The following is a 100,973-nucleotide window of genomic DNA, read 5'->3' as shown; positions in this document are numbered from 1 at the left end:
TGCAAAGAATCTGGCATTGATGTGAGTGGGGTGTTAAAAGTCTTATACTATTATTGCATTCCCATCAATTTCTCCTTTTGTGTCTGTTAGTATTTGTTTTATGTATTTGGGTATACCTATATTAGTTGCATATATATTGACAGTTTAATATTCTCTCTTTTTTTTTTTTTAAGGGCCGAACCCACAGCATATGGAGGTTCCCAGACCAGGGGTTGAATCAGAGCTACAGCTGCTAGCCTACACCACAGCCACAACAACGCAGGATCCAAGCCTCATCTGAGACCTACACCACAGTTCACAGCAATGCCAGATCCTTAACACACTGAGTGAGGCCAGGGATTGAACCTGCAACCTCATGGTTCCTAGTCAGATTTGTTTCCACTGTGCCATGACTGGGAATTACTGATATCCTCTTCTTGAATTGATCCTTTTGTCATTAAATAGTGTCCTTGTTTTAAAGTCTATTTTGTCTTATATGAGTATTGCAACTCCCACTTTCCTGACATTTCCATTTACATGAAATATCTTTTTCCATTTCCTCACTTTCAATTTATATGTGTCCGTTGCCCTCAGGCAAGTCTCTTGTGGGCAATATATTGGAGGTTCTTTTCTTTTTATCCAGTCTGCCACTCTAGGTCTTTTGACTGAGGCAGTCAGCCCATTGACATTTGAGGTAATTATTGATAAATATGTATTTATTGAATTTTAAACATTGTTTTTCAGTTGATTCTATGTTTCTCCTATGTTCCTTTTTTTGGTTGGATGATTTTTTTTTTATGCTTGTGTCCTCTTCCTTTTAGTTTTTGTGAATGTATTGTTTGGTTTTGATTTGTGGTTGCTCTGTTTTTCAAGTATGCTAACACATTCTTCTATCTGCTTTCTTTAGCCTGATGGTCATAGAGCTCAAACACATTCTTAAAAAAAGAGTATAGATTTTTCTTACACTCTTTTTCCCTGCATTTTATATATTGATGTCTTTTTTTAAAGCTTTTTTTTTTTTTTTTTTTGGTCTTTTTGCCTTTTCTAGGGCCACTCCCATGGCATATGAAGGTTCCCAGGCTAGGGGTCGAATCAGAGCTGTAGCCGCCAGCCTACGCCAGAGCCACAGCAACATGGGATCTGAGCCGCGTCTGCAACCTACACCACAGCTCACGGCAATGCCAGATCCTTAACCCACGGAACAAGGCCAGGGATCAAACCTGCAACCTCATGGTTCCTAGTCAGATTCATTAACCACTGGGCCACAATGGGAACTCCTTGATGTCTTTTTTTAATACCTTCATATTTATCCTTTTGCTGTTCCTTGTGTTTATCATCACTTCCACAAATAGCTTTTTTTCTTTTTGATCTGCTTTCTGACTTATTTAAGTGATTACTTTCCAGTTGTGATTTCCTCCATCCTATATCTTCTTACTTCTTTACTTCTTAGAGGAGACGTCTCAGTATTTTAGTATGGGTTTAATATTACTGTATTCTTTTAGTTTTTGTTTGAGAAATTCTTTATTCTCCTTCATTTTAAATGATAATCTTTCTGGGTAGAGTATTCTAGGCTGCAAATTTTTCCTTTTTAGAATGTCAAATATATCCTTCCACTTTCTTCTAGCCTGTAGTGTTTCTTTCTTTCTCTCTCTCTCTCTCTCTCTTTTTTTTTTTAGGGCTGCACCTGTGGCATGTAGAATTTCCCAGGCTAGGGGTCAAATTGGAGTTACAGCTTGTGGCAATGCCAGATCCTTACCCCACTGAGTGAGGCCAGGGATTGAACCCACATCTTCCTGGTTACTAGTCAGGTTCTTAACCTGCTGAACAACAACAGAAATCCCTGGCTATTTCTGTAGATAAATCAGCTGAAATCCTTATGGGGGTTCCCTTATAATTGACTCTGTTTTTCTTTTGCTGCCTTTAGAATCCTCTCCTTATCTTTATCTTCTGCCATTGTTATTACAATATATCTTGGTGTAGGCCTGTTAGGGTTCAATTTGCTTAGGGCCCTCTGGGTTCCCTATGTCTTTATATCTGTTTCCTTTAGATCTGGAAAGTTTTCAGCCATCATTTCTTCAAATATATTTTCAATCCCCTTTTCTTTTTTTTTTCTCCTTATGAAATCCTATTATATGTAGATTGGCCCACTTTATATTATCCCATAAATCTCTTATATTGATTTCATGTTTTTTCATTTGGTTTTCTGTCTGCTGTCCTGATTTGAGTGATTTGCATTATTCTATCTTCCAAGTCATGTATTTGTTCCTCTGCATTATTCATTCTTCTTTTCAATGCAGATGAACCCAGCTTTCATCCCTACAAATGAAGTTTCTAATTTTACTTGGCTCCTCCTTATACTTTCTAGTTCCTTTCTAAAGTAACCCACTTTACTGTTGATATCTGCTCTTAATTCCTTCAGTATTTTCCCTCATTTTTGAACCCAATGTCTGTTAGCCTGCAGAGGTCTGTTTCATTGTTTGCTCCTTCAGGGAAATTCTCCTGTTCTTTTAACTGGAAGTGGTTTGTTCTTGTGCTTCATTTTGCTTTTATTTTTCTTATTCTGCAAAGCCTGAGTCTCAGTATCCAGTCCCCACCTGAGGGTCTCAGGCTGTTCTGTCCCAGGTGGTGGTACCAATGGTCTGTTCATAACACTTTCTGCTTTGCCCTCCTCAGTCTTGCTGCTGTGCTTTTCTCCAAGGCTTTGAGGTTCCCCCTGTATTCCAGCTGATCAGTTAGGTGGCCTCCTAGGGTATGGATTCCTTTCCTCTTACACAGCTCCCTCTCAGGAGGGGTCCTGTCCTGGTTCCTTTTTTTTTTTTCTTTTCTTTTGCTCTTATTCCTTTTTTCTACCCAGTTACATGGAGGGTTTCTTTCTGTTTTTGGAGGTCTAAGGCCTTCTGCCAGTGTTCAGTAGATGTTCTGTGTAAGTCATTCTACATATAGTTTTTTTTTAAATGTGTTTGTGGGAGAAGGTGATTGCCATATCTTACTCCTCTGTCATCTTGTTTGGTAAGCCCTTTGCCCATTTTTTAATCTAGTTGTATTTTGTTGTTGAGTTGTTCTTTGTATTAAAAGATTGCAAATATTTTCTTCCATTCCTAAGATTGCCTTTTCACTGTTGATTTCATGAGCATAAATATAAGTGCTATTTGTGACTTTGTTTTCTATTATGTCTTAAAAGCAAGTGATGGTGGAGTTCCCTTTGTGGCTCAGTGGTTAAGGAACCTAAATAGGATCCATGAGGATGCAGGTTCAATTCTTGGCCTCACTCAGTGGGTTAAGTATCTGGAATTGCTATGAGCTGTGGTGTAGGTCACAGACACATCTCAGATCCTGAGTTACTGTGGGATCCTGCATTGCTGTGGCATAGGTGGGCAGCTGGAGCTTCGATTCAACCTCTAGCCTTGGAAACTCCATATGCCTCAAGTGCAGCCCTAAAAAGAAAAAAAACAAAACAACAACAACAAAAAACAAGTGATGGTAATTATTTTGATTTTCTGGAAAGTATTAGGTACTTGGGTATTTGTTAAATTCGTTGTGAGGTAGGAGAATTGCCTTAAAGGAATCATGTCCAAATGCCCCCCTAGTGTGGGAATCCTTTCTGTAATTTTCCAACATATTGATACTCCCAGTGATGGAAGCTTACTACTTAATGTCCACATATTTCAGTACTATTATAAAGACTTTTTGTAACTCATTTCTTTAACAATACCTCTTGGTTTATTTAACTAATTGAAAAATGTTTTATCTTGAAAATTTTCAAATGTATATATCTCTTTACTTAGAGGACAGTATAATGAAACCCAATACTGACAACCTAGGCCCAACAGTTAAGAGTTTGCCACACTTGCTTAACTGTATATCCCCTTTTCCTGAAGTCATTTAACACACATTACAACCATATTACCATTATCATGCTTCATAAAATTAATAGACACTCTATTACCAAACACATAATTTAGAATTGAATTTCTTAGCTATCTCTAAAATATCTTTTTATTGTTTATTTATTAGAATCAGGGTCAAAATAAGGTCCACACTTGACAATGGGTTGCTAATTTTTAATTATAAAAGCAATACATGCTCATTGTTAAAAAATGCAAATGATTCAGAAAGTTATAAAGTGGAAAGTGGAATTCCCTCTTATCACCCACTTTCCACATCCCACTGTTAAGTTTCTTGCACATCTAGAAAATAAGCCTGATACCATATATATGTTTTTTATAACTTTTTTCATAGTGAAAATCGGTACATCAAGATCTGTCTTTAATAGCTGCAAGGTATTCCCCTACATGGATGGAGACCCATACTGATAAAGTATGTGCAGGTTGTTTTCACTGGGCATTTTGCTGCAGTAAACATCATTCTGCATACATCTCAGCCCACTTGTTCAAGTATTGCTGAGGAATAAATTTCTAGAAATGGAATTGCTCAGGGAACATGTGGGCATGACTTTTATTTGGATACATGTTCATAAAAAGTGAAGAATTCTATTTTTCTCACATCTTCACCAAATCTGATAGGTGAAAAAAGTGAGTCCTGACTACCTTTTAGAATTTCTCTGCCCAGAAGTTTTCAATGACTGTTCATTCAAATTAAAAAGTCCCATTAAAAATAGTTGATGCTAGCAAAGTTGCAATCTAAAAATGTTTTGTGCTAAGTGCACACTAGCAAAGTAGAGAACTAAAAATATCCAGAAAATTAAAGCTTCCCAAAAGCTCCCTCAAATTTTAAATAAGGGAAGTTAACTTCTGCGGTACCTATCACTTATATGGGCCTGGCCTAAACAATCTCTCCAAGGGACTTGGGAGAAAGTTGTTTCTCTAGTTAGAGAATAACAGGATGCAGGGGAAAAATTCAAATTGGACAGATATAGGATTTTCTCTGAATTTGCCCTGTTCTATATAGAAGCCTCTAAACACATATGCCTATTAAGCACTTAAAATGTAGCTAAGGCAGCTGCAGAACTGAATTCCTAATTTTATTTCATGTTTTAATATGAAAATGTAAAAACGATTATTATAAAACATTTAAGATGCTTGGGATGATTTGAGTATGGGAGTATATTTCTCCACAGTAAATTTTATGAACTCTAAATAAAATTAAATATGTCTGATGAAACCTTAGACTCTAAACTGACATGTATTTTAAGTGTGGAATACACACCAAATTTTGAAGACTTAATATGAAAAAAGAATATTAAATACCTTATCAATAATGTTCATACTGATTATATACTTAAATAGATTTTTATAGATTATGTTAAATCAATTACCAGCCCTTTTTTTTAGAGGAGCTGTCAGAAATTTTTAAATTATATATATGGCTCATAGTTCTGTTAGGCAGTGGTGCTCCAGACCAGGGCAACTAACTGTACATTTTTCTGGGAAGAAAATTCATGGCATTCCCCAAGAATGTGCCACAGAGGGGAAGAATCACCATCTTACAGACAGGACTGCAGATATCTTCTCAAGCTTCTTCTGGAGGCTGCCCTCCAAACACCTTAAAAATAAAGCATTTTACTGAATCACTGTAAATCACTGTGCCATGAATGGGAGGTCTGTAGCAGCTGTCTCTTCTGATGTTCATCCATTAGCTGGCCAGCTTGGAGCAGGCCGAGAGGTGCTGGCACTGAAAATCTTAGATTCCCAGCAAGGGTTAGCTTTCCAGAGAAACATATGACTGAAGAAATGCAGCAGGATTAATCTCACCATCTTCTGCCTCCCTCCCCACACCCACGTCCTCTACAAAAAAAAAAAAAAAAAAAAGGCCTTATTACGGGAAAAAAAATCCTGAAAGGCTGTGAAACTTTCCATGGCTAATTAAAAACTAAACGTACCTCAAAGGCTGACCTGAGAAGGTCATGGGAATAAGCACAAAAAGATTAGGAGTGAGGAAATTCAAAGGGTTGTTTACTTTTGAATAATACGGCACTCCTTGGTAATCAACTCCTGACTTAGTTAAGTGCCCACGTTGAAATGGGTACACATGACCCTGATAAAGTAATAGGAGAGCGGGTTTCATTTATTTTCTCATCATGCACCATTTCTGTGTTTCTCTCCCAAAGATGAACATCATGACATTCTTAGCTCTCTTCCACATATTGCCTATCGGTTTCCAGACTTACTAGACCACAGGTTCATAACTGAGGAAGGGAGATCAGGAGGGAGACTGCCAGTGTCAGGACAGGGCAGAATTAGGAGAGAGTCAAGGGATGTACAAAAGATTTAAAAGGCTCTGATGTGCTCTGATTTAGCCATGATAGTCATTATACTTTGAAATTCCAAAGAATATTAAAAGATGCATGTTTTGATTCTCAAAAGGGGGCACAGTTAAAAAAAAAAAAAGAAAGAAAGAAAGGAGTTCCCATTGTGGCTCAGCTGTAACAAATCCAACTAGTATCCATGAGGATGCAGGTTCGATCCCTGGCCTCACTCAGTGGGTTAGGGATCCGGATTTACCACAAGCTAAGGTGTAGGCTGCAGACATGGCTTGGATCCCGCATTGCTATGGCTGTGGTGTAGGCCATCAGCTGCAGCTCCGATATGACCCCTAGCCCAGGAACTTCCAAATGGTGCAGGTGCAGCCCTAAAAAGCAAAAAAAAAAAAAAAAAAAAAAAAAAAAAAAAAAAAAAAAAAAAAAGAAAGAAAAAAAGCACAAGTTAAAACAAGTTTGAAGATCATTGCCCTAAATCCACAATATCCACAATTGCTTCATATTAGAGCAACACATGTAGTATAAAATATCAGCTCACACTTGAGCAAATCAAAATGCTAGGAATTCTTTTCACTGGAGAAGGTTACACTGAATAACATGCCCTGTGTGATAGTCCACTGGGTGCTTTAATCAGACTAAGCTTAGATTTAAATGAACATATGCAAAGTAGAAGCTTTCCTACCTACCTAAAGCATACCTATACTTATCTCCAAAAGTAGTTATATTTGAAAAGCAATCACAGCATTTCAACTTAATGATATTTTAAGGCAGAAAAAAGTTCTTAGGTCACTTTCTTTACAGCCACTTCTTATCCACAAGGAAGAAAACAGCCATAACCTTTTTTTTTTTTAACAAAACAAGTGGAGTCAACGATTATTAGCGAAAGATCAGATTATTAAAAATCTTCAGCCATAACTTCATCACCAGTCTCAATAATTTCTGGGCCCATGGGAGCAGCAGAGTTGAGGATTAGGGACAAGTTGGAAATTTTCTTAACCTGTTGGCAGCAGTCACCACATAGAAGTGTTTCTTAAAGTAAGGAGAGAAAGAAAGGGGTAAAAAGCATATTTTTAGACAAATTTCTTCAAGAAGAAACAATAAAAGGACTTAAGCAAGCTTAGTCAACTGAGTTTGTTTAAAATTGATAAGCTAGGAGTTCCCGTTGTGGTGCAGCAGAAACGAATCTGACTGGGAACCATGAAGTTGTGGGTTCGATCCCTGGCCCTGCTCAGTGGGTTAGGATCTGGTGTTGCTGTGAGCTGTGGTGTAGGCCGGCAGCTGTAGCTCCGATTAGACTCCTAGCCTGGGAACCTCCATATGCCTAGGGTGCAGTCCTAAAAAGACAAAAGACAAAAAAAGAAAAAATGGATAAGCTAAAGGGGAAAAGAAGATTCTAGAAAATTATAGTAGAACAGTCATCATATGACTTTCAGGGACATGTTTGGAGCAAGCATGAAGTGAGAAAATAAGTTCTCCTGCCCTTTTCTTGTGAAAAATGGAGCACCCTAGTGCAGTGCTTTTCAGATTGTGTTTTGCAGTCCTCTAGTGGGTCCCAAAATCAAATTGGTGGGTAATGACCAACATTTTTTTTTTTAATGAAACCAAATATCATAGAAAAGAAAAGATCAGAGTGCATCACACTTTGCGGAGCAAATGTCACAGTATTTCTGTTTCCACATGTGTGTGTATATGCACATGCTTGTGTACTGGTTCTCTGGGTAAAAGCACTTCAGGTTTTTTTAATCGAGGATCTGAGTCAATGCTGGAAAGCCACTTGTCTGCAGGACAATTGTGTTTAAGATACACTTTATGTCCATGGTTACCAAATAATTGTGTTGTGAACAAAATTATAAAGCTTTTAAAATCGAATAGGGCTTTCCTAGGCCCCTATTTCCAAAATGTGGAGGAATCAGCCTCAAACAACAGGCAATTTGTTCTAAGCACTTGACTGCTGTGGTCCTTGAAAACATGGGCTCAAATTTCATTCTGTCTCTTCAAGTGTCCATATAAGTTTGAATTAAATGCTACTTTTATGCCAGTCATTTTTGGTCTGTGGCATTTTTTAATCACAAGTTTTTTTGTTTCATTTTGTTTTAGGGCTGCACCAGAGGCATATGGAGGTTCCCAGGCTAGGGGTCAAATCAGAGCTACAGCTGCTGGCCTATGGCACAGCCACAGCAACACAGGATCTGAGCCGTGTCTGCAACCTACACCACAGCTCATGGCAACACCGGATCCTTCACCCACTGAGCAAGGCCAGGGATCAAACCCGAATCCTCATGGATACTAGTCAGGTTCATTACAGCTGAGCCACAACAAGAACTCCAAGGAAAGAGGTTTTGACCTAAGAGATTTGCTTCCCCTAAATAATCTATTTAGAATCAAAATGTAAGTAAAAACTTAGTACACTTGTTTCAAAGGACATTTTAAGAAGACAAACGCTGCCTTTACAGAAAAACAGATACCTTCCATTTCCTCTGAGCCATGTATTTCTGCAGCAATAGTTGGGATTTGAGACGAACTTTTGATTTTGAAGCTTTGGCAGGTAAATTATTCAACCACTCATGTTTCAGGCACTGGGTGGCACTCATTCTGCAGCTGTGAAATCAAACAGCCGTTGAGATTTTTAGTTGGGGTTCCTTTTCTAGTTGTCCCCAAATTTGTTCAATTGGGTAGGTAGCCCAGTCGGTGGAATAGATGAATCATTTAGGCAGATTCATGTCATGTGCTAAAAAAAAGACCTTTTCCCATCTAAAATCCCATCCTGAACAGTGCAAGAAAGTCATCAGCAGAATGTTTCCTGCCCCCTAGAGAGGGGCTGAATCCCAGTGATTCATCACCACCTCCTGGAGAGTGCTGGGGGATTGAGACAGGACAGCAGGGGGGCCAGCTGAGCCCATAATTGCTCCGAAGAAGTAAAAGAGGGAGCTCCCATTGTGGCTCAGCAGTAGCGAATCCAACTAGTATCCATGAGAATGCAGGTTCGGTTCTTGGCCTTGTTCAGTGGGTTAAGGATCCCTGCTGCTGTGAGCTGTGCTGTAGGTCACAGACCCCGCTTGGATCCCCTGTTGCTGTGGCTGTGGCGCAGGCCAGCAGCTGCAACTCTGACTTGACCCCTAGCCTGGGAACTTCCATATGCTGCAGGTGCGCAGCATAAAAACAAAAAACAAACAAACAAAAACTAGTAAAAGACTATGAGCCTTGAATGAAGCCCATCTCTCCTCCCAGAGAGTACTGCCAACTTGTTCATCTGAATTAGAAATATTTTCCCTCTCACATAATTTTTCACAGTGAAAGCCAGGGAACCATGAGCTGTCTCAGAGCTCAGATTCTCAGGCGCCACTACTTGTAGTTATTCCCATATGTCTAATATTAGAAAACTCACAGTCCAATCCATACCGTTAATGCAGCTGCTGAAAATCAAGCAGATCTTCATTGGCAAGAAATACGTTTTCTGTCTTTTATTCTGCAGAATAACAGCTGCATATCTCAACTTTTTTTCAACATTAGCCTATTAAATGTGATGGGAGAGTTCCCTGGTGGCCTAGTGGCTAAAGACTCAGCATTGTCATTTCTGTGGCTTGGGTTACTGCTGTGGTTCAGGTTTCTGGCTTTTTCTTTTTACGGGTGCACTTGTGGCATATGGAAGTTCCCAGGCTAGGGGTCAAATCAGATCTGCGGCTGTAGGTCTATGCCACCGCCATGGCAATGCCAGATCCAAGCTACATCTGCAACCTACAATGCAGCTTGTAGCAATGCTGGATCCTTAACCCACTGACTGAGGCTGGGGATTAGATCCACATCCTCACAGACACTGTGCCGGGTTCTTAACCCACTGAGCCACAATGGGAACTGTTGTAGTTCAGGTTTGATTCTTGGCCTGGGAACTTCTGCAGGCTGAGAGTACAGTAAAAAAAAAAAAAAAAAAAAAAAAAAAAAAAAAAAAATGTGATAGCTTGGAAATAAGCCTTATTTGTAAATATGGTCCTTTCTAAAACTGCCTACATTTTATGCTCCTAGTTTTTCATTTTGTTTTGTCTTGTTTTTAAGGGCCTTACCCGTGGCATATGGAAGTTCCCAGGCTAGGGAGCGAATCAGAGCTGTAGCTGCCAGCCTACACCACAGCTCACAGCAACATCAGATCCTTTAACCCACTGCGTGAGGCCAGGGATCGAACCCGAATCCTCAAGGATACTAGTCGGATTGGTTTCTTATGAGCCACAATGGGCTCTCCCCTGGTTGGTTATTGTTTTTTTTTTTTATTAATTGATGTCCTTTGTTCCTTTCCCTATCTCCCCCCACCCCCAAGAAGTAGCAAACTAAGATATCCCAGGCAGAATCAGTCTGCAGGAAGGAAGGACCATTAGCTTCAGCAGCCCCGCCCAGCAGCAGCCTGACCTTCACAGCCCCCAGACGGGTGGTCAAACTCAGAGTGGATCGCAGGTGACAAGCAATAAAGGTTACCTCTTCTCTTTGATCAGCAACCGGGAGACAAAGTCCTTGGCCTCTTCCGACAGTCCTTCAAAGGTGTCAGCATCAAAATCCCAGTTACAGTTCACAATGAAATTCATGGTCTCTGCATCTGTTTCCCCTAGAAATGGGGACAAACCACTGAGTCTACGGAGGAGAGAAAGGACTGTCAGCACATGGGAGCCACACCTGCCAACACACATCACCAAGACAGAAGAGAGTCTTACGAGGTCAAAGAGGACTAATCAGAACCAAGAGGGTTGGAAAGAAAAGCAGCCCCATTGTTTCTCTGCAGGAGACAGTTGACAAAGGGAGCAAGTGGCAGGACTGAAAAATCGAAGGCTGGACAAGTATTAGAAGACATCCCCGGAGTTCCCGTCGTGGCGCAGTGGTTAACGAATCCGACTAGGAACCAGGAGGTTTCGGATTCAATCCCTGGCCTTGCTCAGTGGGTTAAGGATCCAGCGTTGCCGTGAGCTGTGGTGTAGGTCGCAGATGCGGCTCAGATCCGGCATTGCTGTGGCTGTAGACCCCTAGCCTGGGAACCTCCTCATGCAGCGGGAGCGGCTCAAGAAAAGGCAAAAAGACCAAAAAAAAAAAAAAAAAAAAAAAAAGAAAGAGAGAGAGAGTGAATTGGGATCCAACCCAATATGTTCACTTATCAGGTACATTGGGCTTAATTTAAAAACAGCTTGGCATGTCTCTGGGACTATCCAGGCCTCAGAGGCTAAAGGAAACCTGGTTTTATTAGGATCCTTTAGGAGAGGGTGGAGAGACAGGACAACCTCTCTGGCTGGCCTTTGGGCCACCGTCTTGCCCCACCTGGTGCAGGACGCAAAGTGCAGGGAACCAGTTAAGCCATAATGATAAGACTGGGAGCAAAGCTTGATTTTGTCGGGCCTCTGAGGAACGAGCTGAGCATCCACAGTCAGAGAAAGAGAGGAAGACATTTAGTCTGTGCATGGATCGCCTCTCAGCGCATCCTAACTCTGCTTCCTCAGCCCACAGCACACAGGGCACGCAGGGCGGGAGAGACCAGGTTAGAAGCCCAGCAGCTGTACCCTGCCCTGCCCGCCCCTCTCCTTCCTGCTTCCGTGCACCCCACCTGCACCACAGCACCCATGCATCGGGGCTGGAGGGCTTTCTCTCCAGTGGAAGCTGATTTATCCACCCAGATGTTTCAGGGAATTAATTCCCCTGGGACCAGCCCACTAGCAACACCTGATTACAGTCAGTGTATCAATACCTCAGCTCCATCGCCCCTCAGCTGCAAGAGCTCTGAGCGGCTGCCCTACAGGGGGTCACAGGTTCCCCAAGAATTAAACTCCAGTGATAATTACCGGCTCCACGACACACACTTTACTAGTCGCCTTCCTTCCCCATTTCACTTCCCGACTCCTTGATGGATGTTTCTTGGAACACCTCCCCAATAAACACACACTCAAATTTTGCTGCCTGTAAGGGTACCCAAACAAAGACAAATGGTCCCCATCTCCAGTGGGGAGCCAGCCCCAGGGCACTCACAGCATGTAGGTGATGACTCCCACACTCCACATGTCTGTGGGGAATGAGACAAACTCGTAATTGACGACTTCAGGAGCCAGGAACTCCGGCGTACCGAAGTTCACTTTCAGCTTCTCCCGAGGCTTGTACCTGGAAAGGAGAGGCCCAGAGGATGAGGGCTGAGAGCTCTGGGGGAAGATGTGGATGCCAGGCTAATTCCTGGGGGGAGCGAAGCACCTCCTACCCTTTCTGGTCTGGACCTCACTTCCCACCACGTGTGGTTCACTGGGAAATCAGCACACCCCCAGGCCCTAGATGCAGACTTCCCTAAATCACTGGGGAGAATAAGAAAACCACAGTCCTTCTCCTCCCCCGGGCATTACAATCTGAAAAGGAGGGAAGATGGATCTATCTCATTTGTCCTGCAGCCACAGGAATGCGCACAAACTGAGTAGAAGCTGTAGGTGGAGGACTGCTCTGTTGTGCGATATGGCTAAAGGGAAGACGGTAAGAGGCAAAATGCTCCACATCGACGATTATCAGGGAAATAAAAATCAAAGCTGCAATAAGGAGTTCCCATCGTGGCTCAGTGGTTAACGAATCCAACTAGGAACCATGAGGTTGCGGGTTTGATCCCTGGCCTTGCTCAGTGGGTTAAGGATCTGGCATTGCCATGAGCTGTGGTGTAGGTTGCAGACATGGCTCGGATCCCACATTGCTGTGGCTCTGGCGTAGGCCGGTGGCTACAGCTCCGATTAGACCCCTAGCCTGGGAATCTCCATATGCCGCAGAAGCGGCCCAAGAAATGGCAAAAAGACCAAAAAAAAAAAAAAAAAAAACCTGCAATAAGATACCGTCTCTCACCATCAGAAAGAAATAGAAAAGAGCAAGTGTTGGTTAGGATGTTGGTGGGAATGTAAAATGGTGCAGCTGCTATGGAAAACAGTATGGTAGTTCTTCAAAAAATTTTTAAAAAGGGAGTTCCCATTGTAGCTCAGGGGTTAAGGACCCTGAGTAGTCTCCATAAGGATGCGGGTTTGACCCCTGGCCTCACTCAGTGGGTTAAGGATCCAGAATGCTACAAGCTGCAGCATAGGTTGCAGATGCGGCTCAGATCCAGTGTGGCCATGGCTGTGGCATAGGCCTCGGCCGTCACTCTGATTCAACCCCTGGCCCAGGAACTTTCATAGGCTGCAGGTGCAGCCATAAAAAAAAAATTTTTTTTAAGAACTACCATATGATCCAGCAATCCTACATCTGGGTATCTATCCAAAAGAATTGAAGGAGGCATCTTGAAAAGATATTTATACCCCCATGTTCATAGCAACATTATTCACAATAGCCAAACAGTGGAAGCAACACAAGTGTCTATCAACAGATGAATGGATAAACAAAATGTGATATATACATACAATGGAACACAATTTAGCTGTAAAAAGAAAAGAAATTCTGACACAAGCTACAATAGAGATGAACCTTGAGGATATTACAATAATCGAAATAAGCCAGTCATAAAAAGAAAAATACTGTATGATTCCACTTATACGAGGTTCCCAGAGTAGTCAGTTCAGAGACAGAAAGTAGGATGATGGTTTCCAGGGGCTGGAGGCAGGAGAAAATGAGGGGTAGTTGTTTAATGGGTAGAGTTTCAGTTTTTCTAGGTAAAAAAGAGCTCTAGAGATTGATTGCACAACACCGTGAACTATGTCAACACTACTGAACTAATCTTAAAAAATGCTACCATGATAAATTTTGTTATGTGTATTTTATACAATTCCAAAAAGCAAAAGAACCAGCCAAAGCATTCTGGACACGACATTTAAGGAAGGCTAAGAAGAGAGTTGATGGCTGAACGGGGAAGGGGTTGGCAAAAGCTGGCTTTTAGAATCATTCTTGAAAAGGAAGAAAATCTCTAGCTAAAATTTTGTGGGCAGCAATAAAGATGTCCTTTAATGGGTGAGTGGGTAAATAAAGTATGGTTCATCCAGACAATGGAATAGTATTCAACATTACAAAGAAATGAACTCTCAAGCCATGAAAAGATATGGAAGTACCTTAAAAGCATATTACTAAGCAAAAGGAGCCAGTCTGAAAAGGCTACAGGCTGTATGATTCCAAATATATGACATTCTGGAAAAGGCAAAACTATGGAGACAGTAAAAAGATTGGTGGGTTGCCAGGGGTAAGGGAAGAGGGGTTAAGAAACAGGATGTTTAGGGCAGTGAAGATGCTCTGTATGACACTATAATGTTGAATACATGTCATCATACATTTGTCCCAACCCATAGAATGTACAACACCAAGAGTGAACCTTAATGTAAAATATGCCCTTTGGGTGATTGTGATGCGTCAGTGTAGGGCTTGTTGACAACGGGGGAGGCTTTGCATGTGTGAGGATGGGGGATAAATGGGAACTCTCTGTTCCTTCTCTGCAGTTTTGACATGCACTGAAAATAGCTCTTAAAAAATGAAGTGTTAGTAAAAACAAAAACACAAAAACAAAAAACTTAACGGCACTTCCTATTTTTCAGATAACATGCTAGAAGTTTAACCTATATAAACTTTTCATTCTCACCAACAGCCCTATGAAATAGGTAAGATTATTGTCCCCATTTTACAGATGAGGCAACTGAGAAATAGAGAAGAATAAAACAAATATGCCAATATGCCCTGATTCCTTTAAATCAGGGCAATGAGTTTTCAAAATACAGTCTCCTTTCTTCCAGATTTGCCAAGATCCAGGCAAATGCAGACCTTGAGCCAACATAGCCTACACCCTTCTGATGAAAGAGCAACACAGATCACCTTGGTGGTCAAGTTGTGGCTGGAAAACAAGGAGGCGAGGAGAAAGAGAGTCTTCCTCTGGCAGTCTGCTCCTCCCCTGCACCTGCACTTGACCCAAACCTCAGAACCAGAGAGCCAAACTAAAGGACAGCCTTCCCCTTAAGGAGAGAAGGCCCAGGCTCTCGGTCCCTGGATGCTACTTTCCCAGGAAGCATTCTTGTTTCCACTGCTTCATCTGTCCCCCATCCACATCCCGCTTCATGGGATTTTGCAGTTCCTCCCACCAGAGATGGTGTATGTTGCCCCATCCCATGGATGCTAGGCTTGGCCATGTGGGTTGCATTGGCCAGTGGAATGTTGGTGGAAGTGAGAGTGGGCCAATTCCAAGCTAGGCTGTAAAAGCATGCCCTCTTGCTCCTCTGCCATCACCATGAGAAAAGGATGAGAGACACCTGGAGCAGACCTGTGCTCACTGACTGGCCTGTTGGATCCAAGCCCAGCTCAACTCAGCCTAGATCGGTGACTCCCAACCAGTGGTGTGTGGGTAAAAGTTTAACAACCAGCTGATAATGCTGTATAATTTTTGTAAAAGTCTGGATTTGTAGCATTTGCCAATGTCTGTGGTGTAAATACTGATTTCACCATGACTGAATTCAAAGTACCATCACGATGTCACTGGATGAAGAGTTGGGAAGAGCTTGGCAATAGCGTACTATTCTATAGTCTTTCCATTATACAGGTTAACAATAGGCATAAATAACCTCATCATCATAAATAATAGTAAAATGTAGTAAAATAATTAGGAAGTGATAAGTTTCAAAAATGTAGTATCTGTGATTTTAATATAGTTTCTTTAATTGTAAGCTTACACAATTTAATTTTTAAAAATAGCCATATTGAGAACTATGTCTAGATACTCATGTTGCAACAGAAGAAATGGTGGGGGAAAAACTGTAATTGTAATGTATACATGTAAGGATAACCTGACCCCCTTGCTGGTCAGTGGGAAAATAAAATTAAAAAAATAAAAATAAAAAAATAAAAAATAAAAAAAAAAATAAAAAAAAAATAAAAATAGCCATATTTAATAACTGGCTTACAAGACTCCTTATCATGGGCTAAATAAGTTGGGTCCAGCTGACTCAAAAATGTGTGGAGGAGGAGTTCCCTGGTGGCTCAACAGGTTAAGGATCCAACATCATCACTGCTGTGGTGCACGTTGCTGCAATGGTGCCATCCCTGGCCCCAGAACTTCTTCATCCCACAGACATGACCAAAAAAAAAAAATGTGTGGGGGAGAATAAATGATTATTGTTTAAAATCTCTCTATTTGGGGGACGGGATCAAGATGGTGGAGGAATAAGATGTGGTGCTCATGTTCTCCCACAAACACATTAAAAAAAATCTACATGTAGAATGATTGGCACAGAACATTTACTGAATGCTGAAGGAAGACCTTAGACCTCCAAAAACGGCAAAAAACTCCACATAACTGGGTAGAACAAAAGAAAAAAAAAAGAGAGAGAAAGAAGAATGAAAAAAAGAATTGAGATGGTACTGGCACTCCTAAGAGGGAGCCGTGAAAGAGAAAAGGAACCCATACCCTGGGAGGCCAAAGTCCCACAGGGGGACCTAGTTCTGAGGAGAGGACTAGGGTTGGCTGTGTGGTGACAGCCTGGCTAGGGGAGCAAGGTACCACAGCCAAGGGAGTGAGTCAGAGGAGGCTTGGGCCTGCAGAAGAAAGATGGTGCCATTGTTTCAGAGGGCAAAAGGAGGAGGGGTGGGACCACCATAGGAATATCTTTCTCTGCACAACTGTGGGCTCTCAGGTGGCAGGGTGCCTCTTGTGTGGGATATGGGCAGTGAAGACAAACTATACCAGGCATCTTGGACTCCAGAGGTGGGTGTGGCCCACCCCTGCTAGGGGTCTGTGAACAGGTACCACCTACAGCCCCAGGCACCTCAGGGGTTGGCACAGAGGAGGGCACTTCAACTGAGTGCCACTCGTTGACTTCACTCCCCTGGGAATGCACATGCCCTGCTGTTGCCACTGCCAAAGGCTCCACGTACCACCTACACCTCCCTGAGGGTCTCTGCCACTTTCCAGGGCCCTGCAACCAGGAGAAGCCTGCACTACTGCCCCATAGGTCCTCACCACTGGCTACAAGCCCTATCCATTGCCTCCATCTTCCTGGAAGCAAGTGAAGGCTTTATACCAGCACACCCCCTATCAAGGGGATAACAGCCTGCACACACAGAGGAAAGAGACAGCAAGCATCCAACAAAAGTAGCCCCCACAACAAGAACAACAACAACAAAATCCCTTCCAAACTACCTAGGAGTGCTCTCGCATATAAAGCATATATAAAGAACCCTCCAAGATCAAGGTAATTGTCTTCCCTAAACTCACGGAATAAGAAAAATATAAGCAAAATGAAGAAGCACAGGAACATTCCCAGTTAAAAGAACAGGAGAATTCCCCTGAAGGAGAAAACAATGAAACAGACCTCTGCAGGCTAACAGACACTGAATTCAAAAAGGATATAGTGAAAATTCTGAAGGAATTAAGAGCAAATATGAAGGAATTTAGAGTGGATAAGAACAGTTATACAGATTACTTTAGAAAGGAACTAGAAAATATAAGGAGGAACCAAGAAAAATTCAAAGTTTCATGGGCAGAGTCACAAGGTGAGTTAAAGGCACTGAAGAGCAGAATGAATAATGCAGAGGAATGAATAAGTGACTTGAGGATAAAATGATGGAAATCATCCAGTCAGGACAGCAGACAGAAAACCAAATGAAAAAACATTAAAGCAATATAAGAGATCTATGGGATAATAGAAAGAGGGCCAAGATACACATAATAGGGATTCCAAAAGGAGAAGAAAAAGAAAAGGGGATTGAAAATGTATTTGAAGAAATGATGGCTGAAAACATTCTGAATCTAAAGGAAACAGATATTAAGATATAGGCATCATGGAGGGCCCCAAACAATTGAACCCAAACAGACCCATTTCAAGACATATTGTAATAAAAATGGCAAAAAATAAAAGGAGAGGATTCTAAAGGCAGCAAGAGAAAAATAAAGAATCAGTTATAAGGGAACCCCCATAAGACTATCAGCTGATTTCTCTACAGAAACATTACAGCTCAGAGGAGAGTGGCAAAATAGATTCAAAGTTGTAAAATGGAAAATTTTGCAGTCTAGAATACTCTGCCCATCAGAATTATCATTTAAAATAGGAGAAATAAATAATTTCTCCAACGAACAAAAACTAAAAGAATACAGCAATATTAAATCCATTCTTAAAAAAATACCAAAAGTTCTCCTCTAAATAGGAAAGAAGTAACAAGATATAGGGTGGAGGAAATCACAACTGGAAAGTAGTCATTTAAATAAGCCAGTATACAGATAAAAAAAAGAAAACCTATTTGTAAAAGCAATGATAAACACAAGGAACAGCAAAAGGATAATCATGAAGATGTAAAAAAGGACATCAGGGAGTTCCCATTGTGGTTCAGTGGAAACAAACCTGATTAGTATCCATGAAGATGCAGGTTCAATCTCTGGCTCCACTCAGCAGGTTAAGGATCCTGTTTTGCTGTGAGCTGTGGTATAAGTCACAGACGTGGTGCAGATCAGGCATTGCTGTGGCTGTGGTGTAGGCCAGCCATAGCTCTGATTCGACCCCTAGCCAGGGAAGTTCCATATGGCACAGGTGCGGCCCTAAAAAGCAAAATAAATAAACAAAATTAAAAATAAAAAAGGACATCAAAATCATAAAATTGGGGAAGGAAAGTAAGAAAATCTGTACTCCTTTTTTTAAAAGAATATATTTGAGCCAATGTGACTATTAGACTAAAATAGCAAATAATAAGATAAGATTCTTATCTTAGGAAGGGGCTAACATACTTGAAAAACAGGGCAATCCAAACAATACACTCACAAAAACTAAAAAGAAGAGGACACAAGCATAAAATAAAAGGAAATTTTCCAACCAAAAAAAGAAAGGAACAAAGGAGAAATAAAGAATCAACTGGAAAAGAAGGTTTAAAATGGCATTAAATACATATTTATCAATCATTATCTTAAATGTCAATGGGTTGACTGCTCCAATTAAAAGACCTAGAGTGGCAGACTGGATTTAAAAAAAAAAAAAAAGGAGCCTACAATATGCTGCATACCAGAGACTTACCTTAGGGCAAAGGATATATAAATTGAAAGTGAGGCACCAGTCAGAATGGCCATCATTAATAAGTCCACAAATAACAAGTGCTGGAGGGGCTGTGGAGAAAAGGGAACCCTCCTGCACTGTTGGTGGGAATGTAAACTGGTACAGCCACTATGGAGAACAGTTTGGAGATACCTTAGAAATCTATACATAGAACTTCCATATGACCCCACAATCCCACTCTTGGGCATCTATCCGGACAAAACTCTACTTAAAAGAGACACGTGCACCCGCATGTTCATTGCAGCCCTATTCACAATAGCCAGGACATGGAAACAACCCAAATGTCCATCGACAGATGATTGGATTCGGAAGATGTGGTATACATACACAATGGAACACTACTCAGCCATAAAAAAGAATGACATAATGCCATTTGCATCAACATGGATGGAACTAGAGAATCTCATACTAAGTGAAATGAGCCAGAAAGACAAAGACAAATACCGTATGATATCACTTATAACTGGACTCTAATATCCAGCACAAATGAACATCTCCTCAGAAAAGAAAATCATGGACTTGGAGAAGAGACTTGTGGCTGCCTGATGGGAGGGGGAGGGAGTGGGAGGGATGGGAGCTTGGGCTTATCAGACACAACTTAGAATAGATGTACAAAGAGATCCTGCTGAATAGCATTGAGAACTTTGTCTAGATACTCATGTTGCAACAGAACAAAGGGTAGGGGAAAAAATGTAATTGTAATGTATACATGTAAGGATAACTTGATCCCCTTGCTGTACAGTGGGAAAATTAAAAAAAAATAAAATAAAAAAAAAGAAAGTGAGGGGATGGATGGATACGAGTATTGCAACTCCCACTTTCCTGTCATTTAAATGTAAATGGGAATACAATAATAGTAGAAGACTTTAACACCCCATTCACCTCAGTGGACAGAACTTTTGGACAGAAAATCAATAAGGCAACAGAGATCTTAAATGACACAATAGAACAGTTAGACTTAATTGATATTTTCAGGATATTAAATCCAAAAAATCAGAATATACACTCTTTTCAAGCACACATGGAACATTCTCTAGGATTGACCAGGATTGACTAGGATTGACTCTGGAGCACAAGACTAACCTCAACAAATTTAAGAGTATAGAGATTACTTTAAGCATCTTCTCTGACCACAATGCCATGAAAATAGAAATCAACCACAGGGGGAAAATGTGAAAAAACTGACTATGTGGATTAAAGAACATGCTACTAAAAAAAAAACAGTGGGTCAATGGAGACATCAAAAGGGAAATTTAAAAATACCTCAAAGAGTTCCCCTCATGGTGCAGCAGAAACGAATCCAACTAGGAACCATGAGGTTGTGTGTTTGATCCCTGGCCTTGCTCAGTGGGTCAAGGATCTGGCATTGCCATGAGCTGTGGTGTAAGTTACAGATGCAGCTTGGATCCGGCATTGCTGTGGCTGTGGCATAGGCAGGCAGTTACAGCTCTGATTAGACCCTAGCCTGGGAACCTCCATATGCCATGGGTGCATCCCTAAAAAGACCAAAAAAAAAAAAAAACTCTAGACAAACAACAATGAAAACACAACTATTCAAAATCTATGCAATGCCACAAAAACAGTTCTTAGAGGAAAGTTCACAGCAATATAGGCCTTCCTTAATAAAAGAAGAAAAATCCCAAGTCAAAAATTAACCTATCACCTAAAAGGATTAGAAAAAGAAGAACAAACAAAATCTAAAGTTAACAGAAAGAAGGAAATCATAACGATCAAAGAGGAAATCAATGAAATACAGATTAAAAAAAAAACACACACTGGAGTTCCCGTCGTGGCGCAGTTGGTAACGAATCCGACTAGGAACCATGAGGTTGCGGGTTCGGTCCCTGGCCTTGCTCAGTGGGTTAACGATCCGGCATTGCCGTGAGCTGTGGTGTAGGTTGCAGATGCGGCTCGGATCCCGCGTTGCCGTGGCTCTGGCGTAGGCCGGTGGCTACAGCTCCGATTCAACCCCTAGCCTGGGAACCTGCATATGCCGCGGGGAGCGGCCCAAGAAATAGCAACAACAACAACAACAATAACAACAACAACAACAACAACAAAAAAACACACAGAAAAAAAAATCAATAAAACCAAGAGCTAGTTCTTTGAAAGGGTAAACAAATTTGACAAAGCTCTGGTCAGACTCCCCAAGAACAAGAGAGAGAGAATCCAATAAGCAAAATAAGAAATGAAAAAAGAGGAGTTCCTGTCCTGGCCCAGTGATAAACGAATCCAACTAGGAATGATTGGGTTGTGGGTTCAATCCCTGGGCTTGCTCAGGGATTAAGGATCTGGCATTGCCATGAGACATGGCTCGGATCCTGGGTTGCTATGGCTCTGGTGTAGGTCAGCGACCACAGCTCCGATTAGACCCCTAGCCTGGGAACCTCCAAATGCCATGGGTATGACAAAAAAAAAAAAAAAAGAAATGAAAAAGGAGAAATCTCAACAGATACTGCAGAAATACAAAAAAAAAATTAAGAGATAATATGAACAATTATATGCCAACAAATTTGGCAACCTAAAAGAATGGACAATTTTCTAGAAACTTACAGCCTGCCAAAACTGAATCAAGAAGAAACAGATCATCTAAACAGACCCATAACTAGAAATGAAATTGAATGTGTAATTAAAATACTCCCTACAAACAAAAGTCCAGGACCAGATGGCTTCACATGTGGATTCTGCCAAACAGAGAGAGAAGAACTTATACCAATTCCTCTTAAACTTTTAGAAAAGAGTGAGGAAGAATGAACACTCCCAAAGACATTCTATGAAGCCACCATTACCCAAATACCAAACCCAGACACAGACACTACTAAAAAAGAAAAATTTTTATAGGCCAATATCTTTAATGAATATAGACACAAAAATTCTCAACAAAATTTTAGCCAACCAGGGAGCTCCTGTTGTGGCACAGAGGAAATGAATCTGACTAGTAATGGTGAGGCTGCAGGTTCGATCCCTGGCCTTGCTCAATGGATCTGGCTTTGCCATGAGCTGTGGTGTAGGTTGCAGATGGGGTTCAGATCCCACGTTGCTGCGGCTATGGTGTGGGCAGGCAGCTGTGGCTCCAATTCAACCCCTAGCCTGGGAACCTCCATATGCCATGGGTGCAGCCCTAAAAAAGAAAAAAAAAATTGGCCAACCAAATACAAAAACATGTAAAAAAGATCATATACCATGACCAAGTGGGATTCATCCCAAGTTCATAGGGATGGTTCAACATACACAAATCAATCAATGTAATACACCACTTTAACAAAAGAAAAGTCAAAAACTACATGATCATCTCAATAAATTCAGAAAAAGCATTTGAAAAAATCCAACATCCATTCATGATAAAAAATCCTACCAAAGTGGGTATAGAGGGAATATATCTTATCATAATAAAAGCCATTTTTGACAAGCCCAAAGCCAATATAATACACAATGAAGAAAAACTGAAAGCCTTCCTGCTAAAATCTGGAACAAGACAAGGATGTCCAATCTCACCACTTTTTTTTTTTTTTTTGTCTTTTGTCTTTTTTTGTTGTTGTTGTTGTTGTTGTTGTTGTTGTTGCTATTTCTTGGGCCGCTCCCGCGGCATATGGAGGTTCCCAGGCTAGGGGTTGAATCGGAGCTGTAGCCACCGGCCTACACCAGAGCCACAGCAACGCGGGATCCGAGCCGCATCTGCAACCTACACCACAGCTCATGGCAACACCGGATCGTTAACCCACTGAGCAAGGCCAGGGACCGAACCCGCAACCTCATGGTTCCTAGTTGGATTCGTTAACCACTGCGCCACGACGGGAACTCCCAATCTCACCACTTTTATTCAACATAGTATTGGAAGTCCTAGCCCCAGTAATCAAACAAAAGACATTGAAGGTATCCAAATTGAAAGATGAGAGGTAAGATTGTCACTATATGCAGAATATATGATACTATATGCAGAATATATGATACTATATGTAGAAAACCCTAAGGATTCTGCACAACAACTACTTGAATTGATCAATGAATTCAGCAAAGTAGCAGGATACAAGATTAACATTCTGAAATTGGTTTCATTTCTGTATACAATGATAAACTATTAGAAAAGGAACATTAAAAAATACCTTTTAAGGCGGTCCCATCATGGCACAGTGGTTAACAAATCTGACTAGGAACCATGAGGTTGTGGGTTAGATCGCTGGCCTTGCTCAGTGGGTTAAGGATCCGGCATTGCTGTGAGCTGTGGTGTAGGTCACAGATGTGGCTCAGATCCCACGTTGCTGTGTCTCTGGCGTAGGCCAGTGGCTACAGCTCCAATTAGACCCCTAGCCTGGGAACCTCCATATGCCATGAGAGCAGCCCAAGAAATGGCAAAAAAAAAAAAAACAAAACTTTTAAAATCACACCCAAAAAATTAAATATCTAGAAATAAGTTTGACCAAGGAGGTCAAAGACTTATATGCTGAGAACTATAAAACATTAATCAAGGAAAGTAAGGAGGATTCAAAGAAATGGAAAGATATCCCACGTTCCTGGATTGGAAGAATTAATATTGTTAAAATGGCCATTCTTCCCAAAGCAATCTACAGATTTAATGTGATCCCTATCAGATTACCTATGACATTTTTCAAAGAAAGAGAACAAACAATCCAAAAATTTATACAGAACCATAAAAGACCAAGAATTGCCAAAGCAATCCTGAGGGGAAAAAAATAAAGCAAGAAGTATAACTCCCCCAGACTTCAGACAATATTACAAAGCTATAGTCATCAAGACAGTGTGGTACTGGTACAAAAACAGACATGCAGACCAATGAAATTGAATGGAAAGTTCAGAAATAAACCCAGACCTCTACAGTCAATTAATCTCGACAAAGGAGACAAATATATAAAATATGAAAAAAAAGTATCTTCAGCAAGTGGTACTGGGAAAACTGGACAGCTGTATGTCAATCAATGAAACTAGAAAACACCCTCACACCATGCACAAAAGTAAACTCAAAATGTCTTAAAGACTTAAACATAAAACAAGACACCATAAAACTCCTAGAACATAGTCAAAACATTCTCTGACATCAACTGTACAAATGTTTTCTTAGGTTAGTTGCCCAAGGCAATAGAAATAAAAACAAAAATAAACCAATGGGACTAATCATACTTACAAGGTTTTGCACAGCAAAGGAAACCATAAAAAAAAATGAAAAGACAACTTATGGAGGAAATAGTTGCAAATGATACAACCAACAAAGGCTTAATCTCCAAAATATATGAATAAGTTATACAACTCAACAGCCAAAACACAAACAACCTAATTGAAAAATGGTCAGAAGACCTAAATAGACATTTCTCCAAAGAAGACATATGGATGGCCAATAGGCACATGAAAAAATATTCAACATCGCTAATCATTAGAGAAATGCAAATCAGAACTGTAAAGAGGTCCCATGTCACACTGGTCAGAATAGCTATCATTAATAAGGCTGCAAATAACAAATGCTGGAGAGGGTGTGGAACAAAGGGAACCCTCCCGCACTGTTGGTGGGAATGCGACTAGGTACAACCCCTGTGGAAAACAGTATGAAGGTTACTTAGAAAAGTAAATACAGAACTACCATATGATCCAGGAATACCACTCCTGGGCATATGTCTGCACAAAACTTTCCTTGAAAAAGATACACGCACTTCTATGTTCATAAGAGCACTATTCACAATAGCCAAGGCATGGAAACAACCTAAATGTCCATCAACAGATGAATGGATTAAGAAGATGTACATATACATCATGGAATACTACTCAGCCATAAGAAAGAATAAAATAATGACCTTTCCAGCAACATGGATAGAACTAGAGATTCTCATACTAAGTGATGTAAGGCAGAAAAAGGCAGAGATACCACATGACATCACTTATATGCGGAGTCCAAAGCATGGCACAGATGAACCTATCTACAGAGCAGAAGCAGACTCACAGACATGGAGAACAGACTTGTGGTTGCCAAGGGGGAGGTAGGAGAGTAGGATAGACTAGGAGTTCGGGGTTAGCATATGCAAACTGTTAACATTTAGAATGGATAGAGGATGAGGCCCTGCTGTATGGCACAGGAATTATGTCCAATCACTTGTGACAGAACATGATGAGAGATAATATGAAAAAGAGAGTGTGTATAGATGTATGACTAGGTCACTTTGCTGTACAGCAAAACATCCAGAACAATGTACATCAACTATAATAAAGAAAAAAGTTTAAGAATCACTGCATTTGGGGGTGATTTGTTATTACAACAGCACTGTGAACAATAGTTAACAGATCTATCCTCCCCAAAGCTACGTCTAAATATCCACCAAGACCCCTTCTCAAGACTCCTAGTGGAAGGCCCTCTGTGATCATAAGGTCACAAGGAGGCTGCAGTCTCATCGAGTGTGGGGTAGGCACCTCTTAGCCCTGCCAAAGCATCAGATGACGTGGTCTTGGATTCCAATCTTAAAACTAGAGTCAGGAGGCCCATCCCTGAACCCAACATTCTGGAGACCAAGCTTCAACAGGATATTTCCCATCCTGTCTCCCTCCTCAACCTCCTGTCATGTCCCTACTTAGACCCACTCTCACCATTTAGCCTTGGGTAACACTAGTCCCTCTCGCTGGATGTCAGAGCCTCTGAGGATGTGTATGGCCCCTACTGGACTGGAGGCCATGTCTTCACTGACAATCTCAGCACTTTCTCATAGTCCCACCCAGAAGTACAACCGTACTTTCTAGTGTTTGTGTTGTGAGGAAAATTCATTTCCTCCCTCTCTACATTCAGTTACTCTGGAGCGTAAAATACACCCTCTCAGCCTGCACATTCCTTGACAGGTCTTTTCTCTGAGAAGGACACACTTCCCAGGAAGCAGGCCAAATTTGCCAAATGATCCTTTTGTTCGGGGAGAAGTCTGCCAGACTTCTGAGGATGGTTTTTTTTTTTTTTTGTTTTGTTTTTTGACATTTTCCTTTTATCTCAAGTCTGGATCCTGAGAATCCGTCAGCCCAGCTCCACCCAGTACAGTTTCCTGAGTACCATGCTTTCTGACACCTGCCCTTCTCCAGTGCCCAGCAGTTTTTCATGTGCAGCTTTCTCTTGAATGTGGCCCCCTGTGTTACTTTTCTTGAACTTATCAACTACACTTTAATAACATTTTTTAATGAAAAATCTTTTTTTTCTTGAACTTGACCTCTACCTCTGGTCCCACTGGCAAAATCGTTGGTACTAATGCCCTTGACCAGATTAGCAAGTTTGTCTGACAGTTGGGGGAATACATTTTTTTTTTTAATTTTATTGGAGTATAGTTGACTTACAATGTTGTGTTAGTTTCAGGTAACAGCAAAGTGAATCAGTTATACAGGTACATGTATCCATTCCTTTTCAGATTCTTTTCCTATCTAGGTTATTACACAGGACTGAGTAGATTTCCCTGTGCCATGCAGTAGGTCCTTGTTACTTACCTATTTAATGTACAGTAGTGTATATGTGTTAATCCCAACCTCCTAATTTAGCCCGCCCCTCAGCGTTTCCCCTTTGGTAACCCTAAGTTTGGTTTTGAAATCTTTGAGTCTGTTCCTGTTTTGTGAATAAATTCTTTTGTACCATTTTTATTAGATTCCACATATTACTGATTTCCTATGATATTTGTCTTTCTCTGACTTACTTCATTTAGTATGATAATCTCTGGGTCCACGTTGCTGCAAATGGCATTATTTCATTCTTTTTATGGCTGAGTAATAGTCTTTTATTTATTTATTTATTTATTTATTTATTTATTTATTTATTTTTGTCTTTTTAGGGCTGCACCTGTGGCATATGGAAATTCCCAGGCTAGAGGTCAAATCAGAGCTGTAGTGCTGGCCTACACCACAGTCACAGCAACCAGGGAATCCAAGATGCGCCTGTGACCCCCGACAGCTCACGGCAACACCAGATCCTTTAACCCACTGAGTGAGGCCAGGGCTTGAACCCGTGTCCTCATGGATACTAGTCAGGTTCATTACCACTGAGCCACAACGGGAACTCCCAAGATACTTGACTTATTTTTGGTAAATTGGCCTACAGATATTTTCACCTCTCCACTAGCTGAGACTTAACAGCCTGTAGAATAACATTTCAACCCCTGAGCCACCCTAATCAGGACTCCCCATTGTCCCTCATCTTCTACTGTATCTTCCTCCCCCAGGCCAGTCTGCTCACAGGCAGCACATCCTATTCTCAGCCTGTAACTTACACTGACCTTCCAGTGCCCCCTCGCTGCAGAGCTGTGACAGAGCTGGTTCTCCTGGGTGCACAAAAGCCAATTCCATCTCCTCCCAAATCTGCATTCAGTGACTTCATGTTGTAGCTTAAAATCAGCCAAGGTTAGCAAAGGTTACAATCCCCCTCACCTCCTCTCACACCCTAGCTGAACCCCGTTGTTAAATATTTACCAGCATGGTACTGCCTGCGGGCAACAAAACCCTGTCCATTCATCTCTTCTGGCAGCTCAAAAAAAGATTTCCCAGATTCCAGGAGCCTCAGGCAGTTCTTGCTCTGAGTTCATGACATGTCACTGTAAATCCTCGTTTGACAATTGGTCCTCCGACCTCGGGGAGGGCCCTGCATACGCTAGTGTGTACATTCTCAGTGGAGAGAATACTGTCCCACAGTGAGGGAATATTGGCTCTTGCGGGGAGGGCAAAAAGTTCTTAGCTATTGCAATGGCCTGTGACTCTCCAAAGGGCCAAGTACATAAACAGATACACAGGACTTTTTTTTTTTTTTTTTTTTGTCTTTTTTGCTATTTCTTGGGCCGCTCCCACGGCAGGTTCCCAGGCTAGGGGTCCAATCGGAGCTGTAGCCACCGGCCTACGCCAGAGCCACAGCAACGCCGGATCTGAGCCACGTCTGCAACCTACACCACAGCTCACAGCAACACCGGATCATCAACCCACTGAGCAAGGCCAGGGATCGAACCCACAACCTCATGGTTCCTAGTTGGATTCGTTAACCACTGCACCACGACAGGAACTCCCACAGGACATTTTTTGAGGAGGGGGCCTGATGATTAGGAAAGAAATGGTTAAAAAGGCTCTTCGGTGCAGGCAGTGGCATGAAAAATAGGTTGAGAAACACGGCCCTAGTGTATAAGTCATGTAAGCGAATAGAGTGCATCCTAATTTTATATATTTATTATTTGGAAAAATATTAAGCAATGCTTTTGCATCCTGGATTGAATGTGGTTTTTAAGCATTTGGGTTGGGGGATGTGGTGTTGTTTAGGAAATAAATACACTGGGTAAAGGGGATCCTGAAAGCACAGCAGGATGATATGAACTTCCCTTTGTCATTACTCTAGTGACACCATACTTGGCCTCCCATCTGTCCTGTGGGACACTGAAAAGGCACCTTTCACACCTGCAAAGAGTAATATTTACCACGTCAACCAGTGGAGAAATGACCTAAGAAGACCACCATGTGGTTTGGGGTTTTTTGTTTGTTTGTTTTGTCTTTTTGATGTTTTTAGGGTTATACCCATGGTATATGGAGTTTCTGAGGCTAGGGGTTGAATTAGAGCTGTAGCTGCTGGCCTACACCACAGCCACAGCAACGTGGGATCTGAGCCACCTACACCATAGCTCACAGCAATGCCAGATCTTTAACTCACTGAGCAAGGACAGGGATCAAACTCACATCTTCATGGATACTAGTCGGGTTCCTTAACCACTGAGCCACGGGCAGAACTCCTCCATTGTGGTTTTAAATGCCACCTCTGGGAGCAGGTGCTGACACCAGAGGCAAGCCGCTGCCATGGGGATAAAGTTCTTCTTTCTTCCCCTTGTGGGTGAAGTGAAAGACGCTGCAAGGCTCATAAAGTGACAATAACATATGATATCACTTATAGGTGGAATCTTAAAAAAGGATACAAATAAACTCATTTGAAGAACAGAAACAGAGGCAGACTTTCAAAACAAACTTAGGGGGAAGGTTCCTGTTGTGGCTCAGTGGTAACAAACCCAACTAGGATCCATGAGGACTCAGGTTCAATCCCTAGCCCTGCTCAATGGGTTAAGGACTCGGCATTGCTGTGAGCTGTGTTGCAGGTCACAGATGCAACTTGGATCCCACATTGCTATGGCTGTGGCATAGGCTGGCAGCTACAGCTCTGATTTGACCTCAAGCCTGGGAACCTCCATGTGCCATGGGTGTGGCCCTAAAAGGAGCAAAAAAGAAAACAAACTTACAGTTACTGAAGGGGACATGTGGGGTGGAGGCAGGTACTGGGGTTGGGATTACATATGCACACTGTGGCATACGGAATGATTGGCTGATGGGAACCTGCTATATAGCACAGGAACTCTACCCAATATTCTGTGAACATCTAGATGGGAAAAGAATCTGAAAAAGAGTGGATGTGGGTAAATGTACAACTAAATCACTTTGTTAGACAGCAGAAACTATCACAACATTGTAAATAAGCTACACTTTAATAAAACTTTTAAAAAATGAAAAAAAAATAACAATAACAACTTCTTTGTGGAAAAAGACCATCAGCGTAAGAAAATTTCAAGATGTGCAGATTCAGTTACGGTGTGAAAGCCTACCTAGAAAATATGCGATTCTCAGAGAAACGTTCTTGGTTCTTCCAGAAATAGAATTCTGGAAGAACCCCGGAGGATGGGCAGATATTTACTGCCATCTTTCTAGACTGTGGCTGCCCTCCCCAGTGCCAAGGGCCTGCTGCAGCCACTGCTCAGCACCCACACCAGTGGGTACGCACACTTCGGGCAAGAGTCCTGCAGGGGCGTGGTAGTCAGCACACGTGAGGCAGGACAGGATCCAACAGTAGAAATATCTATACTTCACTAGGCTTTAGGCATTTTCAGGGACTTAAGGATGTTTTAAAAACTATGTATTATGTTTACTTTAGGCACTGAAATGCTCATAGGATGCGTCTGCACTGTTGATGTATTATTTCATTTAAACTTCCTAACTGCCCATATCAGTAGGCACTGCCTTAGGTCACAATTTTACCAAGATCTAACCCAGTCCTGAGCACCCCAAACCCCAAACCTATGGAACCCTAGACTGTCACATACGCACTTCTTCTTTGTGGAAAAAGACCATCAGATATTTAACCTAGTCATTTTATGGGGGACGGGTTAATGATGGATGCATCACAGAGCTCAGTACATCCTGGCCCCAGGAGGCCTGGGAAATGAATAGAATGAGATGCCCAGTCCCCTGCCTCCCTCCTTTAACCATCACTCTTCTCTCTGCTCATACCAGTGGTTCGAAGAATCATGAATCCTACAGCCCTTTAAGGAGAAGCAGAGCCTGCAGCACAAAGCCACCCTGTGCCATAGTAACGAGGCCAGTTGACCCGGTCTTGGTGAAGGCCACCAGCCTTTCAGTGAGAGAGCGTCCTCATGTCAGTCCCAAAACTCAAAAATTGACTAAGCTGTGGGTAACCATGCCCGAGAGAGCCACCAAGAGGCCCCAAAGAGTTCTGTCAAAGTGCCAAAACATGTCTCCCTTACCTTCTGGCCAGCCCGAAGTCAATGATCTTAATTTGGTGACCTGTCTGATTGACACACAGTATGTTCTCCGGCTAGGAAAGAAAAAGAAGGTTGTTTAGCTCAATTACTAGCTAAGAAGGTCTGAGCTCCCATGGTTATTTGTCAGTAGGCCTGTTTCCCAGCCTCCAAGAGAAAGCCCTCCAGGTGTGGTGGTCATGGGGAACTGGAGCGCTCCTGCCCTGTATCAATGGACAGCCACTGCTCAGCACCAACTGCTACCCACCACATAGCAATGCAGGCCCAGTCACCTGTCTTCCTCAGTCCTCAGGAGAAGCCAGAAATCCAGGTTTAAGTAAAAATTCCATGCTTTTAAATATTGACAATTAAATCCAATTTAAATGTGCATTCATGATGGGTGGAAGTCAAACATGACACATCTGGGATACAGATTTGGTCTACAAGCCACTTGTTTGAGACTCTTGGCTTGGGGTGATGGTTCCAAACCCTGGATGCATACTAGATATCAGGGGAGCCCTCAAAAGTCCCAGTTCCCAGACCCCAACCCTGACCAATTATGTCAGAATCTCAGTGGTGGGACCTAACCCTCAGTACTTTGGTCAAGGAGATCAGAGCTGCTAAATATCAACCTGCTATTTTGTGGTAACAGTTGTGACCCATGGGATAGAGGTGTTAGTCTTGACTCACTTCTCTTAAGTCTTTCAAATCAGCTCAGAGGACCTGGGAGATTGGAATGATTCTTGTTGCTTGTGCCAAACCAATTTGGTTGGGTGGGGGTAGGGGCTGAGGGCAGATGGAGGGCTTATGGTACAAAGGACTTGGAAACCCAAGGCCAGTGCCTGAGATCCAGAGGTCCATTAGGGGCATCTGTAGGCTTAAATGACTATTTTCCTATGCCTGAAATCTCAATGCCTCCATCTGTAAAATGGGAAGAATCACCTCTTCCTGCCTTCCTCTTGGGTGGGTGTGAGGATCAAATGACGTAATGTTGCATTAAAAATTTTACAACTTACGCAACATTAACAAATTGAAAAACAAAACCCATATGACCATTTCAATAGATGCAGGAAAAGCTTTTGACAAAATTCAACACCCATTTATAAAAACCCTCCAGGAAATGGGGATAGAGGAAACCTACTTCAACATAGTAAAGGCCACATACAACAAACCCACCACAACATCATACTCAATGGTGAAAAGCTGAAAGCATTTCCTCTAAGATTGGGAACAAGCAAGGATGTCCACTCTCGCCAACGTTATTCAACTATTCAACATAGTTTTGGAAGTCCTAGCCAAAGAAGAAGTTTCTAGAAGAGAATAAAAAGAAATAAAAGGAATCCAAATTGAAAAAGAAGTTGGAAAACTGTTACTATTTGCAGACAACATGGTACTATACATAGAAAACACTACAAGAAAACTGTTAGAGCGCATCAATGAATTTGGTAAAGTTGTAGGATTCTAAATTAATACAGAAATCTCTTGAATTTCTATACACTAACAGTGAAAGATCAGAAAGAGAAAATAAGGAAACCATCCCACTGACCATCACATCAAAAAGAATAAAATATCTGGAAATAAACCTACCTAAGAAGGCAAAAGTCCTGCACTCTGAAACTATAAGGTGTTGATGAAAGAAATAGAAGAGGACACCATACTCTTGGATTGGAAGATTCAATATTGCCAAAATGACTATACTACACAAAGAAATCTACAGATTCAATCCAATCTCTATTAAATTAGAGATTTTTCACAGAAATAGAACAATATTTTTTAAATTCGTATGGAAATACAAAGACCCCCAAATAGCCAAAGTAATCCTGAGAAAGAAAATGGAGCTAGAGGAATCAGGCTCCTTGACCTCAAACCATATTACAAAGCCACAGTCATCAAAACAGTATGGTACTGGCACAAAAACAGAAATATAGATCAATGGAATAAAATAGAAAGCCCAGAATTAAACCCAGGCACCTATAGTCAACTAATCTACAACAAAGGAAGCAGGAATATACAATGGAGAAAAGTCTCTTCAATAAGTGGTGCTGGGAGGAGTTCCTGTCGTGGCTCAGTGGTTAATGAACCAGACTAGCATCCATGAAGATGCGGGTTCGATCCCTGGCCTCACTCAGTGGGTTAAGGATCTGGCATTGCCATGAGCTGTGGTGTAGGTTGCAAACGCAGCTCAGATCCCGAGTTGCTGTGGCTCTGGCATAGACCAGCAGCTACGGCTCCTATTTGACCCCTAGCCTGGGAACCTCCATATGCCACTGGTGTGGCCCTAAAAGACAAAATGACAGGAAAAAAAAAAAAAAGGTGGTCTGGGAAAATTGGACAACTACATGTAAAATAAGGAAATTAGAACACTCTATAACATCATACACAAACTCGAGATGGATTAAAGACCTAAATATAAGACCAGATACTATAATAAAATTCTCAGAGGAAAACACTCTCTGACATAAACCACAGCGATAACTTCTCAGATCTACCTCCTAGAATAATGGAAATCAAAACAAAAATAAACAAATGGGACCTAATTAAATGCAAAAGCTTTTGCACAGCAAAGGAAACCATAAATAAAACAAAAAGACAACCCACAGAATAGGAGAAAATATTTGCAAATGAAGTGACAGACAAGGGGTTAATCTCCAAAACATACAAACACTTCATGTAACTCAATATCAAAAAAACAAAGAACCCAACCAAAAAATGGGCAGAAGACATAAATAGATATTTCTCCAAAGAAGACATACAGATGACCAAAAAGGACATAAAAATATGCTCAACATCGCTACTAGAGAAACGCAAATCAAAACTACAACAAGGCATCACTTCACAGTAATCAGAATGGCTATCATCAGAATTCTGCAAACAATAAACGCTGGAGAGTGTGTGGAGAAAAGGGAACCCTCCTATACTTTGGTGAGAATATAAATTAGTGCAACCATTATGGGAAACACTATGAAGCTTCCTCAAAAAACTAAATATAGAACTACCATATGATCCAGCAATTCCACTCCTGGGCATATATCCAGAGAAAACCATAATTGAAAAATATACATGCAGGAGTTCCTGCTGTGCCACAATGGGATTGGCGGTGTTTTGGGAGCACTAGGACGCAGGTTTGATCCCCTAGCTGGCACAGTAGGTTTAGGATCCAGTGTTGCCACAGCTGCAGCTGTGGTCGCTACCACAGCTCGGAACTAATCCCTGGCCTGGGAGCAGCCCCCCCACCCCCAAAAAAACCCAAAAAATAAAAAACCTTCTGTATGTCAAAAAGATACATGCACCCCAATGTTCATTGCAGCACTATTTACAATAACCAAGGTATGGAAGCAACTTAAATTCTATCAACAGAGGAATGGATTAAGAAGATATACATATACATAAAATGGAATATTACTCAACCATAAAAAGAATGAAGTAATGCTATTTGCAGCAACATGGATAGACCTAGAAACTATCATACTAAGTAAGTCAGAAAGAGAAAGACAAATATATGATGTCACTTTTATGTGGAATCTAAAAAAAAATGATACAAATGAACTTATTTATAAAACAGAAACAGGAGTTCCTGTCGTGGCTCAGTGGCTAACGAAGCCGACTAGGAGCTATGAGGTTGTGGGTTCAATCCCTGACCTTGCTCAGTGTGTTAAGGATCCAGCGTTGCCATGAGCTGTGGCGTAGGTTGCAGACGTGGCTTGGACCCCACGTTGTTGTGGCTGTAGTGTAGACCAGCGGCTACAGCTCCGATTAGACCCCTAGCCTGGGAACCTCCACATGCCTCGGGTGTGGCCCTAGAAAAAGATAAAAAAATAAAATAAAACTTTTCTAATAGCCACATTAAAAAAGTAAAAATAAATAGGTAAGATTCATTTTTAGAAAAGCATTATTGAAACATAAATAATAAACATAAATATTGATGATGAGATCAGAAAATTCACCATTTTAAAGTGTAGAATTCAGTGGTTTTCAGCAGATAGTTCACCACTAATAATTTTAGAACATTTTCACCCTTCAAAAAAACCCTACTCATCTGCAGTCACTCTCCATTGCCCCCTCACCCACAACTCCTGCAACCACTAATGTTTTTTCTGCATCTGTAGATTTGCCTATTTTGGGCATTCCACGTAAATGGAATCATACATATGTGACCTTTTGCATCTGACTTCTTCCACTCGGCATAATGTTTTCAAGGTTTCTGCATATATAAATACTTCATTCCTTTTAAAGGCTAAATAGTAAACGGAATTAATCCATTCTATTGTATGGATATATCTACCACATTTTGCTTATCTAGTCATCAGTTAGTGAACATCTGTATTGTTTCTACTTTTTGACTATTATGCATAATGCTGCTAAGGACATTTGTGTATGAGTTTTTTGTGTTGATTTATGTTTTCAATTCTTGAGTATATATTTAGAAGTGAAATTGCTGGGTCATATGTTAACTCTTACGTGTCATATTACAGGAACCGCTAAGTTGTTTTCTAAAGTGGATGCAATCCCATCAACAATGTATGATAGTTCCAACTTCTCCAAATCCTAGCCAATGTTTGTCTGCCATTTTTATTTACTTTAATCTTTAATTAAAATTTAATCTTTAATTTTTATTTCATTGTAATATTTTTATTTTAGTCTAATGGGTGTGATGTAATTGACTAATGTTGTTGAGAATCTTTTCATGTGCTTGTTGCTCATTTTTATATCCTTATTAGATAAACATCTACTCAAATCCTTTGCCAATTTTTAAACTGTCTTTCTTACTGAGTTGTTAAAGTTCTTTATATATTCTAGACACAAGTCCTTTAAGAGGTATATGATTTAAAAATATGTTCTCCCAGAGTTCCCGTCGTGGCGCAGTGGTTAACGAATCCGACTAGGAACCATGAGGTTGAGGGTTCGATCCCTGGCCTTGCTCAACGGGTTAAGGATCCGGCGTTGCCGTGAGCTGTGGTGTAGGTCGCAGATGTGGCTCAGATCCTGCGTTGCTGTGGCTCTGGCGTAGGCTGGCAGCTCAGCTCCGATTGGACCCCTAGCCTGGGAACCTCCATATGCCGTGGGAATGGCCCAAGAAATGGCAAAAAGACAAAAAAAAAAAAAAAAAAAAAAAAGTTCTCCCATTCTGTGGGCTGTCATTTCATTTTCATGATGGTGTCCTTTGAAACATAAAGGTTTTTAATTTTGGTGAAGTCCAATTCACCAACTTTACTACATTGTGCCTTTGAGACATATATAACTTACTCTTATGTTTTCCTCTAGGAATGTTTAAGTTTTAACTCTTATATTTAGGCCTATGATCCATTTTGAGTTGATTTTTTTTATAAAATGAGTAGGGGTTCAATTTTCATGAGGATATTAAGATGGTGTCCCAGAACCATTCGTTGAAAAGATCTATTCTTTCTCTCATTGAATTGTCATGGCACTGTTTTCAAAACTAATTGACCACAAATATAAAGGTTTATTTCTGGACTCTCTATCATAAATAGTCTATCCTTACATCACTAAATTTTGATTTCTGCAGCTTAGTAGTAAGTTTTGAAATGTGAGTCTTCCAACTTCATTCTTCTTTTTCAAGATTGTTTTTGCTATTCTGGGTCCCTTGAATTTCTGTCTGAATTTTAGCATCATATCATTAATTTCTGAAAAGAAGCCAGCTGTGATTTTGGTAGGATTGCATTGAATATACAAATCTTGTTGGGGAGTATTTTGCCATTTGTGACAACATGGATGGACCTCGAGGACATTATACTAAGTGAGATAAGTCAGACAGAGAAAGACACTTACTATATGATCTCAGTTATAAGTAGACTCTTTTAAAAAAAAAAACCCACAACTTATATAAACAGAGAACAAATTAGTGGTTGTCAGAGGTGAAGGGGTTGGGGAAATGGGTGAAGGTGGTCAAAGGGTATAAACTTTGTATTATAAAATAATTAAGTTCTGAGGATGTAATGAACAGGGTGGTGACTATAGTTAAGAATATTATACTTATTATATACATTAAAGTTGCTAAGAAAGATCTTGAAAGTTCTCATCACAAGAAAAAGAAATTGTAACTACACGAGGTGATATATATACTAACTAAACTTGTGGTACTTTGCCATGTATACATACATCAACAATTGCGTTGTTTACCTTAAACAAGTACGATGTTATATGTCAATTACATCTCAATAAAACTGGGGAAAAATTTTAAAGATGAACAAAATAGAAATAGAAAAAACTTTAGCTAGATTCACCAAAAGAGAGAGAGTAAAAGTAAAATTAGAAACGAAAGAGATGTTACAACTGATACTACTCCAACACAAAGAACCAAAAGAGATTATTGTGAAAAATTATATGCCAACAAATTGGACAACCTAGAAGAAAATAATAAATTCTAGAAACATACAACATGCCAAGACTAAATTATGAAGAAATACAAAATCTGTACTGACCAATTACTAGTGATCAAAAATCTCCCAATAAACAAAAGTCCAGGACCAAATGGCTTCACTGGTGAATTTTGCCAATCATTTTAAGAAAAATTAGGAGTTCCCGTCGTGGCTCAGTGGCTAACGAATCTGACTAGGAACCATGAGGTTGCAGGTTCAATCCCTGGCCTCGCTCAGTGGGTTAAGGATCTGGTGTTGCCACAGCTCGGATCCTGAATCGCTGTGACTCTGGCATAGGCCAGCAGCTACAGCTCTGATTAGACCCTTAGCCTGGGAACCTCCATATGCCATGGGTGTGGCCCTAAAAAGACAATAATAATAATAATAATAATAATAATAAAGAAAAATTAGTACCAATCCTCAAACTCTTCCCACAAAATAGAAGAGGAGGGAACACTTCCAAAGTCATGTCTTAAGGTCAGCATTACACTGATACGAAAACTAGACAAAGCTATTACAAGAAAAGAAAATTAGAGGCCAATGTCCTTGATAAATACAGATTGTAAATCCTCGACAAAACATTAGCAAACCAAATTCAACAATATATAAAAGGATTACCATGACCAAAAGGTATTTATTATAGGGATGCAAAATGGCTCAACATATACGAATCAATCAATGTGAAACACCACATTAACACATTAAAAATATAAATCATATGATTATCTCAGTACATGCAGAAAAAGCACTTAACAAAATTCAAAATCCATTTCATGATAAAAACTGTCAACAAACTGCATTTAGAGGGAAAATACCTTAACATAGTAAAGACCATACATGACTAGAGTTCCCGTCGTGGCGCAGTGGTTAACGAATCCGACTAGGAACCATGAGGTTGAGGATTTGATCCCTGGCCTTCCTCAGTGGGTTAAGGATCCGGTGTTGCCGCAAGCTATGGTGTAGGTTGCAGATGAGGCTCAGATCCCACGTTGCTGTGGCTCTGGTGCAGGTCGGCAGCTACAGCTCTGATTAGACCCCTAGCCTAGGAATCTCCACTTGCCGCGGGAGCAGCCCCAGTAAAGGCAAAAAGACTAAATAAATAAATAAATAAATACCATATATGACAAGCACATAGATAACATAGTCAATGGTGAAAACCTGCAAGTCTTTCCTCTAAGATCAGGAACAAAACAAGAACGCCCACTCTTGCCATTTTTATTCAACGTAGTATTGGAAGTCCTAGCCAGAGGAATTAGGCAAGAAAAGGAAATAAAGGGCAGCTAAATAAAAAAGAAAGAAGTAAAACTGTCACTATTTCCAGATGACATGACATTATATATTAAAAACCCAAAAGACTTCACCGAAACAGAATTTATGAACAAATTCAGTAGATTGTCAGAATATAAAAGCAATATGCAAAAATCAGTTGCACTTCTATACACTAAAAAGAAACTACCCTAAAGAGAAATCAATAGTCCCATTTACAATTGATCCAAAAAGACAAAATACTTAAGAATAAATTAACAAGTTAGTGAAAGATCTATACAATGAAAACTATAAGACATGATGAAAGAAATCAAAGGAGACATAAATAAATGGAAAGAGAATCCATGCTCTTGGATTGGAAGAATTAATATTATTAAAATGTCCTTACTACCCAAAGCAATCTACAGATTTAAGGCAATCATTATCAAAATTCCAATATAAATTTTCACAAAATAGAACAAAACAATCTAAAATTTGTATGGAACCACAAAAGACCCTGAAAGCCAAATCAATCCTGAGAAAGAAAACCAAAAGTGGAGGCATCACACTTTCTGATTTCAAACTATTACAAAGCTGTACTAATCAAAATAGTATGATACTGGCATAAAAGCAGACATTGTTCCTATCAGTGGAATAAAGACATCCCCAAAACAAACCTCTGTATAAAAAAGAAGAAAAGAATGGCCACTCTGTGCTCACTTTTTATCAAGTGGACAAAAGTAAGTATAATGCATTCATTCAATGGAATATATCATAGCCCTTTAAGAAAATGAGAAGAGAGGTCTATAATGTACTGTTAACTAAAAAAGGTGAGTTTAGAAACAAGATGCAAGATGAGCCCCTTTGTACCTGTTTGTTTTTCATGGCAAATTGCTAATTCAGAGACTGGATGGGAAAAACTTTCACGTGTGCATTTTATACATTTCTATATTGTCTATATTTGCTACCACACACGTTTCCCCCCCTTTTTTTCTTTCTTTTTTTTTTTTTTTTTTTTTTTGCTTTTTAGGGCTGCACCTGTGGCTAGGGGCAAATTGGAGCTGCAGCTGCCAGCCCATGCCACAGCCACAGCAACATGGGATCTAAGCCTCGTCTGTGACCTACACCACAACTCACGGCAATGCTGGATCACTGACCCACTGAGCAAGGCCAGGGATCGAACCCACATCCTCCTGGATACTAGTTGGATTCACTTCTGCTGTACCACAACGGAAACTCCTCCATTTTAATTTTTTTTAATCGAATCTTAAAGATATTTTTATAAGGAAAAAAGTCATTGTGTTATTTGATCTTCAAATAACTCTTAATAAGGTACATATTTTCCACATTTCACAGATGGACGAACTGAAGCTCAGAAAAACCTCACCTCCAGTACTAGGAAATGGCAGAGCCAGGAATGGAAGCCAGGGTCGGCTGGGTTTTTTTGTTTGGTTGGTTGGTTTGGTTTGGTTTGGGCTTTTTTGGCCAAACCTGTGGCATATGAAGTGCCCAGGCCAGGAACTGAACTCGAGCCACAGCAGGGACCAGAGGCGCTGCAGTGACTGTACCAGATCCTTAAGCCAGCTCACCGCAAGGAAATGCCCAGGGCTGTCTATTGACAGAGCTCTCAAAGGTAAGAGAGCCACAGAGGCTCAGGGACCTGGCTGCCCACCCAGCGCGTGCCCAGGGAGCTGACCTTGAGGTCCAAGTGCAGGACGTAGTGCTGATGGAGGTAGTGCACACCCTCGCAGATCTGCTTGGTGAACAGAATCACATCCAGCTCAGTCAGGTGGTACTTCTCTTCTGTGATCCGGTCAAAGAGCTCACCGCCATCCACGCTGCCAGGGCAAAGGGAGAGGCTCTCAGAAGACGGGTCTTCTCCTACCGCCAGGTGAGCCCAAGGGTGCCACCGCTCCCGGGTGTTTTATGGGGACCTTTGCTCTGGCCCATTCCCAGGTCAGAGTGTGGGTGAGAGAAAGGAAGTGATGGGCCAAATGGGAGATTGGGGCTTGTCTGCAGGGTGGATCATCTCACTCCAGGCCAAGACTGAAAACTCATTGGCCTACAGAGGCCAATGAGTACCTACATGGCCAGAACCCTAAGTGGACAAATCAGACCAGATGTAAGAGAAAATTTTTCTTGGAACACAGAGCCCTTAGTCAAAATTTTGTTTATTAATTTGTTGTTGTTGTTGTTGTTGTTGTTGTTGCCTTTTTAGGGCCACGTTCGCAGCATATGGGGGTTCCCAGGCTAGGGGTTGAATCGGAGCTATAGCCACTGCCTACACCACAGCCACAGCAACGTAGGATCCAAGCCGCGTCTGTGACCCACACCACGGCTCACAGCAATGCCAGATCCTTAACCCACTGAGCGAGGCCAGAGATCGAACCCTCATCCTGGCATAGTAATTTTGATTGCCAGGTTCTTAACCCACTGAGCCACAGTGGGAATTCCTTGTTTGTTCACTTTGGATAGAGAAATGACATGACAAATGCTTCACTCTCCTCAGCTCTACCAAAAGAAAATAGCAACAGGAGCACAATAACAAATGCCCCCTGAGCCCTTGGCCCCAGCATCATGGGTAGTTGGAAGTGGTGGGGATTGTGGCAAATGGGAGATTGGTTGCTCTGCCTGCACAAAGCTCAGCCCTAAGGTGCTCCAGCACACCCTTCCCAGCTGATAAGGCAGCTCCTGCATTCCAAGATCTTTTATATTTTCAAGAAAAGCCAGGAGTTCGCATCGTGGCACAGTGGTTAATGAATCCAATTAGAAACCATGAGGTTGCGGGTTCGATCACTGGCCTTGCTCAGTGGGTTAAAGATCTGGCATTGCCGTGAGCTGTGGTGTAGGTAGCAGGTGCGGCTTGGATTCTTCTTTGCTCTGGCTGTGGTGTAGGCTGGCGGCTACAGCTCCAATTTGACCCCTAGCCTGGGAACCTCCATATGCCGCGGGAGCGGCCCTGGAAAAGGCAAAAAGACAGAAAAAAAAAAAAAGGAAAAGAAAAGCCAGAAACCCAGGTTTCAGTGTGAAATTTCCTAATTTCCAAACTGTTGACAACTCAGTCAAAATTACTAAAAATTGCGTAGGCCAATCCAGGATCTGCAGGTCAAACCAGGTTCACCAGCCAATGGTTTGTGATAAATGGCTTTGTCCTCCCTGCTCCATGTTGGAGGTCACACAGAGGAGGTGATGACATTCCCTGGGTGTCACAGAGAGGGGACAGGAAAGGGAGAGCTTTGCCTGCCACCCCACCCCCCTCCCCGCACTCACTACTCCATGACCAGGGTGAAGCTGTTCTTGCTCTCAAAGGCGTCATAGAGCTGGATCAGGTTCACGTGGCTGAGCTGGTTCATGATGTTGATCTCATTCTTCACATCCTCCTTGTGGAGCCAGAGGGAGAGGAGTTTCCAAGAAATGGGTCAGGATGAGAAGCCAGCCGCACCTCCCGAGACACGCATGCGCCCACCCTTGTTCCCTGCTCTCACGCCAGCTTTCCTCAACTCACCACCCACATCAGTCTCTTATAACAGAAAGGACCCACCCACCCATTTCACAGACAGGAAACCTGAGGCCCAAGAAGGAACTCTGGAGGTCCAGGAGGACCCTGTTGCCCAGGGTGCAAGGTGACCTGCCGATTGGCGTGTGGGAGTCATGGAAAAGAGGCAGGAAAGGTGGCCACGTTTCCTGCTCGGCAGGGAGGGGCCTGGGGCAGTGCGGGGCCCAGGGGGTGCCCGGGAGGAAGTGAAGGAGTCCTGAGCTCGGCGCAGGGCACTCGCGGGCCTGGGGCAGACACCTCACCCGGTCCTTGGCGCTCTTCACTTTGATGATCTTGGCCGCCAGCGAGAGGCCCGTGGCCTTCTCCGTGCATCTGTGCACCTGGCCAAACCGGCCCCTGCAGACACATGATGACCCAGCAGGCTCAGAGCCCCAGAGGCTCACCCCACACATGGTGCGGCAGCCCCGTCCTGGACCCTGGGCTTTCTGGTCCTTTCTCTGCTCCACACACACCCCGAGGCTTACCCTGCACCCCAGAGGGATCACAGTCATCCCCCCACAGCACTCGGGTTCCCTGAACCTGGAGAAGAGCTTCTTCACTTGTCCTGCACTCCAGGGGTGCCCCCTCACCCACACCCCCCGGGCCATCCTGCACCCTAGAGGACATCACCCTTCACCCATGTTGTCTCTCCTGCCACCTCCAGCATAGGGGTCCCATACTCACACCATGCGGGGCTCCCCTGCACCCTACACTTCCACACTGTATGGGGCCCCCGCACCCTGCAGACATCTCTTTGCCCACTTTTGTGAGCTCCCTCTCACGTTGTGCAGGAGATCCCACTCCAGGCCGAGGTTCCCGAGAACCATCCAGCAGCACCCATCACCCCCATCAAGGCAGAAGGCCCACTTACCCTCCCAGGACTTCGTGCTGGCACACTGTGTAGCCCGCTGAGGTTGGGCTCTCTCTGACACTCACCACCCGGTGCTCGAAGGGGGCTGGTGGGGCCGGGCTATCATCTGTTCAGAAGACAGCAGCCTGTGAGCCTCCTTTGTGCAGCTGCCACCTCTCAGCTCCCCACCACCTCCTGACTCTCCATATGCCCCCACCCCCACCCCCACCCCCGATCCAGACCCACTTGGTTCATACCAGCTTCTGCCAGTTTGCAGGGGGCTTGTTGAGGGAAAAACCAGAGTATTCCAGGGATAATTCCATTACCTCTGTGACGATGGACCCGGAGCAGGGAAAATACAGCTATTTTCTCTGAGTTTGGATTATAAGCAACTTTCTGCTCCTCAAAGTAGAAAATTTGAATATGCTTGTTGTGGTCTTTTTTTGCGTCTATGAAGGTAAGCCTGAAGCCCTAGACCACAAGGGGGTAACATCTGCATGGTTTTGGTGCTGTTTTCTGGGCTCCTAGGTAGGTTAGGCAAGCCTGGATTCTGGGTGTGTCACAGGGATTCCACATCTAGAGCTCTAGTCTGAAGTTTCCTTTGCTGCAAAGTAACTGCCTTTAGTTGTGAGCAGCTGTGTAACCACGAGGTTGACACGCAACATTCTGGAGCCCGATTATGGGTTCCTGGCTCCCTCAGCCCTGACTCTGCAGCCTCAAGTGCGTTTCTCAGCCTCTCTGCCTCTCCTGTGTTTCAGGCATCCCCACTCCACAGGCTTGTGAGGATGAAGACAGCCACAAGTGCCCAGGGCTTGGCACACAGCGCGAGTCCTGGTGAGCCTTGGCCTTATCCCCCTCCGCAGGGTCAGAAAAGCCTGCTCTCAGCTGTGTTTCAAGAATTAAGGAGGTTTCATGCCCACATTTGGACCAGTCATACCAGGGGAAGAGGACATGACGAGAGAAGTTAGAGCACAGCACAGGGGGCCCCGGAAGTGGCGGGGGTACCAGGATGGCTACAGAACACTCAGCCCTCCCACAGGAACTTCTAGAAATTCCAGGGTAGGGAATCAGCAAAGGGTGGCCTTCCTGCAGCCACATGGGATGAAGGCTGGGACCAATGGGTATGACCCTAAGGGCTGGAGGAGTTGAGGCCCTTTGAGTCATAGGAGCACAAGGACACCTCCCTCCACCACTGGGACAGAAAGTCAGCAGCCCCTCTCTGATCCCAGATGAGAGTCAGCTTGCTGGGTGCAAATGCATGATAGTAAGCGATACACACCAGTTAATGGATTTGCTTTTCTTTCTTTTTTTGGTTTTTTTTTTTGTCTTTTTTAGGGCCGCTCCCTTGGCATATGGAGGTTCCCAGGCTAGGGGTCTAATCGGAGCTGTAGCCACTGGCCTACGCCAGAGCCACAGCAGCGCGAGATCCAAGCCGCATCTGTGACCCACACCACAGCTCATGGCAACGCCGGATCCTTAACCCACTGAGCAAGGGCAGGGACCGAACCTGCAACCTCATGGTTTCTAGTCGGATTCGTTAACCACTGCGCCACGACAGGAATTCCCGGATTTGCTTTTTATCAGAAGCCTTCCCTGCCTCGATCCAGAATGATACCAATAGTATTGGGCAGGCAGGTAGGCTTTGAGAAATCCACCCAGTTGAGCCTCATGGGTTCCCTCCTCTTCAATGGCTACAACCAACCTGAGCTCGGCCCTCTGCATCTCTGGGCCTTGGTCTCCAGCCCTGGGATGTGCTGGCAAGCTGTTCAGAGTCTTAGATGCCCACAGACCCACCTTACCCATCCCTGGAAGTTCAGGAAGGCCCCCCTAGGAGCAAACCTTCCAAACTCACTCCCCACAGGGCACACAGCAGTGGCCTCACTTACCCAGAACCAGGCTGTCTGCCTCAGCCCCCGGGGGCGTTCTTCTTCCTGCCTCAGCTCTGCCCGCGCCCCCAGCTATGCAGTCCTTCTCAGGCTCCAGGTTTCCTGCTTCCGGGGCTGTGCCCTGCTGTGGGCCTGGGGTCCTGGCATCAGATCCCTTGTCCCACCCGGCCTTGCCCGGTGCCATGGTGGGCTTGGGCCCAGGCCCCTGCTTCTCCTTGGCCTTTGCTCCCCCATCGCTGCTCTGCCTCTGCAGAGGGGAAAACTCACTGGCTCCTTTCAGAATATGTTTTTCTGACTCAGTCCCAGGAGCCTGGGGGCAGCGCCTGGGCACTGGTGAGTCCTCCCGTGGATGGGCAGCTGCTGGAGCCTCTGCAGGAGGTGTAGTTCTGAGGCTGGCCCTTCGTGTCACCAGCAGCTCCCCAGGGGTATCTGTCTCCTGCACATGGATGGAGATCCTGCACAGAGAAATATGGCCCTGAGGTTAAAAGCAAGGACTCAAGTCAGAACAGATCTGGGTTCAAGAGTTCCCGTCATGGCTCAGCACAAACGAATCTGACTAGCATCCATGAGGATGCAGGTTCGATCCCTGGCTTCACTCAGTGGGTTAAGCATCCAGCGTTCCCGTGAGCTGTGGTGTAGGTTGCAGATGCAGCTCAGATACTGCGTTGCTGTGGCTGTGGCTGTGGCCAGCAGCTACAACTCAGATTTGACCCGTAGCCTGGGAACCTCCATATGCCATGGGTACAGCCCCAAAAAGAACCCCCCCCAAAAAAAACCCAAAAAACAAAAACAAGAACAGACCTGGGTTCAAATCCTGCCATTCACTGACCATGCCTCTTAGCCTCAGTTTTCCCATCTGCAAAAAGGGTCTCTTGGGTTGTTACAATAAACCAGTAGATTCCAACCCCTGCCCCTCTCTGCCCAGACAGGACACCAGGGGAGAAGCTGGCTTCAGTGGCACATGGTGCCATCAGCTCTCAAGATTCCACTGGATCCAGGGAAGGCCCGAAGCAACCCACATTGGACAGAGGTAGGCAACAGATGCCTCTGTGGCCCCCTGGAACCGTGCTTCTGCCCCAGGAGGATTGTGGCCTGGAGGCAGGGGACCTGGGCTTTTCCCTCCCCTCTCTGGGCCTCAGTTTCCCTTCCGTTAAATGAAGAGACAGGTGAACCAAGTCAAACATCACACTGGGAAGCCCTGGGTCAAACAGATTCTATTTTTTTTTTTTTTTGTCTTTTTTTGCCTTTTCTAGGGCTGCTCCGGTGGCATATGGAGGTTCCCAGGCTAGGGGTTGAATCGGGTGGCAGCCGCCGGTCTACGCCAGAGCCACAGCAATGCGGGATCCGAGCCGCATCTGCAACCTACACCACAGCTCACGGCAACGCCGGATCCTTAACCCACTGAGCAAGGCCAGGATCGAACCTGCAACCTCATGGTTCCTAGTCAGATTCGTTAACCATTGCGCCACGACAGGAACTCCATGACAGGAATTGCTCATTAGAGTCTGGACTTTCCGTTTCTCCTGAGTAAAGTCCTGGCTGTGCTGGACATGTATGCTTACCCAGCTGGGGAAACTCTGCCTCCCCACAGGCCCTGCTTCACCCTGGCAATGCCACAGGGCCCACTTCTTCCATTTTTGTTTCCCAGACCAAGCAGCATTGAGGTTTGGGACCCCAGCTGGAGGTCAGGAAGGCCCTCTAAGCCCTGACATTCAGAAGCAAGAACCCCAACCTTGGGAGCTTCAGACCCTCCTTCTCAGAGTTTCCCCCATTCTGACTGCCACTCACAATCCCTAAGACCCTATGGGGTCTATGTGTGTTTGGGCAGGGGTGAGGGGGTTAGCGTCTGGCATGGACTGACTTTCGGGAGGGAGCCAGGTGGTCTGCCACCAGGACCTTGCTCCACTGGATGAAGCTGGGTTTGGGCAAGTCCAGCATCAGCAATCTCTTCTGTCAAACAGGAACAGTACTACCTCACAGGTGTGCTGAGAGTTGACCCCAAAAAAAGAAGGCACAGGGAGTTTCCTTGTGGCCTAGCCGTTAAGGAATCAATATTGTCACTGCTGTGGTTTGGGTTTGATCCCTGGCCCAAGAACTTTCCCATGCCATGGGCATGGGGGAAAAAAAAAGGTGGGAGGGAAACACAGATACAGGAAGTTTTAACAGTGATGCCTAAAATGATGAAGAAACTGGAAATCAGTATGGCAGTTCCTCAAAAGTGAAAAGAGAATGACTATTTGATTCAGCAATCCCACTTCTGGAAATATATCCAAAAGAATTGACAGCAGAATCTCAGAGATATTTGTATGGCCATTTTCACAGCAGCATTATTCATCAGCCAAATGTGGAAGAAACCCAAGTGTCCATTGGTGGATGAATGGATTAACAAAACGTAGCATATACATACATGGAATATTATTCAGCCTTATAAAGGAAGGATGTTCAGACTCATGCTATTATGTATATGAACTTTGATGACATTATGCTAAGTGAAATAAACCAGTGACAGAAAGACTGATTTCACAGGTATGAATGAACAAATTATACGAGGGACCTAGAGCAGTCAAATTCATCAAGAGAGAAAGTAGGATGGTGGTTACCATGACCTGGGGGGAGGGGGAAATGGGAGTTGTTTGACAGTTTCAGATTTGCAAGATGAAGGCATTCTGGAGATCTGCGTCACAACAAGATCAATGGACTTAACCTTACTGACTGTAGTTAAAAATGGTTAAGATGGGAGATCCCGTCGTGGCGCAGTGGTTAACGAATCCAGCTAGGAACCATGAGGTTGCAGGTTCCATCCCTGCCCTTGCTCAGTGGGTTAGGGATCCTGCGTTGCTGTGGCTGTGGTGTAGGCTGGTGGCTACAGCTCCAATTCGACCTCTAGCCTGGGAATCTCCATATGCCGTGGGAGCAGCCCAAGATAAGGCAAAAAGACAAAAAAAAAAAAAAAAAAAGGTTAAGATGGTAAATTTTATGTTATGTGTTTTTTACCACAATTTTTTAAAAACTGAGGGCTTTCCCCAGAGAGAGGCCTCAGGCTCCCTCTCTGAGTTGCTGCAGGTCCTCTGAGAGCAGTTCCTGTTCCTGAATGCACCTAGTTCAGCAGCCCGTTCACAGCCAAGCCTCAGGTTAAAGGCACCAAAATTCCTGACGCTCCCTCAGGAGTGTGTATGGGTTGGTGATGACAGGGTAGGATGGGAAGAGGCACATCCAAGCCCAGCTCAGGCCTCGTTTTGACTGAGGGACACAGGGAATTGTGGAAAGCCAGTTTCTGAAAGAATATCCAGGTGGTCAAGTGGGCGACTGAGAAGGCCACTAGTCATTGAGTCCCCTCTGATCTTCACACCTGGGGATGTGGGATGACCCACAAGCACTGCAGTGCATTCCCATGCCACTCTGCATGTGCAACGCTTCCCTACACCCTGTGAAGCACACTCAAGGCAGGCATTGCTAATCAATTGCAGCACTCTATCCCACCAAGTCCAGAAAGGGCCTCAGGATCCTCTGCACCAACAGCCACCATCAGTCAGAACCAATACTTGAGTTCAAACCTATTTTCCTCAAGATATACCCATATGCCCGGTGAAGAAGGGTAGGCAGTGATGTCCCCACTTTCTGAGACTAGTCTGGTGTGTCTGAAAGGCAGCTCTGGGTTGAAACTGACATGTAGACATTTTCCTCTCACCCAGAATCTTTTTGGGGCCCCTAACAAGTTCATGGAAAGTTCACCCCACCCCAGTTTCCACATTTAGAGCCCTGGCCCGGATCCAGGGATACCTGCCAGGAATCCCTCCCTCCAGCTGGTTAGGTCTCCTCAGAACTCACATCTCCTTCCCAAACAAAGGCAGACAAAAGATCTGGGCTTCCCCACCAGCTGCCATAGCACACAGACACCAGCTCTGCTCCCTGTACCAGGCTCCAGGGGGTTCAGTTACAGGTCAGGACACCCATGGCAGGCCAGAAGGGCACAAGGCCCCTTTGAAAGAAACCTGGGAAGCAGAATGCCCTTCAGTGGGCTGCTTGAGGGCCAAGAGGTGCTGCCCCTAAGGCTGGAGAATTCAAAGCTAAATAGGGGCTGACAATTAGCAGGTTCTGGCTCTTCATTCTCCTGCACATGTCTCCTGAGGGAAGGTCATAAGGCCAAGTTTTGAGTGATGGGATAAAGCCCCATCTCCAGGAAACATAATCCTTCTGAAAGCCCCTGGGATTAATTCAGCCTACACCAACTTCCCGCCTCTGAGTGCCCATACTTCTCTCCCAATATAGTATTTAGGACTTAATTAAATGCTGAATTGAAGAAGCAGGATGGTGTAGTGTCTAGGGGCACAGATTCTAGAGTCCAAAAACCTAGATCCAGTCTTTTAAATTTGTTGAGAATTGTTTTGCAGCCTAGCATGTGCTCTATTCTGGAGAATGTTCCATCTGCACTTGAAAAGAATGTGTACTCTTAGAGTTCCCACTGTGGCCCAGCAGGTTTATGAACCTGACTAGAATCCATGAGAATGTGGGTTCAATCCTTGGCCTCACTCACTGAGTTAAGGATCTGTAACTTGTGGTGTAGGTTACAGTGCAGCTTGGATCTTGCATTGCTGTGGCTGTGGTGTAGGATGGCAGCTACAGCTCTGATTTGACCCCTAGCCTAGGAACTTCCATATGCTGCAGGTGCATCCCTAAAAAGCAAAGAAGAAGAAGAAGAAGAAGAAAAAAATGTCTTCTCATATTAAACATTTTTTCTGACCACAGTGGTATGAAATTAGAAACCAATTACAGGAAGAAAAATGGGAAAAGTACAAACACATGGAGACTAAACAACATGCTACTAAAAAACAGTGAGTCAATGAGAAATCAAAAAGGAAATCAATAAATACCTTGAGGCAAATGAAAATGGGAACACAGAACTGAAAAATCTATGGGCTGCAGCAAAAGCAGTTCTAAGAGGGAACTTTAGAGTGATACAGGCTTTCCTCAAGAAGCAATAAAAATCTCAAATAAGCAACCTAACTTACCACCTAATGGAATTAGGAAAAGGAGAACAAACAAAGCCCAAAGTCATCAGGAGGAAGGAAAAATTAAAGATTAGAGAGAAAACAAATAAAAGATAAACAAAATTAATAAACCTTGAGCCAGGCCACCAAGAGAAATGACCCAAATAAATAATTTAAGAAATGAAAGAGAATAAATAATAACTGATACCACAAAACTACAAAGAGAGAGAGAGAATACTCTGAACAGTTACATGCAAACAAATTGGACTACATAGAAGAAATGGACAAATTTCTACAAACATACCACCTGCAAAGACTGAATCAAGAATAAACAGACACAGAGTTCAAATCATGGTGCAGTGTAAACCAGCCCAACTAGGAACCATGAGGTTGTGGGTTCAATCCCTGGCCTCACTCAGGGGGTTAAGGATCTGGCATTGCCGTGAGCTGTGGTGTAGCCACAGATGCAGCTTGGATCTGATGTTGCTGTGTCTGTGGTATAGGACAGCAGCTGTAGCTCCAATTAGACCTCTAGCCTGGGATCCTCCATATGCCATGGGTGCAGCCCTTTTTAGCAAGAAATTTAAAAAAAAAAAGAAGAAGAAACAGACAATTTGAACCAACCTATTACTAGCAGTGAAATTTAGTTTGGCTTGTTTTTTGTTGTTAGTTTTTTCCGTTGTTTTTGTTTGTTTGTTTGTTTGTTTTGCTTTTTATGGCCGCACCCACAGCATATGGAAGTTCCCAGGCTAGTGGTCGAATCAGAGCTGCAGCTGCTGGCCTATGCCACAGCCACAGCAAAGCCACATCTGAGATGTATCCACAACCTACGCCACAGCTCATGGCAATGAGAGATCCTTAAACCACTGAGTAAGGCCAGGGGTCGAACCCACATCCTTATAGACACTAGTTGGATTCATTTCTGCTGAGCCACAACAGGAACTCCCTAATTTGTAATTTAAAACAAAATCTGTCAGCAAACAAAAGTCCAGGATTGGACAGCTTCACAGGGTGATTCCACAAAATATATAAAATATATAAAAAGGAACAAACTAGTTCTCAAATTAGTCCAAAAAATTGAAAAGAACAGAACACTCCCAAATTCATTCTATGAGATCATCATTACCCTAATACCAAAACCAGAAAAAAGACACCACAAAAAAAAGACAAATTACAGACCAGTATCTTTGATGAATGTAGATACAAAAATCCTCAACAAAATATTAGCAAATTGAACTAAACAATGTATAAAAAGGATGATATACCATAATCAAGTGGAATTTATTCCAGGGACCCAAGGATTATTCAATATTTGCATATCAATAGATGTGATATACCACACTAACAAAAGGAAGTATAAATAAAATCACATGATCACAATAATAAACACCTAAAACATCTGACAAAATTCAACATCCATTCATGATAAAAACTCTCATCTAAATGGTTTTAAAGAGACCATATCGCAACACAATCAGGGAAGAAACTTTACAGAGGTAAAAAACCTGTACTCCGAAAACTACAAAACAATGATGAAGGAAACTGAAGATGTTACAAAGAAATGGAACTATATCCCATGCTCCTGGATTGGAAGAATCAATATTTTTTAAATGGCAATACTACCCAAAGCAATCCATAGATTTAATGCAATCCCTATCAAAATATCCATGGCATTTTTATAGAATGAGAACAAATAACCTTAAAATTCATATGGAACAGCAAAAGACCCTGAATTGCCAAAGCAATCTTGATAAAAAAGAACAAAACTAGAGTTATCACCTTCCTAGTCTTCAGACTATACTACAAAACTACAGTAATCAAAACAGCATAGCGGTGGCACCAAAAGAGACACATAGATCAATGGAACAGACTGGAGAACCCAGAAATAAACCTACACATTTACGGTTAATTAATCTACAACAAAGTAAGCAAGAACATACAATGGAGAAAAGACAGTCTCTTCAATAAGTGCTACTGGGAAAACTGGACAGCTGCATGTAAAACAATGAGATTAGAACACTTCCTCACATCATATACAAAAAATAAACTCAAAATGAGTTAAAGACCAAGGTTCTCATCGTGGCACAGTGGAAATGAATCCAACTAGGAACCATGGTTATGGGTTCGATCCTTAGCGTCACTCAATGGGTTAAGCATCTGGTGTTGCTGTGAGCTGTGATGTAAGTTACAGACATGGCTCAAATCCTGCGTGGCTTTGGCTGTGGCATAAGCCTAAAGCTGTATCTCCAATTTGACCCCTAGCCTGGGAACCTCCATATGCTGCAGGTGTGGCCCTTAAAAAAAAAAAAATGAGTTAAAGACATAAAATGTAAGACTGGAAACCAGAATTCCTGCTGTGGCACAATAGGTTAATGATCTGGCTTGTCTCTGGGGCAGTGCCAGTTCAATTGCAGCTATGGTATAGGCCACAGCTGTGGCTCAGATTCAATCCCTGGTCCAGGAACTTCCCTATATTGCTGGAAAAAAAAAAAAGACTGGAAATCATAACACTCTTAGAAGAGAAGCCGAACAGTCTTTGACATAAATCGTAGCAATGTTTTTTTTGGCCCTGTCTCCCAGGCAAGAGAAATAAAAGCAAAAATAAACATATAGGGACCTAATTAAACTTATAAGTTTTTTCACAGCAAAGGAAACCATTGACAGGATGAAAAGACAACAAACAGAATGGGAGAAAATATTTACAATTTAAATGACTGACAAGGGGTTACTATCCAAAAATATATAAATAGCTTGCACAACTCAATATTAAAAAAAAGCCAACCCAATGAAAAAATTGACAAAGACTTGAATAGACATTTTTCCAAAGATATACTCATGGCTAACAGTCATTTTAAAAGATGCTTAATATTGCTAATTATTAGAGAACTACAAATCAAAACAACAATTAGGTATCACCTCACACTGGTCTTCTGACACCTGGCTGTCATCAAAAAGACTACAAATAACAAATGTTTGCAAGAATTTGGAGAAAAAGGAACACTTATACACTGTTGGTGGGAATGTAAACTGGTGCAGCCACCATGGAAAACAATATGGAGATTCCTCGAAAATTTAATAATAGAACTACCAGCAATTCCAATCTTAGGTACATATCCAGAAAAAACAAAAGGAATTATTTGAAAAGACACATGTGCCCCCATGGTCACAGCAGTACTATTTACAATAGCCAATATATGGAAGCAGCTCAAGTGTCCATCAACAGACGAATGGATAAAGAGCTGGTTATACAAACACAATGGAATACTACTCAGCCATAAAAAAGAATGAAATTCTGCCATTTTCAGCAGTGTGGATACACCTAGAGAATATTATGCTTAGTAAAATAAGTCAGAAAGAGAAATACAAATACTGTATGATATTATTTATATGTGGAATCTAAAAAATAATACAAATGAACATATATAGCAAAAAAGAAGCAGACTCACAGATACAGAGAAGAAACAGTTGGTTACCAGTGGGGAAAGGGAGGGAGGGAAGGGCCGATTAGGGATCAGGGATTAAGAGGTACAAACTACTATATATAATATACATAAGCAGCAAGGATATATTGTCTAACAGAGGGAAGTATAGTCGTTTTGTGTAATAACTTTCAAAGGAATATAAAATGTAAAAATTCTAAATCACTGTATCCTATACATGAAGCTAATATAATATTGTAAATCAACTATACTTCAATAACAAACAAACACTTGGATTCAGATTGCAACTCTGTGAATCCCTCACTGTGTAGCCCTGTGCAAACTGACCCTGTTTCCTCATCAATAAATTGGTGGCACCAACCACACCTGCATCCTGAGGATGTTGTGAGAATAAAATGAGATGATGTCTGTGAGATGCTCAGCCAATGATTGGCACCTGGGGAGTGTTCAGTGAACCCCATTTTTCAGCTATTATTATAGTTAATGTTATTGCTCTAAGAACTGGTGTTTCTCAGTCCACATGGGAATCACCTGCGCAGATTAAAAAAAAAAAAATTCAGCTGCAGCTGCTGCATATGTTGCAACTGCAGCTTGGATCTGATCCCTGGCCCAGGAACTCCATATGCTGTGGGGTGACAGAAAAATTAAAAAATTAAAAAATTAAAATAAATTCTCTCCAGACTCAATAAATCAGAATCCCTGGGCATGAACATTTTAAAAATTCCTCTTCCAGGAATTCCCGTCGTGGCGCAGTGGTTAACAAATCTGACTAGGAACCGTGAGGTTGAGGGTTTGAGCCCTGGCCTTGCTCAGTGGGTTAAGGATCTGGCGTTGCCGTGAGCTGTGGTGTGGGTTGCAGACACGGCTCGGATCCCGTGTTGCTGTGGCTCTGGTGTAGGCCAGCGGCTACAGCTCCAATTGGACCCCTAGCCTGGGAACCTCCATATGCCATGGGAGTGGACCTAGAAAAGGCAAAAAAAAAAAGAGAGACAAAAACAAATAAATAATAAATATTCCTCTTCCAGTAATTCTGATGGGTACCAGGTAAGAACCAGGGTCCTAAGCTCCTGAAAGCAGGACCTAGGCCTTCTCCTGTTGTCTCCTTATGAGGCTGGCAGGCAGAGAGTGGGCATTCAACCAGAGTGGCCGGTGTCTTGGCCATGCACCAGTCAAGGGGCTACAGTTAATTCCTTCTCTTGCCCAGCATGAAGGAGCACCCCTTACCTTGGAGGTGTTTCTCGGCTGCCGTGAGCTGCCTTGACCTGGCCTGGTGGTGCTGGAGTCAGCCTCATGCCCTCCTCTGAGGGCCGAGCATCAGGCCTCCTGGATGATGTTCCTTGACCTGCCTCCTGGTTGGTGAGGGCTTCACTGGCCCTTTTGGGCACTGCAGACAATTCCAGGCCAGTCCCGGGGCTCTCACTGGCTGCCCCAGGAGCCTGGGCTTCCACCTCTGAGGGCACCTGCGCTGGGCCAGGAACTCCATCTCCCTGCCCTGGTGACGCCTCTGCCTGGGTGCAGAGGCCAGATCCTACCCCTGGAGCACTGATGGGCGGCCGCCTCTCCACTGTCCCCTCTGGCAGGTCCACCTTCTGGCTCTCTACAGGAAAATAAGCAGAATAAAAATGCACTCCCATTTGGAGGAAACCATCCCAAAGATACCATAAAGAATTTGTAGGAAGTTCCCTTGTGGTGCAGTGGGCTAAGGATCTGGCATTGCCACACTGTGGTGTAGGTTACAACTGTATCACAGCTGCGATCACTGGCCTGAGGCACTTTGCATATTGTGGGCGTGGCCAACAAAAATTGCAAAGGTTCGTTCAGGGCACCATGTTTATAACAGGCAGACTGGAAACAACCCAAATGACCATCAGGAGACTAGCTGATGAAATCAGGACATCACCCAAGGAGTGCTGCCCCGCCAGAAAAAAAGGAGAAATGAATATCTCCATGTGCGTTGGCTCTGGCGTGATTTCAGGATGTACCTTTAAAGGAGAAAAGCAACATGGACAAGAGTGTAAGGTATGCTTCTGCTTGTCTAAGAAGGCAGAATGTGTGTGTGTGTGTGTGTGTGTGCATGCACATGCATGTAATATACCCACTTTGTCTGTGTGTGTTGGTCGGGGGGTTAGCTCAAGGTACAGCACATGGAGGTTTCCAGACTACAGGCTGAATTGGAGCCACAGCTATCAGCCTACATCACAGCTCACAGCAACGCCAGATCCTTAACCCACTGAGCGGGGCCAGGATTTGAACCCGCATCCTCATGGATACTAGTTGGATTTGCTACCGCTGAGCCACTATGGGAACTCTGTAATATACCAACTTCTAATGTGGGCTAAAGAGACTGGACCTCAGGAGTTCCTGTCATGGCGCAGTGGTTAATGAATCCGACTAGGAACCATGAGGTGGCAGGTTCAGTCCCTGCCCTTGCTCAGTGGGTTAATGATCCGGCATTGCCCTGAGCTGTGGTGTAGGTTGCAGATGCGGCTGGGATCCTGCGTTGCTGTGGCTCTGGTGTAGGCCGGGGGCTACAGCTCCAATTAGACCCCTAGCCTGGGAACCTCCATGTGCCGCAGGAGCGGCCCAAGAAATAGCAAAAAAAAAAGACAAAAAAAAAAAAAAAAAAAAGAGAGAGAGAGAGACTGGACCTCAAAGGAAAAGTAAGACAAAAACTTTTCTAAATGGTTACATGTGCAGGGGAGCAAACAGGATGCTGGGAACATGCAGAGAAGCTGGACTTCTCTTAACATACCTTGTTTTGTCAGTTTGACTTTGGAACCATGTAAGGGTCATGCAAAATTGTGAAAGAAAATTAAACTTTAAAAAAGCAATCCATTAACATTTAAAGCAAAATGAAATAAACCTAAGTATCAACTTGGTGGCATAACTGATACCAAGCTTACGATAGAAAGAAACTATTCCAAGTGACTTTATCTTTTTTTTTTTTTGTCTTTTTGTCTTTTTAGGGTCGCACCCACGGCATATGGAGGTTCCCAGGCTAGGGGTCCAATTAGAGCTGTAGCCACCGGCCTACACCAGAGCCACAGCAACCCCAGACCTGAGTCGCATCTGCGACTTACACCACAGCTCACGGCAACGCCAGATCCTTAACCCACTGAGCGAGGCCAGGGATCAAACCCGCAACCTCATGGTTCCTAGGCAGATTCATTAACCACTGAGCCACGACGGGAACTCCCCAAGTGACTTTAAAACAGCAATACACAGTGGGGTATACAAAAAGAACTTTTAAAAAAGAACAAAAAGACAAAAAGAACTTTACAAAAAGAGGAAAAGAAGAGGCTGCAACAGGTTTTGAGTAGTCACGTGGGTGGTGGTAGCGATGGTGGTGCTTTTATTCTGAAACTGTTAGGTGCGCATGTGGGATAAAGCAAACAGGGCTCCACTCACCTTCCCACGGCCCCCTGAGCTCGGCTTGCACGCCTCTGGTGCTCAGTGTGTGCTTTGGTTTTGCCCCTTTATCTTCTACTCGCTCTTTGTTCTAAAAGAATAACCATGAAAACCATCATCATCATCAATGTCACCATTCAGGCCACAAGCATTTGTTGAGCACCTGCCATGCACCTGGGATAGAAGCACTTAGGTTATTTCACATAGTCTCGTAGTAATACTAGAAGGTACATAACTACCATTGTTATTTTAGAGATAAGGACACTGAGGCTTTCCCAAGGTCACCAGGTCCTTTTTACTTTATTTTATTTTTTGTCTTTTTGCCTTTTCTAGGGCTACTCCCGCAGCACACTGAGGTTCCCAGGTTAGGGGTCAAAGCGGAGCTGTAGCCACCAGCCTACACCACAGCCACAGCAGATCCGAGGCACGTCTGCGACCTACACCACAGCTCACGGCGATACCAGATCCTTAACCCACAGAGCAAGGCCAGGGATCAAACCTGCAACCTCATGGTTCCTAGTCGAATTCGTTAACCACTGCACCAGGACAGTAACTCCACCAAGTCCTTTTTAATGGGTCATTGTCTGGCAGGTTAGAGGCAGACATAGCCCCTGACTGCGTGATCTAAATAGATACGGTCTCGAAATACTAAACTAGAAAATCAATTTAACCTCCAAGTGTCAATTTAGATCCATTGGCCATGGTCATTACAGTGCTGGCTTAGATAGGATGCTGAAGTCAGGTAAGAGAGAGAATGTCACTATCGATTAATAATGTCTGCCAGGGAGCTGGGTGGGTGGACCCCATGGTCAACCCTTTATGGTACAGAACACTAGAGCCAGACTGGGTTTAAATGCCACCTTCACCACTTGGCCAAGATGCTTAACTTTTCTGCTTCTCACTTTCCTCATCTGTGAAATGGGAAGAATAATATTATATACTCATAGAGCTAGAGGGAGGGTTGGGAGAGTTAATTTGTGGAATTTCCTGAGAAGTGCACCCAGCTTATGGTAAGTGCCCAGTAGCTTTGGTGATTTTGTCCTGCCTGAGACAGAGGGCAAGATCACTCGGAGCCCACCCAGAGGGGCTCTCAGCTACTCCTCCTTAACTGGATGGTCCACACCAGACCAGTGCATGGGCTCATACTCCTGAAATCCCCCAGAGCTCCTGGTATTTCCAAGTGTAAATATTTCGAGGTGGTCTAACCCTTGCTGCTTCTGAACCTTGGACTGGTACAGCCTCTAAGATTCCTCATGGCACTTGTCACAGAAGCAGGTCTAGTCTCAGCCCAGAGACAGAAGGCCCTGTCTCCTGCCTTGGCTTCAGAGGCCCAACTTGGAGCCCAGAGTCCAAAAAGAGCTCAAAGTTTTGCTGGCATAGCATTTAAAATTTTTAAATTTGTTATCACCATTTTAAATCTAGGAGATATTTACATTAAAATCCTAAATTCCCTTTTGCGGTCATAGAATTGTTCTGCATTTCGATCGTGGTGCAGGTTACTTGCGTAGAGATATTTGTTTAATTGTAAACTTAAAATGTGTATGTTTACGTATGTGTATTTATTGTACATAAATTTTACCTTAACAAAACTGATTAGAAAAAAATTCTAGGAGCTCCTGTTGTGGCTCAGTGGGCTAAAAATCTGATGTTGCCTCTGCGAGGACGTGGGTTCAACCCCTGGCCTGGCTCAGTGGGTTGAGGATCTGGCATTGCCACAAACTGCAGTATAGGTCACAGATGCAGCTCAGATTTGACCCCTTGCCTGGGAACTTCCATGTGCCACAGATGTGGCAGTAAAATTAAAAAAAGAAAGAAAGAAGGAAAGAAAGAGAAAGAAAGAAAGAAAGAAAGAAAGAAAGAAAGAAAGGAAGGAAGGAAGGAAGGAAGGAAGGAAGGAAGGAAGGAAGGAAGGAAGGAAGGAAGGAAGAAAGAAAGAAAGAAAGAAAGAAAGAAAGAAAGAAAGAAAGAAAGAAAGGAAGAAAGAAAGGAGAAAAAAAATTCTAGGTTCTCAGCTCCTTTTGAAAAAAAAAAAATCTGAAGATCTGGCAACAGTAAGCCCACATGGCAAAAATCAGCTGGAGCAATTCCCTCTAACCAGGCACCATAGTCCTCACCTCTCTTGAATGTCTCCCTGACGCTAAGGACGAAGGTTAGCTTAGTTCCACTCTTTTTCCTCTGCTGTGCCCACTTCTCTCAATCCTGTTTCCGGCTCATGCTTTTGAGATGCCAGGACAGCAAGCTTTGCCCCCCTAATAGAAATAACATCATCATGGGAACACTTAATAAGTAAAGGCTAGCTGCTGTCATCATGATTATCGCCAGCATCATCAGTGTGACCCAAATCCCTGCTCTGCAGAGACCTTTCTACAGACTCTGTCCTGCCACCCCCGTAGCTGGGGGAACTGGAAGCATTAGCACGGCCGCCTCCTGTTTCACCCACCAGTAGAGAGGGACTTGAACAGACTGTCCTTTGGCAGACCTTGCTGGGCTCACGCTGTCCTCTCCTTCCCTCTGTCTTTGGTGAAGGGAGGCGCGCGCGCGCGCACACACACACACACACACACACACACACACACACACACGCTGGTTTGTTTTTTTGGGTTTTTTTTCAGGGCTTAACCTTTTGGTCCCTGCCTTGTCGGAAGCATCCAGAAGAAGGAAAAAAGACCCCAAACGCCTCGGCATCTGGAGGACTGAGCCCCTCCGAGCAGCTTGGCTGTGGCTGCGCCCAGTCTGTCCTCCAAGAGAGAGCACGTGGCTGCCAGTAACAACCTGATTCATTGTTCCACCAAACGCAGTGCCCCTGGGCACCCCCTCCTGAGCAGCAAGTGCTAAAACTGAACTGAATTCCACAAATAGCTACATCCCATACTCTCCTAGGAAATACAAAGAGGGTGTCCAGAAAGTCTCCACAATGCACAGTTTTCAGCATCGACAATATGCTGAAGAGCTGGGGCGGGTCTCTGACATCCCCCCATGAGGCCAGCCCTGCCCAGCACACAGAGGGAAGCGGAGGCTTCAAGGGTGGGTGCTAAGGAAGGAGCTGACAGCCTGACTGGAGACTAGATCCACAGCCCTATCAGGAGTTACTGACATGTGTATTAAACACAGACTGGGAGAGAGATCAATCCTGTGCCAGATCAATCACAGGCAAGAAATGGGTCAAGAACTCAGAAAACAGAAAGTTCCATGACTTCACTTTAAATATTTGCAACATGTGTGACAGCTAATTTCACCCATCTATGAGGAGTTCTTACAAATCAAGAAAAAGGCAAAAAGCTGAAATAGGAGAGATAAAGTCATGAGCAAACTAAAACTACAATGAGATAAATTGTTCTACTTTCAGTTATGTTTGAAATATTTCAGACTAAAAACTTTTCTAATTTTTATGAATTAAAAAGAGGCATAGAACCAATTGCCTTATTTGCCTCCTAACTCAAATAAACAAGCTATAAAAATTAATAAATCAGGAAGGCATAAGCTAATTATGGACATTTGAACACTAATTGGTAATATCAAGTTACTGTTTACCATCGTTTTTTCTGTTTACCTTTTAGATATAACAGTATTGAAATACTGTTTTAAACTAGTATTTAAAGATCTAAATACTGAAATGCTTACAGAATAAATGATGCAGTGTCTCAGATTTTCCTCAAAATAATCTGGAAAGAGAGAGGCAGGTGGGGAACATTGGCCTCCAGTTATGGGCTCAAGAATTTCATTATACTAATCTCTATTTTTATAAATGTTTGACTTTCTTTTTTTTTTTTTTTTTCTGTCTTTCGAGGGCATAAGGTGGTTCCCAGGCTTGGGGTTGAATCAAGCTGCAGCTGCCAGCCAACACCACAGACATAGCAACGCAGGATCTGAGCCGTGTCTGTGACCTACACCACAGCTCACAGTAACACCAGATCCTTAACCCACTGAGTAAAGCCAGGGATGGAACCTATGTCCTTATGGATGCTAGTCATATGCATTTCCACTGAGCCAGGACAGGAATTCCCAATGTTTGACATTTTTAATACTAAAATGTATTAGTGGCTGGGGTAGCTGCCAGGGCATGGGTTCAATCTTCAGCCCGGCAGAGCAGGTTAAGAATGGCGCATTGTCACTGCTGTGGCTCAGGTCACTGCTGTGGCACGGGTTCAGTCCCTGGCCTAGGAACTTCCACATGCAGTGGATGTGGCCAACGCCTCCCCCCAAAATACAAGCATAATAAGATGTTTTCATTCACCAGACAGGCAAAGAATCAAAAACTGGATAAGATGCTTTGTTAGCAAAAATGAGGTGACAAATATTCTCACATGTTACTGATAGGAGACTAAATCAGAACAACTTCTTTGAATGTTGGTTTGGATTTATTTTTCATTTATTTATTTATTTTGTCTTTTTGTCTTTTCTGGGGCCGAACCTGCAGCATATGGAAGTTCCCAGGCTAGGGGTCTAATCGGAGCTATAGCCACCAGCCTATGCCAGAGCCATAGCAACTTGGGATCCGAGCTGAGTCTTTGACCTACACCACAGCTGAGGCAATGCCGGATTCTTAACCCACTGAACAAGGCCAGGGATTGAACCCAAAATCTCATGGTTCCCTGTCGGATTTGTTAACAACTGCGCCACAACCAGAACTCCTGGATTTATTTATTATATAAATTAACCCTTTGGCTTAGCATTGCCACTTCTATGAGTGTGTTATATAGATAACCACACTTCCATGGACAGTGACTGCATCATTATTTATAATAGCTAAAAATGAGAAATGATATAAACAAATAACATGTGCCTGATTAACAAAATTAAGATACATCATCAGAAACAGAGCTCTCCGCAACTTTAAGAAAAGAATAGGCGTTCCCATTGTGATGCAGCAGAAACGAACCCAATTAGTATCCATGAGGATGCAGGTACGACCCCTGGCCTCATTCAGTGTGATAAGAATCCAGCATTGCCAGGGATTGTGGTGTAGGTCGCAGAGGTGGCTCCGCTTCTGAGTTGCTGTGGCCAGCAGCTGTAGCTCTGATTCAGCCCCTAGCCTCGGAACTTCTATATGTTGCACATGCAGCCCTAAAAAAAAAAAAAAAAGAACAAGGAAGATTTCTCGCTATAAATATGAAATAATGCCCCAAATATACTAGGTTAAATAAAAATCAAGACCAGTACAATGTGAATAACACTGAGTAAAAACGAAATAAAGAGAAAGATGTGTACACCAATGTGCCTGGAGATAAAGAAACATATCTGGAAGTTTTCAAAGGAACCTGGCTCCTATGGTTGCTTGGGAGCAGGGGTCTGGGGGCTGGGGAGGGAATAGTTTTTACGACACACATATATTAGATTTATTTTCTTTGTTAAAGCTGAGGTTGGCAGAGTTCCCATCGTGGTGCAGCAGAAACGAATCTGACTAGGAACCGTGATGTTGCAGGTTCGATCCCTGGCCTCGCTCAGTGGGTTAAGGATCCGGCATTGCTGTGGCTCTGGCCTAGGCCGGTGGCTACAGCTCCAATTAGACCCCTAGCCTGGGAACCTCCATATGCCACCAGAGAGGCCCTAAAAAAAGACAAAAAGAGAAAAAAAAAAAAAGCTGAGGTTGGCTATTAGTGTCAAGAGCAGAAGGTCACATCTCCCCGGCAGGCCAGGCTCTCAGGGGAGGTGGAGAAAGCAGGGAGCTGGGTGGGAGGGGCAAGCTCTGAAGAGGCTGCAGGGCAGGGAGGGGAAAGGGTCTGCAGAGCGAGTTCTGGCCTGGGTGGGGACGGGGAGGGAAGGCATCCTGCAGCCGCATTCCTCAAAGCCTCAGAAGCCGAAGCAGAGTTAAGCACAGATCCCGTGGACCCCAACCTCTCTCTTGCCAGGGGCTGGGGGGAAACGGCAGGGCTCTGAAAGGGTGGCCCCAGGCCATCTGAGTGTTGCTAAGTGGCTGACCCTTAGCTGTTCCCAAACAGAGTGTTGCCTCTACACACCTCTCTCTCTCACACACAAACACCCCCACTGCAGCCAAGCTTCCATTAGCTGGTGGGTTTGATTATGCAACGCTTGGGAACAGCCGCTCCCAGAAATGCCACACTCCACCCCCAGGCTCCGGCTCCTGCCTGGCCTGTGTCCCCATGCGTCACTGTCAACACTCATCTCCCCACAGGCAGCTGCACACTCTGCCCACTCTGGGACACAGCACAAGGTTGAGGACAGGAAGGGAGGGGGCTTTGGGTTTCTGAAGGGGAGGCTCTGTCAGGGTAACCTGATCCATCCTCACCTGCCTTCCACCCCAGGTGTAAAAGAGAAGTCCCTGAGACGCCAAAGAAGAGTAACTGCCCACCTCTCTCTAACAGCTCATCTGTCCCCCAATTCTACCCACCCTGCACAGCTCAGGCTCCCACGGTCCTCACCAGAGCACAGCCTCTCCCTTTCCCTGGGAAAAATCCACCTGTCCTGCCCTGTCTGGAAAGCCGTCCATGACCTTTGAGGTTCCATCTTTCCTTTTTCCCACCACCTGGCCACGCAGAAGGCACGAGAGGGGACCACAACCCTCCAGCCCTCCTAAGACCAGCTTCCTGGCCAGTCTCCCCATCAGGGCCCCGGAGCCTCCCTTCAGCCAGAAGGGAAGCAGGAACCAACCTCCGCAGGGCCATCGGCCAGGCTTCCCTTTCTCCAGGGGACAGTCCCTTGCATGATGAAATCCACCACCTTCGAGTTCTGGAACACGGCCCCCACCAAAGCTATGGCCTTGTCCACGGCCACCACCATCCGGAAGAGGGCTTCCAGCCTGGCGCCGTGCTGGGCGGCCTCCTGTCGCCCAGCCCTCACCAGCTCCAGGACCTCTGGCCACCCAGCCTGCGTGTCAGCTGTGGGAGCACATTCGGCCCCAGCCGGGCCCAGGACGCGGGAGGCCTCCAGCCGGTGCAGGCCTTGCTCCAGGTGGCCCATGCCTTGGTACACGCACTGCAGCTTCTCCGTGACATCTTCTTGGAAGTGTAAGAGTTTGTCAACCTTCTCATTCAGCATGTTAAGCTTTTTGTCCATGGTGGTTAAGCAGGCCTTGCCCAACCCCGGGAGCCCCTGGGCCCCTAGACTCTCCTTGGGGGCTCCTGACATCCTGATGAAGACTTGTCAAGGGCGAGGAATCGGGGCAGCCACAGATCTCTGGCTTTCACTTGGGCAGCGGTGGCTGGAAGTTCATTGTTTCTTTAGCTAAGGATCGCCTGGGTTGTTCAGGGAGCCCCAAGGACCAGGCTCTCTCTGAGCCGTTGTCTCGCTTATCTCCCACTGCGCTGTGGCCATGAGTGACGGGCTGGGCTTGGCCCGGGCCCTTCTCCTGGGGGGCCCCTTTGACATCATGGCAGCATTTAACATTCCTCTTTGAGAGGCTGCTGATGGGCAAATATTTTAAGAATCTCCCAGGGCAGGCAGGAGTTGGTGTAGCTGAAACTAAAGGTTAGGAAAAAAGGGAACCTTTAGGTAATGTCCTAAAGGCTGGACTCTACGAGGGGGCCAGGGGTCCCAGGGCAGAGGAAGGCCTTTAGAGGGCCAAAGCAGTGAAGAACAGATGGGGTGCCATCCGCCGCACACACTTCTAATTCCCAATGAGAAGCAAGACCAAAACAGAAAGAAATGTGAGGCCGTTCCACAAAGCTCTGACTCTGGCCATGATAGGAAATTTGATGCTTCTGCAAATTAATAAAAACACAACGTTGGTGCTGATGCCCCCAAAGAGGTTAGGCTTCTGTGGGGTGAGTTTGCAAGTCCCTCCCCACCCGGGGCCCCCAGTCACTAGTCACCTGTACCTAAAAATAGAAAAGAGGGACAACGGCCTAGACTACTTGCCAAGTCTCATCCCGAAGGTCATGTTCCTTGCAGAAGCCTCTGGGGAACATCTGCCAGCGACCCTCCGCTCCCACAAGGTGCCGGTATCAGGCCCCCAGTCTCTTAACCAAACCGAAGCCCACAGCAAGGCCCTGGAGAGCAAGGGGGCCCATGTTTCGTACGGCTTCCAAATGTTCTAGCCTCAGAAATCCTCAGTTCAAATGAAACTTTTATAGAAGCATCCATAAATATAGCAGACAGAAGTTCCCTTGCACAGAAGCGGGTTAAGGATCCAGCATTGAAATTGTCCCTGTAGCGGCTCAGGTCACTTCTGTGATGTGGGTTCAGTCCCTAGCCCTGGAATTTCCACATGCCATGGGCAGGGCCAAATAAATAAATGAAGAAGGACAGCAGATAAAAGGACATGCTCAAGCTGACACGAAGATGGGGCCCGAGGGGCACCACAGAGCCCGAGGCTGCCCCAAACCCACTGATAACACCTGTATCTGGGCCCTCAGAGGAAACAGCCAGCGGAGGGACTCTGTCCAAGGTGGCCCCAGCACATGGCCTTCTGAGGCTAGCTCAGCTGTGGTCAAGGCCAGCCCTGGGGAGAGGAAGCTTAGCACGCTCTAAACTTCCTGCTTCTGAATAAAAGGCGTGATGAGAATCAATTTTGACCTGGAACTGTGACACCTAAAGGACTTTAAGGTCATGTTGTTGTCTTAAGCTGCAGGTGAGCAGTAAACACAGTGTGCTATCTACACAAGTGAGGCTTGGCCACAGACCCCTTGCCACCCACCCTCTGTCGGGACCACTGCGCTTAGCAGCCCCGGTGGAATCCAGACCCACTTCTGGGAGCACCGTCCGGGTGTCACCGGCGGAATGGCCCAGAGCAAAGGAGCGCGAATCTCTCACATTCACTGTGATTTCAAACACATAAACAAACTCTGCTTGGAAAAAGAAATGTGGGACACACCAGTCTCCAGTTCCTCTTTGGGCTTCCCTGTGCACTTCAGCAGGACCTCCTCTGCCACTGAAAGAAAACCAGCATCTGACGAGGGAATCTGACTCACTCTGCAGTTCCTGCTTAATACTTTCCTGTGGAACTACAGTTCCCTGGATGCAACCTTGGGAAGTGGCCGCCTAGAGACATTTCTGGAAGTCGAACACCCAGCACAGCATCTGTCCTTTAGGAGGTGCTGATCATCTTTGTAAAACGAAGTTCCCCCCCGAGTCTAAAGAAACAGATGGAAATCTCTATGAGCGAGCTCCCCGCAGCGCTGGAACAGGCTGCTTCCCTATGGCCGCTGCTCCAGAGATCTTCAGAGCAGTTTGCATCCAGGCAAGTCCTAGATTAATAAAGCCTGGAAAGATAGCTTGAAAGTCCAGATGAACACAAAGGACACAAATAAATGTCCCCTACACATATTTATATCAAAACCTAATTGTTCAAATTACCAAAGGATTTGCCCCAGGTCTCCCTTAAGCAACAAGTGATTGCAAGGCAGCTGGTTTACTACAAACGAGGCTGCTGGTCCTCCACTCTCCCAGAACCACCTTAAAATCCCCTGAGGCCAGAACAGCGCCTCTTTGTCTTGTCTTATCCCCAGGCGCGCCAACATGCCTGGCACATGGGTATTCAAAACAATTGTGTGGAAGGAATGAACTAGGGAGGCTCCAACAGGAGCAGGAGGCTGGGCTGACCATTGGAAGAATCGTGGAAGGAGGAGGCAGCAGCTGGGGTTTCCCAGAATAATCAAGAGTACAAACGGAGTTCCCGCTGTGGCTCAGTGGGTTAAGAATCTGACCACAGTGGCTAGGGTTAGTGTGGGGGAACAGGTTCAATCCCCAGCCCAATGCAGTGGTTGAGGGATCTGGCCTTGCCGCAGCTGCAGCATAGGTTGCAGCTATGGCTTGGATTCATAGGTTGCAGCTATGGCTTGGAACTTCCGTATGCTGCAGATGAAGCCATCAAATTAAAAAAAAAAAAAAAAGTACAGAGCAGGAAGCCCTGACAATTCCCAGAAGTAAGCTCTGGGAGTCTCTGGGAGAAAACTCAGAATGTGCCAACAGGACAGGTTCTTAAGCCTCTTTGATGCAAAAGAGCAGCCAGGAGGCTAGCTTTGAACCCCTTCCACTTCTTGGCCTACAGGAGAAGTGAGTTTATGAGCACATGGGTTCTCTGAGGGCCGATGCACGGCTTCTCTCCAGCTCCCCTGATTTATGGGCACACACAGCAGGAGCCATGGGTGACACTTTTAGGGCAATGATGCCTGTGCAGAGGATGCAGGAGGCATTCCACCCACCAAGTCAAGAGAACAGAGATCAGGGAAGAGGTGGCCAAGCTGGATGGACACTGAGTAGCAAGTGCAAGACACCTCACCTTTCCTGGGGGAGGACGTCCCGCTGATCCACCCCCGATAAAACACAGGCTGACCTCAGTTTGCCATAGGCTGGGGTCAGTATGCACTGAACCCTCAGTTTCCTCCCTCGCCTTTCTGGTGACAACCAGCTTTCCCTGAAGAACCCCAGGGAGGCCACAGACCCTGAGACGCCAGGTGGAGGAAGAGGGGCACAGAAATGCAAGGCCGAGGAGTCCATCCAAAGCCGTGGCCCTCCTCCTCCCCGCCCTCCCTACACGTCAGAGAGCTTCAGTGGTCCACAGTACAACCTTCTCTGCACTGGCTTTGGGGTCCCTTGGGAGTGCCCCATCTGATCCTCAACAAAGCCAAAAACACCCACCAGGTTTTTGTGCCTTATTCTGAAATATGCACAGACAAAAAGGAATGATCACTAGGTAGTCAAAGGAAGCCCCCAAGATGGAAAGGAGAGCCCCAAACAAATAAACAGGAATGTAATTGTGGAGGAAACGAAGAAAGCAAAAAATAGAAGGAATTTTCCAAAAAGGCTCTCATTAGTAACCACAGAAGAGTGTGAAAGGCTCTTCCAACCATTAAAAAAGAAGAGGGCATTGGGGGAAAGAACAAGTATAAAATAAAAGAGAGGGCCTGGAATTATGAATACCAATGTTAAGATTTAAAAATCCAGTATCGGGAGTTCCCGTAATGGCGCAGTGGTTAACAAATCTGACTAGGAACCATGAGGTTGCAAGTTTGATCCCTGGCCTCACTCAGTGGGTTAAGGATCCGTTGTTGCCGTGAGCTGTGGTGTAGATCGAAGATGAGGCTCTGATCTGGTGTTGCGGTTGCTGTGGCTGTGGTGTAGGCCGGCAGCTGTAGCTCCAATTGGACCCCTAGCCTGGGAACCTCCGTATGCTGCAGGTGTGGCCCTAAAAAGCATAGTAATAATAATAATAATAATTAATAATAATAATTTGATATCGGTACTAGAAAACAAGGTTAAGATAATCTAGAAAACAGAACTGAAATATGAAGATGTGTACATTATGAGAGAAAGAGAAGAGACACAGTTAATCCAGCAGGGCCTACATCTAATTAACTGGAGTTTCAAGGAAGAAATGAAAGAAAAAGGGAAGGAATTTATCAAAGAAATACTACAGACACTATGCAATTTTAAATCAGAGGAATAAATAGAAGATTATAAAAGCTCTCTAAAATTTAAAAGAAAAAAAAAATCACATACCAAAGAACTAGAATCAGAACGACATCTGACTTATCCTAAAAACACCAGGATGTGGCAAGACAGGTTGGTTGTAAAATTCTAGACTGGAGAGCATTTCTCCTTGGAATTCTGTGAGACACTGCGCCACTGTCAGAGGACAGAATGAAGGGTTTTAAGACCTGCAATTGTAAACAATTGTTTACATCTTTGTTTGTCATTGTGGTTGTATTTTTGGCTGTGCCCATGGCATGCAGAAGTTCCAGGGCCAAGGACTGAACCCTTTCCACAGCTGTAGCCTGAGCCACAGCAGGGACAACACCAGATCCTTAACCCACTGAGCCACCAAAAGATGCAAAAGTTTCCTGTGCACCTTTTTTAAGGAAGCTGCTTGGAGGAAAACTCCAGAAAAAGCAGGAATTAAACAAACAAAACAGAGCTCCAGAAAACAACATCTTTACCCTAGGCCCAAAGTTGAAGCAGGAGGACGGAGAGTCCCCAAAAGGAAGGACTTCAGGGGAGAAAAAAAGAGTATATAAAATATAATTAAAGACATGTAGTAAAATGTTCAGAGCCTGGGGCCTGGCATCAGACTACCTGGATTTAACTCTCACCTCTGCCAGTTATTAGGCAGAATCATGGGCCAGTTTATTTAACCTTTCTGAGTCTGGATTTCCTGGGCTATAACATAATAGCAACAAGCACACTTCATGGAGTTGTCAGGAGGGTCACGTGAGAATGCTCGCAGGGCACCTGGAACAGAGCTTGGCACACTGAGTGCTCGAATGTCAGCGTTGGTACGATGCTGGAGATGGCCAAGGGGGAACAGAAGGAATCAGACTCCAAAATCAGAGTTCTCACAGGAAAGAAGGAAAGTAAAGTACAAGATTGAACCTTCAGCGAATAAGATTTACATATTATAATATTACACTATAGGTAGTATATTATACCATCATCAATACTTTATTCAGTTAAACAGTGATATGTTTTATGAGGGTCGGGAAAGGAAAGTGGGGAGAGTTAAATCTTCATTTATCTGAAGAAGAAGTCTTTTGATAGGGAATAAAATTGATGAGGGGAGAATTGGAGGCAAATACCGGGAGACGAAGCTCAAAGACTTCAGGAGCTGGCCGCCGGGGAGCAGGAGGGGAAGCAGGCTTTGCGGAGCTCAAGGGCACCACATCTGCGGGCAGCGGTTGTGTGGTAGACGTCCCAGGTTTGTAGATTTAGTACAAGTGTGGCAGCACAGGGTCTTGTTCTAACAAAATTAAATAGCCTGACAGTTTTCTGAGAGATGGAGGCCATATGTCTTTTTTTTGCCTTTTCTAGGGCCGCTCCCCCGGCATATGGAGGTTCCCAGGCTAGGGGTCGAATCGGAGCTGTAGCCACCGGCCTACACCAAAGCCACAGCAACGTGGGATCCGAGCTGCATCTGCAACCTACACCACAGCTCATGGCAACGCCGGATCCTTAGCCCACTGAGCAAGGCCAGGGATCGAACCCACAACCTCATGGTTCCTAGTTGGATTCGTTAACCACTGAGCCACAACGGGAACTCCCGGAGGGCATGTGTCTTGAGTAAAGGTGTACGTTCCTTCTTCCCCATCTGAGCACCCGTGTGGGTCAGCTGCATACCTGGAGTTTACCTAACCTCTCTGAACGCAGCTTTCCTCGTTTGTAAAGGGGGCTCATAACAGTGCAGTAACCTCGGGGCTGTTTGAGTATTTGTATAAGTCAAACACTCAGCACAGCACCCGGCCTGTGACACGTCCACGAAAACGGTAGAGACTGAAATTCACCCACCCTCCCCCAATGCCCAACCCCACTCCCAAGCCAGTCAGCCATCAAGGATGGCAGTGTACTCAGTCACCTCTTTGGGGTGGGAGGAGCAGGAGGAAGGGGGTGTCTTCTTAAGTCAGCTCCCCCAGCCGCCTGGCCCAGCCTGGCCCCCTCCCCTGCATGCACCATTGGCTGGCGTGCACGGTCAGTGCAAAGACGTCCTCCGTGAAGCCGTGCTTAAGTGTGAAAGGAAATCAGAGATGAAGGAGGACCTAAGCAGGTCTCACAGGGTTCAATGCGGACAGCGGGGTTGGCTGCCTTGTCTGCCCGGCACATCTTGCATTATTAGTCAGGAAAGGCCCCGTGCTGACCATCCCCATGCTGCACCCTTCAATCAAAGCTTCCTGGTGATGGAGTTTCTTGGTCTAAGAGGACCCAGATCTGGGGAACAATTGTCACCGAGACTCCCTTAGTCCCGTGATGCTAACAATCACATCCCAGGCTCCTACTTCAAAGCAGCCCAGCCTGCTTACCGCAAATATCTGGGTGTAATCCGACGCCCGCTGCTGGCCTCTGGTGCTGGGACTGCGAAGTGTCAGAGGGGGGCACAGAGTCCCCATCCTGCTGCTGCTGCTGCTGCTGCTGCGGCTGTGCCAACCCAGTGTTTACTCTGCCTGGAGATGCCCGACTGCGTGGAGCCCTAGGAACGAGGTGGGCCAGCCGGCCGGGATGACTTCTCTAGAACTCAGTCCGAAGATAAGCCTGGCATTTCCACTTATCTCTGAGCCTGCCCAGGGCCCCAGAGGCATCCAAGGCTTCACTCGGTTATCTGCTTTGCTGGGCGGTATCTGCCTCCCCGGGGGCCTACTTCCTGCATCACTTAGCGGAGTGTCCAGTGTGAAACAAACACCGTGTGGTCCGAGGAGAGAGGAAAGAAAAAGGGAGTCCTAGGATAAAGCTGACTTGAGTTCAAAAGCCAGAATCCTAGGGCAGGGGCCCAGATGCGCTGGGACTCCCTGCAGCTTCAAGCAGCTCTCCGGGACAGAGCAGAGCCCGGAGGAGCCCCAGAATGGATGGCTTTCTTCACGGGGACTGCTTGCATCCTGGCTGGGAACCTGGTGACTTATCTCCAGGCTGGGAGGGACCACCTGTTGCCTCTTCACGTAAAACTTAGGAAGCAGCAAAGACAATGAGAGCCCCTAAAGCGGGGGACAGGCGCAGGGAGGGAGAGGGCCAGGACCTGCGGCTTCTACAGAACAAGATGCCAAGCTTCAACTCCGCTATTGCCCTCAGGGAGACTCCCTGGACAGATCTTCCCAGAGTTCCCCAGGGGGAGGCCAAGCCCTCCACACACCCTGGCATGTATGGGCAGAGACAGACACACACACAGACAGACGGGCAGATACACACGCCTTTCCCTCCAGGAGCCCCACCTCGCCTGGCGTGGCAGACAGGAATCAGAGAAAGAGCTTCGGGCTTTTGAGATTAGCTTGCTTTTCTGAACCTGACCATGACCATGCTAAGCACTTAAGCTGCAGATGTCTTACGTACACCTTGCTCCAACCCTATTGGGTAGATGACTATTTATCATCCCCGTTTTACAGATGGGGATTGATCTAGAGAACACAAGCGGCTCACCCAAGTCCACACAGCCAGATAATAATGGAGCTGGAATTTCAGCTCAGGTTGATAACACACAGTCTTGCCACTTTGTAGAGTGATTCTCCATTCTCACTTTGTCTCTGAGACCCAGAGAGGGGAAGGGACTTTCTGAAGCTCACACGAGTAGGTCAGAGATAGAGACAAGACCAGGGAGCCAAACTGTGGCCCTGAGTGGCCCTGGAACACTCCACCCTGCTCTCTGGGTTTGAGAAGGGCGGGTATCTCGTGAAGCTGGTCTCTGCCCACAGGCTCAGCTCTGACAGTGGGCTGAGGAGATGAGGAGGGGGGCCACAGGGCAGGAACCCCAAGATGCTGTACTGGCTGCCTGTTCTTTCATAGAAAAAATGTCTACAGCTTGTCTCCTCTGCCACCCAGAGAGACAGCCACGGTCCTGCCAGGATGAATCCAGGAAATGTGCTTGGGGATAAAACCAAAGTCAAGTTGGCCTCTCTGAAGCAGAGAGGGACAGGACAGCTGCATGGAATCCTGGCCTGGGCTTCAGGAAAGTCTTCTTTAGCTCTCAGGCGGCTGGTGGGTTTGCTCCCAGGATCTCCTGTCTGTGGTCAGCATTCGTACCCCCGGTTGAAGGCTTTCTATGTCGTCACTTCCTTTCCCACATGCCTAGTCAAAATTATTCCCTGCCAAGCACAGTCAGAAGGAATCAGCCTGGAAATACCAGAGAAGAACAAAAAGCACCCTCAGGAGCCAAATCCACACCAGCAGCTACTCATTCATTCAACATTTACAGAGCAACACTTATTAGGAATCTCTAAAAGCACTAATATTTATCGAGCATTTCCATGGGCCAGGCGCTGTGCTACGTCTTTATATAAATTACCTTTTTTTCCTCACAGCAATTCTCAAAGGAAGAGACTGCTCTCCCCATTTTGTAGACAAGTAAACTGAGGCTTGGAATGAAGCCACTTTCCAAAGTCAGTGGATATCAATGCAGGCGGCCAGACACCTGAATCTGCTTACAGATGAAAGGGATCTCACTAAAACATCTTTTTTGTCCGCCCCGAGGCATATGGATTTCCCCGGCCAGGGAACAGATCTGAACCGCAGGTGCAGCCTAAGCCACAGCTGTGGCAATGCCAGATCCCTAACCCATTATGCCGGGCCAGGGATTGAACCCATGTCCCAGCCTGTTGTGCCACAATGGGAACTCCTAACCGAAACACCCTGTCTAGAACCTAACTTTGCCTCTCGGGGCTGAATTTGCCAACTGCCAATTCAGATACACGATTATATTTGCAAGTTGGCACTCAGCCAACCTGTTTCATGCCTACATACTGTATTGCCCGCCCTCCTACCAGCTCACACTGGTAAAGTGTCTCTGCCTGCAAAGTGCTTTGATGTGTGCTCACACAACTACCTGAGGCGCATGAATTATGATTCTATTTTTTTTTTTAACCAATACACCTGCAGTATAAGAAGTTCCCAGGATAGAGGTTGAATTGGAGCTGCAGCTGCAGGTCTACGCCACAGTCACAGCCACACATTGGATCCGAGCCACATCCACGATCTATGCTGCAGCTTGCAGCAACACCGGATCTTTAACCCACTGAGCGAGGCCAGGGATCAAACCCCCAACCTTGTGGACACTATATATCGAGTTCTTAACCTGCTGATCCACAATGGGAAATAATCCTTATTTTACTCATAAAGAGACTGAGGCTCCCAGAGAGAGTCGGTGGAGAGCTGGCCTTGGCCTCAGGGCCTGTGTTCACTGCAGTAAGTGAGGTTTCTAACCACAAATACTTGCACACACACACACAATCACTTTGGGTCCCCCAAATCACCTGGCCTGACAGGAATGAAGGAAGGGGCTGCAGGCTTTTGATATTAGTTCATTTTCTGAGTCTGACCAGGGCAGTCTCTATGCTAAGCACTTTAGCTGCAACGTTTTATTTTTTGGTTTTTGGTTTTTGTTTTAGGACTGCACCAGCAAGTTCTCAGGCTAAGGGTCAAATCAGAGCTGTAGCTGCTGGCTTACACCACAGACACAGCCATACCAGATCCGAGCCTCATCTGTGACCTACTCCACAGCTCATGGCAACACCGGATCCTTAACCCACTGAGCGAGGCCAGGGATCGAACCCACGTCTTCATGGATACTAGTCGGCTCAGTACTGCTGAGCCACAACAGGAATTTCCTATCTTATTGAAACCCCGTGATTGTGCTGACACTTAGTAGCTCAGAACTCTGCTTGTGTTATGGGAAACTCAGAAAGTCTAGGCAGGAGCAAACTTAATGCACTGGAACAACGAGAAAGTGGGATTATCACTGACCACAGAGTGTGAAGCATGTGGGCAGGATGGGGGCGAAATTACGTGATGGAGCATTGTGTCCAGCCTTCCTGTATATGATAGAAAGAATTTTGTCTGCATCTGCTCCAATTCTCCCCCTTGGTCTATCTGTACCCTCTGAGGAGAGCCTGGTCTCAAAACTTGGGGTATTGGATCTGAGGAATGGAGGAGAGATCTGAGATCTGGAGGAGAGAATTTGGTGAGCTGGGTAGCAAAGCACCAAGATGGGGAGAGGGAAAGAGAGGAGAGAGAGAGAGACACACAGAGCAGGGACTGGGGTTGGGGAGCAGCAGACCTGGGGCAGCCCCACGATGCGAGCAAATGGGTGAGAAAAGAAGGGAGGGTTTGGAGATGCGTGTGCTGCAGCGTGTGAATGGTCAAGGGAACCGTGAGGAGGGTGGCAGGGTGGCCAGCCCTCCACAGCCCCGAGTCTTTGCAGAAACTCAGTCACCTGATGCCAACTAATTTAGGGTGTAAGAAGGAGGTGAAGAAATTGGGGACAATGGAATTCCCGTCGTAGCGCAGTGAAAACAAATCCGACTAGTATCCATGAGGATGCGGATTCGATCCCTGGCCTGGCTCAATGGGTTAAGGATTGGGCGTTGCCGTGAGCTGTGGTGTATGTCGCAGACGCAGCTCAGATCTGGTGTGGCTGTGGCTGTGGCTGTGGCTGTGGCTGTGGTGTAGGCTGGCAGCTGTAGCTCCAATTCTACCCCTAACCTGGGAACGTCCATATGCCATGGGTTCGGCCATAAAAAGCAAAAATAAGAAAGAAAGAAAAAAATTGGGGAAAAAATGGCACAGTAAAAGGACTTCTTGGAAGAAACAAGCTTGAGCTGAGCCTTGATTGATGGATGAGATTTGGGGAGGCCAAGGAAAGGGTGGTTGGAATTGGGGTACAGAGTGAACAAAGCCCCACATGGGGCCTGGAAGATGGGAGTGACAAGCGCAGAGACTGGCCTTGGGTAGGGAGGTATCAGTGGAAGCCAAATGATTCAGCAGGCAGGACCCTTAAGAAAGTGGACCTTCCCCAGAAGACAAGCAGAGACATTTAGACCCGAAGCAGCAAGATAAAGGAACAGTCATCCTGCGGAATGTTTCCAGGTGGGAACTAACATGATAATACTAGTGTCTAAGGATGGATGGAATAATTACATAAGTGTAGGGGACAGACTCAGAAGTGACACAAAACCACTTCTGAGTTTTTTTGTTTTTTTGTTTGTTTGTTTTTTTTGTTTTTTTTTTTGGTCTTTTTAGGGCTGCACCCGTGGTATATGGAAGTTTCCAGCCTAGGGGTCAAATCAGAGCTGCAGCTGCCAGCCTATACCACAGCCACAGCCACGCCAGATCCGAGCCTCATCTGCAACTTACATCACAGCTCACCACAACACGGATCCTTAACCCACTGAGCCAGGCCAGGAATTGAACCCTCATCCTCATGGATACTAGTTAGGTTTGTTACTGCTGAGCCATGACAGGAACTCCACCACTTCTGGGATGCTTTATATCCTGGGTGTTGGCTGCACTGGAACATGCCCGTGTGCAAACAGGTCTGCAGTATTCAATTCAGTGAGCTCTAAGATCTGTGCGTTGTGCTGCACGCAAGCCCTGCCTTCATCAAGTTCTGTTAGTAGGAAAAAAGGGGAGGAAGGGGGGACGGGTGGACCTTCCAGCAGGGGGCAAATGGACTGGGAGGGCACTGGCTCATCATCTGCTAAAATCAGCAAGTGTTTACCAGTTCTGGGATCTGTGCTGTTGCCAAAACACAGGAGTGCTAAGGAAGCAGAGTGACATCTGAGAGAACAAGTCTTTAAATTTCTTTTGCAAGTGCTGACTGATGTCCTGAGGCCCTCATTCCACCACCCGGCCTGCCCACAACAGAAGCAGGACCCCTCCCCACTGTGGGCCAGACCCTGAGGAGGTGAAGACCTCACCCCCAAAGCAGGTCACAGAACGGCAAGTACATACATTAGCATCCCACTTTTATCTACAATAAACACATACGGGGGGAGTTCCTTTCATGGCTCACTGGTAACAAACCCGACTAGTATCAATGAGGACTCGGGTTTGATCCCTGGCCTTGCTCAGTGGGTTAAGGACCAGGCATTTCCTTGAGCTGCGGCTCAGATCCCATGTTGTTGTGGCTGCAGAGCTACAGCTCCAATTGTACCCCTAGCCTGGGAACTTCCATTTGCTGCAGGTGTGGCCCTAAAAAGCAAAATAAATAAATAAATAAACAAATAAATAAATAAAATATACATATATGGGGAAGTTCCTGGTGTCCCAGTGCTTAGGAATCCGAGCTTTAACTGCTGTGGCCCCAGGTTCAATCCCTGGCCTGGGAACTGAGATCCCACCCACATCAAGCCACTGCATGCTGCAGCCAAAAATATCAATAATAAAATAAATAAAATATACTCATATGTTACTACAGTTAATTCTGTAGGAGAGAATTGCAGATGATCTTTATTTTCTACATTTCATTTATATAATTATTCTAATTTTAAGTGTACTGTTTGTGTTATTAAACCAGTTTATTTCTCTATAATAGGTACCATTCACCTGGCCCCACAGGAATTATTCCAGACAGACAATATGTACCAGAGAGACGTTTAATTAATCAAGAACAGAGTGACAGACTCCCTCAGGAACCCAGCTGAGAGAAAACAACATTTAATAACCTTATAGGGAGATCTGAGTTCAATCGCTCAGCCTTAAATGAACAGAACAAATGTATATATAACAGATGCAGGACTCTCCAGAAATAATAAAGCCCTGGGAGAGAGAGCAACGCTCCCTCTCTGCGCTTTGTTTTTTAAATAGATTTTGCCCCTTTCCAACCTGGGAACAAATGTTCCAGGCACCTCATAAACTATACGGAAGAATTATTGGGGGGATTTTTTAGTGCAAAGTTGACAAACATTTGGAAACCATCAATGACCACAGCATTCTCAGATGATCTGAGTACCCACTTAATCACAGCAAGGTTTGAAAACAGTTTTGAAGTCTGAATTACACATGCAATTCCCCCAAATCTGCACAAAAACAAAGACAAGTCCATGCACTTAAAATTGTTAGTTTTTATTACTGTTTGCTTTTTGGTCACACTCTAAATGTGTTTTCCGGAGAATCTACTCAAGCCTAATGCACCTGCTGAAAACACACACACACAGTAAGTTTAACCTCTGCACTTACATACCACCTTCCATCCATGGATCTTGAGTGGGCTGTCAGAAATGTTTTCATAAGTCCCCAGTGAGATGGGTAAATATTGTTACCTCCATCTTATATGCAGATAAACTTAAACATGGGGCCAGCTAAGTGGCTTGTCAACGGTTATAACCCAAGACGAAATCCATGCAAGCCAACTTCTAGTCTCCCTTCCTCTGCTGACTGTGCCTTTGAGCTTCGTCGTTAGCCCCCACTTAAATCATGCTCTCAGACCATTGTTTCCCGGGTGATGGAGGTGGCATTCTATTTCCTGCCCTGAATCTGGCCGGGGGCCCTGGCGGCACCGCATTTAGCCACAAGTGCATCAGCCTTGCGTGAGTGGGTACAGCTTGGCTCCTTGGAAACCTAAGTGGCATGTGTCAGCTGGCACCGGTCTGCTGAGAGCCACTCCAGGCCACGCTGCTAACTCCTTCATCACTAGCTCAGAGCAGCCCATAATGAAGGCAATGACGTCTCTCCAGGAGCCAGGTGAACAAATGGAACGGCTCAAAGGCAAACCCTCTGGCTGGATGTCGGTGAGGAAATAACCCTTACATGCCTGGGACCCAGGCCCCGAGTCCAGTCCCAACTCTAGCCTGCTCTTTCCTCTGGACAGAGTGTGATGGTGACTGATTACATTCCTGACAGGCAGCTGAATTTACACGTCCCGTTTCCAGTTGCAGGGTTTATTTTTATGGTTCATTAATTAATGTGTCCTGGAATGACCATTCAGAATCAAATTAATGTGTCCTAGAATGACCATTCAGAACCACCTCCAGAAGAAGAAGAAAGTTGCTGGGACATCCATCAGGTAATCAGAGTTACCACCTGAAAAGTCATACTTAGAAATTAGGAGCGGAGATATTTTTGTGAATTCTCTGCCATTTGGTCAGTAAATACCATATACTCTTTTTTTTGTTTTTTGTTTTTTGGTTTTTTTTTTTTTTTTTTTGTCCTTTTTAGAGTCACACCCTTGGCATATGGAGATTCCCAGGCTAGGGGTCAAGTCAGAGCTGCAGCTGCCGGCCTACACCACAGCTCACAGCAACGCCAGATCCTTAACCCACTGGGCAAGGCCAGGGATCGAACCTGCGTCCTCGTGGATAGTAGTCAGATTCGTTTCTGCTGAGCCACGACGGAAACTCCTACTGTCATTTTTAATTAGCTTCAACTTCTTTGCCTCTAATAAGTCCCTGTTAACCTTACTGGAAGGTCATGTGCATCACAGGAACTAGACGCTGGGTTGGTTGCCCTTCCTGCCCACCTGCTCCCAAAGCGCCGCGTACATATTCCCATCAGATCCTGTGAGCGAGGACAACAGCCCTGCCAAGCACTTACCTTGTGCCAGGCACCCTGCCTAGCACTTCACTTTTTTTTTTTTTTTTAAATTCTAGGTATTACCATTAATATTCTCATTTTAGAGATAAGGAGGTCACGAAGTCACTGTATTGGTTTCCTGTGATTGCTATAACAAATTACCACAAACTTGTGGCTTAAACCAACAGAAACTTATTCTCCCACAATTCTGGAGGCCAGAAATCTGAAACCAGTATCACTGGGCCAAACCAAGGGGTCACCAGGGCTATGCTTTCTCTGGAGGCTCCGGGGCAAGAGCGTTCCTTGCCTTTTCCAGCATCTGGGAGCAGCTGGCATTTCCTGGTTTGTGGCCGATCACTGAAGCCTCTGCCTCCACAATCACTCTGCCTTTCCAACTCCCATGCGTGCGTCAGATCCCCTGCTTCCCTTTTATAATGATATATGTGACTGTATTTAGGGCCCACCTGTATGGTCCAGGGTAATGGTCCCATCTCAAGCTCTTTAACTTAATCACACCGGCAAAGCTCTTTTTGTTTTTTTTTTGGCAAAGCTCTTTTTTTTTTTTTTTTTTTTTTTTTGCCGTGCACAGTGACATTCACAGGCTCCAGGGGTAAGGATGCGAATTCCTTAGGAGAGGGGGTGGGCATCACTGGCCTCCCAGTCACTCCTCTAAAAGGTAGTATCCTCAGGTTTTGCTTCTCGTGTACTCGTGAAGGTTCACTGGCTGAGTGGCGAATGTGGAGCCCAGAGGTCAGAGTTCAAGCTCTGGTGCTAGGCAGACTGAGGTTGGAAGCCCAGCTCTACCACTTACCATGTGACTTAACCTCTCTAAATCTAATGTATGAGATTATTGTGAAGATCAAATGAGATAATGAATGTGAAACACACCACAGCGCCTGAACGTAGTTTAGTCCTCGGTGAGTGGCAGCTGCCGTCTTTTTCCTTAACAGCAGAGTGTGACCTTACAGAGGGGAGGCTAGTGAGCACCAGGCTTCTACAGATGAAGAAATGTGAAAATGGGGGTGGGGTGAGGTCGGGGGTCATGCTGCCACAGAGCCAAGGAAAGTCAGTGCTAACTAAGCATAGGAGAACTCTCAAAAACTTTTGGAGTGGAACAATATAATGACCTGTCCAAAGTGGCCATGCAGACGAATTTCTGCTTTTCAAAAGGGAAGAATGTGACCCTTCTCCAGAGCAGGTGTGCATCTGGGTCCTCAAATATGTGTGTTTTTGTCATAGGTATCCCTACATATTGTTATAAGTAAGATTCATCTGGAAACTAACACTCTAATGGTTCTCTTGAGGTGAAACTGATTCCAGTTTCAAGACCTACAAAGAATAGCCAATAAATCAAGAGCTGAGAGCATGGTGAATAAACTAAGAAATATAGGCAGGAGATAGTAGGAAAAGAACAGCTGGAAAATGGAGTTCCCGTGGTAGTTCAGTGGTTAACAAACCCAACTAGTATCCATGAAGACACGGGTTCGATCCCTGGCCTTGCTCAGTGGGTTAAGGATCCGGCCTTGCCATGAGCTATGGTGTAGGTTGCAGACATGGCTTGGATCCTGTGTTGCTGCGGCTGTGGTGTAGGTTGGCAGCTAAAGCTCCAATTTGACTCCTAGCCTGGGAACCTCCATATGCTGTGGATGTGGGCCTAAAAAGAAAAAAGAAAAAGAAAAAGTAGGAAAAAAAAAGGGTGTTTTAAACCTGGGCATTTGGTATTAATATGTTTGAGAGATGACAAGCAAGCTGGTTTGCCTCTTTAACTCTGAGCAAACTAATTGTGATTTGATTCTGTTCCATTAACTGGGGTAGGATAACATGAATTTTAATAAAGACATTTTAGTACTGTACTTTAGTATTGTATTTTAATAAAGAAGTGTTAGTTTTATCAAATATTATGGTCTGTTCAACTTGTTATATTTCATCCAATCAGGTTTTTCAGTTTAATCCACTGGAACTCTTGACAGATATGACAAGAATTGCTCAGTTTGAGTGGAAAGCCTGCTAAAGGGCATTGAAACAGAAAAGTAATAGACTTTGCCTTTTTGAAAAAGAAAAACTACAAACTACTTCATTGTCATCCAGTAGGGGAGAGCTCTACATCTATCGCTGTGAAAGCTACCCAAGGCGCATGGCTGAGTTAAAATGCACAAAACGTACAAAATTTGATCCCTTTGAAATAAAAAAGATAAACAGCCTGATAACCAGACATAGAGACACAGATATATAAATACATTAGCAATAGTCAAGGATATATACTCAGTGAATAACAGCAGTTACCTCCTGGGAAAAGAGCAGAATTGGGTTGGGGGAAAAAAAAGGGAGGAGTTCCCGTTGTGGTGCAGTGGGTTAAGAATCTGACGGCGGAGGCTTGGGTCACTGCGGATCCTGCGTTGCCGCAGCTGCGGTGTAGTTTGCAGCTGCGGCTCAGATTCAGTCCCTAGCCTGGAGACTCCCATATGCTGTGGGTGTGGCCATAATAAAAAAAGAAGGGAAAAGTCAATTTCCCTTAATACTCTACATGCTTTTGTATTTGCATTTTTATATATTACTTATACACTTATTACACAATACAAAATTATTTATTTATTGTAATGGAAACATTACATTAATTTACAGTTCTTTTGGAAGTCCCTGGTGGCCTAGAGGTATTGTCACTGCTGTAGCTTGGGTTTGATCCCAGGCCTAAGAACTTCCGCGTGTGGCTGAAAAAAAAAAAAAAAAATTCACTGTTCTTTTGCTAGGAATATTACTTGTGGGATAACAAACAGTAAATTTTTTTTTTTTTTTTGGTCTTTTTGCCATTTCCAGGGCCACTCCCGCGGCCCATTGAGATTCCAGGCTAGGGGTCTAATCAGAGCTGTAGCTGCCGGCCTACACCAGAGCCACAGCAACACGGGATCCAAGCCTCATCTGCAACCTACACCACAGCTCACGGCAGCGCCGGATCCTTAACCCACGGAGTGAGGCCAGGGATCCAACCAGCAACCTCATGGTTCCTAGTTGGATTCGTTAACCACTGCACCATGACAGGAACTCCATTTTTTTTTATTTTTAATTAATGAACCAGAAGTTCCCGTCATGGCTCAGTGGTTAGTGCATCCGACTAGGAACCATGAGGTTGCCGGTTCGATCCCTGGCCTCGCTCCGTGGGTTAAGGATCCGGCATTGCCCTGAGCTGTGGTGTAGGTTGCAGATGAGGCTTGGATCCTGTGTTGCTGTGGCTCTGGTGTAGGCCGGCAGCTACAGCTCCGATTGGACCCCTAGCCTGGGAACCTCCATATGCAGAGGGTGCTGCCCTAGAAAGACAAAAAAAAAAGAAAAAAGAAAAAAGAAAAGGTTGATTTGAAAAAAAAAAAAATCACAGAATTAATTAGAGATTGAAAATGTGATAGCTGAAATAAAATGTTCATGAATCATAAGATAAAATAGAGGAGATCTCCTAACACAGAGGATAAAAAGAGAAAATGTGAAAGAACTGATAAAAATTCAAAAGTATAATGTTCACTAAATGGAACCCCAGGAGAAGAGAAGAGGGAAAAGGCTGGGAGTAGGAGGGGAGAGCTAAGGAAACTCCAGCCATTTCCCCATCTGGGCATCACTCATTCCCAGGGGCGTTCTGATGGGAGCCCACTAGACTCACTGTCCTATCAAGCCTAGGGTGTAGTATACTCAGGAAGGGGAGTTGAAAATGACAAATGACTACCGCTTTCTTTTTCTGTTTTTTCTTTTTTTTTTTTTTTTTTTTTTTTTTTAAGGGCCAATCCCAGAGCACACGGAAGTTCCCAGGCTACGGAGTTCTCATCGTAGCTCAGTGGAAACGAACCTGACTCGCATCCATGAGGACAATGAGGTCAATCCCCGGCCTCGCTCAGTGGGTTAAGAATCAGGCGTTGCCGTGAGCTGTGGTGTAGGTCACAGATGCCTCAGGTGTGGCCCTAAAAAAGACAAAAAAATTAAAATAAAAAGGAAGTTCCCAGGCTGGGGGTCAAATGGGAGCTACAGCTGCCAGCCTACACCACAGCCACAGCAACGGGGAATCCAAGTCTCGTCTGCAACCTACACCACAGCTCACGGCAACGCTGGATCCTTAACCCACTGAGCGAGGCCAGGAATTGAACCCGAATCCTCATGGATACCAGTTGGATTCATTTCCACCGCACCACAATAGGGACTCCCTGACTACCACTTTCTTAAGGAGGGCCTGACAGCACCAGGGAAGCCGGGACCATGGCCTCTGTTCCTATGAGAACAGCATTCTAGGGATAGCTCATCTGCCTCACTGAGAAATGCTCAAATCAGGGCAGAAGCCATTGGCTCATCCGTAGTGACCTGTTTTCAGAGCTAACATCTGTCCACCCTCTTTGGATTTGGTTGTTCAGCTACTTACAACTGCACCCTACTCCCCAGGATTCAGCTCGTGTTTCTCCATCTTGATTACATGGACATCATAACTTTTCCCAAACATTCTGCCTTTTCCAGGAATGCCCCTAACATGGTCCATAGCAGTAGATTCCCAGCAGCCATGTCTGGACTATGGATTCTGGTCCCCACCCAACAGGTCATGACTGACTGATCCTAGAGTAGATTTCTCATCAAGTTGAAAGAACTGATTTTCCAATTCTAGAAAGTTGAAAATTGGTCTAGTAAGAGATAGTCTAGAGACTTGTCTTTAAGCTTTGACCTAAAGAGAAAGGCCATGAGCTCCCATAAATTGAAAAAGAGGTTAAAAAAAAAGGCTACAAATGAGGAGGTCTCAAAAATAAGGTCATCAAGGACCAAGAACTGTAATGTAGGCCAAGGTAGGTTAACTGGAGATTTTCAAACCTCAAATGAAGAAGCAGAATCCGTTAAATATAGGTTTAGGGAAGCAGTCAAGGCTTAGAGGTGACAGACAGGGGCGTGGTAAGAACTCTTAAGAAAGGAGACTTTTTTTTTTTTTTTTTTTTTTTTTTTTTCCCCAGCGCCACACACACAGCATACAAAAGCTCCCAGATTAGGGATCAAATCAGAGCTGTAGCTGCCAGCCTACACCACAGCCACAGCAACGCCAGATCCAAGCTGACTCTGTGACCTACACTGCAGCTCACAGCAACGCTAGATCCTTAACCCACTGAGTGAGGCCAGGGATCAAACCTGTATCCTCATAGTTACTAGTTGGGTTTGTTACAGCTGAGCCACAATGGGAACTCGGGGGAAGGAGACTTTTGAAACAGCATTTTGTTCAGAAAGAGGCGGTAAGGCCAATGAGGAGAGCATAATAGTTAATATAAAAACCAGTCGAAATATAAAGAAAATATCTTAGTCCAAAATTCAAGCCTGAAAAAAACTGCAACACACTTAGAGAAGATACCAGCATCAATCAGGAAGGTTGAGATGAGCGCTTGGCTTTCTGCACTTTTATGTAATATTCCCACCACACTTTAAAAAAAATTCTTTCTGGGAGTTCCTTGGTGGCCTGGAGGTTAAGGACTTGGTGTTGTCACTGCTATGGCTCAGGTTCAGTCCCGGCCTTGGAACTTCCAAACGCCACGAGTGCAGCCAAAAAAAAAAAAGTATTTCTATTGACTTAAAACTCCTATTTTCTAGATGATGTCTATGCTGCCTTCAGCCAGTCACAATAATATTAATCTATTTGAAATGTATTTCCCTGCTTCTCCTCCATAACAAGCTGTTGTATTGTTGGAGTCAGACCTAGCTTTGTATCCAGGCTCTGCCACTTACCAAGTATGTGATCTGAGCAACTTTCTTAACTCTTTGAGTTTCATTTTCCTGATTTGTAATTATCAGAAACAATCATACATGGAAAGCATCTGGCTTGGTGCCTGGGACATAGTAAGTACTGTATAAATGGTAGTTCTTTTCTACTGTTTCTCTTATTGTTTCTTTTAATTGCACTCAAATGTTGGCACTACCATAAAACACGTAAATAAAGGTACTCAAATGTGTTCAACTGATTGTTTTATTACTAACATGTTTGACATTTCTTAATGTGTTTTATGTTTCTACAGCCTCAATATCACACTTAAAACTTTAACCCCGAGCTTCCTGATGAAGGTCAGAAGTCACATTTATCAATATTTCTGGTGCCAAATTTACATGGCTCTCAGGTTGTAGCTTTTGGGTTAAAAGAGGCATTAAAGCAAACATGTCAGAGCTGCTGTTGCTGGAGCAGAAGCAGATTCTCTCAATAATGACATGAAATTTAGAAAGCGAATTTTTCAGAGCCCCTGTTGTGGCTCAGTGGAAAGGAATCTGACTAGCCTCCATGAGGACACAGGTTCGATCCCTGACCTCACTCAGTGGCTTAAGGATCTGGCATTGCTGTGAGCTGTGGTGTAGGTTGCAGAGGCAGCTCAGATCTGGTGTTGCAGCAGCTTCAGTCCCGATCTGACCCCTAGTCTGGGAGCCTCCATATGCTGTGGATGTGGCCCTAAAAAAGACCAAAAAAGGGGGGGGGGCATTTTTCATTTGCAAGTCTAATTAGCAACCAGATACCAAAAAGTGAAGGTGTTTTTGTTTATGTTTTGTATGTATTTCACTGAGAGGTAAAATTTTCCAACCCCAAGAAAAGTGAAGTTTGACAGGCCTATTACTGGACCCTTGGGAGTCTCACACCCAAATCACGTCCCATTGGTCTAGTCAACCATTCTTTTCTGGAAGTTTGCCATATAGAAACAGAAGAACATTGAAAACAGCCCAGATACATGTGAAGCAACTTAGAATCACTGTCTGCTTCATCTATTACAAAGAAAGATCTTCCATATTATGTCACGCCACTGCCAGAGAAACATGAAAAAAGTTTTCTGTGGAGCATTTTCTGGATATGTTAGATATAAAATATCAAATGAATATATTTTTTAAAAAAAGCCCAGGGAGTTCCTGTTGTGGCATAGTGGAAACAAATCTGACTAGTATCCATTATGGTGCGGGTTCGATCCCTGGCCTCGCTCCATGGATCAGGGATCCAATGTTGGCATGAGCTGTGGTGTAGGTCGCAGATGTGGCTTGAATCCTGAGTTGCTGTGGCTGTGGTGTAGGCCAGCAGCTACAGCTCTGATTTGACCCCTAGCCTGGAAACTTCTATACACCGTAGGTGCGGCCCTAAAAATGCAAAAAAAAAGATCTCTGAAGAACACAGACTTGTGCATGTAACTTGCCCCCCAAAACAAACAACTCAGTTCAAAAATGGACAAAGGATCTGATAAATATACAATAGCCAGTAAGCACAGGAAAAAATTTTTTTTTCATTCCTTTATGCTTAATTTACTATATGTTTATATGTCATTGATATTTGGCCACAGATAATTTTGCTTACAGTATCAAACAGTGAGCACAGGAAAAAACTTTAATATCTAATTATTAGGGAAATGAAAATCAAATATCTAATCATTAGGAAAATGAAATCAAAACCACAATGAGATACTACTTCATAAAATTTTGATATATGCTACCAAATGGATGAATCTTTAAGTATTAAGTATTCCAAAGTGAAATAAGCCAGCTACTTACATAATTCTACTTACATGAGGTACCTAGACAAGGCAAATTCATAGAGACGGAAAATAAAATAAAGATTACCAGGAGCTGGGGGGAGGAGGGGATGAGGAGTCATGGTTTGATGGGATGATGATAATAATTTTTTAGGAGTTCCCATCATGGGCTCAGCAGAAATGAATCTGACTAGTATCCATGAGGGAGCGGGTTCAATCCCTGGCCTTGCTCAATGGGTTAAGTATCCAGTGTTGCTGTGAGCTATGGTGTAGGTCACAGCCATAGCTTGGATCCTGTGTTGCTGTAGTTGTGGTGTAGGCCAGCAGCTATAGCTCTGATTCCACCCATAGCCTGAGAACCTACATATGCCATGGGTGTGGCCCTAAAAAGACAAAAAAAAAATTTTTTTTTAAATAGTGGTGATTATTATACATCATTGTGAATGTACCTTACATCACTGAATCATAAACTTAAAACATGGTTAAAATGAAGTTCCTTGGTGCTCTAGTGGGTTAAGGATCCAATGCTGTCACTGCTGTGGCTCAGGTCATTGCTGTAGCATGGGTTCAAATCCCTGGCCTGGGAACTTCTGCATGTTGTGGGCATAGCCAAAAAAAAAAAAAAAAAAAGGTTAAAGCAGTAAATTGTGGAGTTCTCTTGTGGAGCAGAAGGTTAAGTATCCAGCATTATCACTGCAGCAGCATGGGTGGCTGCTGTGGCATGGGTTCGATCCCTGGCCCAGGAAAGTCCAAATGTTGTAGGGGCAGCCAAAAAGAAAAGGTAAAATAGTAAATTTTATGCAGATTTTAACCATGATTTTAAAAACATAAATCCACTCAAACCTACATAAAACTAAAATGTGGTTTCTAAAGTCCTTGGGCCATGTATAATGCCATAAAGACATTTGGTTACTGTATCTGGCAAGCAACTCAGCCCAGGAATACCATAATAGCATAATAGCATAATAAATACCAAAATGCTCTGAAGAAGATACTGGCAGGGACAAATGAGGGTTTTTTTTCCCTTCCTTCCTCCATTCTTTACTTCCTTCTTTTCTTCTTTCTTCTTCTTTTTTTTTTTTTTTTTTTTTTTTTTTTTAATTTCATGGCCACATGGAAGTTCTTGGGCTAGGGGTTGAATCAGAGCTGAAGCTACCAGCCACAGCAATGTGGGATCCAAGCCACATCTGTGACCTATACCTCAACTTGCAGCAACACTGGATCCTTAACCCACTGAGAAAGGCCAGGGATTGAATCTGCATCCTCACGGACACTGTGTCAGGTTCTTTACCTGCTGAGCCACAATGGGAACTCCAGATGAGATTTTTTTATTTAAAAGAAAAAAATCCGACCTTTTTGATGGTTATGTTGTTGATAGTATGAACAAAATTTAGTTTAGAGACCAAAGAGATGGCATGTGCTTTATTTTTTTCTATTTATTTATTTATTTATTTTGCTTTTTAGGGCTGTATCCATGGCATATGGAGGTTCCCAGGCTAGGAGTCAAATTGGAGCTACAGCTGCTAGCCTATACCACAGCCACAGCAACAACAGATCCAAGCCACATCTGCAACCTACACCACAGCTCACGGCAATGCCAGATCCTTAACCCACTGAGCGAGGCCAGGGATCGAACCTGCAACGTCATGGTTCCTAGTCAGATTCATTTCTGCTGCGCCACCACAGGAACTCCAATGGCATGTGCTTTAATCACACACACATCAGCAAAAATGTACAATTAGACTCAAAAGTGTTTTCTATTGATAGCAACCAGTTAAAACTAATATGTGGCCTTTTCGTACATATTAAAATCTGAGAATAATTACAAGCTAAATAATAGAGGCAAGACACTTCTACTTTCAGCCAAGATAGAGTAGAGTAAGGACTGGATTTATCCAAATATCTGAAACAACTAAAACTCTGTACAAAATATATGAAAGAACAGTTCTCAAGACATTAGACATCAAGCAATAAAGGACAGTGATATATGAGAGACGGAGAAAAAGTGAGGTGAACCCCATGGTTGCTTCAGTTTCCAGAGAGCTAGAGAAAAAGTAGAAAGTAGAGACATGAAAGATATTTTTAAAAGTCTCAAAATGAAATTCTAGAAGTGAAAACTACAACATCTGAGATTATACAAGATACTTAGGTAGAATTAAAGGCAGATTAAATATTGCTGAAGAAAAGACTGGTGAACTTGAAGACACAGAAATAGAAAATATACAGAAAGAAATACAAAGGGAAAAAAAGACTTTTAAAAAAGAAAAGAGGAGAACAAGAGTGAGATACAGGACTTCAGGAGGCCTAATATATGCATAATTGGAGTCTCCAAAGAAGAGAGGAATAATGGCCAAAAAATTTCTGAATTAGATGAAAACTATAAATCCACACATATAAGAAGCTTAATGAATTCAAAGAATAAGAAACCTCACTCCTTGTCATTCAGGTCTCAGCTGAAATGTCACCATCTCAGAGAAGCCTTCCCCTACCACCAAACCTTAAGTAGTATTATGTAATTATCCTGTTGCTGTGGCTGTGGCCTAAGCTAGCAGCTGCAGCTTCAATTTGATACCAAGCCTCGGAATTTCCATATGCCACATGTGTGGCCCTAAAAAAAAAAAAAATTAAAAAGAGTATGTTTTCATTTTTCACATTTTAGTATCTCTGAAATTCCTGTGCATCTCACAATCAATAATATCTGACTATCCCCCAGGAAGCAGTTTGTGATAATTACCAACTGCTGGCACATGAGTGAATTTGGCCAAAGCCATTCATATTGTCATTGCTTCTATGTCTAAACAAATCCAAAATAACTTTTTTAAAAAGTTGTTCAAGTCTACATATTTCCTTTTTTATGGAGATATAGTTGCATGTTACATTGTATAGTTTAAATTGTTATGATGTGTTGGTTTGATACACTTATATACTGCCATATGATTACAACACTAGCTAGTTAGCACTAACACCTGTATCGTTTCACATTTATCTTTTTTTTTTTTTTTTTTTTTTTGTCTTTTTGCCATTTCTTGGGCCACTCCCACGGCATATGGAGGTTCCCAGGCTAGGGGTCGAATAGGAGCTATCACTGCCGGCCTATGCCAGAGCCACAGCAACTCGGGATCCGAGCTGCGTCTGCAACCTACACCACAGCTCACGGCAACGCTGGATCCTTAACCCACTAAGCAAGGCCAGGGATTGAACCTGCAACCTCATGGTTCCTAGTTGGATTCGTTAACCACTGAGCCATGACAGGAACTCCTATCATTTCTTTTTTGTGTTGAGAATAGTTAATATTTAGTGTCTTAGCAATTTTGCAGTTTGTAACACAGTATTGTTGACTATAATCACAAAGTTGTACATCAGATCTCCCTAACTTATTTATCTACTAGTCATAAGTCATTTAATCCTTTAATGGCATCTCCTTCATGCTCCCACTTTGTAGCTGCTGGTAACTACCATCCTACTATCTGTCAAAATAACTTTTAAATAAGTATAAAACTGAATTTCTAAAGGTTAATTAGCTTATTTTTTCTTAGTATTACATAAAATAAGGTGTGCCCTACAGTTGATGATGTCTTAGATTTATTGAAGTTCAATACTTTGTTTATGAAGACATTTTTATTGGCCTTTTGGTTATGAACAGGTTGGCACCCCTATCTTCCCAGGCCTCCCCTAATAGGGGAGGTACATTACTCAGCATAATAAAACAACAGGAATTTTCCGCTCTTCAACGTACACTCAGGCAGCCAAAGGATTAGGGCTCCTGAGAAAAAAAATGATGGTTCAAAGAGAAAGTGCTCTGCAGGCAAAGGCCTGCTATCAATGAAGAAACGAGTAAGGGCAAGTTTTAAAGCCACAGTAGTCAGCAGTAGTAGCAACAGCAAACCCCGCTACCCATAAGCACCTAAACAATTCAGGCAAAGTTAATGTAAACTCATTTAATCCTCCAACAGTGGAAACACTATTCCAAGAGTGGTATGAATTAGGTGCTATTTTTATGTCCACCTTGGAGGTTCGGAAAGGCTAAGTAACTTGTTCAAGGTCACCTGGTCAATAAGAATAACCTTAAGGAGGTTGGTGGGCTAGTCAGTCTCTTGCAATAGTGATGTCTAGAAAGCTTTACAAAACAAGATATATGTGGAAGGCACATTATAGCCAAGTGGCAGGTCACCTGGTCAATGTAGATGTCAGTTACAGCCAAGTGGAGGGTCAGTCAGGTGAACACTCACTGTCAACCACAAAAAATGTGGAGAGTTGAGCTAGGGACAATGTGAGAACTTACGTCCACAGTAGATTTAGAGAAGACTTAGAAAAATGTGCATTAAATAAGGTCCGAAGTCGGTTGATAGAGATAATGCCCCCCAAAATGGGATTATCCTTTGGATGGAAGTCTAAATAGAAATGAAGATATTCAAGCAAGGACCTTACCATCCCTCTGAGGATCTGATTTTCTTATTGGGATTCACAAGCCTGTCCCAATCATCATACTGTTGCCTCGGGGAGCAGAGAAAGGAGGAAAAGAGTCAATCCTCAACTGCCTCCTACATTATTGAAGCTTTAATATCAGTGCCTGAAATTTATGGACAAAATTCGAGTCCACCACCATTCTAAACACTGCTGGGCTATCAAGGAACCCAGCAAGGTATAGTGTACTCCATGCCAAAGATCTAATTGAAGATAATCCTAGTTAAAACCCAAGCTTTCCTTGGTGCCACCGCCCCCCCAACAGTGAACTGGGAGCGTGAACTGGAGACTGGCACTTGCCATCTGCCTCTTCATAGATTGAATCATGAGCCACTGCAGCTACTGACCCCCAACACCCCCTGAAAGGAGCTCAGGGTGGAGATCAGGAGTGAGGCACTCTGTGCTCTGGGAAAACTGGCAGAACAGGTCTTCAGATAGATATTTCCAGGAGATTTTATGAGCCCAATTCTTGTATCTCTCCGTATCTAGAAAAGCACTAAAATCCTTCAGGGTGACTGACGTCTTCTTCTCATGACCAGTAGTAATCTTCAGAAATCTAGCAGCAAATTTGGCAAACTATGTGCTTGATTGCATGTGGCACTCCCCTCCACCCAAATCACATTTATACTAACATTCTCCCCTTCTTCTTCCGAGTAGTTTTTCAGAGCTTTATGAAATGCTGGCTCCTGGCTATAGTCTTTATTTTGCCCCAAATAAAACTTAACTCTCAGCTTTTAGGTTGTGCATATTTTTTAAGTCGACAGGAGGTTTATATAGTAGATGTTCTCTTCCCTACTTAAAAAGGAATATATCAATACCAGATAGGGGAGTTCCGTCATGGCTCAGTGGTTAATGAATCCGACTAGGAACCATGAGGTTGTGGGTTCGATCCCTGTCCTTGCTCAATGGGTTAAGGATCCGGCGTTGCCATGAGCTGTGGTGTGGGTCGCAGGCGAGGCTCGGATCCCGCGTTGCTGTGGCTCTGGCGTAGGCTGGCAGCTACAGCTCCGATTAGACCCCTAACCTGGGAACCTCCATGTGCCATGGGAGCGGCCCAAGAAATAGCAAAAAGACCAAAAAAAAAAAAAAAATACCAGATATAATGAAGGCAGACTGGTAGACTGGTGGAAAGATCAACTCTATGACTCTAAAAACCTGTTTTTTGCTCCTCTACTCTTCCTTCTTTTATGTAATAATTACAGGTGTTATTTTTTGAGCAACTTCCAGGCATATGCAAGACACACTGCTTCCCCAAATAAATTCCACTTGTGGATAGAATCGTCATCCTTTGCCCAAGTTCCGACCTGTCCTTCATGATGGGCTTTCCTGTGAATTTCAGACTTGCCTAGCCTGCCCCCTCAATCCTGTAAGCCAATTCTTTGCAATAAATCTTTTAATATATATCTACTTCTGTTTCTGTTTATCTGGTTAGATCCTGATTAATAAAGACTTTGGTACCAGAAGTAGTTCTAGAAGAACAGAATCTTAAGGATTAATTTTTTAAATAGATTCTGGATTTTCTGAAATTGGTTCTCTAATCTCATTAAAGGCACAAATGATTCAATTTCCAATGGTAAAGAGGATTTAGCAGTTTATGACATGATGTGGCAAGAGATTTACAAAATATTGGATACTCCTAATCAAATACCTATAGAAAGTGAGATTCTAGGTGACTGTGTATTCTTTACAAGAGCATATTTTATTCAAAATAAGGAATGCAGTGGGTTTGGTGGACTGTCCTAACTCCGCTGGAGAAAGTTGGGGGGGGGGTGACAGGGGAGGATGAGCTGAGGGCTTCAAATTCACAGCTCAACCTTCACATTGACCTGAAACCTAAGAAAGCCTTATCTCCTATAGCCCAGGGGCGCCTCTGGCAAGGGGCTGAATTACAATACAAACTGAACTGCCAACCTAACAGGGTGTTTCCTGTTAAAGTAAGGACATTTATTGGGAAAGAATGGAATCCTGAAAATGACAATGGGATGTGAACCTGGGGACATTTTCCTGGGTCTTCTCTGCAAATAGAAACAGCTCTTCCACTGTTGCTTAAGGTTAGCGCTTCTTTTCCTGAAGAAGCTGTCTCACAAGGAACTGTTGACTCTTCTCAGGATCTGCTCCTACCAACCCTTCTTTACTTCTAGACCTATAATTTGATGTAAGTCCCAGCACAATCCAAAGGGTGAATTGTAAAATGTCACTCACACAACAAAAGATGCACTATACCAAAAGATTTTTCCAATTAATAAAGATGTAAAATATAGGGAACATGTGTGGGAATGGATCTTAAGGCTGTGGGATCATGGTATAAGGAATATAAAGTTGGATCAAGCTGAATATATTGATACGGGCCCACTAAGCAGAGATTCTGAATGCAATCTTTTAACCCAATGGGGCTAGAAAGGGATATAATAATAGGTTTTTGGGTTTTTTGTTTTTTTTTTTGTCTTTTTGCCATTTCTTGGGCCGCTCTCATGGCATATGGAGTTTCCCAGGCTAGGGGTCTAATTGGAGCTGTAGCTGCCAGCCTACGCCAGAGCCACAGCAACGCAGGATCCCAGCCACGTCTGCGACCCACACCACAGCTAACAGCAACACCAGATCGTCAACCCACTGAGCAAGGGCAGGGATCGAACCCACAACCTCATGGTTCCTGGTCGGACTGGTTAACCACTGCACCACAACGGGAACTCCCTAATAGGTTTTTACTACACTAAATGAAGTTGAAACTTGCCTTGGTATATAAAGGCCTAGAGATACTGTTTTCTAACCACGCTTATTCTCTTCATCACCTCTACAATAAGATGTATTCATAAGAGTTAACTTTACATAACAGAATTTAAGTTACAGGATCAAAGGAGAAAATAAATTCTCTTGCATGCTTGTGTGGTAAGGGTTAGTAGGCTTTCAGTTATACGAAGGGCAGTTGTTTCATGTTAGGTGGAAGTATGACTTTGTTTTTGCCTTTATTTGAGATTAAGCAAGGCTTGAGGAGATATGTAAGGATAGCAAGTTGACAAGGGGTAGGCTGTACTCTCTTTGTCAAGTTGACTAAGCCACAATCTCTCATTGCTCAAATATTAGTCTAAGTATTGTTATAAAGGTATTTTGTGGATGTAATTAAAGTCCATGATCAGACTTCTAGTTTCAGCACTGACATGTAAAGAGCTTGGGAGTCATCATCGCTCTCATCTTTAAAAGAAAAGAGCTTACTGAACTGAAAAATCAATGACTTTTCTTGGACCAGAGAGAACTGAGGTTGTGGAGAAGTCTGGACAGATACAGAAAGTATCAGTAATCATCTGCTTACCTGTAGCAGAAACCATAAGCAGAAAGGAAGGCTTATGCAAAAATTCTGGTGAATGCTAGAAATTGTATAGGCCAGTGTGAAAGTGAGAAACTCTTGGGGCTACAGTCTTGGTAGAGAGGGAGAGGTGCACGCTTTCATAGGTACTCCAAGAATCCTACCCGGTTCTCATGGTTAAGAAACAAGGGAGGAGTCCCCGTTGTGGCTCACCAGTAACGAAGCCGACTACTATACCTGAGGACGTGGCTTAGATCCCTGGCCTTGCTCAGTGGGTTAAGGATCCAGCGTTGCTGTGAGCTGTGGTGTAGGTCACAGATGTGATTTGGGTCTGGTATTGCTGTGGCTCTGGTGTAGACCAGCAGCTCCAATTTGACCTCTAGCCTGGGAACTTCCATCTGCCCCAGGTGCAGCCCTAAAAAGACAAAAGAAGAAAAAAAAAAGAAAAGAAAGAAACAAGGGAATCCCCTCAGAGCCCTGGCAGGGGAAGGGAAAAAAACCCATCTTGAAATACACCTAGATTGTTCTCCATAACAAAGACATACTCTCCAGAAAAAAAACCTTTTCCAGAGCCTTATTCACCTAAGCGAGAAGAACATTTATCTAACTCCTGCCCTCTTCTAGCCTTCCTGCCTCTCTTAAGGGGTAAAATAAAAGCTAAGAAACACTTGGGAAGGTAAAAACCCAGGGACATTGTCTCACTACTAAGGACTGAGATGTAATCAAAAGGTTAAAGATTGCTTTCTTATCAGCACTATAATAATCACTGGATTATGCCTTTCCGTGCTACCCAGACAGGGGTCCATATGGCATTGTTCCCGAGTCCCACTGTAACTTAAAGGGAAACCTTCACAATGTCTGGAGCCCTTGAGGTCCTGCAAATGAAAGAGGAGGATGTCCTCAAGTTCCTTGTATCAGGAACCCACCTAGGTGGCACCGACCTTGACTTCCAAATGGCACAGTACATCAACAAAAGGAAGAGTGATGGAATCTACATCATAAATCTGAAGAACCTGGGAGAAACCTCCTTTGGCGGCTTGTGCCATTGTTGCCACCGAAAACCCAGCTGGTGATGGACAGCAGAAATTGTCCATCATAGAAAAAATAAAAACCTAAAGAAAAAGAAGAAGAAAAGCCAGCTGATGTCAGTGTCATATCCTCCAGGAATACTGGCCAGTGATCCATGCTGAACTTTGCTGCTACCACTGGAGCCACTCCTATTGCTGGCCGCTTCACTCCTGGAACCTTAACTAACCAGATCCAGGCAGCCTTCTGGGAGCCAAGACTTCTGATGGTTACTGAGCCCAGGGCTGACTACCAGCTCTCACAGAAGCCCCTTACATTAACCTGCCTACCATTGCTCTGTGTGACACAGACCCTCTTTCTTCTGCGTTATGTGGACACTGCCATCCTGTGCAACGAAAAGGGAGCCTACTCAGTAGGTCTGAGTAGGATATGGATGCTCACCTGGGAAGTTCTTCACATGTGAACACCCATGGGAAGTCATGCTTGATCTCTAATTCTACAGAGATCCTGGAGATAAAAAGGAAGAGCAGGCAGCAGCTGAGAAGGCTGTAACCAAGGAGAAATTTCAGGGTGAATGGACTGCTCCAGGTCCTGAGATCACTGCTACTCAACCTAAGGTGGCAACCAGTCTGAAGGTATGCAGGTCCCCTCTGTGCCCATCCAGCAGTTACCTACTGAAGACTGGAATGCTCAGCCTGACACTGAAGCTCCCACTGCTCGGGCCACTGAATGGGTAAGAACAACCACTGAGTGGTCTTAAGTTGTTCTTCCATAAACTCTTAAAATGGAAATTGGTTGATGGAAAAACTGTTTCTAAAATTAAAAAAAAAAAATCACACTGGATTATAACTGAAAAAACAGCAAGGTACAGATTCTAATTAAGGAGGAATGCTTGGAGTTCCCGTCATGGCTCAGTGGCTAACAAATCCAACTAGGAACCATGAGGTTGTGGATTCAATCCCTAGCCTCACTCAGTGGGTTAAGGATCTGGTGTTGCCATGAGCTGTGGTGTAGGTCACAGATGTGGCTCAGATCTGGCACTGCTGTGGCTGTGGTGTAGGCCGGCAGCTGTGGCTCCGATTAGACCCCTAGCCTGGGAATTTCCATATGCTGCTGACGCTTCCCTAAAAAGACAAAAGACAAAAAAGAAAAGAAAAAGAAATAATAGTGTAGCCTTGGGGCAAGGTCCTGGTTCCCCCTCAAGGAATATAAATAACAACGTCTTTGAGCTCTTCTGCAGAACTAAAAACCCAACAAACAGAAGATGTTAACTGATTGATGAAGCATTTTTCTTCCTTTTTTTTTTTTTTTTCCTTTTTATGCCACACCTGTGGCATATGGAAGTTCCCAGGCTGGGGATTGAACTGGAGCGGCAGTTGCTGGCCTACACCACAGCCATGGCAACACCAGATATGAGCTGCATCTGTGACCTATGCTGAAGCTTGCAGTAATGCTGGATCCTTAACCCACTGAGTGAAGTCAGCGACTGAACCCTCATCCTCATGAACACACACATGTAGGCTTCTTAACCTGCTCAGCCACAACGGGAACTCTGATGAAGCACTTTTCATTCCAAAAAAGTCAAGGACTGCCAGAACCCATCCCGGGACCATCTGACACCAGCTTTGACAATTTTTTAAATTTCCAGAAGTGAAGAACCCTGACATTTATCCGCATCCTAATTTTCCATTCTTAAACTATAAGACCCCTTCCTATTCTCTCTCAAATGAGGATATAGGTTTTTTTTTTAATGATGTGTTCTCTTTTTATTTTATTGTTTTAATTTTTTTGGCCACACCCATGGCATATGAAAGTCCCCAGGCCAGGTACTGAACCCATGACACAGCAGCAACCGGAGCCACAACTGTGACAACACCAGATCCTTAACCTGGCAAGCCACCAGGGAATTCCTGAGGGCATAGTCTTGAGGGCATTAGCCTGCTGTGGCCTCCTTTGCCTGGCAAAGTAAGAAAAGCCACCGTTTTCTATGCTACCCAAAACTGTGTCTCTGCATTTCTATTAGGTATTGGTGAACAGAGGCCAAGTTTCAGCAACATTATAATTAAATTTTCATAAATCAAAGACAAACAAAGAATTTTTAAAACAGTGAGAGTAGTAGTCCCTGGTGGTTTAGTGGGTTAAGGATCTGGCATTGTCATCACTGTGGCTTGGATCAGTGCTGTGGCACAGGTTTAATCCCTGGCCTAGGAACTTTCACATCTTGCAGGCATAGCCAAAATAAATTAAAAAATAAAACAGCAAAGCAGTTCCCGTCATGGTGCAGTGGTTAACAAATCTGACTAGGAACCACGAGGTTGCAGGTTCAATCCTTGGCCTTGCTCAGTGGGTTAAGGATCCGGCAATGCCGTGAGCTGTGGTGTAGGTCACAGATGCGGCTCAAATCCCACATTGCTGTGGCTGTGGTGTAAGCCGGCAGCTACAGCTCCAATTAGACCCCTAGCCTTGGAACCTCCATATGCCACAGGAGCAGCCCTAGAAAAGGCAAAAAGACAAAAAAATAAAAAAATAATAATAAATAAATAAAACAGCAAGAGAAGAGAGAGAAGTTATATACAGGGGAATCCACATAAGAATATAGGCAGATTTCTCAACAGAAATATTTCAGGCCAGGAGAGAAAGGAACAACACATTCAAAATATTCAAAGAAAAAAAAAATATCAACCAAGAATACTATAACCACTGAAGCTGTCCTTCAGAAATGAAGGAAGGATAGAGACTTTCTTGAACAAACAAAATGAGAGAATTCATTACCTTTAGACCTACTCTTACAAGATTGCTAAAGGGAGTCCCCTGAGCAGAAGTAAAGGACATGAATTAACACCATTAAAAGGTAGTGTAATACTCACTGCTAATGGTAAATATACTGTCAAAGTTAGGTTCTATAGTTTGGTAATGATGGTGCATAATTCACTTACAACTCTAGTTTAAAAGTTAAAAACTGATTTCTTAAAAAAAAAAAAAACCATAACTACAACAAGCTGTTACTAGTTACATAATATAAAAACATGTAAATTTAGGAGTTTTCATGTGGTACAGTGGGTTAAGGATCTGATGTTACTGCAGATGCTTGGGTCACTGCTGTGGCATGTGTTTGATCCCTGGCCCGGGAAATTTCACATGCCATGGGTGCAGCCAAAAAGAAAATGTAAATTTAATAGCAATAACCTAGAATGTCAGGGAGGAGAAAAAAGTGTTAAGTTCAGAAATTCTACTGAAGTTAAGTTATCAGCTTAAAATAGGCTATAATTCTAAGATGTTTTATGTAAGTCTCATGGTAACCACAAGGGAAAATTTGTAGCAAACGCACAAAGGAACATGATAAGTCAAAGCATACCAATGCAAAAAGACATCAACACACACCAAAAAAGATAGCAGGATAACAAACAAGGCACAATTAATCTATAAAAGAATCAGAAAACAATTAACAAAATGTCATAAGCAAGCCTTACTTATCAATAATTACTTTAAACATAAATAGATTAAATCCTTCAATCAAAAGATACAGAATGGCTAAAAAGATTTTTTTTTTAAAGCAAGGACAGCTACACCTTTACAAAATAGACTTTAATTTTAAAATGGTAAAAAGAGAGGCGTGCCCATGATGGTGCAGTGGTAATGAACCTGACTAGTACCATGAGGATGTGGGTTCAATTCCTGGCCCTGCTCAGTGAGCTAAGGATCTGGCATTGCTTTAAGCTGCAGTGTAGGTCACAAACACAGCTCAGATCTGGCACTGCTGTGGCTGTGGCTATGGCAGACTGCAACTACAGCTTCAGTTCAACTCCTAGTCTGGAGACTTCCACATGCCAAGGGTGCAGCCCTCGAAATACAAAAAAAAAAAAAAAAAAAAAAAAAAAGTAAAAAGAGGAGCTCTTGTTGTGGCTCAGCACGTTAAGTACTTGATTAGTAGCCATGAGGATGGGGGTTTGATCCCTGGTCTCACTCAGTGGGTTAAGAATCTGGCATTGATACAAGCTGCAGCATATGTTGCAGATGTGGCTGGAATCTGGTATTGCTGTGGCTGTGGCAAAGGACAGCAGCTCCAGCTCCAATCCAACTCCTAGTCTGGGAACTTCCATATGCCACAGGTATGTCCCTAAAAAAGAAACAAACAAACCCAAAAACACGGTAAAAAGAGGAGTTCCTGTCACGGCACAGCAGAAAAGGATCTAAGAACCACGAGGTTGTGGGTCTGATCCCTGGCCCCGCTCAGTGGGTTAAGCATCCGGCATTGCCGTGAGCTATGGTGTGGGTTGCAGACACAGCTCTGATCCTGCATTGCTGTGGCTGTGGTGTCTGTGGTGTAGGCTGGCAGCTGTAGCTCTGATTAGACCCCTAGCCTGAGAACCTCCATGTGCCGCAGGTGCAGCCCTAAGAAGCAAAAATAAAATAAAATAAAATGGTAAAAAGAGACAAAGAAGGTCATTACATAATGACAAAGGGGGTCAACCATCAAGAAGACATAACAATTGTCAAGTACTTATGTTCCCAAAATTGGAGCATCTGAATGAATAAAGCAAAAACTAACAGAGCAAAATAAAAAAGAGAAATAACTAGTCTTACAGTAATGGTTGGAGACTTTAACACCACACTCTTAACAAGGATAGATCATCCTGAGAATCAATAAGGAAACAGCAGATTTGAGCACTATACAAATGGACCTAATAGACATATACAGTACATTCTATCCAACCACAGAATACTGATCAGCATTCTGCTGATATGCACATGGAACATTTCCTAGGACAGACCACAAATTAGGCTGGAAAACAAGCCTTAGCAAATTAGAGAAGATTGAAATCATACCAAATATCTTCTCTGACAACAATGGTGTGAAACCAGGAATCATTAACAAGAGGAAACTGGGAAATTCATGAACATAAGGAAATTAAAAACATTTTCCTGAACAACCAATGGGTAAAAAAAGAATTTTTTTTTTTTTTTTTTTGTCTTTTTGCTATTTCTTGGGCCGCTCCCGTGGCATATGGAGGTTCCCAGGCTAGGGGTCGAATCAGAGCTGTAGCCACTGGCCTACGCCAGAACCACAGCAACGCGGGATCTGAGCCGCGTCTGCAACCTACGCCACAGCTCATGGCAACGCCGGACCCTTAACCCACTGAGCAAGGGCAGGGACCGAACCTGCAACCTCATGGTTCCTAGTCGGATTCGTTAACCACTGCGCCACGACGGGAACTCCAAAAAAAGAAATTTTTTTAAGTTTCTTTTCTTTTTTTGACTTTTTAGTGCCACACCTGAAGCACATGGAGGTTCCCAGGCTAGGAGAATGCTGAAGAGCAGCAGTAAAAGTGGGAATTCTTATCTCATTCTCAAACTCAGGGGGAAAACTTTGTCTTTCACCATTGAGTATGTCAGCTGTGGCTTTTTCATAAATGGTCTTCACCATATTGAGGATGCTCTCATTTTCAATGCATTTTTTATCATGAAAAGGTGTGGAATTATGTCAAATTCCTTTTGTGCATAGAAATGACAATGTGGGTTTTTTTTCTATTGCTCCATTAATGAGACACATTACATTTATTGATTTCTATATTTTGAACCAGTTTTGAATTCCTGGGAAATATCCCACTTGATCGTGTTATAAAATCCTTTCAATGTGCTACTGGATTCAGTCTGCTAGTATTTTGCTGATGCTTTAGGCATATTAGTTTGTAATTTTTTTCTTTTGTCTTCATCTGACTTTTAGCATCAGGGTTTAATGCTAGCCTTGTAAATAAGTTAGGATGTGTTCCCCCTTCTATTTTTGTGAAGTTGTTGAGGATTGGTACTAATTCTTTATTTTCTATTGAGATACAACCAACATGACATTAATTTTAGGTGTAAAATATGATTTGAATATTGTGAAATGATCATCTCTCCATAGTCTAGTTAATACCCACCTCCACACAGTTACCATTCCTTTCTTGTGATGAGAACCTTTAAGATGTATTCTCTTGGCAAATTTCAGTACTGCAATATAGTGTTATAAAGTACAATCACATGCTGTACATTACATCCTATGACTTATTTTACAACTAGAAATTTCTGCCTTTTTTGTTTCTTTGTTTTGTTTTTTAGGGCCGCACATGCAGCATATGGAAGTTCCTAAGGTAGTAGGTGAATTGGAGCTGTAGCTGCCGGCCACAGCCACAGCCACAGCCACAGCCACAGCGACGCAGGATCCAAGCCACATATGTGACCTACACCACAACTCACAGGCAACGTCGGATCCTTAGTCCACTGAGCAAGGGATAGTAGAACTGGTATCCTCATGGATACTAGTCGGGTTCTTAACCCACTGAGCCACAACAGGAGCTCCCTAGAAGTTTCTGCCTTTTGATCTCCTTCACCCATTTCACCCACCCTCCATCCCCCATCTCTGGCAACCAACAATCTGTTTTTTTTATCGAGTTCATTTTATTTAAAAGATTCCTCATATGAGATCATATAGAGTATTTATTTTTAATCTGACTTATTCACTTATCTTAATGCCCTCAAGTCCTTTCATGTTGTCACAAGTGGCAGGATTTCTTTGTTTCTCGTGGCAAAATAAATCCCATTGATTATATGTACCATATCTTCTTTAT

The 100,973-nt window shown here is 43.9% G+C and overlaps 1 protein-coding gene and 1 pseudogene across 4 annotated transcripts; one reads left to right on the top strand and one right to left on the bottom strand.

Moving 5' to 3' along the window:
- Positions 6,941-77,686, bottom strand: MYLK3 (myosin light chain kinase 3). Of its 4 annotated transcripts, XM_021094243.1 has the most exons (14): positions 76,750-77,686; positions 70,116-71,910; positions 56,431-56,521; positions 54,247-54,619; positions 44,595-45,049; positions 42,730-42,835; positions 42,122-42,215; positions 41,594-41,703; positions 40,020-40,161; positions 30,708-30,778; positions 12,191-12,319; positions 10,661-10,813; positions 8,662-8,794; positions 6,941-7,225 (listed from the first exon to the last, which is right to left on the bottom strand). In XM_021094243.1, exons 2-14 carry the CDS (start codon positions 70,200-70,202, stop codon positions 7,166-7,168), a joined length of 2,004 nt encoding a protein of 667 aa, XP_020949902.1. In that variant the 5' UTR covers positions 70,203-71,910; positions 76,750-77,686; the 3' UTR covers positions 6,941-7,165. The 4 variants fall into 4 exon arrangements, with proteins under 4 accessions (XP_020949902.1, XP_020949903.1, XP_020949904.1 ...); XM_021094244.1 differs by lacking the exon at positions 70,116-71,910 and having other exon boundaries at positions 76,750-77,684; XM_021094245.1 differs by lacking the exon at positions 70,116-71,910 and having other exon boundaries at positions 76,754-76,775.
- Positions 92,673-95,151, top strand: LOC110260970 (annotated as a pseudogene).

This window comes from Sus scrofa, chromosome 6 (genome assembly GCF_000003025.6).
Source record: "Sus scrofa isolate TJ Tabasco breed Duroc chromosome 6, Sscrofa11.1, whole genome shotgun sequence".
NCBI classification, from domain to species: Eukaryota; Metazoa; Chordata; class Mammalia; order Artiodactyla; family Suidae; genus Sus; species Sus scrofa.
The sequence above is the reverse complement of the archived record's forward strand: the minus strand, read 5'-3'. Positions and strand labels throughout refer to the sequence as shown.

Coding starts and splice junctions, on each gene's coding strand:
- MYLK3 (XM_021094242.1), bottom strand. CDS start 63,516: ATGTCAGGAGCCCCCAAGGAGAGTCTAGGGGCCCAGGGGCTCCCGGGG. Junction 54,620..56,430: donor GCTCAGGGGGCCGTGGGAAG/GTGAGTGGAGCC, acceptor ATTTTCCTGTAG/AGAGCCAGAAGGTGGACCTG. Junction 41,704..42,121: donor TGAAGAGCGCCAAGGACCGG/GTGAGGTGTCTG, acceptor TGGCTCCACAAG/GAGGATGTGAAGAATGAGAT.